We start from the raw sequence: 144,179 nt of genomic DNA, 5'->3' as shown, positions 1-144,179 counted from the left end.
AGTTCTTGCCTTAGCAAATTAATTCCTTTAAGTCTAAGAGCAAAAGTACGTGGCTAAAAATGTCAATTTTTAAAACTATTTTATACAATCAATACAATTTATTTAGACTATTTTTAAACATATAGTGTTTTCTTTTACTTTTCAACATTCATAAGAATATTTTCCCAGAAATGACAAAAAGCCTGAAGAATAAAGACAAACTAGTTTATTTTAAGCACCAGATTTTTTTTCCATAAGGTAAATTCTTTGATTTGTTTTGCTTTGTTTTCCTGCTTCCCAAGATGCTTACATAATCATGCCTAGACACAGGTCTAGTTGTTTATGCTATTTTAGTGTTTTTCAGGCAAAGGTAAAGTTTTTTTATATATATACTGGGTTTTTTTTGTTAATGTAAGTCATTATACCACTAATAATTCTATAAGAAAGACTGAATTAAGGAACAAATCTGAAACCATTATTGTCCAGAAATGAGTAGAAAACACATGTATTTAAATTACAAAACAAAAATGCTCTTATTACTTCTTCAATTGGTACAATTCAGATATGACTGGTGATGGAACAGGCTCTCTGAGAGCTGTAATTGTATTCCTATTATGCCATTTGGATGCTCTTTTCAGCTTGTGTTATCAGTGAGCCACATCATGGCCACAAAACAGATTGTTTCTTGCTGAAAGCAAGAATAATTCTCCATAAAAAGAGAGACAAAGAACTGCTATGTTTGTACTCTTTTGCATTTTTATCATTTTTATGACTTGCTTCTATTTTAAAAGTTGAACATACATCAGAGTGATTATTATAATCAAAGAAGCAGAAATAACTGTATACTCAAAAGTTATTTTTATAATTCTGAAAATGTAACAACTGATTGAGGGGATCTATATAAAACCCCAATTCTATTGTACTCTTAGTAACCATATTTTGGCTTTAGATTGTATAATTAAACGAATATACTGACCGTTTCAATCAATATGCCACTTATTTATATAAGTCAATAAAATCCATAAATTTAGATGAAAGGATTCCCCTGATTGTGTATAGAGACAATCAATCTGTAACTCAGTCCATTTGCATATTTGTGAAGTAAGTTAGAAAATTAAAGAGTGAGTTAAGCCCACATTAACTAGTCATGAGGAACTCCAAAGCAGTGAGGCCGTAGTGAGAGACCACAGATGCCCACTTGAACATTACTGGTCAGAGAGAAAGATAATCCTCCCCTTATTTTAATAATTGATGCTTGTTAATGGTATAATTTGAAGATTGTTGATTTAAGAGTCAGAGGCTTGGATGCTTATTGGTTCTGCCATGTAATGCTGTGTGACCTGTTGCCATTTATTTAACCACATGGAGTCATAATTCCCTCATGGAGAGTATCACAACGTTTCTTGATTTACAACTTTGGATTACTATCAAAAGATACAAGATACTGTGCAAAAAAACTTTGTAAACTATAAAAAGCCTTACTAATAGATATTGCTTATTAATCCAAAATTAAAAATTATCTAGAGTTTGACTTATTTATATGGAATCCCAGCCCCCAGTCGCTGTTCTTTATTAAACCTTCCATGTCTACCCCAACAACAGCAAATGGAATATTTTCTTGTTGTGTTTGTAGTTTATAGAGATGAACAGGAAAAGTATGCACTTGTCACTAGGTCAGATGATAAACCAAAACCATCATTCCAGATTACCTTATGTTCTCAGGTAACCAAATCAACAACAGACTTATAGATATATGCATGTACATATGTATGTGCGTATGCTTGTATGCATTGTGTGTATATTTGTCTGTATTTGTGTTTTTATAGTAAATATTTATTATCCTTTTAACAAAATATGCAAAATTTAAACGCCTACATAATCCATTGCATAAGTCAATACTCATATCTTAGAGGAAATCCTTCATGCAAAAAAAACCAAAATGTTTCCCACAAAACAGCAGAGCAAGAAGACATTATACTGAAGAAATAACTAGCTTATCCAAAAGGACAAGTCTTAAAAATACACATGTAATATTATCTTAAGAAATAATGAATGGCACCCTTGTAAATGTGATCAGAAGAAGCATATCTGATAGGTACAATATTGGGACCAATTAGACAGAATGGACCAATTAGCAGCGCTTATTGGACAGTATACACCTGTTGTTACCATGTACACTACTGCAAGGAATTTGAGGATTACATAAGAAAAAGTAAGCTAATTTTACACATCTTGACTTTGTCCCTAGTTGATGTTTGATCTGCAGAGACACCGTAAACCTGTTTTCATACTAGAGTATGAAAATAAAAATATATAAATTTTATTAACTAAATGCTGTGGCATTTAAGAAAGAAAATGTAATATTAAAGAAATAACTTTGTTTTCTAATATAAAGAAATATATATTATTTCTTTTGTTGTAAAAGTTGAGTCAGTTTTTAAACAAAAAATCGTAAAACTTAGTGATATAGATGACAAGAAACTAATTATAACTACCACCTGGATAGGTATTCTTTTTATTAAGAAACTGAGAAATTACAATGTTTAAGTAGTACTGAATTTCAGTGGGTATAATATCTTACTGTTACTATAATAAACTATCTAATTATGTTGGAATGGTGTAAACTTTTTTGCCTGTTTATAAGCTCACTAGTCAATATAAACAAAATTAGCACGTTAGAGCTTTGAAAAGAAAAACAACTTAATTGAAATTTTTTTAGAAACAAATTTCTTTATAAACTGATTTAATATTAATCTATTGTTTACTATCAAATACACCTACTTACTTTCCTGTAAAAGACTTTTAACTAAAAATAAGTAAGTGATCCTTTCTTCAATTAGCACATTTAACACAAAAGATTATAGTGTCTAGTTTTCAAGTAAGCCACATGAAATGAATAAATATATAACTGGGCATAGAACCTATATTCTAAAATCTCTAATACATGTTATTCTCTGATGCTAGGAAGAATAAAATAAAACTTACATATAAGACATATACCAAAATTATCTAGCAGCATTTTATTTCATAAACTTGGCAAGTAATTATATTTGCTCTGAAACCTATAAAATCATTTGGTATGATTCCCATCATATCATTATTTTTTCGTAACGCCTTCACGTTTCTTTAACTTACACATGCTGTTTGGAAAGAGAAAGATAGCCTCAGTGACCCATGGGCAATACTATTTTAAAGAAAGCTTGCTTTTGCCTTTGGACTGGTTTATATCAGGATGGCACAGATGGGAGTGGGGGTTTGACGGCAGCTACATTTAGGTTAGCAATATAGGAAGAAGTTTTTTGGGGGTCACAAAGATAAATATATAGTTACTTTTCAGTGACCACTTTGCATTTGGCCATAAGTTGTTAATGACTTCATTCTCTTGGAAATTTAAAATTCCAGAGGGCCTTGGGAGAAAAAGAAAGAAAATATTACCCAGTGCTAAAACACTTACAAGTATTAATTGATTTTTTTCCTATAAGGCTCAAGCAATTTTATTTCGGTCCCACTGTTGTATTTTATATAATGTTGAGCTGAAATACACAAGGACTTAATTGGTATAAGCAACAGATGCAGGAAAACTCCGATCTCTTGATGATGATATGTCTAGCATGTACACAGTACTAACCATATGCCAATAATAATTTTATGACACATGGATGAATGATAGATAGATACCAGTAGATAGATAGATAGATAGATAGATAGATAGATAGATAGATAGATATGCCGAAACCGGTTTGGCTCAGTGGACAGAGCGTCAGCCTGCGGACTCAAGGGTCCCAGGTTCGATTCCGGTCAAGGGCATGTACCTTGGTTGCGGGCACATCCCCAGTGGGGGGTGTGCAAGAGGCAGCTGATCGATGTTTCTCTCTCATCGATGTTTCTAACTCTCTAGCCCTCTCTCTTCCTCTCTGTAAAAAATCAATAAAATACATTAAAAAAAGATAGATAGATAGATAGATAGATAGATAGATAGATAGATATGTATATATGACACATATAAATCTATAAAAATATAAGTACATATAAATATCTGTACAGATAGATATAAGACACATATTGTCTTGAGGTGAGCAGAGGTACAGTGAACACCAAACCTTAAAGGGAAAAACAAAGCAGGCAAGTCCATTGAATAGAACAGAATTTATTATTGGATAATTTCTTCATAGGAAGATTGTGTCAGAGCAGAAAGGGGACCCAGCAGTCTGTGCAGATTATTCTCCACTACTGGACAGTGGTTACAGTACACATTTTATAGTATAGCTGAAGTACCAATGATTAACAAGACAAAGGAACAAAGAATGCAGTATGAGCCAGGAACCACACCTCCTGGTGGTCTTATGATGGATAATTGCTTAGACTTCATGCCAACACCTAGTTTGATATTTGTCACTATGTTATTCCGGCTATAATTGACAGGAATCCTTATGATAACATTGTGTAAGCTTACAGGACACAGCTAATCATTAACTGTGAGGTTTTGGTTCTGGCTGAGACTAGTTAGGTTAGAGTCCTCAGCATGGAAACCAGAAAGAAGTTAGGGGCTACATAAAGAGAGACAGGAATGCAGAGAGACAGACAAACGAAGACTAAGAGTGAGAATGTTGTTAGTGTGATGTAAATACGATTCAAGTTCACAAATTAGATACTGGCACCAGGAATCGAATAAGCTTTTCCAAGATTAAACAGCAAACAAGTTGTGGAGGTGGGATTCCAAATCAAAGGCAGGAAGGCCTTAAATCTACATGTGAACCTCTAGACCAAACTGGCTTTCATTGCTCATTAAAGCCTCAAACGTTTATAAAGAAGCAAATGGTCTGGTTGTTTTTCTAAATCTGTCTGCAAGCAAAAGCTTTTGGTACAGTTGTTATTTATTATCCCTTATTCCAAAGTGGTTCAAAAACGTGACAGACTTCAAAACCTGCCGTACTTGAGTTTGAATCTTGACCAACACATTGCTTACTGAATGTGTAATTTGGAATAAATCACTTGCAATTTCTGATTGAGCCTCAGTTTCCTCCTCTCTAAACAATAAAGAGTAATAATTCCCTTTAGTTATTGTATATAAATTAAGCAGAAATCAATGCTACTGTTTGGGAAATAAAAAAGTGATAAGTGGCATTATTATTAATATAATTGTTGCTATCATCATTGTCATCTTTCTTTGGCATGATATAAATATTCATGCTATCCTGCAACATTTTAATAAATATAAACTTTATTGTATCAACACTCTTTTAGAGAATACTAACCCTCTATATTAACTTGAGGAAATATGCTTTGACCTGGCTTCTAAAGAGACTGTTATGGTACTTGCAGAGGTAGCCTAGAAGTCACTTGCAAATAAGTAATTTCTTGAGCTGCTTCATTTAAATTTAATACATCCATTTTCACTACATCCTACCACCCATTATTCCTTCACTGAGCCCAAAGCTGTATTTGTGATGGTATCTATTTGGGTTCAACTTACTATCTCATAGACTTTGATCCTTTGATCCTTTGGATCCATCATTTTTCTACAACGATAAAAAAGACCTGATAACTTCACTAATTAACTGTGCCTTAAATATGATTAAAGAAGACGCACATCTTTACAAGAAACACCTTGTCCTGGAGCCATCTGTGAGGAGTGAAGGCTGGTTTTCAGAGATTCCCAACTATTCATTTAGATAGTCTCCACAATCTTCAACATCTCTAAAAAATATAATGTTTAAATATAAAAAAAATTAATTCACCATGGTGATCCTAATTTAAAGAAATTAATAATACATTGTAAATATAACAAAAAGACTCATGTTTTCTTTCATAAGAGAAAAATTTTCTCCACAGATTCATTATAATTTCTTTTTCTTTTCCCCCCATTTTTTACTAGTAATAACAATGATCCTTAAATCTGCATATTTTTTATGCAGATCTAAGGGTCCTAAAATTTCATTTGGTTGAATAAGCACTTATGTAGTTCCTACTACTAATATTATTAGCTATTATTCATTATCTGCTTTACATTCATTATACATTTTGATTTTGAAAAGAATCCCATAAGGTAAATATTATCTCTATTAAAAAAAATAGAGGAAAACGAAGACCAAAGAGAAGTATACTGCAAAAGGAATAGTGTTTGCACTCAGTAAACTTTGCAATCTGTAATGGGAGATAACTACAACCACAAATAGCTTAACACAAGGCATGCCATAAGCCCCCTATCAAGCAAAATACTTGAATGCTCAGAGTGAGAATCACATAATACTGATTGGAGAAAGTTGGGAGTAATTGGCCTTTGATTAAACTTGAAAGTGAATATGTTAAAATAAGGGAATGAACAATTGAGGCAAAGGAACAAAGTTATAAAAGTGTAAGGCATGATTGGAAATAAGTGGTTCATCATGTATAGTTGTAGTATACTACTAGAATGTTTGAGGAGATCTGTTCTGAAATTTTAGCACACATCATAAACATTCAGTAGTGGCCCCAAGGATTCTCATTTCTAACAAATGGCCAGGTTATGCTAATTCTTCTGACCAAGGGAACACTTTAAGAACCTCTAGTTTAAGGACATAGAAGTTGCTTATTTTATTTCTGGGTTACAATTAATTACAGAATGCAAAAAAAATTACAATTAGTAAAGCAAAATGCCCAATTTTGGTGTATAAAGTTAAAGTCCTATGAGTAAAAGGGTAATTGAATATAGGCCTGAAGGACCTGTTGAGAAAGGATTTATCAAAATGGAGCCTGCAGTTCATATGTCTGTCTAATGGAGTGTCTGCTTAGAACTCTAAGGATGAAAGCACTGTTGATATTGGCATAAGAACGAGCCACTTCTAAGAGAAACAATTAAAGCAACAATCAGTGCCTTAATTGTAGTAACATATCAACAACACACCCTAAATGGAGATTGGAGCCACAAAGCAACACCATGTGACATATGCTAAGAGTTCCATGTAAGCAGAGACCAAAGAAGAGTCTTTGAAGTGTAACACTTTGAAGAGATACTGGGAATGATCATGAATTGGTACAGAGCCCAAGGGTGTCTAACTGAAATGGACAGGGGGTGTTAAAGTCCACCTCCAATTCTTGTACCCTGATACTTGACATTGAGGTGGGGTTGCAATTTTATTGGAACAAAATAATCATTTGCCCAGGCAGTGCATCCTTTTCTAATTCATATTCCTACTTTAGTAGTTTATCTTTTCATTCAAATCCTTTACACCAAAGGATGTGTTAGTTCCTGAAATATGGAAAAAGAGCAGCCACGACCATAGTGCTGTCACTGTAGTTGTTGGTTGTGTGACTTTAAGTAAGTGGTCTAATTCCTCTGGGTTACAATTTCCTAAAACATAAACTGATATAGTTGGAATAGTTCATCTCAAAAACTCTTTCATTTCTGAAGTCTCATAATCTTATGTTTTAAAATAAAGGAAGAAAATATGTGAGTAGAAAAAAACCTTGAGCATTGATGTCGGCAGATCCGGGTTGAAATCTACATCCAGTATACTCCTTTCCAAATGGTTTTGAATGCACCATTTAATCTCTCTGAGTTTCTGCTGACTCCTTTGCAAAATAGAGACAATAATTCTTACATCATAAGAACAAGTGAAACTGAAGAACAATGAGTTCCAGCGTAAATATTTTCTTAAAGTCACTGAAGCAAAAAATGTTTGCCATTATTTTTCTGCCCTTGGTAAAATAAAGAATCATGTACAATGAAAATTCGCCCCCACCCCCAAATCAAATTTTCCCTTTACCAACCCTACAAGGTTGAAACCCAGAGCTATATTTATTTTAAAAGAAAGAAGGAAGGGATGGGAAGAGATAGAAGAACAGAAGGAGAAAGGAATATCAGGAAGGAAAGAGACATCTTAATTCTAATAAAGAACACTTTCTCTTTATTCTAAAACTAGTGGCCCAGTGCATGGATTTGTGCACATTGAAAGGAAAATAATTAGGAGAAATATTTTAATATTGCTATTCACCCTTTCTCTATAATAGAAGTGTCAGAGATGAAAGAAAATTAGTAAAATGTATATGAAAATGATATATAAATTGATTAATAAATAAACAATAACAACATGATAAAACAACAATAAAGACATGATATAAAAACAATAAAAACATGATATAAAAACAAATTGATAAAAACAATGACTGATAAATTGATTAAACTTATTCTAATATCTCCCTGTATACCATATTAAGAGTAAAAACACTTTCAGAGTGCTTGACTTATTTCCCTTGTGATGAAATATTTACAACTTTAACGTCACATGCTCTTCAAACTGGAGAGAAAGCAACATATAACTGACCATGTCCGAAAATGGGTTCAGGTAGGAGTATTCCTACTCTGTCTAGAGTTTAATCATTTTTATGGAATTAAATTATTGAAAAAGAAGTGCAACTGTCCTAGCCAGTAGGGCTCAGTTGGCTTCTTTTGGCTTCACAGGTACGTTATGCCAATAGTTGGTCTTCAGACATATTCTGTTGATGACGCCGCTTTCTTTCAGCTTCAGAATGTCAACAAAAACAACCAAATTCACGATCCACAATGACAAATTGAAACACATGCGTGCGATTGGCACCAGGGAGAGCTTTATTTGTATCACGCATTCGCAAGTTAACGTTTATTTTTAAATTTCCAATGTGCATCATATGTACTGGCTGATCGGTCAGTCGGACAGTCCATCAGACATATAGTCGTTCACTTAGCCTTTTATATATACAGATGATGAAATCAAATCTTAGCAGTATATGACTATATAGAGCATATTGAAAGTTACTATAAAATTAAATTGTCAACAGCTATATATAAAAAGTATGCCCACAAAAAGAACAAACATAAGCAGTACAAGAAATATTTAACAGGTATGTGTATAAAGAAAAGATTCATCATTAAAATGTCCAATTCTCAGGAACATCCTTAAAAGGATGAAAAGTGTTATACATTTTTTTTCTAGGAATACTAGAGAATTGTGGGCATAGAGGCTCAAACTATATTGTATTTGACTCTTGATTCCAATACTTGTACTCCAGTTATGTTACTTTGGAGCAGTTATTTATAATCTCTCAGGGTAAATACCCTCATCTATCAAATGTAGATAATACTACCTACTTCTCTAATGAGTTTGCTTCTTACTAACTGGGCAACTGCATTAAAAAATCAATTTAAATATTCCCAGCTCAGATTTTGAGCTATCTCTCAGTACTAGTATTGTCTTTTCTGAGGATTAAGTGAGACAATGTAATTAAAGTACTTGCAGGTAGGAGTCATTCAATAAATACAAACTTAGTTAGTTTTAAAGGATTAGCATAAAAGTGCTCAGGTTACATACAATTAAGACATTTATGTGTGGATAACATCATTTTAATTATTTTAACAGGATTTTAACACTAGGATTTTTAGCTCTGTCAAATTTATCTAACATATTGATGTTCAAAGACAGATTAAAGGTTAAATGAATATAAAAATTAATTTTTTACAGATTCTGTGACTTTTCACGGGCAAAGGGGATACATAGCCACCTCAAGATTCACTACCACTTCTAAATGTTGGTCCTATCCAAGCAAGTAAACAGAATAACACAAGCAGTACCTGCCTAAAACACAAAAAAAGTTGATCATCTATGTGTGGGCCCTGAACATTGTTTTTTGGAAATCCCAAAAAGATAATAATGTCTTATCACTTTTCACAGGATTGCACTGTCTACAATTGTGAGTCCTAAAACAGAGTGTCTGAGAGGGAAGGTTGTCTTTCCTTTCTTCATCTTCAACTTTTAGCACGAAATCTCAGCAATGCCCTACTACTGTGGTCTGTCATTATCTGTTTTGTAGACCAACAGTGTATTATAACTGGAAGTTTTGATTAAGGTCTTTTTCACCACTTGTTCTTGAGTGCACTCTGTTTTCAAGATCCTAATCAAATCAACTAAAAATATTTAAAGGCCCGGCCTCACTGTGCAAAAATTACAAAGATGCAATCTACTTTTAAAAATAGACTGAGTCAAAATACATTTTATCTGATATTTATCTTATTATTTTCACGTAGAAACAAGAAGCACATGCCACACAATAAAGTGAAAATTTACAACCAGCCATATTTACTGAGATCATAAGATGTAGTAATCAGAACTAAGCACAATGAGGAAACATGAAAGAAAAAAAGAATACATGGACACTACTTTGAAATATGGTTGGGGCTCTCTTGGGTTTCAGGGCACACAACCACAAGATTATTTAAGAATACCTAAAGATCTGTAACAGGATGTAATTCAGAACATGCACAAATTAAAACAATGTAATGTCCAGAGGTATAAAGAAGTAATAAATGGAATCTGTAGAACAGAACATTTGAGGGAGATAAATATTTTAGGGAGATATGAGTTTTAATTTATATTATAAAGACAGAGACAGTTGTACAAAGATTTGAATAGGGAAGGCTAAAATAGCTAAGGAAGATGAATAACACACTCAAAGTCATGAAAGCGAAAATAGGACAAATGGACTGGAAAAAACAAACAAACACTTTGAAGGATATAAAGCAATTGGAAACTAAACACCCAGGTATCTAATATTAACTATACCAATGAATATGCTATTTGTTTTCTAATAAAAAGAGCTTCAAATGCAAATAAATAATTTCCCAAATCTTTTGGTCTCTGTCACTCTTACACAAGAGAAATTTGATAACTTAAGTGTAAATTTATAACACGCATATGGATTATAATTCCTTTAAAAATACACAAAACAGTATGGAGTTTCCTCAAAAAAATTAAAAATGTAACTCCCATTTGACCCAGTGATCCCATCTCTACATATATCCTAAGAAACATGAAACACCAATCAGAAAGAATATATGCCTCTCTGTTCATAGCAGCACAATTTACAATAGCTAAGATTTGGAAACAGCCCAGGTGCCCATCAGAAGATGAGTGGATAAAAAAGCTGTGGTATATTTACACAATGGAATACTACGCAGCAGTAAAAAAAAATGAACTCTTACCATTTGCAACAGCGTGGATGGACCTGGAGAGTATTATGCTAAGCTAAATAAGCCAGTCATAGAAAGATAAGTATCACATGATCTCACTATATGTGGAATCTAATGAACAAAATAAACTGATGAACAAAATAGACCCAGAGACATAGAACCATCGAATAGACTGTTGAATTTCGGAGGGAAAGTGGGAGTGGGAGGATAAGGTTAACTGGAGAAATTATATGCATATATGAATAGCCATGGACACAGACAATAGCATGGTGAAGGCTCAGAAGGAGCAGGCATGGGGAGGAGGGGGGTCAATGGGAAAACAACAACAACAACAGGGAACATTAGTAATATATTCAACAATAAAGATAAAAAATTAAGAAGAAAATATGTTTGCCACAATGCATTTTTTGTGAAGCCAAAGAAAAAAACAATAGTTTCAGATTGTACTATGACCTTCAACGTTGTTGTGTTTATCTCATCTTCTGTGTTTAAAGTAATATAAAACTAAAAACTACTTTAAACTAGGAGAACTGAAGCAATAAAACATATACCAAGGTATGGATTTGAATGAATAATTTCCTCAGGGGTTTAAATGCCCACCACATGTGTCATACTGTGTATGTAATAGAGAGACAACATTTGAGTATGTGTAAGAAAAATGTTAATCCTTCTTTAGTGGTAGAATTGACCTAATCACAGCTTGTACTCTTTAATTGATTCAAAACTGTTCTTAAGTCATTTTTTTAACACCTTCGGCCCATACTTTACTATAACCTTTGTTGATATATTTGTTGGAAAGACACTTTCTAATATGACATTTTGTTTTTGCAAATAGACCTGAATTATGAAATTTGAATAGCTGAGGAAATGCTTCTTTTTGTGTCTAATGCCCACTCCATTCCAAGCTGCATTTGTCATACACAACAGATTATCATAGTCATCACATCCTACATGAAACACCAACTATATTTCTCTGATTTTTAGTTATACTAGTAGCAACTCAGGCAGTGCCAGCAAAGTGGCCTGTACATACAGAGTTAATGCCCATGGACCCATCCATCAATCAGCGGAACTCAGGAGTTGATGATGAAGGTCCCAGGTTCTGGATCTTCACTCAGAGATGCCTTCAACACAGTTCCTTAGAGAGAGTGAGGCCCACAGTGGGATTGAGTTCTGGTTGTTCTCAGTGGTAAGGAGCACTTCCCCTTTCCTATTGTCACTTTATCCTTACCTTCATTTCTGTTTCTAAGGGTAACTTTCCAGAGAAACTACCTTTTCATACGACCTTATCTGAAGCTCCACTTTTGACAATATAACCACTGTTAGTCTCACCTATTTTAGAATGGAATAAAGGTGAAAAGAAAAACAATGGCTTATGGAGTAGCTCTAATACTTGAACGGGGTGGGGACAATGGTGATCTTACAGATTATGGAATTACCTGACTTTTTTGCATTGGAAAGCTTAGAGAAAGACAATGACAGCTCCTATCAATTTAGGGAGTACCGGGAAAGTCAGAGGCTTCCATGGAAATTGGTAAAGACCTTTGGTTTCCACAGCTGGGAGTCAACTTTGCTGTAATTCAAGCTCAGGATTTAAAAAGGAAATGTAGCAAAATGGCAAAGGAGATGAAATGTTTGGCTTAATGAGTTTTCTATGCTAAAATTATGGCAAAAAATACAGAATAAGTAGGAACCTGAGATCTGGGATGGCAATAATTGGTGCACCAAGAAGACATGGGTTGGTGAGGAAATACTGGCATCTTTGAGAAGCTCAGTGTGGCTTTCCTTAGTAAGGCAGAATTAACAGGAGGAGATGATGCCACTAGAAAGAGGCTCCTAGTGTTAAGGAAATGACAGTTCCAGAATAGCAAAAAGCAGGTGGTGACAACTACCCACCATAGGCAAAGTAAGGTCTTAAACCTCAGCAGAAAAATAGTTCTTGTAGGGGACATACAAAGGGTTCCTCCAAACCTAAAGCTTAAGCTTTTGCCTAGTCATTTTAGGCTCCTCATGCTTGTAGACAAGCAAGTAAAGGAATTAGTAAGTTAACAGCATTATTGACTATGATTGTCCTGAGTTTTTATGGTCACTGCCATGTAACGGATGCATGGAGGATTGTGTTCACCATGGAAGGGGACCACTAAGGCATCTTATTTCTATAATCAGTAATAAGAGGGAAAAAAAAGTCATTTGCAGCAACATTTGCCTGATAAGGGCCAAGGTAATCAAAGACTTAGACACCTAAGGGATGAAGATCTATGTTTCTCTTTCAGGCAAGTGGCTTATATACCAACTAGAGAGCCAGCCAAGTGTGAGGGAACTCTAGACTGGCTGTTAGAAAAGGGAGATGAATATCATTTACAGACTTGGGACCCACTACTGTAGCAGGAGCTGTAGCTTGCTATAGCAAACCTGTTTTAAATTCTTGTTTTTTTCAAGAGGTTGTGACCAACCTCAACTTTGAAGAGTTATGAAAAAGTTGAACCCATGGGACAGTAACATTTCTGAGCCTGTAAAGGGATGCAGCGGTAGATAATATAGGGGTTCTGGTAAGGTCTCTAACTCAACCTACAATTTCAGCTGCATTTGTGGAAAGTTCCCATGCACTCTGGAAGCATCCTACCTCCAGTGCCTGCTTCTTGAAGATTGCTCACCCTGCACACAAGCAGGGCAGTTTGGAAGTGTCGGATAATTACTATAATGTCTTTGGGGTACAACCCTCAAGAACAATGGACAGGAATTGTGGTAAAGGCCCTGGCTTCAGATAAGCAATTCTGAGGGTCCCCAGCATGATTGAGCCCCAGTTGCCCACAGTGGTAATCCACTCTTCATTGACATCTCTCCCTTCCATAGAATGCCACCTCACTCAACGTACTCTATCATACAGTCTGTCTACTCTCATTACTTCTACAATACTTGTATTACAAACATGAAGTGTCCCTAGGTCCCCCATTCTCAGGGATACAGGAAGTTGGTTAAAACCCTAAGAGAAATATCTATCCCTTGCTATCCAACACAAACTTTCCAGGAGCATCTACCTGAATGCAGTATGTTTTTAAATGTATAAATCTAGCAAAATCAGACATGAAGTAAGAATTTTCAGTGAAATAAAGGCAGTTAGAGCTTAGACTTTGAAAATTTTATAATTCCAAATTCAAGGTGGTGCCTAGTAGGTTCCCTTTAAAATATAACCACTTATCTCAAGAAAAAGGAGCCTGAATAAAATTATAAGTAGGTGAGCGTATGAGTAGGCATGCTATGTTAATTAATATGAAACAGTCATTTTATCAGACTAGATATGCCCAGTGAATAAATATGAATAATTAGAAACGTTTTATAGGACTTCTGAAGAAATATTTCTTTATATATTATTTCTGCATATATTAGATTTAAAAGCACTAAGAAAAATCCTGGGATCACAGAATGTTAAACAGGAAGGACCTTAGAGAGCATCCAATTCCATCCCCTGTCCTTCCATCTTCCTTCTTGCCCAGGGAAAGTTATGTAGCATTAAGGTTAAACACAGACTCTGTAGCCAAATCACTTTGGTTCTTGGTTATGATCAAGTTACCTAACTTCTCCACCTTTCATTTTCTCAGCTGTGCAATGGGAATGATAACAGGAGTATCTAATGGCAGGGCTATTGGAGACTTGAGTGTCTAAACACATAGGAAATATTAGAACAAGTTGTCACACACTAAGGACATAGTAAGTTTTATTATTTTTGTACTCTTTCCTTCAGCAACTGTTTATTGAGCACTTACTATATATATAATCATTGACAAGATACTGAAAATATAAAGATGACTGCCATGGCCTCTGCCTTCAAGATCCTGAGAAACTAGGAGAAAATGAACATAAGATTGCACACGACACCACAATTGTGTGAATGAACAGATTGCCATGGAGCAGTCTTTGCCAATGAGATGACACTTTAACTATCTCTTGGGGGTTAAGAGCTCTCTGGAAAGTCGTTGCTACTTCTGCTGCTTATGGTAATGATGATAATAAATAGCAATTAATAATACAATCTTGCCCTAGCCGGTTTGGCTCAGTGTATAGAGCATCGGTCTGCGGACTCAAGGGTCCTAGGTTCGATTCCAGTCAAGGGCACATGCCCGGGTTGTGTGCTCGATCCCCAGTAGGGGGCGTGCAGAAGGCAGCCAATCAATGATTTCCTCTCATCATTGATGTTTCTATGTCTCTCTCCCTCTCCCTTCCTCTCTGAAATCAATAAAAATATATTTTAAAAAATAAAATCTTTAATTAGTAGCTAGCATATACTGGACCCTTACAATAGGCCAGACAGTTTGCAATATCAATATATATTAATTTGTTTAATCCTCAGAAGCTTCCATGAGTTCAGTTTTCTTTTTATGTCTATCCTTAAACTTAGGAAACAGAGGCCAAGAGAGATTCTGACATTCCCCCAAGGTTACAGGGAGAGTAAATGCCAAAGTTGCAAGGTGAGGACAGTGCATTTTAAGCTGTGAGACAAACAGTGGAGAGCACACCTAATTGTGAAGATGCTGAGTGAGGACAGTTAAGAGTGGCTTGAGCACTGAATGCTCAAAGTGTTAAAGGTGAGGACAAATGATGAAGAGTATTAAATATTTTCTAAAAGCTTGAAAGTAATACAGAAGGACCCAGTAGGAAAAGAGAAGCCTGTGGAAGTTTATGAAGAGAGAAGCAAGAGCAATTGCTATCATTAACAAGAAATTTACATCCATTAATTGTCTCACTTAATTCTCCCAGCAACCCTACATAACAGTACATTTTTGGTACCGAAAAGGAAGCTTGCATTTAGAGAGATCAAACATTTTCCGAAGGGTTTTGGAAAGATTATTTTGTAGTTGGTGCACCTGAGACATATTTTAATTTAAAAAAAAGAGAGTACAAGAAAGGAAATGATGAAGTCAAGATTGATTGTGGTTCCTGGGACAGGTCACTGAGTAAAAACATATAATAATAAATGAGATTTACAGGCGAATTTTAGGGGTAGAGGAAAATATAAAGAATCCCGGTTTTGCATAAAGACTTTGCACTGATTATTGGGCTACCTAGAAGTTTTAGATGGGCAGCTGATATATGCATCTGACTTCAGAAGAGATAAGAAGTTGGATAAGAATGGCAGTGCACCAGCCATGAAGTCAGAAGAGAAACAGTCCAGAGATGGAAGACGCTGACCATGCCTTGCCATACTAGCAGTCAGCAGATGTGCGTCACTGCAGATTGCCCAGGATCAAACCAGAGAGGGTCGGACCTGCATTACCACCATTTGTCCACCATCCAGAACTGAAATATCATTGCTGTTATGTACACATAAACAACTGTTGGACATAGAAATCGGGACTCAAAAGAACTGTTGGCCCAGAAAGAAACTCACTATAGACTGATTCATTTGCCTCTCAGCATAACCATTATTGCTTGTCTCATTTTCGGTTCCTATAAGTGTATTCCTAGTAGCACATGAGCTCACTCATCTAGGGGAAAAGATGAACAACATAGACTGAAGAACAAGAACAGCATTGATCAGACTGTCAGACCTCAGAGGGAAGGTAGGGGAGGGTGGGGACAAGGGAGATAGATCAACCAAAGGACTTGTGTGCTTGCATATGAGCCTAACCAGTGATCACGGACAACAGGGGGAGGGAGGCATGCGTGAGGGGGGGTTTGGGATGGGAATGGGGGGGGGGTTGATGACAAATATGTGATACCTTAATCAATAAAGTAATTTAAAAAAAAGAATGGCAGTGCAGGTAATGATTTGAGAGCATTAATGTACTTTACTCTTTCTTTTTTGCATATATAACCATCATACTCATTGACCTGAGGTCCAGGACTGTAGCTGTCACTGGGGGATGAGAAAATTAAAGTGTGTTTCAGAATAAATATAAAGAGAAATAATATGAAAATAATTAGCATATTAACAATATTTTACAACAAGACAGAAATCTTAATTTCCAACATAGTAGAAAAAAATAAAGATTGGCTTGATTTCTTTAGTTTTTATTTATTATATGAAGGGCTAAACTAGGTGTTTTCTAATAGTTAGAGAAAGCAGCCGTGGCCCCTGAGATTACCAGTGGGGTTTGTTTTGGCATTTATCCTGCTTGTGTTTTCTGAGCTTCCTAGTTCTGTGGTTTGGTGTTTGACATTAGTTTGGGAAAATTCTCATTGCTTCAAGTATTTCTTCTGTTCCTTTCTTTCCTTTTTCTCCTTCTGGTATTCCCAATACATCTATGTTATACCTTTTTGTAATTTTTCAGTCCTTGGATATTTCTTTCTGTATATCTCAGTCCTTATCCTCTTTCCTTTTCAGTTTTTCAGGGATTCTATTGATATGTCCTTTAGCGATTCTTTCCTCAGGAGTAGCTGATAAGCTCATCAAAGGATATTTCCATTCCTGTTACAGCGTTTTGCTCTCTGCCTTTTTTGTTGTTGTTTGTTTTTCTTAGGATTTTCATCTCCACTTACATTGTCTATTTGTTTTTACATGGTATCTACTTTATCCATTAGAACTCTTAGCTTATTAAGCATAGTTGTTTTAAATTTTTGGTCTGATTATTTCAACATCCCTGCTATCCCTGATTCTTGCTGTCTCTGCAAATTTTGTTGTTTTTTTTGCCTTTGGAATACCTTGTAATTTATCTGGAGAGACGGACATGAAGTACTGAGTAAAAGGAACTGCTGTGAATAAGCCTTTAGCTTAGTGGTGGTGATAGAAGGAGGGGAAAGCTTCTATAGTCCTATGATTAGATCTCAGTGTTTCAGTGAGCTGTGCCTCTGGACTGCGCCCTCCACAAGTGTTTCCCAGTATTTTTCTCTCCCCTTCAGGGGGACAGAATGGCTAGACAGGCTGGAGTTGGGTATTGCATTTCCTCTGGTCATAAAGGCTCTGCTAAAACCGCAGCAGGTTAGATTCCAGTTAACTAGTTTCCCCTGAGGGAAGGCCTGGTTAAGAAGACACAGTGCTCTGGGGTAGTCCAAAATAGTTCCATTTCTCATCCGCCTGTGAAAACACTGAGGGACTTTTTCTCAGATACTTGCTGTGGGAATCTGATCAAGCTTCTGGAGGTAAATCTCACAACATTTACCGCCCCCCCCCCCCCCGCCCCCATTCCTCCGCATGACAGAGTCCCCTGGAGTGTTAACTCTCAGGTTTTCCTACCCCAGCAGGGTTCTATCAGCGGTTTCCACTTGTGACACTTGCAAGTCTCTGCTTCATAAGCCAAGCCCCCCTTATTAGCCTGTTTCTCCAACTTTAGGGGGTGCGGCTTGCCCTGTGTCCATCCCTCTTTTACAGATTTAAGAAGAGTGGTTGATTTTTCAGTCTGTTCAGCCTTGACTTGCTGTTAGGTTGAAGTGGCAATTTCCAGCTCCCTTAAGAGCAGAGCCGGAAATGGATGGAGTGGGAATTTCCAATTTCCAGACATGCAGAACCAGAAACGGGAAATCCACCCGTGCTTTTTCGTGCTTTTTTTTCAGTGTGTAATCAAGACTCAGAGAGGAGGTCACTGTATTTGTGTATGCATGGTTGTGAAAAAAAATGCACAACAGCAAAGCATTATTCAGGCTCTTAAAAATTAGAAGGTGATCTGAAAATATTATAGCTGTTAAAAGGACCCTCTTGCTGGGAGTTGACAGGGGGAGCAGGAGAGGACAGCCCCACGCCTGCTTCAGTGACTACCTGTCCATCTGTGAGTGTGAAGAGGAGAGAACCTGGGGCATTACCACCACCACCATACGCCTCTACCCGCCCCACCCAGAATAGCAGGAGAACTGATGCTGCTCTCACCATCTCTCACCATCTACTCCTAAGCTCTCACAGACTCAGTGCTAGATTGAAGTGTTGACAGTAGAGAAAAAAAAATACTCTGGGTTTGTCTGGAGAGAAATGTCTACTTGAAGTACATGTACTCATGAAATCTGGTATAAATATGAATACAAAACATTTCTTTCATATGGTTATGACTCAAAACATACATTAGATATACCTTCTATGGAGGAACCATCTTGCAAAAATATATTGGGCATTTAAGATGGAGAAGATGCCAAAATAATGTGTTTATTTCTTAGGGGATCAGGTAACGGGAGGTTTCAGAGGGCTAAACAAGAGTAGGCTGTGGTTAGTGGAAATTAAGATTCCTTCCTTTTGTTCTGAAAAAAATTTTTTTAGAAACTGCAAATAATGTTGAAACTTCCAAAAGTCTCAACTGAAAGCCAAGTTTATAATAATGGTTGGACCGTTTCAACTGCTACGGATTTTGCAACTATGCTGTCAGGCGTCCTGGGATGTTCTTTCAAACTCCCTGGGCAATAAGCAGTAGGAGTAGGTGTAAAAAGGAACAAGCTGTGAAAGAATTTGAGATTTTCCTTCCTGTTTCCTGAGCAAGCATTCAGTTAACCGCCAAAAGGGAACAAAATAACTTTTTTTAAAATCCTCACCTGAGGTTATGTTTATTGATTTGAGAGAGAGAGAGAGAGAGAGAGGAAGACACATTAATGTGAGAGAGAAACATCGAGATCTCTTGTCTCTTGAACTTGTCCCAATTAGGGATGGAACCTGCAACCTTTGTGGTGTATTGGATGTTCGAACCAGTTGAGCAATCTGGCTAGGGCAAAAAAAATAAAAAATAATAATTAATAAAAATTCTTACTTGAAAATGTTGAGGAATCTTCTAATTAATGCTGGCTTTTAAGATTTAGACTTCAGCTGTAATTCTGAAGAGACTACAGAGAATCTTAACTCTGAACTGAGGTGAGTATGACCTTATAAACTCTGAGTCCCCAAGATATTGAGGACAGTGAATAGTAAAAAAGCTCACATTTATGCTTCCAAGGGTATGACAGGAAGGCAAAAAGCATATAATAAATGTGCAAATCTGATAGGGCTTTTCCATGATATCGCATTTAAAGTCGTTCTTTAACCTGTGTACATGAACTGGAACTTACTGTCCAGCTTAGAGATCATGAAAACAAAGCTCAGTAAGGACACTATCAAATTCAATATTCACTAAAAATCAGAGCCTGGATTCAAACTCACTTCCGCCTTGCAGAAGAAAATTAAAATAAAACTCCACTTTTCAACTAATCTATGCTTCTTGATGTGATCAAACCCCTATTTTGCAAAGAGAGAAAAGATAAAATAACAAAGAAGTATTAAAAACCAGTATAATTGTGAGGGTATAGTATACTTTTTACAAGATTTTATTTTTTTAATATGCATTTTATCTTGTAGGTAAGACCATTTAGCTTTCTTACTATATCATTTGGGGTGTTCATTTTCTTCTTAAACAATTTTTTCTAAAAAACTTATTGACTCCTTATTTTAATTTGACTTGTTTGCTTTCTGCACTGCTACAGATCTGTTATCCAGAAATTCCCATTCTTTAGTTTCCTGAATCTGGTACATGGATTCCCTATTTTCTTTTTTCTCACGTTCATGCTTCATTTGCCAGAGTACACTTTTACATATTCTTTAAGAACAGATTTACAGGGAGTAAACTCTCTGTGTTTTTTACATTCCCAAAAAGCCTTTAGTGCTCACCTTGATTAATAGTTTTCCTGAGAATAAATATCAATTTTTAAAACTATTTTTCAAGACAGGCATGTTCCATCACTTTCTAATATCAATGATGATTATGAGAAATACTAGAGGCCCACTGCATGAAATGCTAGAGGCCTAGGGTGCGGTCCCTAGGGTCCTGGCCAACGATGGAAGTAGGAGCATCCTGTGTGGAGGGGCAGGTCCAAGCTGACCTCTGGGCCCTGGGCAGCACCTGGGCCCCCGTGCACCCCCTCCACCTGAGAGTCCCCACGGGGATATGTGGTGAACGTGGCCAGACACATTGGGCGGGGGAGCAGCGTGGGCCTCTGGGCCGCCCAGCAGTGCCGCAGGGAAGCCAGATGGGCAGCGTGCTCTCTCCTGGCTGGCCTCACAGACCGGCTCCTGCGCGAACCCACGGGGAGCCCGACAGGGCCCTGCGGTCCCAGCTGCTGCGGCCTGGCTCACCTGGAAGACGCCACACGGTGTGGGTGGGGCTCCTCATGGGCGGTCAGTGCACTTCATATCAAGCACTCCCTGTAGAGGGGGCAATTTGCATATTAGGCTTTTATTATATAGGATGATGCACATCTTAAAATTGATCCTTTGTAGGTAGGTATTTAGTTTAGCTTTAACTTAGGTTTTGAATCCTCCTCCTAGTAACTTTTAAGACCATTTTTCTAAATATTGTGATGTTTCTAATTGTGTTGTTTTTTCATTAAATGTTGTTTTGTACTTAAGGGATTCATTTAATCTTAAAAGCACTATTCTTTTTGCTTTAGGAAATTTCCCTCCATTTTCCCCTTAATTATTTCATTCTCTCTTTATATTATAAATTTCCCATTGCTGCTATAAACAAATTAGCACACTCTTAGTAGCTTAACCCAACACCAAGTTATCTTACATTTCTGTAAATTACAAGTCCTAAAATCTAACTAGAACCACACTACGTTTGTTCTGGATGCTATAAAGAAGACTCCACTTTCTTTTCTTTTCCAGCTTCTGGAGGCTGCCTGCCTTCTGTGGCTCATGACTCCTTCATCGAATCAGTCAGACTTCTGTTTCTATCATCACATTCTCAGATTGATGTTCCTACCATCCTTTTATAAAGACCTTTGTGACTAAATTGGATCCTAGATAATTCAGTGTAATCTTCATGTTTTAAAATCTTTAATCAAATCTGCAAATTCTGTTTAACCATATAAGACAACATATTCACAAGTTCTAGGAATTAAAGCATAGACATTTTTAGGAACCACTATTCTGTCTACCACACCCTCCATTTTTTTATTCTGCCTCTCTGGAATTCCTATTCCACAGATGTTGACCTTCCCAGAATAATCATCCATATCTCTAACACTGTTTTCTTACACTTCTATCTCTTTTCCAACTTTGTGTATGTTCTGGTAATTTTCTAGACTTTTTCTTAAAGTACACTTTTAACATTTTGTTTTGGTCATTGGGGTTTCTCACTACATAGCAGCTCATTTTTATTTTATGAAGTTTTCTTCTATATTGGCTCTACTATTGGGTGTCATTCATCTTATTTATCTTTAAAATACTTTAACCTGATTTTTGTTACTTGGAAATTAAATATTTGTCCTGTTGGTAGCCTCACTTCATTCAGCACATTGTCATTTGTACTTTTGCATTGACATTTCACTGAATTTTCAGGAAGGAAGTGAAATAAATAGATGTGCTCTATGCCATAACTTGAACTGGAAGTTCTATAAGTCGGAATTTTAGTTTAACATTACTTTACAAATAGTAAAAGATCTTCTGTGATGGATGGAGGAAATTATAAGGAAACCTAAAGGAAAGCATCTCTAGGAAGAGAAATAGGGGCAATCAGAAAGGCAGATAAGTAGCAATAACGGACAACAAAAGAAATATTTTAAAAACTTAGTCATTCTAGATGAGAGTGGACAGAAATCTAGAATGTCTGAAAATAAAGATTACACTTGAGATGAAAGTTAAACTGACCTCTTTATACAAGGATGGCAAAAAGAAAAATAAATCCAAGGCAGAACATTAAGGAATAGAGACCCTCTTAAACTACCTGCCAAGTCAGAAAACAAATTTAGAGCATGAAAATATATGGAAACTGTGATGATCAATATTTTCGCTTTTAATATTTTGAAATGTTGAAAAATACTTAAGGATATACATTCTAATCCAATTAAATTGGTTTGAGTTATGTAATGGCCATGTTCTGTGTTAAGCATTCAACAAAGTACCAAGATGTGATGCGTGAATATAAAGGGTAATTTTGTCATCTAATAAGTGTAAGTAGTGTGGTGTTTCTACATTGTAGGTATGGAACTTGTTAGACTGGGGGTATGACTGAACCTTCATTCCACTCTGTAAGAGTCAATCACTGCAGATAAACTCCAGGGTATCTTTATTGGTAAATCGTAGCAACTCCAGTTTGAAGAGGGAATCATCACACAAGAGGACCTCGTGTCAGCATCAGAATCACAACCATGCTGAAAACCAGGAATGAGGAGGAAACTACGACTTCCTGGATTGCTTTTGTGCAAGTATGACTGCCGGCACCCAGCACATTGATGGCCAAGAACATAATATATAACCAAGCAAGGACTCTAGGGGTGTATAAAAATTTATCTACCGACAGGTACTCTCATTCAGGACCAGAGAGTAACCATTGGGTAACAAATGTACTGACTGTCTGTCTTTTTAGACTGCTGCTCTCAAAGCCCAGTCCTTCTATTCAGTTTACTAACTATAAACTTAGAATTTATCTCATCCTTACCCAGTTCTTGCCACACACCTATCTGGAATATCCCATGACGTGAGGTGGCTTAACATGGTGGTTATGGGCTTGCCCCTTGGATCTAAACCGTCTGTACTTGAACTCTATTTCCTCCATTCACTAGCCTTGTGGAGCTTGACTATGTCACTAAACATCTCCATGACTCAGTTTTCCTTCTGAACAACCAGGATAATAATGGCACACGTCTCTTAAGGTTATGATGAGAATTGAGAGGTTCAATATATGCTAAAACCTCATAAGACAAGCCAGTACTAAAAGAATGTAAGCATTGTTACCTGCAGGTTCTTGTCTTCCTTACTTCCAGGAATAAGTGAAGAGTAGATAGTATATCAATTTATTGATATAAATAGCTATCGTATTAATAATTGCTCTGCTTTTTGTTTTAATAATCATGAAGATGATTGACATCTGAAGTACTGTGATGTTCTTGGACAACCAGCAACATTGCCAACTCATTCCCAACTCAAATGACCCAATGAAGAAAGCCAGACTCTCATTACCCGCTTCTGCTGTAGCTTCTTTAATACAGAAATAAATCTGGACCCCATGTCCTGAAAGCATATATGAAGCCAACCACATGTTTGCTACTCACAAGCTCTTTCTTTTTTGTTTGGCTTCCCATAATCTTTCTTTTACATTTCCAGTAATGAACTTTTTTTTTTTTTTAATTTAGAAGTTGTAAGGGTTAAACTACTTTCTCACTCCTGCTCTGTGAACTGCACTGCCTTCCATTCTCTTGCCTGGAAAGGGGCTCTGCCCTTAAATAAGAGATGAACTTGAATACTACTGAGTCATGATAAATGTTGAAACTTAAGCCCACAGGATTTTATCTTTGAACATAACATCTTGAAAATATTATATGATGCAATTATATCCACAAGTATTTATAAAAACTGTTTTTTCCATTCCAAATGTACCGTTTCAAATGGGACCTCTAGTTATTACCATCATCATCATCCTAGAAACTCCTACTCTGTGTAAAGTGCTTCAAAGCTATTATAAGTACCGAGAAGTGTATCACAGGATCTTGTCCACAAAGGTTAAGAGTCTATTTGGGGAAATTGTACTAGTGCAGAAAGATTATGTTCCCAAGCAAGATTAACCATGTGTCTTATAATTGCAGCAAGTAATAAATGCTACATACAGGGTAGAAAATGGCTTTAAAGGGTCTAAAAAGATAAGTAAGATTGAGACAAGAGAAATGAGTATAACAGAGCATTCTCAAGAGATTTGTAGTGAGCTAACATTGTGGAGCCTGGAAGGTATGTGACATGTCTGAGAAATAATAGGACTGAATGGCCACTATGAGCAATTTTAATATGGACATGTTTTTTCTATATAATAAAAGCTTAAAAAGTTCATAACAGTAACACAAAACAAAACCGAGCATCAATGAAACACAATATGCATGATGGCTATTAGGCAAATAATCGTCTTGCTGTAAACAAATTTTTGTTGTCTTTTCTCCTTTCTCCTTTTTAATCGGGAACTAACATTCTAAGAATCCATTTGACTTTGGCAAACTATATGAGACACCAATCAAGAATGTCTTTAATTAGCTTATATGAAACAAAGACATGGAAAATAACAGCAAACAAAAATCTAGAATGATTATTACCTGAGAACCAAAAACTTAAAAGAGCCCGGGTGATGTACCCAGTAGGAAATGGGTGCCAGTGTCTCCAGAAGGCTCATGCTGCTACTGTACACCTAGTTTTGTTGTATATCATGCAATGGCTTTGCCCTGTGGTATACTGGACTCTGTTCATTTTCCCCTTCTCTTCAATACTTAAAACAAGTGGGAACAATTCAGAGATGATCAGAAAAAGAAGAATGCAGGTGGTGCGGGTGCCTGTGGCCCTAGTGGGTTCTCCTTTGAAAGACTGGAAGTCACAATGTGGCTTGATGACCAGAAGGGACACCAGAGACTTTGAACAGGATTTGCAGTCCAGGCCCATGGGAGCAGCATTCTGCAGCACCAATCATCACTTACTCAGGTTTGCCAAAACAGCCAGCCGTGAAAAGGACACTCCTCTTTCCCCAGGTCCTGTTTCTTTGTCCCAGGATGTAGCATTGCCTACGGCTAAAGCTGATGAACCGTTAGGACCTCCTCAAACACATCCTGACAGCTGCAGAAGATTTTGGTAACAGCCCTAATTCCACTTTCTCTCCCATCTGTCTGCAGATGGTTTAAATTTGACTCCTCAACAACAACAAAAAGTGTCCTCCCAAGAAGCAATTACTATGCTTGTAGATTTCCCATAAAAATCATGACAGAATTGTGATTTTCAGGAGTCTTGTAATTGTGGATTATGTTGGGAGTTTGACACTCATTCTGGACATGGAGGTTTTGACATTAGTTTGGGCTGGATTGCTAATATTTTATTTAGGTTTATTCAAACTGTCAATCATAGTGACATAGAAAATAGAAATCTCAGCCATAATGCTGAAGGAAGTTAGTTATTTCAAAACTATTAGCATTTCTTTTATTTTTATTTTTCAAAATATCTTGCAACTACAATAGGATAATACAACAACAGAATGTTTCTGTTTATATGTGCCATCTGGATTTCCTTTATTAATTATGTAATCCTTCTTTTTACAAGATTTTCTTCTGAGAATTGCAAAACAGTATAAAGGTATAATTTCAATATTCATTATACTATTTTTAGTGTTTTAAACAGCACCATATCACAGTTTCTGAACATCATAAACCTTGGTGCAGCTTAACTAATAGAGCATTAAATGGAATTCAATATTCATTATACTTTAAGAAGATTATCTCAGAATGAAGAACATGACCAAGGTAATTTAGGAGAAATAAAATGTTATTAGAGTCTTAGAATATTTCAAAGAATTACAGAATCTTAGAATCTTTACCGTCTTAAAGTCTCTCCCTTGTTAGGTGGTGGCTCAGATGCCAGGAGAGCTGACATGTCCTAAGCCATTCCATTCCTTTGCCCCTGAGCCAGAAGGAGATGCCAGTTCTCCCGATGCTGAACTCAGTGCTCCTTCCACCAAACTTTTCCTAAGATATCATGTCCACACCTACATTGCACATAAGTCATTCTTCTTAAGTCAATTTTTGGTAATGATTCCATTCCTCTCTAACTAGAAATCTCTGAAATAGAAGAAATTTTATTTTTAACATATCAAAGCAATAGTTTAGAGGGCTTGCTTTGTGCATGGTGCTGTAGAACCTTCCAGTAGAAGGTACAGTTCCTTATGTAAAGAAGCATATCATTCTCCATGGAAGTTATTTGGGGAATGGAGGCCTTTGCACGTGAAAATATAACTAAGACAAAAGGCAGTATATATAATGGAAACTGAATGACACAGTAGTGATAGGAGAATATAGAACTTTTTGTTGTCTTTCTGCAGGTCTCTGGGGATACTTGTTGAGTTTCCTTGATCTGTATTCACTAGGAGAGCAGCTACTCCCTGGGAAGAGAAGGGGATAAATTAACAATGTCACCTGCTCATTTTCAGTAAGATTTCTGTTGACTTGGACTTAATTGTGGATATTTAAAATATATATTTAAATGTAAAATGACCCTAGAAAATCATTTGGTATTAATGCATTTATTCTAATAAACTTTACATTAGAAATGCAGATTATATTAATATGTGAGGGGGAAAAAAGCACCTTCTTTAGATAATTTTCTAAGTATTTTTACCAGAAACCAGAACTTTTTGATCTGTGATGGTGAATTTTACATGTCAACTTAGTTAGGCTACAGTACCCAGAATGTGGCCAAACACTTACCTAGATGTGGGTGGGCCTCATGCAATTGGTTGGAATAAATGTTTCTTGCCTTAAGTATCTGAGGTTTGGTGATTGTGATTGCAGCCTAACTCTTCTCTCCTATCTTAAACAGGTCTTAAGAGTAAAAAGGGTGACATTCCTCAAAGAAGAAGAAATTCTGCCTGCAGAAATTTGAGCTGCAATATCAACTCTTCCCTGGAGCTCCTTCCTGCCAGCTTACTCTACCATTTTGGGACTTTTCCAATGAATGAATGACTGCATACATACATACATATATGGACACAAATGTGAAACACATATACACACATTTCCTATTGTCTCGGTTTCCCTGGTGAACACTGACTAATACAACATAAACCTACAAATCTAATAAAGTACCATAAATATGGCTACTCAAAAAGAGGCCCATTTCAATGCTTTGACAGAAAGCATAAGAGTGACCTCTATAGAGATCAATAGAGAATTGTCACCTTGAACATTTGACCTCTGCCTGAGACTGTGGTGGTTGGAATAGTCTCTTGCAAGTAGAGAAATGCTAAATACTACCATAGAAGGCAGGGTAGTCTGTAATCTAGATTCAGAGGTAAATTGTACCTTTTCTTCGCTTTTATTGACTAGACTAGAGGCCCAGTGCAACAAATGCATGCATGGGGAGAGGGGTCTCTCAGCCCGGCCTGCACCCTCTTCAATCCGGGACCCCTCAGGGGATGTCCGACTGCCAGTTTAGGCCCGATTCTGCATTGATGGGGCCTAAACCAACAGTTGGACATCCCTCTTACAATCCGGGACTGCTGGTTCCTAACCACTTGCCTGCCTGCCTGCCTCCTGATTGCCCCTAACTGCCTCTGCTTGCCGGCCTGATGCTCCTAAATGCTCCCCTCCCAACCTGATCGCCCCTAACTGCTCCCCTGCTGGCCTGATCACCCAAACCATTTCTGCCTGCCTGCCTGCCTGATCCCCCCTAACTCCTCCCCTGCCAGCCTGATTGCCTCTAACTGTGCCCCTGCCAGCCTGATCATCCCTAACTGCCTCTGCCTGCCTGATCTCGCCCCTAACTGCTTGCTCCCCCACTGGCCTGATCTCACCCCTAACTGCACTCCCCTGCCGGCCTGATCACCCCTAATTGCCTTTGCCTCGGTCCCCTCCACCCGTGGCTTTGTCTGGAAGGACATTGGACATCTGGAAGACATCTGGTTGATCCGGTCTAATTAACATATTACCCTTTTATTAGCATAGATATTTGGAGTAAGGCACCTAAGCTCTCTGAATCACAGGGTCATCATTTTAAAATTGTAATTATTTTTAAAATTATAAATACGTATATGTATTATGAAAATAATATGTATGTTTCTATCCATAGGAAAGGTAATTTAATTATTTTACTAGATATTTTCTTTTTCAAATGTGAATAGATATTTGGTTTTTGGAATCCTTTGAAGTCATAGTGTCATTTGAATTGGATGATTTGATTATTGAAGTAATACTTTTGTGGTTAGCTCATAGGCTTCCAGGGACAAAGAAGAATTAATATCTTACTATTTGTTTAGATTTTGTTCAGTGATTTACATATGTAAAGGTAACTGGTAAATATTTGTTACTGTTGGTTGCTGAGGCAGAGAAAACGTTCACCAAATATTTTTTACCCACCTTCCTTTATGTTCTTGTAGCTGGGTAGGACCATGTGAATAGTGTGAGGCAATTAAATATGAACAGATGAAACACATTTGACTGCCAAATTGAATGAGTAAGAAAAAGTAGAGAGTAAAAAGACTAATTGTTCTAGATGTTGCAACTTTAAGACGCAAAAGCCTTCCTTATCCAGGGCTGTAGAGTGGCTACGTGAAGTGGAGCCCCCTGTCAACCTCTGTATTATGAGTGTGAAACAAATGTTTCTGGTTTTAAGCCCCTGATGTTCAATGATTGTAATCTCATACTAACTTTTTCCATCTTCTCTAAAACAGTGATATACCACACTTATATTTAATAACAATAATTAGTAACATCCCAAATAATTATAGCTTTCAAACAACCATTAAATTAAGTAAAATATATTGAATTACCTACATAATTTGTGATCAGAAGAAACAATTATGAAGCATTTCAAACCAAAACTAATGTTTTTTCTTTTAACATTTTGTTTGTTTATAACATTTTTTTTTAATTTTGACATTCAGAAAATTTATATACATTTTACATCAGATAAAATTTATTTTGAAACTCTTTACAGTGTATTAATTTTAAGGAGACTACTATGTATTAAGTGGACTTGGTATTTTCAATACAATATAAACCCTTTTATATTAAGAAATCATAAATTTAGGTTGTGGAAAATACCATTTCTACTGTCACTCAGACATCATTGCATAGTTGGGATTCTGTCAGAATCTAAAAACCAGTATCTTTTAATGTTCAGAATGCTTATATATTAAAATTGCTCTAGAATTGAGTTTGAATAAAAATAATTTCAATTATTGCTGATGATACTTAGAAGAGTTTTTGAGTACCAGTAAAATAATTTACATAACTCTAACACTAGTGATATATAAAATGATGACTGGGACATAGTATAATTTTAGATCATTGTTAATAAGCTTTATAATGTTTAATTTATTGAATGATTTAAATCACATATTTTCTCACCAAAAGTATAAACTGTTTTTAAACTCCAAAGAGTGAATTTTTAAAAGTTTAAAAGGGACTATACTATAATTAGACTTCTAGAAATTATAATGCTTAAATGTATTCCTAAACATAGTCATTGTAGATATAAGTAAAATAAAAGTATATACAAAGTAATGTATTAGCTGGTTTATAATAATCTAACTAGTCACAGATAGTTGTTTTCAACAAAAATTACCTGTATTAATAATAACACTGGGACTGAGAATCTAAAACATCATTTATAATCAAGAAATGTTGAATTAAATAGTTAAATGTTCCTTTCATAAAAGGTTTCATACAAATATAATCTCATCTCTCTCTACAAAAGTAACGAAGCTAAATAACAAAGATGAATATGAAAAAATATCCTTCAAGACAAGCAATGTCAAAATTATTTTCAGATAACTTATAAAAATATTTTATGAATAAAATGTCTGTGACCATAGTTCAGTCCAATAAGTTAGGAAAGAACTATCAAAAAGTCAGATTTCAAGAACTTAAATCAAAAGGCAAGATGATTTCTGTAGGCAATATATGTGGTTATTTCTAGGTAAGTTGCACTCATTAATTAGGTGATAATTTAAAGATTTCTCCTGAAGAAGTAAGAAGAGATTACACATGCATAGGATTTTAGAATCTCCAAAATGTGGGACATGAACTACTTATTAACTGGGAGAAATCTATTAAGCATATACAACCAGTAAGTCATGAAGGCGTAATGTTCAATGCATAAATAATTTAAAAAATTTAGTAAATAGGATGTTCTCCTTTAAAAAGCTAATAAAATATTAAGATAAACATAAGAATGTCTACTTTAAATTGTGTACATATATACTAAAGAGCTATGATGTCATAACCTTGATTCAAAATGGATGCTGCATTAAAATAAATGTAAGGGAATAAAATTTGAGAGAATAAAATAAGAATTTAATTTATGTTCAACTCTTTCCCTGGAGACAAGGGTTGATAGGGAAATCTGGTCCAGAGAGAAAAGAATGTTTTCCCTAAAGGAGGAGGACAAAATCTAGTGTAAAAAACAATCAAGTTCTTATTGGAGGAAAATTATATGTACTAAATCAAAATCATGACATGGAGTCAGAATAAAAGTCTACATAATGATTTGGTATCTAGGAAATTAGAAGCAGAAATGTGTTTTCAATGAGGGGTCAGTTCCTTTAGGATGGTCTTAATAAAAGTACTTAAGTCTTGCGACCTCTTACATAATATAGAGTAAAAACAGCTTCTTTAGGGGCCATACTGATATGACCACTTTGACCCTTCCAATAGAAAATTGCATTTACTTTCCTGTTTTATGGAGCCTCTGTGAGATAAACCCATATCTGAATCATCCCTCTTCTGAGAACTAAACCCAAGAGCCAACAAAGAGCAGGAGTAGCTATAACTCCAGAACACCCAACATAAAACTTGCATTAATGGTACCATGTCTTAGGCACTCAAGAGCTATGCTAATTATCCTTTATAAACTGTTACTCTTGCCATCAGCCTATAGCCCAGATGGTTGGTTTCAAACCTATATTTCTGAGGAGTCTAAATTCCAAGGTCCTGACTTTATAGGTTTATTATTTTCCATTGATCTTTACTATGAAATATGAAAGTAATAAGATGTCCACTAAAAATCCCTTAAATTCCATACATATTTCTTTTTTGCCACAAATTATTAGCAATCTATTTCCCCCTTGATTTTGTAACCTTCCTCTACCCCTGGCTCAAATTAGCCAGTTATTAGTCCTTACTCCCTATTTAATAAAACAATTGTATCCCCGGGTTACTAGTAAACCATTCCTCCATTAGGAACTAAGATATTCTGAAAAAAAAAACATGATAAATTTGCAGGAAGGTAAAGCAAAAACTTGCAAAGTGTGTTGTTTGTTCCAAGGAAGTCCCAAACACATACCATGAGCAACACGTGTTTTTGATACACTAGGGTCCCAAAGCATGAATTCGTGCACCTCAAAAGGAACTGTGGGCTGCGAGGCTGTGGTGGGCACAGGGGCGGGTCTCGGCCCATCCTCTGCTCCCCCGCCCAAGCCCCTCCTGCTGCGGCCCCCAGTCCCTCTCTGCTGGCAGCCCTGCTCCCGCCACCATTGCTCCCATGCACTGACAGCACAGTGATTGGGGCCAGTGCCAGCAGTGGGTGCGAGCAGGGCGGTGCTGTCAGTGGGTGTGAGCAGCAGCTGCTGCCCCAATCGCCCCTCAGGAGCAGGGGGAGGTGGAGAAGCCCTGAGGTGCAATTGGGGCTGGCAGCTGTCGTTCGCACCCACTGACGATGCCAAGCGATCGAGGCCAGTGCTGGGCACCGGCAGCAGGTGTGAGTGGCAGCTCTGGTGCCTGCAGCAGATGCAAGTGGGGCCAGCACCCGCGGCAGGTGTGATCACCAGGCGGGACCGCAGAACACAGGAGCAAAGAATTTTCAGTAACCACCAGAGGCTCGCCCCTATGACAACAACCTGCGCCCCGCCTTGGTCTGGCACTGGTGCTCACCTGCTCCACCATCCCACCACGGCCAATGCCTACCATGTTCCGCACACACCCCTGGTGGTCAGGGCATGTCATAGTGACCGGTTGTTTGGTTGCTCAGTTGTTTTACCACTTGGTCTATTTGCATATTAGCCTTTTATTATATAGGATATAGAAGGTGGATTAAAGAAACATACATATGTTGCATTTATTGCAGAATAACTCACAATAGAGAAACAGTACCTGGGGTAGGGGGTGGGGCGGTCTATAAGGGGTCAATGGGAGGAAAACAGGGACATATATAATACTTTCAACAATAAAGATTTTTGAATAAAAAGAATAAAAGAGAGAAGTAGTGCAGCACACACCGTCTCCAAACTCTTCTTATTCTACAGCTTAGGCAGGGTGGAGAGGGTCTGAATGCACCCTGGTCACTGTTCCTCCAAGGGGGCATGCCAGAACTAGAACAGTTGGAGTGACCGAGGGCACTCCAAGACATCGAATAAACCCAAGCCCACGCTGCATTACAGCTTTTTAATTTAACCTATGAAGGGATAGGAAACACCTACTTTCAGTAAAAATTTAGAAATATATCAAGATATATATTGGCCCAGGTACCATTAAAAAATATGCATAAAAACATCACCTAGGCCTGCATAGTGAATGTCCTTTAGAAGTCTTCATGCTGGGAATGAAGATGTCAGTCAGTTAAAGGCTTTCTTATCTCTCTGCAGGACTTCAGTACTACTGAGTCATCTCTCTGCTAAGACACCAAAAGGGGAGAAAAAAAATGAGCCTCCAGGGCCATCTAGACATGTCATTATTAGGTTTGTAGATATAATATTAAGGAGGGTCACTCCTACTTCCTTGACTTTGTTCCCAGACCAGTGCATTCTGACTATGGACAAGAGCATCACGCATTTGTCACTGTTTCAAAGCAAGCTGAACAAAATTTGTAAGAGTACAAAACTAACTTTGTAGGGTATTTTCTCCACAATGACCTCAAAACTGAATTTTCACCCATTTTACTACTCTACCATATCAGTTCATGCATGAGTTAACTAAATCTCATGGGTGTGGATTCATCGCTCTCTTCTCTGGTTGTGAAATGTGGTGTAGATGAGTCCGGCACTCTATAATTGCATGGGTGGTAGTGCCACAGAGAGAAACAAGGTGAACAGGTAAGGCAAATCCACTTCTTAAATATGTATCTATTTCTATAAAGATAATTTTGTGTTCCCCAAGAGTTATTTCTCCTTCTGAGGAAAGTTGCAGCAACCTAGCCTTCATATTAGAGAGAATATTCCAACATACTCTTAGAAACCTCCCTGATAAGACAGAAGCCAGGATTTTTATTTGTTTTATCTCCTCCTCCCTACACACAAATGACTTCCTAAGCATTGAGGATATTCATGCTACTTCCTCTTCATCAGATTCAATCAGTATCAATGTCATGGACCAGGGAATGTTCTTAGGAATATCCTGATCAAGGTCCTATAGAGTCTATTATGACAGAAAACAGGAAATCTGAAATAGCCCTAATATGTGGCAGAGTCCATAACTTAAACAATATACATAAAATACACCAATGTCCCTGAGAAGTAAAAATGAGCTGTTTGTTTTCATTCTTTCAAATTTTTATGGAGAAAAAAAGAAAGAAAGAAAGAAAGAAAGAAAGAAAGAAAGAAAGAAAGAAGGAAGGAAGGAAGGAAGGAAGGAAGGAAGGAAGGAAGGAAGGAAGGAAGGAAGGAAGGAAGGAAGGAAGGAAGAAGCACTTTGACAGCAAAATCATTAGCTATGTGCTAAGTTCTAAAGGCTACTTTGATTTCTTGTATTCAGGCTACATATGGAACATTAGTTAAATTGGAGTCACCACCTGATTAAACTTAGGATGGTCTATAGTCATTCTCCAATATCCCTCTTGCTTTTTGCAAGTGAGTTAAATGTGAAGGACCTAGAAAGTACTATTTCTTCATCCTTAAACCTCCTCATAAAAAGCTGATATAATGCACTCAGAAAAATGGCAGCAGAGTAAATGGAAGCTCACAGACATAATCCCAGGACCAAACTGGAATTAAAACTAAAATACAGAAGAACCACCCTGAAACATCAACTGAGGACTAGCTGGAGAGAACCCTGATAAACAAGGACAGAAAGTTGAGACCGCATAGAGCCTGGTAGGAAGTGTGGAGATATGAAAGGGTTGGCTGGGCTCCCACAGACAGAAGCTGAAGTTCCAGTGAGATATTTTAGCTGTGGATGGTTCCCACTGAGAACTCTGGGGTCTGATATCCAAGCTGGGACCCCCAGCAGAGAGCACAGAACTGAGAAAGGTGCCCACATATATTTGGCTGTGAAAAACAGCAAGGTTGCTGTCAGCCACGGAGAGACAGCTGGAAATGCAGGCACCCTCTTAAAGGGCCAACACACAAAATTCCACGTACAGCCACTCACTTAGTGCTCCAGCAGATGTAGGAAAGAGTGGACTGGAGCTGTGTGCACCAATGCCAGGATTGGAGCTCAGAAGGCAGACATCTCAGATGTCCTGTGCTGAGTCATTCCCTCATGCTGTGGAGGTCATCCTAGGCAAACCTTTGCTATCCTGCCATTTTGCATGGGGGGAAGACAATTGAACCACACACAATGGAAATTCTTTTGCCGCACCTTTTGGAGTTTCTGAGGCCCATGAAGAGACTGAGAATAACAGCCTCCAGGTAAAGCAATTGTCCCACCCTCACCCCACCTGTGGATGATTGCTTGAGGCTACTCCAGACTTAATCAAATCAGTCTGCAGGCAGAGGCAATTCTCTGGAGGTTTTGAGTCTTTACCTGATCTAATTAGTCAGAATTAGCTGTTTGGGCCCCACCGTGGACATCATCCCAGACTGCTCAGTGAGGCAAAAGCCAGCAAGATCCCAAGCACTTGCAACTGACACCTGTGGGACCAGCTCCATGGGAGAAAAAATGCAGCTCAGAACAGGATCAACCAAGGTGTGAGACACAAGGTAGACCCATGCTCTGGGCTAAGGATTCTCCAACTGGACAGCTGGCATGACAACCACATTGGGGTTGAACCTCACTGGGAGCAAGTTGGAGGAGAGATCCCTCCCACAAACAGGACATCAGCAATCAGTCCCAATTACAATAGGAGAACCAAAACAATGCACACAAGAGGCATTCCTACTGCACCCAGCTCAGGTAAACAAAGAGAGTACACCACTAGACCCCTCAAGACACTTTCTACATAAGGCCATTCCACAAAGACTGGAAGGCATAGCAGTTCTATTTAATACATAAAAGCAAACACAAAGAAACAGCTAAAATGTGGAAACACAGAAACAACCACCACATGAGAGAAAAGAAGGAATCTCCAGAAAAAGAACTAAATGAGATGGAGGCAAGCGACCTATCATAAATAGAGTTCAAAGCAATGGTTATAAAGATGCTTATAGAATTTAGTGCAAATTATAACAGCATGAAAAGGGAAATAGAGGCCATTAACAAGAACCAGACAGAAATGAAGACTGATATATCTAACATGAAGAACATGTCAGGGATTAAAAGTACATTGGATGAAGCAGAGGACCAAATCAATTTGGAAGACAAGGTAGAAATAAATACCCAATTAGAGGAACAAATAGAAAAAAGAATTAAAAGGCAGAAAGATAGCTTAAGGAAGCTCTGGGACAACATGAAACATAACAACATCCACATTAGAGGAATATCATAAGAGGAAGAAGATGAGCAAGGAACAGAGAAACTAAAGAACTAATGACAGAAAACTTCTCCAACCTGGTGAAAGAAAATGTCACACAAGTTCAGGAGGCACAGAGAGTCCCAATCAAGATGAACCCAAAGAGACCCACACCTAGACACATAATTAAAATGGCAAATGTCAAAGACAAAGAAAGAATCTTAAAAGCAGCAAGAGTGAGAGAAAATTACATACAAAAGAGTTCCCATTAGAATGTCAACTGACTTCTCAAGAGAAACACTTCAGCCCTAGTTGGTTTGGCTCTGTGGATAGAGTATCATCCTGCAGACTGAAGGGTCCTGGGTTTGATTCGAGTCAAGGGCACATGCCCAGGTTGCAGGCTCGATCCCCAGTGGAGGGCATGCAGAAGGCAGCAGATCAGTGATTCTCTCTTTATCATTGATGTTTCTATCTCTCTCTCCCTCTCCCTTCCTCTCTGAAATCAATAAAAATATATACCTTTTTTTTAAAAAAGAGAAACACTTCAGGCCAGAAGTGTGGCATGAAGTACTCGAAGAAATTAAAAGAAAGGGCCTAAATTCAAAAGTACTGTATCTAGCGAGGTTATCATTTAAAACTAAAGTTGAAATAAAAAGCTTTTCAGACAAAAAGAGGTTAAAGGAGTCCATTACCACCAAACTAACAATGCAAGAAATGTTAAAGGGTCTGCTTTAAGAAGAATAAAAGGAGAGAGAGGGCATCATAGCCATAAAGAAAATAAAAAGGGCAATAAATAAATACCTATCAATAATAACATTAAATGTAAATGGACTAAATGCTCCAGTCAAAAGACATAAGGTGACTGAATGGAGAAGAAATCATGACTCATATATACACTGTCTACAAAAGATCTACCTCACAACAAAAGATATACACACATTAAGAGTGAAGGGATGGAAAAATATATTCCATGCAAATGGAAGGGAAAAGATAGCTGGAGTAGCAATACTCATATCAGACAAAAATAGACTTCAAAACAAAGGCCATAACAAGAGACAAAGAAGGCCATTTCACAATACTAAAGGGAAAGATTCAACAAGAAAATATAACCCTTGTAAACATATATGGATTCAATATAGGAGCACCAAGAATATTAAGAAACTCTTGATGGATTTTAAGGGGGAGATTGACAGCAATACAGTTATTTAACCCTCCTCTGACATCACTGGGTAGATCTTCCAGACAAAAAATCAACAAGGAAACAGTGACCTTAAATGACACACTAGATCACATGGATCTAACTGATATTTACAGAACATTTCACCCCAAAGCAACAAAATACACATTCTTCTGAAGTGCACATCGGATATTCTCAAAGATAGACCACATGTTAAGGCAAAAAACAAGTCTATACAAATTCAAGAAGATTGCTATAATACCAAGTATCTTCTCGGATCACAGTGGCATGAAGTTAGAAATTAACTACAATAAAAAAACTCAAATACATGGAAGTTAAATAGCATGTTATTAAACAATGATTGGGTTACCAATGAGATCAAGCAAAAAATTAAAAACTTCCTGAAAACAAATGAAAATGAACACACAACCACCCAAAACCTAGGGGACACAGTGAAAGCAGTCCTGATAGGGAAGGAAATAATAAAGATCAGAGTGGAAATAAATGACACAGAGACTAAAAATTATAGTACAAAAGATCAATAAACCCAAGAACTGGTTCTTTGAAAGATAAACAAGATTGATGAACCCCTAACCAGACTCATCAAGAAACAAAGAGAGAGGACCCAAATAAATAAAATCAGAAGAGAAAGAGGTGACATAACAATGGACACCACAGAAATACAAAGGATTGTAAGCAAATATTATGAACACCTATATGCCAACAAACTGGACAACATGGGTGAAATGGCCAAATTCCTAGAAGCATACAATCTGCTAATATTCAATCAAGAAGAATCAGAAAACCTGAGTAGGCTAATAACAACCTATGAAATTGAAGCAGTAATTAAAAACTTCCAGCAAACAAAAATTCTAGACCAGATGGATTTACAGGTGAATTCTACCAAACATTCAAAGAAGAACTAACACCTATCCTTCTCAAACTATTCCAAAATATTCAACAGGAAGGAACACTTCCAAGCTCTTTTTACAAAGCCAGCATGATCCTAATTCCAAAACCAGATAAAACACTAAAAAGAAAGAAAATTACAGGCCAATATTCCTGATGAACACAGATGTTAAAATCGGATCTAGCAATGTATTAAAAAGATCATACGCCATGATGAGGTGGGATTTATTTCAGGGATGCAAGGCAGTTACAATATTCACAAATTAGTAAATCTGATACATTACATAAACAAATTGAAAAATAAAAACCGCATGATTATATCAATAGATGCAGAAAAAGCATTCAAAAAAATCCAGCACCCTTTTTTTTATATAAAAACACTCAAATGGGAATAGAGACATCATTCCTGAGCATAATAAAGGCCATATACGACAAACCTACAGTCAACATAATACTCAGTGGGCAAAAACTAAAGTACTTTCTTTAAGAACAGGAATAAGACAAGGATATCCGCTTTCACCACTCTTATTCAGCCTAGTACTGCAAGTCCTAGCCACAGCAATCAGATAAGAAGAGATAAAAGGCATCCAAATTGTAAAGGAGGAAGTAAAACTGTCATTATTCTCAGATGACATAATATTGTACATAGCAAACCCTGAAGACTCCACCAGGAAACCACTAGTCTTAATAAATGAATTTGGCAAGGTAGCAGGATATAAAATCAACATCCAAAAATCAATGACATTTTTATACACCAATAATGAACTCTCAGAGAGAAACTGAAAAAACAATCCCAATTGCTATTGCAAAAATATATATATACCTAGGAATAAACTTAACCAAGGAGGTAAAAGACCTGTACTTGGAAAACTACAGGGCATTGAAAAAAGAAATAGAGGAAGATACAAACAACTGGAAGTATATACCATGTTCAGGGATTGGAAGAATTAACATTATTAAAATGTCTATATTACCCAAAGCAATCTACAGAATCAACACAATCCCTGTTAAAATACCAATGGCATACTTTACAGAGCTAGAACAAGTACTCCAAAAATTTATATTGAACCATAAGAGACCTCGAATAGCTGCAGCAATCTAGAAAAAGAAGAACAAAGTTGGAGGGATCACAATACTGGATATCAAGCTATACTACAAAGCTATTATAACCAAAACAGCCTGGTACTGGCACAAGAATAGATAGGCATATAGACCAATGGATCACAACAGAGTCCCCAAAAATGAACCCAAACCTTTATGCACAATAATATCCGGCAAAGGAGACAAGAGCAAACAATGGAGTAAAGACAGTCTCTTCAACAAATGGTGCTGGGAAAACTGGACAGACACATGCACAAAGATGAAACTAGACCACCAACTTACACCATACATAAGAATAAACTCAAGGTGAAAAAAAGACTTAAATGTAAGGCATGAAACCATCTTAGAAGAGAACATAGTCAGAAAAATCTTAGACATCTCAGATAGCAATATATGTACAGCTCCTAAGGCAAAGGAAATTAAGGAGAAAATAAACAAATGGGACTACATCAAAATAAAGCTTCTTCACAGCAAAACAAAACAAAACAAACAAACAAACACACCATCAAATTGAAAAGGGAACCCACTGAATGGGAGAACATATTTGCCAATGATACATCTGATAAGGGGTTAATATCCAAAATATATAAAGTACTCATGCAACCCAAAAAAAGAAGACAGTCCAATTAAAAATGGGCAGAAGACCTGAATAGACATTTCTCCAAAGAGGACATGAAAAAAAAATGCTCAAAGGCATTAATCATTAGAGAAATGCAAATTAAAACCACAATGAGATATCACCTTACACCTGTCTGAATGGCTGTCATAAAAAATCCATAAACAACAAGTGTCGGTGGAAAAAAGGGAACACTAGTTCACTGTTGGTGGCAATGCAGATTGGTGCAGCCACTATGGAAAACAGTATGAAGTTTCCTCAAAAAATTAAAAATAAAAATTCTTATTGATCCAGCAATCTCACTTCTGGGAATATATCCTAAAAACTCAGAACACCAATCAGAAAGAATGTATGCACCCCTATATTCATCGCAGCATTATTTGCAATAGCTAAGACTTGGAAACAACCTAAGTGCCCATCAGTAGATGAGTGGATAAAAAAGCTGTGGGACATTTACACTATGGAGTACTATGCAGCTGTAAAAAAGAGGGATCTTCTACCCTTGGGGTAGCATGGATGGACCTGGAAAATATTATGCTAATTGGAATAAGCTAAACTGAGAAAGACAAATATCACATGATCTCATTTATTTGTGGAATCTAATGATCAAAAGGAATTGACCAACAAAATAAGACCGAAGGAGGGAGGCATGGAACAGATTGACATACCTCAATGTGGGATGGGCTGGACAAGAACAGATAAATCAAGGGAGTTATATACTTACTAGAGGACGAGTGCATGGAATTCACCTGGCTGGCGATGTGGGGCGACCAGCAGAGTGATGGGGGGGGGTGGGAGGGGGAAGGGGCGCCGTTGGCACCCGCCTTGGCTGACCTGGGGGCAGCTCCTGCGTTGAGCATCTGCTCCCTGGTGGTCAGTGGGCATCATAGTGACCTATCGTTCCAAAGTCATTCCGTAAGTCGGTCGATTTGCATATTAGGCTTTTATTATATAGGATATGCATAGCCCATGGACATGGGCAATAGGGTGGTGAAGACCTGGGTCAGGGGGTGAGTAGGGGCTGGGAGAAGGGGGCAAAAGGGGGTGAAAATGGGAGATACCTGTAATACTATCAACAATAAAAAATATTTGAAAAAAAACATAGAGCCTTTCTTTTCATAGTGGTCAATGCAGGCATCTGTCATTTTCTTAACCCAACTATGTAATCAGGAACTGGTAAAATAATCAAAGCATAGATCCATTGATCCTATAGCTCCACTGTGAGATAGACTTGAGCCCAAACTCCATTCACCAGTGAACTTCCATAAGCTGTAGTGAGCCATAATGGCATTTCAGATCTACAGGGATCAGTGTTAACTCAGTGTCTGGGCTTTTCTCTTTCTCTAGTGCAGAGTCACGGGCAAAATGGCCACATGCGCCTTCAGAGGCTGCTTGGAGGAAGATTTACAGTCTGTACACACAATAGTGTTGTAGGATCTTCCTCAAGGGGACCATGTCTCCCCTTCATTTAAGGAGTTCAGGTTTATGGACTAGTTTGGGAGTAGGTATTGGGTGAGAGACCATGACTTCTTATACATGGCAATAACCCAAATATGATTTCTGCTCCCCAGACTAAGTTCATTTTCTGTAATATAGATAAAATAATATTTTATGATTGTTTATTTTGTTTATAGGACCCTGTAACCAATTTGTCATGCCCCAGATCAATAGAGGCTAAAATACTCTGAATGGAAGTTCATCCTTATAGTCAGTTATGGTAATTGAGCCTTCTTATCACTGATGTTTTAGTGCTGACATCTGGCCTCTGTCTTTCTGGAACCCTACAATTTACATTAAAAGCATGTATACTCTGTCAAGGGTGGCAACTCCCATCATCATCCCCATTCTATAATCACAGCCAAAACAAGTTTTTAGGGATTTTGCTATTTCCTTCATAATGCATTTCTCAATGCCCCAGGGATGGGAATGTTTTCTGTAACTTTCAGGCAACATTGTCCTAGGAAGAGAAAGCAAGTTGCACAAGGTAATTTTAGTTTAACATTACCAATATTGTAAGTTTGTTGATTACTTCCTCTAAACAATTACAGGAAAGTTCTGGCATCTTGACCTTATTAATCATGGTCCTTTGTAGAATCCAGGCTTTAGTCAGTCAAGCAAGTACCGTGTTAGAGCCCTTTCTAGCTGTTCTAGCTGATGAACTTGGTACATTAAATCCTGTATCCAACATACAGACAAACTCACTTTCTATCCCATCCCCTTAGTCTAACATGTACATGCTCTCAAGTTCCAAAGGATAAACATGAGCACGTTCTTGCAGTCCCTGTGCTGTGTAGGCTATCTTTGCCCAAAATAACTAGCGATTCTCCCCTAGGTCTTAGTGGAATCTGACACTAATTTTTTGTCAAAGGCAATGAGGTGTGAAGTAGGTAGATGATGAAAAAAAGGCTAGTTTTCTCAGAAAGAGGAAGGGAGTTGATTCAACTGGCAAATAAATTTTAGGATTCAATTAGGGGATTTGTTTAATTATGTGGATCCAGGGTTTCCAGCTTATCTAAGAACATTCTTATGTTTCTGTCCATGTCTAAGGGAATCATTCCTTCTTCACTAAGAAACTTGGCAAAGTTGTCTGACCAATCTGTTTCACTATTCTCCAAACTGTACCATACAGTTTCAGCCCTGATCTTCAACCATGTCTACCCTGTCTCTACAATGAATTAATTTTTATTTTCATTTAAAGGTTTCATGAAGTTCTCTGTTTTCCTACCTATATCCTAAGCTACTAATTGAAAATCTTGAGTTGATTCTTTTATTTTTTAAACCATTCAGTGCTGTCTCAAATACTTTCTAGCCTCCACAATACTTGTAACCATTGCCACCGCCACAGTGGCCAAGTTCAGCAGATTACTTGGTGTCTTAGAGCCCTGACACTTCAGGTGATTATGATGTCATTGCATACCACGGATTACTAAAATGATCCTTTCTGCCTTCAAGAGGGTCATTCCTATACTCAGGCTTTAACATGTGGATAACTATGCCACAATCCATTCTGGAGGGTTTGTTTCCTGGGACAGTTCCTTATAGGCAAAAGATGATGTGCCACATTCCAACCAGGTGACTGGAAACCACCTATAATTGCAAGTTCCGTGCAGGAAATTGGTGACACGGTGATGATAAAGCTAAGGAGATGGTGAAGCAAACCAGATTAGCAACATCAGGGAGCCACTCCCAAATGAAAATGAAGAGCCAAGCGGGAGACAGAGGCCAAGAGTACCTGACAGGATCGGGGAGGACGGCAGGAGCTGAGACCACAGAGAAACCTAGTCACTGCTGCGGACATAGCAGCTACCAGAAATACCCAAAGTAAAGTGAGAGTAAGAAAAATATTTTGCTTTCTGCCTACCTCCTGGCCTCACACGCCAATCTCCTGCCCGTGCTGGGGCTAATCTTCCAGTGCTACTGAGCATAACATTGGAAGTTATAGGAAGAGATCTGATAGCAAACAGTCCCCAGAGTTGCAAAGAAACAAATGTGGTTACCCTTTCCAGAAAAGATAGGTTTACTCAGGATGAGAAATAATTCCTCCCTTCACATTGGGATAGATTGCTCTGGCGCCTACCAGTGCCTGGTGGAGAGGGCACCAGGCTCCATGTGCCAGTTGACCTATAATAAAACTATTAGGAAAGTGAGAACTGACCAAGAATTCATTAGGACATTTGCCAGGAGGAAGAAATTGAGGAAAAACAGACATTTATGAGACATGAAGAAAATCAAATTAATTTGGCAAAACTATTAACAAAGACAGCATGATAGAAATCCTAACACATGGCACAGCCAGACCAAAGAGGTTGAGGATGCTTATAGAGCTCAGGGATTGTATGTCTTTAACTTGTTTTATTCAACATGTGAGATGGCATCACACGGAGGTGGCAAGTGATAAATTGTTCTTGCTGATGGAAATGCGAATGACTGTAGGTAATTACATGAAATTTAGACTCTCAGAAATTAAGTACCAACCAATGTTCACCGATATTGAAATGTACTCAATTATTAGTTTCCCATGTAGAAGTCATAGAAACCAACATGGATTGTTAAAATTAAGGACAAATCATGAGGATTTTGTTTTGAAAACCATGTAAAGTGAGTAGGGGTAAGGCTGTTATGTCTTTAATAGTACATGTCTGTTACTTTGTCTCCAGGGTTGAACATAATTAGTAATAGGAATGCTCTGTGTGTTTTTTTAATTCTACATTTCTATTTTCCACCACTGAGTAATTCAAACCAGCATGTGGAACACATGGGATGAGCAAAAACGTCTAAATTATACACAGGTTTGAATATTGGCTCCTTGAGGAATAAACTGTGTTAAAAATACAAATTCCAGGGTTTCAAATTCCTAAGGGAATCGTGTGTCTTTTCCCCGCCTCCCTTCAGATTACATACATGGCATGGCATTTGCTGCAAAGAGATTCATTGGAATTTTTCTTTGTTCCACTCTACAACATTGTCATTATTGAATTTTTATAGCTCAGACTTCCATAGACATCTGAAGTTGTCCAATAATCTTTTCAATTATGTTCACCTTTCAAAGGTGTTGTAGCTCCAGGAAAATAGTAATTCTGATGTCTAAATTGTTTATAGTATTATTTTATTTAAAGAAAATACATGTATAAGCACAGAAAATTTAGAACTAGAAGAAGGCTTAGATGTTGTCTACTTTTATTGTCCCAAGTTTATAGATGAGGAAACACACCAAGGAAATTTAATAATTATTTTTTCCAGAAGCACATAGGTTATTAATGACAGAACTAGGTCAGGAATCCTTTTTTTTTTTTTTCAGATAATCTAAGAAAACATTCTTTCAGAAATGCTTTAGTTATACAGTAAGACTTCATTCATGTGATATAGTTCTGGTTTGTGGTCATAAATAGTTGTAAACATCATATCTCCTTTTTTTATTCTTAAAAGGAATAAGACTGCTTTGTTTCTTAGCTTTGTAACTCATTCCTCACTGTTCCCAGCTTCAGGTTATTAGCACATAAATTTTTCAGTTCAGAGTCATCTTGCAAATTGTTTTTTCCTTGTTTGTCCCTATTGAATTCCTTCCAAATTTTTTTCAGCTTTCCCTTCTGCCTCCCTCTCTCAACCTGAAATCTTTTTAAATCTTGGCTATTCATTATGGAACTCTCTTATTATCTTTGGATTTGTACTTTAATGTACTGCAACAGATAGGAACCAGAAAACTAAAAATGCAAGGCCACACACCAATGCCCTTGTAAGTAGGCCTTCCTTTTTTACTGTGGGCTCATGTTCGAGTGGCATGTGCATAGGTAGATCTGCACTGAACTAAGAAGACTAAAGCTTCAGGGTCCCTTAATTGCACAGACCCCTCCCAAAGCCTTGGAATGAATCCTAATATTCATATGTTTCAGCAATTTAAAAAAATAACCTATTTTAACTATAATAATGTAAGAACATTCTCTCTTTCACTCAGATGTTCCCTCCATCACTCCTTCCCTTGTGCAATGGTGGGGATTCAGTTAAGAAAAACTGAGTTGGTAGATGCATCTAGCTAGATTTATAACATTCTCAAACATGTCCAGGTATCCTATCTAATAAAAGAGTAATCTGCAAATTGACAGTACCTTCACTACACCCACAAGCCACGCCCAACAGCCAATCAGGAGTGAGTATGCAAATTAACCCAACCAAGATGGCTGTGGCCACAGAGTGAGCAGGAGGCTTGGGTTTCCCTGGTGATGGAGGAAGCCAAACTTCCCACACACCCTGGCTGGCCCAGGCCTCCACTCAAGGCTACAAAGTTTCAATTATAAAAGATAAATAAATCCCAACAAAAATGGCGACAGCCAAGGAGCTGAAGAGAGCAGGAGGCTTGAGTTGCCCCCGGTGATGGAGGAAGCCAAGCTTCTGCAGCCTGGTCTGCTTTGGCCTCCGCTCAAGGCTACAAAGTTTCAATTATAGAAGATAAATAAATTCCAGATACCAGGGCCTCTGCTTGGGTCGCCGGGGGGCGTGGCTGGCCTGCAAAAACCACAGACCCCTTGCCTAGGCCACCCCACGCCCCAAGGGAACCCCCACCCTGATCCGGGACACCCTTCAGGGCAAACCAGCTGTCCCCCACCCGTGCACCAGGCCTCTATCCTATCTAATAAAAGAGTAATATGCAAATTGACCATCATTCCACCACACAAGATGGCTGCCCCCATGTGGTCATAGATGGCTGTCCCCATGTAGACACAAGATGGCCACCATAAGATGGCCAGTAGGAGATGGCAGTTGGGAGGGACAAGGCCTGCAGGGAAGGGCAGTTGCGGGGGACCCAGGCCTGCAGGGGAGGGCAGCTAGGAGTGATCAGGCCTTCAGGGAAGGGCAGTTAGGGGCAAACAGGCTGGCAGGGGAGCAGTTAGGCATCAATCAGGCTGGCAAGGGAGTGGTTAGGTGGTGGTCAGACTGGCAGGCAGAAGCAGTTAGGGGCAATCAGGAAGGCAGGCAGGCGAGCAGTTGGGAGCTATCAGTCCTGGATTGTGAGGAGGATGTCCGACTGCCCGTTTAGGCCTGATCCTACTGGGATCAGGCCTAAACGGGCAGTCAGACATCCCTCGAGGGGTCCCAGATTGGAGAGGCTGGGCTGAGGGACACACACCCCCTGCATGAATTTCATGCACCGGGTCTCTAGTAATTAAATAATCACGTCCTAGTATATGACTAGCATCTGGAAATGTTTCGACTCCTCACTGAACTGATTTATATTACTCTCTGAATAGGTCCTATGAGTGTTCTACCAGCAAATGTAAGAGGATAGTGAAAAAGAAGCACATTGAACAGTTAAGACAGAAGTAAGCTGTTATATTATACATGTGTCTTAAGCAGATAATCAGTACTAATTCACATGGCTTTTGTGTTTACAGTATCCATCAACTTTTCCAAATTGTTAGTTCTGATCTCTCATTCTTTTTAAAATTTTTTTTAAAATATATTTTTATTGATTTCAGAGAGGAAGGAAGAGGGAGAGGGAAAGAGATAGAAACATCAATGATGAGAGAGAATCACTGATTGGCTGTTTCCTGCACATCGAGCCACAACCCAGGCATGTGCCCTTGACCAGAATCAAACCTGGAATCCTTCAGTTGCAGGCCAACACTCTATCCACTGAACCAAACTGGCTAGGGCTGATCTCTCATCCTATATAATAAAAGCCTACTGTGCAAATTGACCAAACCGCGGAACGGCCAGTCAGCGGGGGGCAGGGCCGGAGAGCGGGCAGTGCCAGGCCAGCCAAGGCAGGTGCCAGCGGGCAGAGGGAGGGGACAGCAATTGGGTGGTGGCAGAGGGACAACTGTGGGGCAGGGTGATGGGGTATGGGGCTGGCCACTCGCCAGCCGGCGCCATCCCCTGATTGGCCCTCGGGTCACCTCCCTCAGAGGGAGGCCATACTGTGGCTAAACCAGTGGTCAGCAAACTGCGGCTCGCGAGCCACATGCAGCTCGCGAGCCGCAGATTGCCGCTCTGTTGACTAATGAGTTTGCCGACCACTGGGATAGGGGCTTAATCATAAGGAACAACAACAGCCTGTAATTATTGGAATCGAGAGTCTAGGTCAGTGGTTGGCAAACTCATTAGTCAACCGAGTGGCAAACCGCGGCTTGCGAACTGCATGTGGCTTGCGAGCCGCAGTTTGCTGACCACTAGGCTAAACCATCAGTTGGACATCCCCCGAGGGACTCCTGGTCTGCGAGAGGGTGTAGGCCGGGCTGAGGGATCCCCCGCTCCGCCCCGAGTGCACGAATATTCGTGCACCGGGCCTCTAGTTCTAAATAAAGATTTAGTTTTATACATAACTTAGAATTCATTTGTGTATTCTTTTATTTATTTTTTGTTAATCCTCATCCAAGGATTGTTTTTTTAAGTTGTTTTTCTTTGTCTTTTATTGTTTGTTTTTGAGAGGGACAGAGGGAAGAGGAGAGAAAGAGAGGAGAGAGAAACATCAATGGATGTGAGAGAGAGACACATTCACATCGATTGGTTGCTCCTGCACCTGCCCCAACCAGGTCAGGGATCGAACCTGCAAGCCAGGTATATGCCCTTAACCAGGAATCAAATCCAAGACCCTTCAGTGCACAAACCAATGTTCTAACCACTTAGAACACCAGCCATGGCTGCATTCTTTTTCTCTTAAAAACCCCTCCCCCTCCCCCCAACTTTTATGAATTTTAGGCCCAAACTCCCCTGGGTGATTAACTTTTCCAAAGTTATTCCTTCCTGGCTTCAGGCAGCCTGATCCTGGTTCATTCCTGGAGCCAGAGCTCAGCAGGACTGGGACAGAAAAGACCTATTATGAGCAAAATGGGTAAACACCTCTTCTGGGCAGTGCAATAAAACAATCAGCATCAGAGAGCTTAAAGGGATAATCATGGGGCCAGAAAAAAGACAAGTTCAGAAGCCTCACAGGCCCAAACACATAGCAGAGAGCAAGGAGCAGTGCTTGCACCTAAGAATATTTCTATGAAAAAGCTGACATTTCCAAGACTTGCTTTATGAATGCCCACTGCCTAATAGTTTGGCTTATTTCAACTAGTCAGTACAGACACCATAACCACTGTCAAATTGTCAAAGGAAAGGATTTAACATCCATATGACTTCACGACCACAGCCCTTAGGGATTGAAATCTCTACTTTATTTTAGTTATATTAGTACTGTTAGAATATACAGTTGACTCTGTAGGAAAACTAAATGGAGAAGAAAAAAATATGTTATACAAACACATACTTTAAGTTCTGGGGTTCTAAGAGCTGGGAGATTTCTCCTGCTTTATTTCCATGGAATTTGAAAGAAGAGAATGGGATTTCTCTATTCCACTAATTTGTGATAACCTGATTTCTGATGCAGAAATTGGACTAGATTTTCCAATTACTCATCATGATATCTCAGTCATGAAATTAGCTGACTTGTAATTTAGTTCAGGGAGCACAGCTCATTTGTGGTATAAGAAGCTTAGATGCCAGGTATCCAATCACCCAGAGTAGGGTCTTTGTACTCGCACTGACATTTCATATGGGATTGAGAGCAAACTGTATGTACTCAATATTAATTGTTTAGTAGGTTGAAAGGCAACTTGTCACAGTGGAAAAGGCCATGAGCTTTGAAGTTACACAGACTGAGCATTCATTTCTTATTCTGATTTGGGCAAATTATTTAAAATCTCTACAACTCAGTTTCCTCATCTGTAATGTAGGAATATGAAAGCCCATATGGATAAGTAAATCAGAGAAAGATAAGCACCATGTGATTTCACATATATGTGGACTCTAATGAACAGAATAAGCTAATAAACAAAATAGAAACAGACTCATAGATATAGTGAACAGACTGACAGCTGTCAAAGAAGAGGGAGTAGAAGGGGTCTAGGTGAAAAAGATGAAGAGATTAAGCACAAAAAAAGAACCTATTTTCTGTTTTTTCAAAATGTTGATTAATATAAAATGACATGTGAATTAAAATTAAATTGTTAATAGAAAAAGAAAAAACTCCCTTGGAAAATTGTGCTGAAGATTCAATGAGGCAACTTTTGTATAGTTTCTTCTCATGGTTGCCTAATGAACTGGGACCATTAGTAATTGACATGTAAAATCCAAAGCTGCCTAGGAAGTCCAGCCTTTAACAGACCTTTGTACATAATATCATTTAATCCACATATCTACTCTATAATATAGGTATTACTATATATGTTTTATTAATGGAGTCATTTTATTTACATTAAACAACTAACAAGTGGGGGGGTAAGAAGACTAAAACCAAATATTTTTTAAATATTTTTTATTGATTTTAGGGAGAAAGAAAGAGGGAGGGAGGGAGAGAAAAACATCAATGTGACCAAGAAACATCGAACCAGCGACCTTTGGATGCACATGATGACATTCAACCAACAGCCATACAGACCAAATCTTCTTTCAACATCTTAGCTTTCTGATAGGGAAGCTGTCCAGGATAATACATTTTTAAATGGTTTATCACTTTTAGTCTTACCTCAACAAACGTTCAGGGTGTGCGAAATGAGGATACTTCACAAACATTACTTTTATTATAAAAATAAATCAGAATTATAATGTAATTTTGATTTTTTTAAGCAGACAAAACAAGAAATCATCAGTAAAGATATTGGGTAGTTGATGTTCTCAGATGAAAAAAAATAAGATGTCCAAACAAAATGTTATAATTCCTCCAACCCACTATTCATAGTTTGAATGATATTTGAAGTTGACTAGAAAAATAATCATGATATCTCAGACCAGAATGTGTTGAATTCATTGATTCTGTAGCCACAAGTTATAAAGAATGTCTGAAATTGCAAAATCTGTCATAGCTCTATTTGGTTCATCTCAGCCACATTACTCTTGCTCACTCTTCTAACGTTCCTTTCCCTTTCTGGCTACTGTCAGTTCCTCCTATGATCTCTTTTGTTCCAAGTGAGTATTAAAATATGTTCATAGAAAATACTTTCAGATGGACTATAGCAACAACTTTGGGGGGGGCATTATGATGTTCTAAGATTTTTGTGGTTTTTTTGTTAAAATGTTTGAATCTTGACTCTGTCACTTGTAGACTAATGCCCTTGGGCAAGTGTTTGATGATTTCCTCAATACTCTAAATTACTAATAAAATAAGATTAATAAAAATAGTATTTACTTAATGGTAAATAATTTATATACTTTAATACCCATAACAACTCTATTAAGTAGTTACTTTTAATATCTTCATTTTACAGGTGAACACACAGATTTTGAGAAGTTAAGGAAATCATCCAAGGACATACAGCTTCAAGTAGCATCGCTAAATCTCAAATCTTCTTTTTATGTTGCTAACTGCCTCTCAAATAATGCTATCTACATATTGCTATTGGTAAGAATTCTTTTAAGTTCATATAATGTTCATGGTATATAGGAGACTTTGAATAAATGTCAGCTCCTATCTTTGTATCTATATAGTACTTTTAGTTTTCTCAAAACAGCTGTTATTTATCATCTTATTTGATTTTTACCTGACAAATATGGAAACTGAGGAGATATGGGACTGAATAATATCAACAAATTACCAGAGGAACTGGTCTGAGGAACCAGGGTTTCTCTCTTCACATCTGCTTCCTTTTCCTCTACAAACCTGTCAAAGTCCTGCAAGAAGATACTTTCATTTTTCTCTTGGGTCCTCCCTTCTTTTCGGCTCTAGGCAGGAAGGCATATGCTTATTTTCATAAATGGATGAGCCTCTTTAGGTTACAGAACCTGATACCACACACTTAAAATGATTATTCTGTGACCTTTGGGATCATCATGGCAGAAGGCCACTCTCAACTAGACTTTTGCTCCCCTGCAATGACAAGCCCTAATGGAATCTGGCCTGCAGAGTGTCTGGGCTGTGTATGGGCTGGTGTCAGAGCAAGTGCAAGCAAGTTCCTCAAAGCTCAGCCTTTACTACATTGTGTAACTCAAACATTCCTTCAGGACACAACCCACCTTTTCCAGTGGGACCTGCTGCACTGATTCCCTTGGAGGCAGTGTGGAAGTAGGGGGGAGGGAGAAGGAGGGGAAGTATGTGCTTTTGGAGGATACTGTGCATGGGGGAGTGGGTGGAGACAAAAGGGGTAGGGAATGACAAGCCAGGATGGAAAAAATAAGCACCACTGCCACCAAAATATTCTGCTCGAGGATGAGAGAGTACACCCTACAGCTGTTAGCAGTGTTCAGCATATTTTGCATATTTACATATACCAAGTATTTCCAAACAGCTTTGTGTTTGTTTTAAAATCCCACACAGAGATGTCTGGTAAAGCTGTTACTGTGGAAAGCTTATTTTCTTGGTGATGTTTGCAAAACTGTTTTAAAATTTTGTATATACATCATAAGTGGAGCAGAAGAATCAGACATTACCCACATTATAGAGAAATCTGGATCAGTCCATCTACCACTCAGACAACATTCAGAGCAAAACACCCTTGCTCTAAGAAAAGAAGGCATCTTGTTGGTAAAATTCATTTTTTTATTTAATTTTTCCATCAGCATTTATCCCCTCTATGACCTCTTCCTCCTCCATCCACCCAACCCTGCAATCACCACACTATTGTCCATGTCCATGAATTCTCACTTTCTTCTCTTTTTTGTTCAATCCCTCCATCCCCCTCACAACTTCCACCCCCACCCCTCAGAGCTGTCTGCCTGCTCTCTATCTTTAGTCTACTGGCCATACCACCCTGAACATGCCTGATCTTGTCTATCTTTAAATTGTTATTTTTGGTTCAATACAAAATGAAACATAGAAAATAATTCCTGAAGCCACCAAAGTATTGCTATTGACTCTCATCTTTGATTTATAACATTTTGTATGTGGGGTTTTTTTTGTTTTGTTTTGTTTTTGGTAAAAAAAAAAAAAAAAAAAGTAACACTGGATAGCTTTCTCATATAGCCACTCTCCTTTGGAAACATAAAACACCATAAAACCACACATAGTCCATTTGTAAAAGATTAGGAAACTTCCAGCAGAAGGAATGCGGTTGTTTAAAGCTATATTTTCCTTTTAGCAAGATCCACAAGAAAAGGATAGAGTGTCGTGCTTAAAGGGGAACAGATTTTGTATTTTTTGGCAAGATATTAAATCTTCTGTTGCTATATTTGGCTCCCTGCAAATAGTCTCTTGTGCAAGTGCAACGAAAAGATCAATGCTGGTGTTCATTCAGCCACAGCCAAAGTTGGTATGGAAAGTAAAGCAGTTGTGCTTGAGTGTTGTTTTTAAGAGAGTCTAGCTCATTTATTGATCAACAGCATTTTAGAGTAGAGGCACCTACTTTACACATTACATTGATCAAAACATGTTTGCTTTCCATAGCAGTTTTTCCACTGCTTAACTGATAACAGATGCAATGATTCAATCTAGACAGAAGTATAAAAGCTTTACCATGTCAATGTGGCCATATATATAGATATTTAGTCAAATGTGTATAAGCAAGTCAAATGAGATGCTTGGAGACTTAGAACATCACAGAATGGGCATATGTTCCCCAAAAAGGAAGCAAAAACAATTAAATGGTAGTGATTGTCCCCAAAGAAAACACACTTCAGCTAGGAAGAATCTGCACCAGATGTCTGCTCTCCACCCCCCTGAGTGCCTGTCTGAAATAAATACCACATAACCCTTTGGATCCCAAGGCGCTGTAATAACCACGTGAGATGTTTAATAAAGCATCAGGAATTTCCTTCATATGCAATTATTTAATTGAAGATGAATCTTGCACAAATGACCATTGAAAACGTGGAACAAGCCTTGCTAGTTCCAGTGATACAGTAAATTCCCTCAGACTACAAAGCTGATGAAAAAAAGTATTGAAATCTGTAAACATGTTGCCTAACATTTAAGGACTTTGCAGGTGGAATTAAATCAAGGACTCTAAAATGGGGAGATTATCCTGGGTTATCCAGGTAAAGCTAATATAATTACAAAAGTCCTTAAATGTGTAAGAGGGAGGCAAAAGAGGGTCAGAGCGATACCATATTAGAAGGACTTGACCAGAGATTGCTGGCTTTGGAAATAGAGGAAGGGGGCCATTAGCCAAGGTCTCAGATCCTGAAAACAGCACCGGAACAGATTCTGCCTTGGAATATCCAGAAGGAATTCAGCTGACACTTTGATTTTAGCCCACTGAGGCCAATGTCAAATGTCTGACCTATAGAGCCATAAGATAATACATTTGTGTTGTTTTAAGCCATTGAATTTGTGGTAATTTTTATAGTATCCATAGAAAACTTATGACACTAGTCTAGTCTAAAGATATGCTGTTAAAAGCCTGTGCCAAGTTATTTCACCTGTAATGCTGGAGGCATTACTGATTTCAATACTGATTTTCAGACTTTGCACTTTCACGTTTAAGATTCATTTAATAAGGAAATAGAAGTTCCAGGTAGGGAAATTCTAGCTTCCTTTAAAAATATCAGGTCTTGGACTTCCTTCTAGGTACATTTCAAAGAATTGTTGGCGTTGGGAAAGCTAGGTTTCTTTTTCCACACTGCTCATCTGTATCAACAAATGTAAAAAAATAAAATAAAATAAATGCCTCTCTCCAAAAGAGTCTATCTATAACTTTAGCAATATTGTATTAAGATATTCATAAGCTTCCCACGGTTATGTAATACAGCCCATTTCACTTGCTGGTCCATTATTAACAATGGTTTTATAACCTATTTCTCTCTGTAACACACATTTCTTGGCTCTAAAAATTAACTAAACCTCATTAAAAAACCTATGATGTTTTAATTTCCAAAGATATTTATAAGTTGCTTAATTAAATAAAAAGAAAGCAGCTTTAGTTAAGAGTCAAGAAATACAAATGAAACCAAAATGCTACATTAAATATAAACATTAAGTTCACATTAAATTATTTATTGAACAAATTGAAGATGACATTTATTTTTATTACAAAGTCCTGCATTATCTTATATCATCAACACATAGTTATGAGACTTGCATTTGAAAAGTGAATAGAAATATGAAAATGCCTCTCTCCCCAACCCCAAGAAAAACAGGGGGAAATATGATTTTATAATTAGTTTTAAAGCCCAAAATTTTATGAATTATATCTATTTTTTTTGTAAATTAAGAATGACAACATAGCTAAGATTCATTTGTCTTTCTGGAAATGTAAAATTAAGATGGCATAAAATTACTCATAAAACTAACAAATCTGGAATTTCACTGTATTTCAAGATTGTGAGATATTTCTAGCATTTATTTTCAGGTTACCTAACCAAGTAACAAATATAAGTTTAACATACTATGTATTTTTTATAAAAGCACATCTTACTTAGATTTATATGATGAAAACAAATCAAATCTGTGTTTTCCTTTCAATATATGCACTTTAAAATGATACAAATAATTCACATGAAAACCCTTCCCTATGTTGTTAATCTGTTAAAATATATGGAATAGTATTTTTAAATCAAATATAATATCCAAGATTGTAAATATCCTAAGAAATTAAATCAAGTATGTAAATAATCATTAATTTTTGCCCTTGCCACAGCATAGGAAAAAATGTACATCTCTATTAGTATAAAGAGATATCATTTAAAAAGTTCACATCTTATGCATATACCAAAAAAGCTAACTAAAGAATCTTGTATAGTAAAAGAATTATTCTTACGTCAAAATTTAGTAGTCCAGAAACAGTTTGAAAGAAAGCTAATTGATGGTGACCTGCACTTTTCTAGAAAGTGTCGTTTACTTATACAATGGAATTGGCAAATTACACTTACTATTTCTTGGAATTTTAAAAGGGTGATAAATTTATTGGACTAAATTCATGTGCAATTTCAAGATAAATAGTTTGATCAATTATTTGGAACTACAAAAATATTTTTCACACAAACAAAAAAAGCACAATGGACAATATATAAGAAATAAGAAAAGTATGATAGTTTAATAATAATGACTATTTCTATACTTTGGAAAAGTGTATAGGGTAATATTCCCAGAAAGCACTAAAAGAAAAAAAAAACTACAGAAAAATTCTGAAAGTCTGTTCTGTGACCAAGTTACTAAGATAATTAACATGTTGAGGCTATTGAGACTGAGGTCTCCTTGCAGGCCCACACGTACCCCAATCTCAGAGTCATCCACCTTTGTGTCGTTTTCAGATTCACCTACAATATACATCATTGAACAAAAACTTTAACCTAACTTTTCTAAAACAACTTTAATAATAGTTTTAATGCTTTAATACTAGATTTATAGGGTTCTTGGGCCATGATTTTAGGAAATACATTTTAATTTCTCTCTCAAACAAGGCTTACATTTTCTCAAGGATGTGTCTTTTATCCTGGATGAAAGAATAAAACAAAACAAAACTGCATCCTTGGGTGCTGCATATTAAAATTGGCTGGCTGATTGCAGTCTTGGTCTCAAAGTTTCTGCTTTCTGCTGTCCTTCTGTCTGTTGTGAAGGTGATCAATCACAGGAATTCTAACTGCCATCAATACCCCTTTGTAACTGCAATGGTTCAACTGAACTCTTTCCATCTTCAATAACCGACACAGTGTCAACATCTGCTTCCAATAAAGTTGTTTCTTTTTTCTCTCAAGCAGAGTAAATCTGCTGACTGAGAACTTAAAGGGTTCTGCGTGTTTTTTTCTTTTTTCTCCCTTTTACATGCAGACAATTTTTTCCACCATATTTTGCAGTTTTTCCTCCATGGCAAGAAGAAAAAAAAAATTGAATAACTTCAAAAAATATGTTTTTATTCCAGGTGCTAAGGAAGCCCCAAATATAACTGAAAAAAATATTAACTTTGGCGATTTAACAAACCTGTTGCCTTAATTTTGGAGAAAATACACAGGGTCCTAATGAATCCAATTTTGGAATATGTAAGAAAACTCAGAGTTGAACCTAGATGCCACTAAGAGGTTATTTTCCTTCATAAATGGCACACTCAAATATTAGAGATAATTAAGAATTTTACATTTTATCTTCAACACCTAGTAGAAGGCAAAGATTCTCTTGCATTAATTTGTTATGGAAAAGCACAGTGATATATCTACTGCTGCAGAAATGGGTATGGGAAGTAAAGAGAGAGGACATTTGGGAGCTCAGTTTGATGACCTACTCACTCAACTGATAGACATGTGTGGTAGCTGTTATTTATTGAACATTTACTATGAGCTGATGATGGATTTTATATACATATATATGATTTTCAACCTTCACAGCCTGCCAGTAGGTATTATTATCCCACTTTATTCATGAGATAAATAAATAAACCCCCAAATCACATATATCTAATTGTGGCTAAGCCAGAATTCAGAGAATAACCTAATGCCCAACACAATGCTCTTTTCCATTAATTCATTCTACTTCTCAATTCATATCCCCATTAGAACTCTAACATAAATTCTTTCCTTTTCTACCAGTTAATGCCACTGTCCCATTGACTTAATTCAGCAAATATTATCTAACAAAGGGACACTCAGTAAGAAATAGAATGCAGTTTCTTGAAATATAGTTTCTGATTGCCATTTTAAATTACAAATATAACATTAAACCAGACAGTAAATGTAAAAGTGAGATAGATTTTGTCATGTATTCTATAGGTCTCACTTAGAGTAGGAATGGGCAAATACTATGTGCATAATGAATAATGAGTTCCTCAGTGGCACATTTTAAGCCAGTGCCTGGAATGTGTTGTTTTTAAAGTTTTTTATAAAGTTAAAGAAATTAATTCCTCAATCATTTGTCATCCACTAGTTCTCATTTGCAAAATCCAAGACAATCGTGGCCACTTTTGCTTAAAATAATATTGTAAGTAATTTTAAGAGGAATGAGAAAGAAGAAAAAATAGAGGAGTGGATGGTTAACCTTCTTAAGAAGAAACACTGATTTTTAAAAAGTTTAGTACTCTTTTCAAATAAACAATGAGGGACCAATAACCAGTTAGGATCGACTTGTCACTATTATGTTGTTCCTTAGCTCATGATAGTTTAGGTGGAAGCACAGATTAGATGCCAACTAAATCAGGTCATTTTCTAGGGGCTAGCTCACAGATCTTTAGAAGGCTTGAATAAATTGTAAAGTAGTCAAAGATAGAGTGGATCCACGTGAAATTGAGGAAGGAGGTGGTAGCCCTCAATAAAGCAGTTTGGAAGACTCTAAGTTCAACCGCATCATTTTGATGTTAGCAAACCAGACCCAGAGTGTGCTAGCATTTTAAACCTAAAATAAATTCAGAACACCATGCTAAATTACAACTGATCCTTTTTTATAACTTCTGCTGGTAATGATAATGTCATCATAGTAAGGGGTGCCAGACAATTATACACATGCACTCATTCTCTTTTCACTTAGATTGGATCCACTCCTTGCATACGCAGAAATCTAATCCTTGCTGTGCCAACAACACCTAGGCCCCTTCTCACTTACAAAAATTTCCTGTGTACAGCAGAATTTAGGTCCCCAACTTTTCTTAGGCCCCCAGAGCCAAGGAACATTTTATCCTATGGTTGCCAGGAGTGACACAGAACACAGTCTCAATTTAGAGTGAAGCTATCTAATTGCTCTCTCTCCTTCAATTCAATTCAGCGGAGAATAAGGAAAAGGGCAGAGAGTTAATACTTTTCTTCTCTTAACTGGGAAAATCCAATTGAATGATTTAAATGAGTTGGTGTACCATTCCATTCTCAGAGACACTGAAAAAAAAAAGTTAATAGGTCCAAGGGAAGAAGAGAAAAATAAATAATCCCCAGTGAATCTTCCCATGGGAATACCAAATACTTGTCTTTGAAAACTCAGGAGGACACAAATGAAACCAATTTTATAGATACATTCAACTCTGTGCTCCACAGACTTTGGCAAAATTACTAACAACTGTAATATATCAAATTATAAATCAAAATGTAGATCATTTAATTAAGCCAGGCCCTAAAAATCTATGTTCATGTGATTAGTAAGTGGCAGATACCTTAAGTTTGGGCCTCAAATTAGGTAACAATGTGCATATTGTGCTAAGGAGAGTCTGGCTAAGAAGAAGCAAGGTATGGAGTGATAGGAATACCACAAGACAGCGTATACCTCATGAGATGCTCCAGGAAAGAAAACTAATGCGTGAGATACAGCTAAGGGACATATTTGAAAATTATCTGTGAGAACTCTGCCTAGCTAAGCAGAGGTTTTGTTGTTCTTATATCTAAAATGTTCACATACATAATATACACAATTTAAGATGAAGAGTGGTCTTTCACTAAACATTGCATTTCACATGGGTGAAGAGAGGGATGGAAAAAAAAATTGAGAGAAATTTTTTTACCAAAAAACTTCTCTATAACATTAACTTTTTAACATGACCCATTTCTGAAAAGACCTGGAAAAAAGAATGGACTTTGCATTAAAAGTCCTTAAACTATCATTAACTGCTCCTTTCATAATATTTTTCTAAAAGGCTCTTAATAATAATTCTAACTTTACCTTATTTACATTCTGATGGCCAGTCCACTTGAATTGGGGTTTTCAACAATAAATTTTAAATAACAAATTGTCAAATTGTTAATCAAATTTCAGTAATTGTGGTATAAATTCAAATTGAAATTTCATTTTGCTCTAAGTGTCTTTCTTATAAAGAATTAAATCACCTAAACCCAGATTTAAAAAAAAACACAAAACTTGCAAAAACCTATGTTTAAAATATTGCACATACACTACATTAGTTTTCAATTCACAATGATAGGTAACATGATCAGAAAGAGTCATTGAATTAAAGGCTTTGTAATATGTCTTGTAATTTCCCAAATAGTATCCCTTCAAACTATGTCCAGGAAAAGAACTCCACTTAAAATATGACCTTAAAAATTGCCATGAATGAGAAAAATAAGTCACTGGCACTCAAAGGTAGCATGGTTAAATGCAGTTTGTTTCCAGTAGTTGGCTAAAATCTCAGATTCCATTTATCAAACTCAGATGGACTACAAAGAGAATTACATATTCTATGCAAATTCTTCATCTGATTGCAGGTTTATGCAAAACTTTTTAAATCAACCTACAAGTACTCATTGGGAGAATCAAAGTAATCAAATATTCTTTCTTTAGTGTGTTCACTAAAAAACTTCCTTTTCAAGCTATACATATTACTCAAAGCAAAGTAAGGTAGCATGGAATTCAATCTTCACTGAGATTTAATGTAATACAACACTATATTGGCTTGCCTATGGTGCTACTTCTGTAAAAAGGGATAAACTATCAAACACTTGAGGTAACCTAGAAAGCACAGAGCATATCACAGACATCTTAAAAGACAAGCATTTTAAACATTTTTTTTTTGCCAGTGCTTCTCTGAGAGCAAGTTCTTTAAACAGAACTTAACGATTTTTTACAATATTAAAAAAAATACATCCCTCAAAAATAGCCCATCAATGCTAAATCAAACTTTCTGTATTTCTACAAAAATAGATGCACATAGAGCTATACAATTTTATTCCTGAAAGAATGAGCATATTCATTTGTGATTCATCTTTTCCTGACAAGGTGGTTGGTTAAAAAAAAAATAATCAAAATGAAACAAAAATTAAACCGTGTATTGAGATAAAAGCAAGACCAAAAAAAAAAAAAAAAAAAAAAAGAGTTGCACAGTTGGCAAAGGCTCAGATGAGGGGAAAAATAAACAAAAATGCTTTTCTTCAATGTCTAGGACCCACTGTGCTTTCTCAAGAAAAGGCTCCAATGCAAAGTCAGCTGGCTGACACTCCTCTTCTCCTTCCATGTCTATGGTGTCCAATCGCAGAATGGAAAATCCTGGCAGCATCTATTCCCAGTGGGCCCGAGGACTCATGCTTCAATCTGACTTATTAATACCGTGCATTTCAGTACCAGGGTGATTCCTTGCTCTTGTCTTGGTGCTGTAGACCTAGAAAAAGTGACAATGAGAACAACGAAAAGCATTAATATATGTCACACTAAAAGAATAGGCATCATCTACAATGCACGAGATACAGGAACCAAAAAGACAATCTTGGCTGTGAGGTCAGAACACCTGATCTCCAAGGAAAGTCAGTGCTTGAGTTCATAGTTTAACAAATATCAGCCAACAGATGACAAGAACTCTTGACCAGAGAGTAGTGCTATTTGGACAGTACAAATTCTTTAGTGCGTTTTCTATTTCCTGGGAGTATGAGTGAATAAAACAATAAAATAAACCATTTTATTTCTAATTTCAAAGGAAGCTGAAATTGGGGGGAAATGATGTAACAAATCTTCAGGATATTTAGGCAGCACTTGAGTTAATACTGTAATACTTTTTAGTAACAAAAATGATACTTTTGGGACTAAAATAGTAAATAAATCCTAGTGTTATTTTGAAATGTATTCCACTGTGGGATTGCTATAAATTATAGTGAGCAATTAAAAACTAGATTCAGTTTTTAATTCAGTTCAATTAAAAACTGAATCTAGTTTTGTCAGCAAAATAGATATAGTCAGTTCACAGCTAATAGCACAAACCTATAGTCTACTTATAAATGTACTTATTTTTATCACATTTTCCTCCAGAAAATAGTTAAGATGGCTTACAAAAATCTAAACTTCATAGAAAGGAAATAAAATTTGCAGGTAAATTTAAAAGAATAGTGACAAAAGAAAAACATGTGAACATGTATGAATTCCAACGCATAGCTAAAGTACTTAGGAAGAAGTTTATCAAACAGGAAATGAAACAAAAAAGTAACTCTGATTTGGTACTCATATAGTCAATGGACTAATTTCTGATATGGGCAATTAGTATAACTCCTTCAACTTATACCCACTTGGAGCCATTTTCTTCAGTTTCCATTATTTTTGTCCTGGGGCATAAATATTTGGAAGAGTAAATATCCAGAATAATGGTTGCTCTTAATTTTTTTAAACCACATACCAAAACATGAAGTTAAGGCTATTACACAAGGGATAGAACGCAGCCTGATTGCTGTTTTGTGGGTGCTGGGATCACAGGCTAGCTTCTTGATCCTTGATCTAAAACTGCTGAAGTCTGGGCTGGATGTCGGCAATAGAACGGTTAAAGGAACCAGCATGGTTTGCAACTGCAATTGTTACTAAACCAGATGCAAGGATTTCATATCTTGTCTCTCCAACTTGTCAAAGAATTTTATGAAACAATGGTTATCATTACAAAATGGACACAGTTAGCTAGTCACTGATGGGAGACATTAAGACAGTCTCAAACCAACTACATAAAGGAAAAGAAACAAATAGGAAACAAGCAACTCAGAGAACCACAAGTCACTGAATTCTGTAGCATTTGTGGAGAAAAACAACACTTCCTGAAGAAAGTTTAGTCTCATCTTATTTTTCTCATGTGTACATATATTATGTTTAGATACGGAGTCTACAGCCCCCTACCCCTACCCCCATTTCAAAGGAGGAATAGGAGGATAAAGAGGAGAATGAGGGGGAGAAAGGAGATAAAAGGATTTGGGGTATACCAATTCACTCTGTTTGCTTTACTCATTTTCAAATGATTGTGTGGTTAGAATAATTTACAACATACCCTAGTCTCTGTTGGGTGACTCTTATAATCGAAACCACCTTAACTGACAATCTGCTGACTGCATAAATATTTTTTTTTCATTATTAAAACGTCTCATCTTCTGTATGACTCAGTATTTCCACACTTGAAGACTCCATCAATCTATAGAATGTCAGCACCGCAAGTCATGAATAGTGTTGGAATCATCAAGTGGTTTGAGTGTCTTTTTTCCCCTTTAAATAAAGGCAATCCCTAGTTTGCTTTGCCAAGACATACGACTCCTTCAAAATCATGTTAGCCTTTTTCTGTGGACAAGAATTGAATTACTTAACATAGCCCTAAATTTTCCAACCAGAATAACAGAAGGCATTCTCTCGTTATAACTTCATCTCTTCCATTTTTTGTTGTTGTCAAGTCTTTGCATTACCTTAAAAAAATCAATTCAATTCATCTATGACCTGAAATGCATTAAATATCTAATGTGGTGAAGGCACATAAATCAAACCTTTCCTTTAATGGTCAGATAGTCATACCTGTAAATTTCAAAATAGGCATAAGCAAAGCACAAGAAAATGAACCACAAGCAACAAAGCCTACTACTAATAAGTTGCAACAGAGAAGTGTGGCTATAATTGTCCTTGTTATACAGTTGATGAGGGTAGATCAGGACATTAAAAAGCTATGCAGTACATTTAGTTTTCCCAATAAAGGTTAAAGAGGACGGAATCATTAATCCACATGAACTTTATGTGGTCTGCATATATCATTAACTCATCATCCTTATGTGATCTACATATATTTAGGATTTCCTTAAATTGTTTACCAGAACACAAAACCCACTGCTATGATTTTGTTCCTATTCAGGCTTTTTTTTTTCTTCTCACTTCCCTAACTTAAACCATATAAAATATAAAATAAATTTATAACATATCCTGAAATCTCCCCACTGGCTGTCTGAAATCACCCATATTTATCTTCTATACTTGTAATCCACATTTGTTTGATCATTTAGTCAATGAGATTGTCAGTAGAAAGGAAAAAAAACAGCATAAAATTATGTTAATGAGCATTATCTTGGGGCTGAATATGCCAGGCACTGTGCTAAGTGCTTTACATGAACTATCTCATTTAATGACACCCACCATGCTATAATAGTATCCATTTTACAAATGAGAAAATTGAAACTAAGAAAAGTTATGCAACTATCAAGCAGTAGAGCTAGGATTGAAGACGAGATGGTCTGATGTCAGAGCCTGGCGTCTCCTGTATGGACTATGTAGGCTGTAGGCTGTGACACTGGCTTATACATCCTAACTTCCCAAATCAAAATTCTCTCATAAATCAATTCAAGGAATTGCTAATGCACTTTTATATTATTTTTTCACTATTTAGAAACACTTTAATGGAACGGATGTCAGGATTAACAAAATAGCTGTCTTAGTGATTTTTCTTAACTATACATCTGCAATGTTTTTCCTAAGCTGTGGTGAATGATTACTATTTGTTATACTTCGAATGAAGACTATGCACTTTAATAATGCAATAGGCTATGTCATATTAACTGAAATGTTTTTTGATATAGATAACCACCTCCCCCCAAACTTCCCCAGTGTGAACATTGAAGACATGAGGTAGCCATTTGGCCTACGAGGTTGTCGTAAGAAATGGACCTGGAAACAGACATCAGACCGTTGGCTTCCGAGTTGGGAGTCTGGGACTCAGAAGAAAAACTGAAAAGGAAATCTCAGCCCACAGACCCAGTTCCCCCCTCCATTTCTGTCACCACCACCACCTGACCACCGAAAGAAAAAGGGAAAACCAGACCCAGGAAGAGCGTGAAAAAAGTATGAACACAGAAAATAAATTTAGGATAATTAGGAATAGGAGAGAAGTCTTGATCAAGGAAGATCGTAATATGATCTCCCTTTAAAATTTGAAAAATCTGTTGAATAAGGCACCATAACTCATTTTCTCGCTGAGATTTTGGGGAGGCAATAGCTTCACAGATTCAATTTTTGCAATAGACTCTGGGGATAAGGAAGTAGAAATAGCAAGCATGAAAAGCCTGGAGAATTCCCCCTCCTTAGATCCTCAATTTTCCCTGGGTTCTCCAAGAAGGATACATTGGCTCAGAAAGTATTATGGTGAGTCTGCCAGTCAGGTTCCATAGCTATCATATGGGCACCCCGTGGCAGGAGAAATGACATGGGCCACACCACCTGAGCATGTGGGAGGATCACAAGCACTGAGGCTGAAATCAAGTGAAATAGTTCATTATCAAGGGAGCCCGGTACAGAGAATGCAGAGAGAGGAAGAGCGCGGGGAGGAAATATGCTTGGAAACAAAGGCCAGGAGAGGATTGAAATGACAAGACCAAACATCTGACAGCAACCTCTTAATTGACAATTTTTGAAATGTGACTAACTTTAGGAGTAGATAGACAATCCTAGGGAGAAAGTGAGGGAAGGAAGAATCTGAGAAGAGGTTTTATCTCTAAATGGGAAAATCTTTTATTTATTGATTGATGAGAGAGAGAGAGAAACATCATTTGCTGTTCCACTTATTTACACATTCATTATTGATTCTTTATGTGCCCTGACCAGAATCAAACCCACAACTTTGGCATATTGGAACGGTACTGTAACCAACTGAGCACCAGGCCAGCTCTGATAAATTGTTTCAAACTAAACGCAATGGAGACATCATTGGGTTGAGCTAAGAATACTCACACTTGGTGAGGTTACATTTTATTATTTATTTATTTAGAAAAAAATAAATAAATAATAAAAATAGTTACTGAAAAGGTGACACTCTGGTGCACCTGACATTTAGGCAATGTTTGTTAGTCACATCCATTAGAAAAGCACGTCTTACTTCCAAGGAAGCTTAACAATGCTTAACAATGCTTAAATAAGTAGAATATGTTTTTAATTAATTTTACTGCTGGAGATAATAAAAGTAATGTGGTAAACATACACTAGCGGTACATGCTATTGATATAAAGAGAAGAAAAAGTAAAACATAAAACCTGCAAGTGTGGCTAGAATATTTTATGGCCTAAAAGTAAAGAAAATACTTAAATGAATAAATATAATTTTTTCATTTCATCCTATCTAATAAAGAGGGAATAAGCTAATTGACCATCACACCCTCACAAAGATGGCAGCACTCACAGCCAATAAGGAGGGAATATGCTAATTGACTGTCACACCCTCAAAGATGGCGGCTCCCACAGCCACAAGATGGCGGCACCCAGTCCCCTCAGCCCTGCTGGGGAGCCTGCCTCTGGAGTCCCCCAGCTGCCCAGGGCCAGCCCAAGGCAGAAGCAAGTCTCAGATGGTGGCTGCCCAAACACCCAGGGCTGCCTGAGGCTCAGGTAACCAGGGCTGGCTGAGTCTTGCACTGCCAGCAGTGGCAGCAGCAGGGGTATAATGGGGGCATCACCTTCCCCTGATCGCCGGGTCACCTCCCGCCCCTGAGGGCTCCTGGACTGTGCGAGGGGGGAGGCTGAGCTGAGGGACACCCCCTCCAGTGCATGAATTTTCATGCACCACGCCTCTAGTAGATAATAAGAGTCTAGAAACCCTTTTAAATCAGAATGCTTACTATTAGATAATAAGTTGGTAGCTTATTCTTAATTAAAAAAACAAACAAGATGAATCCCTGCTTTAATAAGATATGCCATATTCATTATAAATATAAATGTATACAACACTGTATTAGATGCTTTATCAAAATATCCAACCTTCACCTCTAACACTGACACAATGAAAAATGATCACAAAGAAAGTGATGCTAGAGACAATCATATTGTCTTCTCCTACTTTATAAAATTATCACTGGTAATGATCATACAACCGCATTTGTTTGTCTGAGCCCTGGGACAATTGGTTTAAATGCTAGTTAAGAATTTCCAAATAAGATCTATGTGGAGGTAGCACCTTAACGCTAACGTAGCGGCAGGGAGTAAGAGTGAGAGCGACCCAGTTTGGGAGCTCCCATTTCATTTCAGGTGCATATCAAAATAGATCGTGTTTAGCCACCATGGAGTCCCCCTTTATTCTTTTCTTTTAATTTCAAAACAGCATAGATTTCTCGTTTGAAAATCAAGTTATGGAGTGTTTAGAAAGTAAACGTTCTACATAATATCCCATAATCAAACAACTCGCTCAGTATACTTTGGATGTAGACACATACTCACACCTCTATTTATACTGTGCTTACAACATGCTTATTTCACCAGCAATATTATGTTGGAAAGCCATTCAATGCCAGAATATACATGTAGATAAACCCTTTGGAAGGGCTGCACAATATCCATTGCACTCTATACCATAAATTACACAGTTCTCTATAAATCTACATCATTTGGATATACACACCTACAAATAGGTGAATATACATTACGTGAATGCTTTAGTGGATAAGATATTTCTGAAAACGTGCTTGCTGAACCCAAACACTGTGTATACTTACATTTGCATATTTCATTGTCACTGCTGGTGTTAAATGTTTCAGGAAGTCTGTACAATCATAATTTATTTCCTATTTATTATTATTATTACAGATTGAAAGTATCTAATTGTTTCATTTTGCAGTTTTTCCAGCATTAGTGAAGCTGAACATTATTTGATTATGGCATTTCTTTCTCTGTGTTTTATCTTTGGCCAATTTTCTATGCTTCTAAGAAAGTAATTTCTCCATAGATTTCTAAGTATTTTTGTATATTAAGCATATTCACATTTTTTCTCATATATTAAAAATATTTTGCCAGTTTGATGAGTACTAAGTACCTCCACACTTAGTACTTAAATGTTGAACAATAGTTCTTTTTAAAGTCATTCCAAATAAGATGTACTTGTAAAAAATTTACCTTTATTGTTGAAAGTATTATAGATGTCCCCTTTTATTCCTCATTGACCCCTCCATCTCACCCCTGTTACTCCCTGCCCCAGGCCTTCACCATGCTTAGGCATATAAGTTCTTTGGTTAATCTCTCCCCGCCCACCCCCTGAAAAAAGATTAAATATGTTATGACATTTGAATTACAATTACCTTCTTATCATTACATCTCTTACACACTAAAGCAATGGTAAAAGACTCCTAAATATGACAGTGTAATCATTTATTAGCAGAGGGAGGTTTTTCTGCGTATGAAGATGTTTCCTCAAGGCACATTTAGAATTGATTTTAAATCTCCATGCAGTAGTGCTGTCTGAATCAATGAGGTGAAAACTGTCTGAACTTGTCAAAATGTCTTTAAACTCAGATTTAGAAGAGTAGAAATGTAAAACCCAGCAGACCATCATTTGCTACGTTACTGTAAGGAGCACAGCACCTGCACACCTGAGGCAAACACTGCCGCTGGCGAGCAGTTCGTGCCAAGGTGTTTTCCCAGACCCAGACAGCGAGCACCTCGGTCTGTCTGCCCCCTCAGCACCTCACTCCCTCCAGAATCACAAACCCTCCCAAGCACAGCATCTTCAGCCTTTGCCTTTAGCGACTTCATTTCCTCACACACGTGTAAGTTCAAATGCCCTGCTGGAAGGGAAACTGGCAAATACTTTAAGCATCGGGATATGGAGGTACAAATCTGAATCAGTCATTTCAAAACTGACCTTGCATACGATATAAAGTAAAATGAAAACCACAGAGTTACATCGTTTTTGATCACAGTGGAAATTTACCATGATCAAAATTTGAATGTCAGTGTGAAAACCTCTTGGGTAAAAGCAGTTTGGGATCAGGGGGTGCAATATGGAATGCAGACATGGCTCACCAATCCAGTGACCTCAATTTCAAAAGCAGATACAAAGGAACTTTGAAGACAGAGACAAAGAATAAAGGGAAAAGGGAGTGGGGAGGAGTGAAATGGAACACCCTCTGTAATTTCTTCTACAGATTTTCTCCCAGAACTGGAGAGGAGCAAATCCAAAAAATGCTTGGATCACTTATTGTAACTGAAACCACAAGTTATAGTACTCTCAAGAGATTCTAACTATCCAGACATCTGTTGGATAACAAATGCAGCCAAACATGCATCTTTAAAAAGGTTTCTAGGTTATGCAGTGACAGCTTTATGATCCAGAAAATAGATAATCCAACCAGAGGACGGGCTAATCTGGATTCCTTGCTTCTCCATAAAACCATGATCAGGGACACAACACTGACAGGGGAGACACTTTACCTGTGAGTATTAATGAGTTAAAGATACGAGATTTTAAAATATTACTTTAGAACCGCAGAAATACAAACCTATTTTTATGACTATTTGGTTTAACCCTTTGCACTCGGATGTCGAGTGTGACTCGCCACGGTTAGCAGTAGAATAAAGGAATTGGAAAAAGCAAGCGAGTGCAAAGGGTTAATCAATCTCTCCATTAAATCAAAACATATTGGGAAAGAGTAAGAATGAGATATGTTACACACACACACACACACACACACACACACACACATATATATATATATGTAAATTCTACATTGACATAAGTAATTTTTCACAAGTTTGTTCTCTGACATTTTCCAGAAAAGTCTATCTAATAAAAAAAAAACATAAATAGAGCTTCAATGATTATGAGGATGCTAAGCATAATCTGATACTGCTCAAAGCAGCTATGAAAATATGTATTATATATAACACACGCTGTGGTTGACAAAAATCATGAAGTTAAATCTCCAGTATGTCAGGCTGTATTGAAAAAAAAAAACACAAAAAACACAGCTTATTTTGCTTCACATCAGTCTCTTGCAAGACTGTTTTTGGTCATCTTTTTGCCTAGGAATTCAGAACATGTTGGCCACAGACAACTGTTTGTGAAACCTTATATTGTTGATAAATAGAACAATAAGAGAAGCGTTGGGCAGCCCGAAAGAGAATAAAGAGAATGTGTAGATTCCACAGGCCGTATAGAATTTTGTATATAATCATTGCAGCCTGTCTGAAAGCTAATGTAAAATTGTCTGGGAACAAGTTCTGAAACAGATTTCTTCTTTTGAGCTGTTTCTTTCAGATGTACCCTTGTATGTGATATGAGAAATATCAAAGTATTATTGAAAAGATACTTTGCTGATACAAAAGAGGCTGACCCCTAAAACAAGCCTTTTATCTTTGAGTGATTCTCCATTTGGAGTCATGCTAGAATTACCCAGGAGTTTCTTTCAACCTCTATAGGTCCCCTCGCAGGTGAGCAACATATGTTTCTCTTGGGAAGACATGACAGTTTGAAAAAGTCCCCAATCCCAACCAGAGCTAGTTGGTGACAACTCATTTAAGAACAATCTAAGGATGATGGCATTGTCTAACATTGCTTGCAATTTAAAAAGCAAAAAGAAAACATTTCAGAGAGCTATCCATAAAAAATTGTTTACAAAATTAATACTCGAATAGAAAATGAATCCATTTTGTGGGGTTTTTTTTAGTTCACAGTCTTTACAAATTAGCAAGTATTAATAGAGTGTGGGTAGTTTAATTATATACACAGTGGGTAGTTTAATCAATAAGTGATCCAAGTCCTTATTCTGCACATAAAATTTCACTGGCACTTTCATGAGTGACAAGAATAAACATCTCAGCAACACATAAGCACAGTGAGATAGAATGTCTTTTCTCTTAGTACCCTCTCATTCCATGTGGCCCCGTGTTTGTTCTAGAGAGAGAAAATTATGTTTAAAAATGTCTTGAAGTTATACATACCGATAACTCCTCAAACCCTTATCTTTACTCTTTATCCCACCTCTCCAATTGTGTGCCCAATTAAGAAAAAGCACCCTTTTTTTACTGTATAATACCAGCAAACACCACTACTACGACATTTAACTCCAAAAGATACAGTCAGGAAGTGGCAGAGGTGTTTAAAGCTTGCATCTCCATTATTCACATGTCATTATGATCTCCAGTGTGAACTTCTTTATCTGTTTGAAATGCACCATATTTATTAAGAATAATGAGAGCTTTAGTTCTGCATCATGTGTCAACATCTAGAAAACACAAGCCTGGGCACTCGTTCATTGATATCTCCCTCCCAGTTGTGTCAAAGGACTTATCGTTTTCATTTTGCATCTAAGGAAGAGGTTATGAGAGTTATTCAACCTAATACAGCAAAGTGGTGATATTGGTCCTAGAATCTATTTTTTGGTTCTCTGCTTTGCCCATACATATCTCTGGCAATCATTTTTATGGGCCCCTAAGTGATTTGATGGTGAGGATAAATTATCAATAAAATTAATATCTATTTCCTCTACCTGTTTCTGGTTCACACACATACATATTCATATACACACATACATAAATACATACATATATACAGTATATGTATATACGTTTTTTGTTCTATACTCTTCTCCTTCTCTCCTCCTTGAATTCAAATTAGTGACCGCAATACCTGCAGCCCTAAAAGGAAACACATGTTGACCAACTAGTTTTCTCTACTTTCATTGAATTATATGTACATGCACACACCACACAGACTCACATACATCCAGGATTTCTTGTCATCCATTTTTGACAATAAGTGCATATGTATGTTCTTCTGTAGCTTTTATTTTTTTAGTCATCAAAACCACATAGAACATATTTCACTCATAGATCCCCTTCTTCATGGCAGACATGTGATTCTAGTATTTTACTACTGTGAACATTGTCACAATAAACAATTTGCACATATATCTTCAAATGCCATTGCTTATATTTATGTGGCATAGACTCACAGGGCCAAAGTCTATGAGTACTTTAAATTGTAATACATTTTCTAGTATTTAAAAAGCTTATAACTTTTCAATTTTCTACCAGCAATGTATGAGAAATAGCATTATCCCTAAAGCAAATTGTATTTAACAGGGATTCAAATTGATCACACACACACACACACACACACACACACACACATTTATGTGCACGTGTGGTTATTTGTATTATTAAGCAAATGCATCCTAAAACATGCAAATTCCTCTCAGAAAGCCTCTGCACTCACCCTGTAAGGTAGAAGGATCGTGAGAGAAAACCCCATGCTTTGGGCAGTGTGACATATGGCACCATTCAATGGATGAAGGCCCAGAAGAGAGCCTGGACAAGATCGGCACAGCTCCGGGACCGCAGAGGAATTTCATTAAGGTCCTGCAGAATCCAGCCATGGAGACAGCACTGACAGCAGTGCTCTGGAATGCATTTCCCCCTCTGATTCACCATCCAGGTCCTGTTCATGCAGATCTAACTCTCTGGCTGGGATCGCCTGTTGTTTTGCATGCATCTCAAAGATGGTTCCCATTACCCTTCTGGTCACGAAATTGCCATTCTGGACACGTGCCCTGTACAACTAATGCCATTCAAGAGTGCAGAAAAATTTTAACACACTTTTGGTGATTTTTTTTTCCTCTCAGTGAAAAATAGACTTATGACATAAGTCCATGAAGGAGAAGAAAAGTTTTGTGAAAGTGTGAGGCAATTGGTTGTTAATTACTAGAGTCTTTATTGCAACCAAATCATAATACACTTTGTTAAAAGGCCAGAGAAAGTAGTAGTTTGTAAACATTCTGACTAGTATTTTTTTTTAAATCAGCAGCTATTCCCTTGTGACATTTTAACTATCTGAATTCAGATAATACCCCCAAGGTAAGTATCCAGAAATCTATAAACCTTTATTGAACAGCACAACTGCCACTGAGAGATCAGAGTCCTGGGTCTGGCTTCTCTAAAATGCCATTTAATGTGTCTCCCTGCTGAAGTAAAATGATTAGAATTAAACTCCTATGCCTATTCTATCTTACAAAACCACTAGAGACAATTTCCCTATCATTTATAAAAATCACTGTTAATGTCAGGATAGACTTCAATGCATCACTAACTCCATAATCTTCAGAATTGCAACAACGAATATATATGCTCCATGAGAAGAGGAGATATGGGAGGGAAACTGTTTTTAGTTGGCTACCTTCAAAATATGTCACTTTGATATCCTCTCTTCTCTAGGGTGAAAAATGCCTTAGTACTTATATCTTTTATATAAATCATACTATCCTGTCAATTACTACTATGGCTCTCTGATTATTTCTCTCTCTCATTATAAAGTTTGCAATGGGAGCATTATGATATGGAGCAAATATTAAAATCTCTTAGGTTGGTAACTCTTGGTTTCTTTTAGTCTTTTTTTGCAGATGTATATGTTCAGAGAGGGAAATACTTTTCTAAGAGGTTACTGGATATAAAGCTCTACGTTTTTAATTCCATTACTGTCCTCAGTAACATTTAAAAATTAGTAACATTTTAAAAGGGGATGTTAAAATAGTTTATCGTCATTATTCTGAGAACTTTCACATAATCACAATCTTTTTTGCCTACACTTGCCAGCACCAGACCACCTCCAAGAAAGCATGGGTCTTGAGATGAGATCTAGTGAGATGGCACACTTACAGGTTGGATGGAAAAGCAAGATGTAACTTGATGTCCACCCCTCCTTCCTGGAGAAAAACTTCCTCTCCATTTGCTGCTCTAGCGCATAGCTATTTTTCACCTTGCTATTTTATTTGCTGTACTTGATAAAACAAAAATATACGTGTTTCTACTCATGAAGAGCGTGTAAGGCATCTGCATATTATTGAGTAGGACTGAACACCAGTACCTTAACCACTGCAATAGTTTAATTCACCTGTTTTAAAGTGAACACTTATAACAATTTTGGGCAATAATAATTACAACTTAAATCTCATTAAAATATAATCTTATAATTTGTAAATGAGGGCCCTTTCACAAAATATTCAGATGAAAAGATTCAGATTAAGTGGTTTACAGGCCTCATACTATAAAGAATTCAGAAAGTCGCTTAAGGTGACTTGACTTTCATGATTTCATCAGACACGAAGTGCTTATGGAAGATAGGTAAGAAGGATGTTGGTGTACTCCAATCTTCCCCTGGGTGCCCATTGCTCCCTATCTATTATTGAACTTTAAGTTCTCAACATTTTTTCAAGGTTTCTAATCAGAATAATTCTATTCACAGGTATATCAAGCCCATTGGTAGGAAAGTCTCTTCAGAAACAATTCAGTTTATGCCTCAACATCTGAGAGAAACTAGAAACATAGCTTCTTATGGAAATTTTCACAACGTGCACTGAGTAAGTCATTTGTAGGGCTAGTAGCTATTGTGGTATTGTTTTTCTCTGTCTAGAAAAAGTAAATGTCACATGCTATGATACATAATCCTGAGTTCACTCCATAGCTGAAAACATATTCATTAGTGAGAGAGGAACCAGATAGTGTTTAATATCTGGCTCGAGCCATCAGTTGGGGTAGAGTCATTCAGTCATAGAATCTACTCTTTCTGCTGCAAATGTCTAGCTAATGTTTACAAGAAAAATTTTTTTGAGAAGCCAGAGGTACAGCAACATATTAAATCCCTTTTACCTCCAGATTTCCTGAACTTGTGCGATAACACACAATGTTATTTGGGAGAGGGTGTGATTTTAGCCTACCTAAATAAATCTTAGCAAAAAGAATATGTGTACCTCAACTCTATGATGTTTATGTACATTTTATATTGAGTAATTATGACATTCCTCAACATAAAAAAATAACTTTATAACAAAATTATAGCTAAAATAACATGAGGGATCCTAGGAAAAATATCTGTGGATCTAGAGATGAAAACAATCTCAAGCCATAAGCAGCTTGGGTTTATAAAGAAAAAGTCATACCACAAAGCATGACTGCTTTTCCTTTTGCTAAATTTAAAATCAGTGGTTCAAGTGGAAGTTATAAATAAAGTCAACTCTGTATTTCAGTAAAAAGATTTCATTAACAAATCTTTACTTGAAAAATTAATTCAAACTGGTGGGGATATGAAACATTGTATATCTTATTTTAGGTGAATTATTGGTAATAACAGAAAATAAGAATGTCAGCATTTCAGTAAAATGCATTGTATGGTTATGGCCACTGAAAGATGAATAGTGGTCAGAATTTACTTAATGTTATCACACAAAAAATATGTGCATGATAAGAAGAGACGTAGTCTTGCACTCGCACATGCATATCTAATACTATGTTGTCTCACAATCACAATTATGTCCACACGTAACTCTCTTTTTCCTAACCCAAAAGGGCCTAGGACAATATTTTGAGCTTACTGAAGTTAGTCCTCGATATCCTGGACTCTCCCTTCCTCATCTTACCCTTCTAGGTATTTATCTTTGGCTCAAGCTACCATTCTTAATCTTCCTCTCTACAGTAGCTTAAAGAAAGGTGAAAGTCACTTATTAAAGTTGAAATCTGTGGCTTTTATTATGGGATAAAAACTAAGCTAAATAGCATTCCCAAAGAGCCTTACATGAAAAGTTAAAAAGTATGCTAAAAACAAAATGTGCCCATAAGAAAATCAGAGTGGAAAATCTCCTATTAAATTTTAACATGTTTCTTTACTAAAGGATGTATGATTGTGATCTCAAAGAGAGGTATGTGGTAGGCAATGTTAACTAAATCATCTCACTATGGACCTTTTATTTTTTTCAGTTAAGTTCTTATTATCACATGCCAAAACTACTGTTCCCATGAAACCCCATTTTGAGACTGTTAAAGAGAATGGGCAAAGCCTAATATGGGATTTGCGATAACAGTGTTTTGGAAAAGATAGGTATTTTCATGAGGAAGGCAGCTGTGTTATGATGTATGATGTATATCAATCCTATCTAATAAAGAGGGAATATGCTAATTGACCCTCATGCCATCGCAAAGATGGCAGTGCCCACAACCAATAAGGAGGGAATATGCTAACTGACTGCCACGCCCTCAAAGATGGTGGCACCCACAGCCAATAAGGAGGGAATATGCTAATTGACTGCCATGCCCTCAAAGATGGCAGCGAACACAGCCACAAGATCGTGGTGCCCAGTCTCCTCAGCCCCACCGGGGAAGCAGATGCGCGGCCTAGACAGGCCCGGCCGTTCTGCGCGCCTGCCTCTGGAGTCCCCCAGGGCCACCTGAGGCTCAGGCAACCAGGGCTGGCTGAGGCTTGCACTGCTAGCAGTGGCAGCAGCAGAGGTGTGATGGGAGCATCACCTTCCCCTGATCTCCAGGTCGCCTCCCGCCCCTGATGGGTCCCAGACTGTGAGAGGGGGCAGGCTGGGCTGAGGGACCCCCCTCAAGTGCATGAATTTTCATGCACTGGGCCTCTAGTGTGTGTGTGTGTGTGTGTGTGTGTGTGTGTGTATTAGCTAATATATATATATATATATATATATATATATATATATATATATACATATATATATATATATATATAGCGAATATATATATATATATATGTCTATATATATATATATATATATATAGACATATATATATATATATATATATATTCGCATATTAGCTATATAGCTAATATGCGAAGTGTTCCATCAGGAGTTGGACCAAGAGACCCGGAGTTCTATCACTCACTATAACGTGTGCTGACTAACAGGGGGCAGCACAGAACAAAGAAAGGCCGGGGCTGGCAGCCAGAAAGCCCTGATCATCCCTGATCACCGGCCAGGCCTAGGGACCCTCCCCATCCACAAATTTTGTGCACTGGGCCTCTAGGAAGTATATAGTATCTATCCAAAAAAGGGAATAAGTGAAAGTAAATCAGGCATGACAAGAAATAGAGCCAGGGCACAGGTGAGGCAAGTGAAACACCCTGGGAGCAAAATTTAAGGAAGCATGTATAGTCAGGACTCTGAGAATAAGTATTTCTTCATCTTTTATGCCTAAGGTACCTCACTGTTCTCAATCCAGATCAGAACCTTCAGAAAAAATGGACCATTTCACTTTTCTTTTGAAAGAATTTCACCTATGAAACCTCAGAACTCTATTGCTATATTGTGTAATAATTTTTAAAGTAATTGCAGATATAATAAATGGCCTTTGAAAAAAATGTCAAGAAATATAGAACTATATAAATTAAAAAGTGAGGTTCTCTCAACCCCACAATTCTATTCTTAGGTATATACCCAAGAGAATTGAAAACAAAACTTGTACATGAGGGTTACTTGTAGTATTATTCTTAATAGCCAAAAAATAGAAACAAACCAAGTCATAAATAGATAAACAATGTAGTATATATGTCCACATAATGGCATAGTATTCACTCCCCAAAAAAGGAATAAAGTTCTGATATATCTACATGGATGAATCTTGAAAACACAGGCTAAGTGACAGAAGGAAGATACAAAAGGCCACATATTGCATGACTCTATTTACACAAACTGTCCAAAGAAAGAAAGTAGGTTAGTGGCTGCCAGGGCATATGGTGTGGGAGGAGAGAAATTGGGAGTGACTCCTAAGAGACATGGGATTTCTTGTTGAGGTGATAAAAATGTTCTGGAACTAGATAGTGGGGATAGTTGCACAACACTGTGAGCATACTAAAAACCACTAAACTGTACATTTTAAAATGGTATAGTATAAGACATAGGAAATATATCTCCATAATAATAATAATTTACAAGCAAAAAAACAAACAAACACAAAACACCAAGGCTCTATCCATCTTCCCTTTGACAGCTAGCATTTATAGAATACCTATTATGTACATGGCACATTTGTAAATGTTTTACTTCATTAGCCTATTTAATTCTCAAAACAATCCAGAGGCATTTTTTTGAAGATAAATTGAGGCATCTAGGGGATTATGTAATTTGCCCAAAACCCTGTAACCCTGTAGCTAGTGGGTGCCAGAGGTGGGCTTATAAAACCAGTCTTGTCTTCCCAGCTCAGGATGCCTACTAATTACTAATAAGCAATCATTACAAGTGGGGGCATATACTTCCAGATAATTTTAATTATGGACGTGCAGGTGCAAATGTATGTGTGTGTGCGCGCGCTTGTGCAGATAGATAAAAATTACACACATGATTATATAGGGGTCAGAAAGCTACAGCTCATAAGCCAAATCAGGCCCATTTCTGTTTATATACATAGCCCATGAGCTAAGTATGGAAAAATGGTTCATATATTTTTAAATGATTGAGAAAAAAAGGGAATCAAAAGGAGTAGTATTTGAAGACACATGAAAAGTATGTAAAATTCAAATTTCAGTGTCAATAAAGTTTTATTGGAATACAGCCATCCTCATTTAGTTAAGTCTCTGTGGCTGCTTCAACACTATAAAAGCAAAGCTGAGTGGTGGTGACAGACAGTATGATCCTGTGAAGTATTAAATATTTCTATCAGGCCCTTTACAGAAAATTTTTGCTGACCCTTGGGTTTTATCATACATGATACTCTGAAATTTTCTTTAGTCATTAAGCTTTATATTATGCTCAACCTTCCAGGTTTCCTACAGATGGCTGCAAAATAAAAATGCACCTAGCATTATTAAACCTTTCCCCTACTGTTGAAAATGTCATATCCATAACCAAATTGCTTTCAAAATGGTTGCATTAATTTATTTCCTAATGGAATGTACCTGGGTTAGGAGAAGTTTCACAGCTGTCTCACCTGAATGCAGGCTGTTCCCTCAGCTGCTGGGTAGCCACCCGACATTGATGCTGAGTCCTGAGCTGAGCCACTGTTTCGGGTCAATGTTTCATAGATTGGATAGAGGAACCTATGTCTCATTCTTCTCAACTAACCTACTTCCCTAGCGTGGGCCTATTACGCAGAAACTTCTGTTATTTAATAAGTAGTGAGAAAAGTGGGAGAAGAGCTACTATGCTTTTTTGTCCCCCTATAGTGGATATTGTGATGGGCCACTGATCCTTCCCCATTCCATATTAAAACATTCATTTCCCCACTGTTGGCAGCTCATGGCTTTCAACTGTTTCTCTCTTTGGGAATGACCTTCAGCTGAATAAAGCCCTCTTGCATAATGGCATTTCCCCTTTCAATAGGCAAATCCATCCAATAACCAGTCAATAGTCAATACAGGAATAAAAAAGCCCATCCACCTCGACTTAAGGCAGGACAATCATAAAAAGCCATCTGGGCTCCAGATATCCCTGTAGAATCAACGACGACACAGTTAAACATAATCATAGTGAGACTTCTACCCAATTCTTCTCACAGCCCAAAGTTGATAACTAGAAAAGTAGGTAACAGGTAGCAGAGAATTAGAAATAGAGAGCAACAAGCAATCACACATTTTCGGTCTTTATGTTATAGAATACACAGAGGGAATATTTTTGACTGAACGTCTTTGTCCCCCTAAAATTCATAGGTTAAATCCTAATGACCAGTGTGATAGTATTAGGAGATGGGGGCTTTGGTAGGTGATTAGGTCATGAGGGCAGAACCCTCATGAATGGAATCAGTGCCCTTATAAGAGATTTCAGAGAGCCCCCTTGTCTCATATGCCATCTGGGGACACATTGAGAAGACAGAGTCTATGAACCAGAAAGGGGGCCCTCACAGACATTGAAAGTGCCAGAACCTTGACCTTGAACTTCCCAGCTTCCAGAACTATGGAAACTAAATGTTTGCTGTTTAAGCCATGCAGTGTATGGTACTCGGTCACAGCCGCCCAAAGTGACTGAGAAAGGAGAGAGCATCCTTTTTGCCTACTAAAGGCAGGAAGTGTGGCCATGCAGGTACCACGGAAGGACCACAGGAAAGAGCCTCCAGAAATTGGCAACTCAGGATAGCAGCTACCAAACTGGAACTCTACTCAGATCTGGCCCCAGGCATCCAACAACTCAAGAGTTGCCTGCATGCTGCTAGCATGCGGCTAAGAAAGAAGGAGAGCCTATTGTTAGCCCCCCCCCCCCCACATTCTTTTCTCCTAGAGGGAGAGAACCAAGTCCCATGACAGTTTCTTAGAAAAGCAGTTTGAACCAGAGACTCCATAGGAAGCTGAACTAGATGAGGCCAGGCACGGACCAACTTGGAAAGCTCAGTGCAGAGGCAATAACCAAGATAAGGCTGTTCCACTCCTGTCAGAGTGAATGCCACTTGATGCTGGGCATGCATTCCTCTGGGGAGTTCTTTTCTGTGAGCCAGCGCTCAGGTTAAAGACCTTGCACACTACAGGAAAACCAAGGAAAGAGTGACTCTCTAAACTTCTGGAAAGCAAGTTCTAATGTGTCGCCAAATGTTCCAGGGAAAGAACCTGAGACTGGAGGTGAAGTGGGTGCCTTTGGAATGTAGACTCTGGGGATGTAATCACTGACTTGATGGGTCTTTTTTAGCTTCTGAAGCGTGTGATTTTGTGAACTCAGAACTATTAATACTATTAATATGACAGTCTGGTCCAAAAACCAAGCTCAAACATTTAACACTATGACCTTCAGAACCAGTGAATTCCAGAGGAGCTGAATACTCTATGAATAAATATTTCTCTTACCATTTTTTTATAAATCTGTTGAACATAAACTTTATAGTAGTTTTATTAAGTCTGGTGTTATTTAAAAGAGAGAGAGAGGGGGAGAAAGAAAGAGAGGAAAGTGAGGAGGAGAAATAAGGGGGTGACAAAAGGGCAAAGGAAGGGAAGAAAAATCCAATTTTAAAAAAAAATAATACATTCTCTAGTCTTTTTCAAAGAGTAGACCATGGACTACATTCCAGGAGGCAATTTGCTTTGTTTTATAAACCATAAATAAGACCTAACAAAAAAGAAGAGAAAGAAAAATGACTGAAACATACTAGTTATGATTCTATTAGGCATTGCACATAGCATAGAGCACAGAGACAAGGGAGATTTAGAGAATGTGCTCAATATACTTTATAAGCATAAAGTACCAAAGATTCTAGTCCAAAGGAACAGATCACTAGCTTCCTCAGACTGTACTCCATGAATTACATCAGTTTCTGCAGGAATTATTGCAAATGGTTAGGTTCTATAAAAATATTGGCAAAGCTTAACTTTACACATAAGAAAAAAAAAATTTCAAGGTACTTAGAACATCCCCTCTTTTAAATATTTATTTCTTAACTTTTTCTTATGGAAAGGGGGAGTTCCCCCAGCTCACCTGTATCAAACCCCACACTTGGCACTATGTCCACAGTTCCATGGAAGGCTCCGGCCCACGCTGAGGTAGCAGTGCTGACTGTGGCTGGATCTGTCTTTGTGATGTCACACTGGGGAGCAGGAATCCTGGCTGCTCGCACTGATGGCATCAGCAGGGGCCGGTAGGACGAATCCAGGGCGGAGCCAGCAGAAGGGTGGTGGTGGTGGTGGTGGTGGTGGTGGTGCCGGTGGTGCATGTGAGCGTGGGGGTGGTGGTGCCGCAAGTACACATCATGCATGTGGCTGTAGGATGGGCTCACCTGAGATGCCAAAGGGTAGTGCCAGGACTCAGACACAGGAGGGGGAGGGGCTGGGCCAGTCTGGTGCAGGCTGTGTCCTGGCCAGGGACTGGGGTCGGCTGCAGTAAAGGTGCCAGGGGGTGCAGTGACCTGGAAGTCAGGGTGAACTCCCCCCAAGCAGGGTGCAGGGGGCTGGTAAGAGCTGGTCCAAAAGGAAGTCGGGAAGCTACTCCTCTGACTTGCGAGAGCTGAGCTGTCTGAGGAAACAGAAACATAAGTTATTCACGTAAGATTCCATCCTGGGAGAGACTTGCCTCCACATGTCCACTATTTTGTAGCAGGCTAATCAGGACGCACTTCCTGTCTGCACACAGAGGTGCGCTGAAGCTAGGTGAGCCTCTGAGTCCCCAGGCCACGTCAACGCGCAGGGTTCACGGTGCTGAGTCCCCCCACCCTAGTCTGTGCAGTTTATTCAGTCACAATCTGTACTGAGGTCTCCGAGTTGGGGTTGAATAGCTTCATTTCCTCCTGAGTGACTTGCTGTCGCCAAGTCTGAGCAAAGGTCCTAAGTCCCTAGTCCTAGGGAAAGAAAACGTATGCCATAGATGGGGTTCAAGTAGGTTGGAAATGATGATGCTTACTAACTTCCTTTAAATGCAAATATAATTTTCATTCAAACTAAACATTTTAATGCTGAAAGAAACAATGGAAACAAGAATGCATTTAATTATGCTCACCAACACTCATTTTCCATCAGAAAGAGTATTCTAAGCTTTTTTTTTTTTTTTCTGTGGAGTTCTGGGAGTCTATAAGAATAACAGTTAACACTTAATGATAGTGACCAAATGCCCAACAGTTTCCATGGATGATCTTAAGGAATCCTCCCTTCAGGTAGTTATTGTTATTTTGTTGTTACTGTTATTCCCATTGTATCCATGTGGAAATAGAGGCAGGGGAGAAGCCCAAGACGTCACAGCTGGCCAGCAGGAAAATGAGCTTTGAAACAGGTAGCCTGCCTCCTGGATGGCCAGCAGCCTTCATAACTGTGCCACAAGAGGGCACACTTGTCACTATAACCTGAACATTAGATTCTGGTGAAGATCCTGTGGAAATCAAGAGATTTAAGTACCAGTGATGGATTTGAGAAGGCGTTTGGGAAAGGGAAATAATAGAGATAACCTTCCCCGACTCTGCTTCAATTCACTTTCTCCACTCAATCCTAGTAACATATTTATAGGAGACCTACTGTGTACCAAACACAGATGGTCAAGAGATGTCATTTTTAATCACAACCTGATAGAGGACAGACAATAAATCACACGTGACGTGGTAGGTGCTCTGTAAAGGAAAGCACAGAAGCCTAAGAAAGAGAGAGCTACATTGAAAGGACGAGTAAGGCTAGCCTTGGGAAGAAGTAGTGAAGCGTGTTTTAGGCAAATAAAAAGGTATGTGAAAAAGACCAAAAATTACACACACACACACACACACACACACACACACACACACACACGCACACACACACACCTTGTACATGCAAAGTACCATTTGAAGGATTAAAAAGAGTTCTGTGGGCAAAAGGTGGCAAAAATTTACACGAGGGTCCAAGAAGGGCACAGGTGGCTATGACCTAGCCAACCATGTACTGAATAGGGGTGCTGTCCTGAGAAGCTCTCTGAGCTTTGGAAGGTTTGAATCTGGAGACTGAAATAATCAGATCTCCATTTAGGAAGACTTACACCACCAGTGAGAGCCTGTGGCCATGGTGTGGTGGGAATGAGTGAGCACTGGACTGGGAGTCTAGAGAGCTCAGTCAGAAAACTAGCACTCAGTTCTTATCCTATCTCATTTTATTTGTTTTTGTTGTTGTTAATTCTCAACTGATGATAGTTTTTTCCATTGATTTTTAGAGAGAGTGGAAAGGAGCGGGGGAGACAGAGAGAAAAACATGGATGTGAAAGAGACACATGGACTGGTTGCCTCCTGCATGTGCCCCTACTGGGGCCAAGGATCAAGCCTACAATCGAGGTATGTGCCCTTGACCAGAATCAAACCCAAGACCCTTTTGTCCATGGGCTGACACTCTAACCACTGAGCCAAACTGACTAGGGCAATCCTATCTCATTTTATGACCCCAAATGGATCTGTTGACCTCTCTGTGGATCAGTCTTCCACTAAAGTATGAGGCACTTGAATGAAAATTCTAAATATCTTCTGGCTCCATACTTCTATCACTCTGTAAAGTGTAAATTATTTCTGTCTATAGATTAGGATAAGGTTGCTTAGCATATCAGTCATACTTGTAAAGTAAGATAGTATTTTTATGCTAGGGTATACACACACACACACACACACACACACACACACAAACACACACAAAAAAGCAAAACTTGCTAGATCTTTCCATTGAATAAAGAACATCCTAAGAAGTACTATGAAATAAAAGCATTCAGAAGTCTGACATATCCATGTCCATGTTCTCACTTCATAAATGTCCAGGCCAGTCTGTTTGTTTGTTTGTTTGTTTGTTTGTTTAACTTCAGGGAAAGCTTGTGTAATGTGAATCAACCACCACATCTGTAATTTGACTAACATAATTAGGATATCACTGTGGTATTCAAATATTTCCTTTCTCTAGCCTCCCTAAAGGCTGTGGCACTAGCACTGCAAACTTTCCCACTCTCTCCCGTCTGCCCAGAGTGCTCATCATTCACTCTATTCATTCTATGGACAGACAGCGAGTCCTGTCTCATAATCAAGTCTCTCCCCCAAAGAATCTCTGTGGACCTCAACACGCTTGGGAAATCTAGGAAGTATTAGTCTTCCAAAGGCAAAGGATCGAAGTGGACATCGTTCTTCAAATCTTCAAACAATCCTGGCATACTCTTCATTGAATGAATTTGTTTTGTCACAATCACAATCCATCAGAAAATAGCACTTAAAATCAAACTTACTAGCACTGGAGCACATACGTTTTATTTAAGAATGGTCTTCCTTTGACATATGAAAAATAGCTGCTAATGACAAGAAAGAAAATTGCATAAGCTGTGAGAAGAAAATTCAATTTGCCTTAAGTGATGCTCATTATGGAATATTTCTGTCACACCCACAATGGAAGCTGTCAATGTGTAAAGTTCAAAACCCATACAAGGAGTTTATAGAGGCTCCTTACATCATACAGTGTGGCTTTGCCACCACCAATCTGCCACTTTGCTCTCATAGATCCAATCTTTGGTACCAAATCCTTCATTCTACTCATAACTGTCATCTCCTAGTGAGGCCAAAATCCTATTATAAACATTGCTGAACCCAACCGGCGGGTGTGTGCCAGAGATACGGAGTTCCTCAGTAAAAGCCACCATTAAAATATCAAAAGTGCAGAGAGTATATATCATTTCTCTGGCTGATTTCCTTCTATTTATTTTCATTTATATGTACATGGACCCAATTTTATTTTATAGATGCTTAAGCATTTTGGATATGCATGTACAAATGTGAATAATGAACAAATTCCTTACCAAAAATCTTGTCCTATTTAGGAAGTATTGTATTGTGATTAGTGAACACATTGTCATTGAAACTGAAACTCTATTTTTAAAAATGCACTTCATAAAGTCTGAACAAAGCTTTAAAATGCCTTAGGGAAAAATAAAATTAGAAGCAACTTAGTCTTTTCCCAGTTGGTATGTCTCTTGAGATTAGTATAATATGCAGCCGTTTCAAAAACAATGTTACATTTTACAAGTAAATGAAATGATACTGAATAGAAAATATATTTAAGGACAAGTCTAAACTTCAAAACCACTATTTGGTATCTTGATTGTTAAGAAAAAAATCTTGATACAAAGAAACAGATGATATGCTTTTTTTTTTCATGCTTGGGAATCAGTGTACTTATTTCATATGTATGTAAATTTTTTCATTACATGACTCTTTGCTCACAAGAACTAAATCACAGCCACATTTGTTGGATGAAAAAGCATATGAGAAACTGTGTATGAGCTATTTCCATGCAATATTACTTTTCAGGTTAGTGGAGGCAATTCAGACTGAACAATGTTAACTCTCCAGGGTGACTGTGGGATCAGTGTTACTTGACAGTTGGATGATGTTAACGATGACAATCTGACACATACAAAAAATCTATACATTGATTCAGCTTGCATTTGGGATTGAAAAATATTATACACTCACACACCCTTATTCCTAAACAACAAAATGACAAAATTGATACATTATCCACTACAACCCACCCAAAATATACCCAATAATTTCACTGTGTGATTTATACCTGAAATATATCTTAGAGATATAGTAAAATTTAGCATGAGCCATCAAATGATTCTTTCAATTCATAGTAGCTGGGGGACTTTTTACATTAACTGTAAATATCTCTAAGAAAACATCTAAGGGCAAACAATATAAGCAATAGAAAATTCAACATTTATTTTTTAATTAAGTACTATATCACTTAATTTTGGAAAAAGAACTATATTAAAAGGGGAAATGGGACAATAAAATGCTATAGAACCACTATCAAATTATCTTAAAAACATCCAGAAAACATTCTTAGAACAAATATTGACTTAAAACAGCAATGTTAAAAGATAACATTTATCTCTTTAGTAAACTCAGTGAAAAAAAATGCTACCACATTTTTAACCTAAAGGGTCCACACTATAATTTACTTCCCATCCTCTTGTTCTGCTTCCCACGAAAATGAATAGTTAGGTCAGAGGGGAAAGGACATGTGTCCCAACGCTTTCTGTCAGGCGGGAATTGGACATTACCATCATCTCCAAAGATTGCCCTCTATCTACTTTGTTCTAGAGTTGCTCAAAATGGGTCTTGTGACTCTGAAATGAGAGATTCAAAGGGCGACCGCGGATGCCCACACGCTTTGGAGGCAGGACACCGAGGTGCCTCAGGCCTCGCTTTTCTTCCAGGTACCCGATCTCAACGCCCAGCAGCAACGGGCCCAGCAGAGCCTCCTGGAGATCCGGCTCCACCGTCTCCTTCCCACCCTCAGCGGCTCAGAAAACCGGTCCTCCTCCCCCTCTCCCTTTTGCTGTTTTAGGTTACTACTCATTTAGAGAGGTCTTTCCGGCCAGAATGAATTGCTCAAAGCACACACTACTAGATCAAGCAAGCAACAATTGCTTTGCCGCTACAGTAAGAAAAAAATGTCAGTAAATATGTTACTATTCAGCATGATTTTTCCTTTTCTTTTTTCTTTTTTAAAATATATTTTTATTCCTTTCAGAGAGGAAGGCAGAGGGAGAGAGAGATAGAAACATCAATGATGAGAGAGAATCATCAATTTTCTGCCTCCTGCACACCCCCTATTGGGGTTTGAGCCCACAACCCAGGCATGTGCCCTGACTGGGGATTGAACTATGATGTCCTGGTTCATAGGTCAACGCTCAACTACTGAGCCACACTGGCTGGGCTCAGCATGGTTTTTAAATCAGTGATTTATTTTGCTGTGGCTCAACTTAAGGACTCCCCTTTCCTACACACACACACACACACACACACACACACACACACATACATACACACTACACTTTCTGTAATATTGGGGAGCTGAGATCAATACATAGACATATTTGAAACTGATGTTTCTATTTGGATGGGGATAAGGGGACAATAGGATTCATTCGATTTTCTTAACTGAGAAGCCTTATTCAATCTCTGCTAGAATGTGTAGTGAAATATGAGAGAATTGCATTATATCGTGCGAAACAAAGTACAAATATTTCTTGTCAATTGTTTGACTAACAGCTGCAAAACACCTAAACAGGACTTTCCTCACACCATCAAGATACACAAAGTATGACCATTACTCCATTATTAGCTGGCATTCTATTCTTGTCTAAAGATTTACTGTGTAAATATATTCTGCAATCAAACATAATTCAGTTTTAAATTCCTTTGTAGCACTATAGCACTTGTGTGGCACTGTAAAAATCCCATGCCCTAAATTAGACCCTTTAATTCAATACAGCTGGTCAGCAGCTCCTGCATGAAGTATTACCACGATGGCCAACAACGCTGTCAATAGCTTTGATAACTACTATGTCCAAGACACTGTGTTTCTGCCAGAAATACAAACTTCTAGACACAATGTTTCTGTATAAAGACCCAAGGTTGGTGTTTTATGTGTAAAATGAGTGGACACAAGAAAAAGAGAAAATGCACCTGACCTTCATTTAGTACCTTGCATCAAGCCCTATGCCAAATTCTCCATACACATTATTAAAAGCTATTTATTATGACCCTAGGAAATGGATATCAATAAACACATATGATACAGGCAAAGTTGAGCACAGAGAGATTTTAAGTAATTAATTCCAAATCACATTGCAACCAGACAGTAAGAAGGCCCAAACTTGAACTCAAAACAAACAGAACCCAAAGACTGCATTAACCAAACCTGTATGTATGACTTTGGCAATTAATACAAAACTCCCCATCACTCTCTTTGCTAGACATGGGGTCTCAATTTATTATACCTCTTTTTAAGATATTATTTTCTAAACCTTTATTTTGTGAATCTATTAATTATATCCAAGTTATGTTTGGTATATCTAAAAATGCTGATTCACAACTAGAAACAACTATGGCAGAGTTCTATTCACAAATGGGAAGTAAATAATACATTTGAAATCACAGAACTTTACAGAGAAAAGATTTTAATAATCACTTAATTCAACCCCCTTATTTTACAAATAACAAAACTGCAATCAATGATTTTATACAAGGTATTGCTAATAAATTCTCCATTGAGGACACTTTTGTTTTTCTAATCTGGGGTACATGGTATGAACTTGGTTTATCTAAGTCAGTCCCTTAATCATTCAATTCATATTTATTCCAGATCTTCCTTATAGAAATGCATTATCCCAAGTATTAGGGAAAATAATTAGTGCGAGATGGAGAAACGGAAATCGAAGAGCACACTGCGTTTGCCTGTGCTGCTCTGGTAAACTAAACTGACATAAACAACTCTCAAGATGCTTGTTCCTACCTCTCACTTTTCATTGCATCCCACACCCACCAGCATTTTTACTTTGCATTAAACATTCCAAATGCAGTCTTTACTCAGGGTCTTTGCACTGGCTGTTCCCTCTGCCTCAAACAATCTTCCCCTGGATACTCATGTGCTGGAGAGCTCTCTTTCTTCCTTCAGATCTATGCACAAATATAATGGTTTCAGAGAGAACATCTATTATTACCCTAAGTGAATGGGTCCCTTGGGTTCCACTGCGCATTTGTTACCTGTCTCTTTCACTAAAAAGCTCCATGAGTGTAGATCCTTAGACTCTCCTGTGCACTGATCCAGTCCTTCTACCTAGAACATAGTCAGACCCTAAGAAAGATGTGCGGTGTAAGTCAATGAATAAGAGAAGATAGATTTGAAGGCCAAATTTAAGATAATGCCAAGAAAATTCTAACAATAGTTACTAAAACATTACCTTATTTACCCTCTCTGTACTGAAATTTGATATCTGTCCAAATGTCTTCTCTATTCAGTCATGCATATTATAGAAAAAACACTGAACTGCAGAGTTTTTGCATATATACAATACCTCACTTAAAACTATTCTAGTTGTGATACTATAGACAATCACGCTCACATATAGCTATAATTTTGGGCTCTTGTTCCTGCATTCCAGGTCAAATGATTACTAGGGTTGCCTATGCCAGTATTGTAAAAGAAATAGGCATTGTATTTATTACTTTCCTAGCAAAAAAATATCCTGATAAGATCTATTATTGATGTAACAAACTATTAAAGTCAGCTGATTCATTGAAGTTTTCTTATTTTTACCTTTTCCAAGTTATTAAATGTATTCACCATGTACTATCAAATAGGATATTGGTTGGTTACATAACATCTTACGTTTCCAAGGACTGAGTTCTCAGTTCTTTGGGAAGTCTGTAATATGTATTAATCAAATAAGCAGTTATGATTCTCAATCCATCTCTGTCAAGACTCAGTCACTTGAGTTTGTATTCCTCCTTCTCATTATAGTCACTGCTTATCTTAATATTCTTCCTATTTACAGGAAGGAAGAAAGGAAGGAAGAAAGGGAGAGAGGGAGGAAGGGAGGGAGGGAGGGAGGGAGGGAGGGAGGGAGGGGCCATCCTATCTACAGATCAGGCCCAGCAATTTCATAGGGGCAGGATCTCCCCTACAAAGGAGCAGAACCATTCCTCTGAAGCTGAGAGACCGACCACTCATCACCTCTCACCTGCCCCCAACCACAGGTAGCCTTTCCTCATCAAAGGTCACCTGCAGCACTTGTTAAAGTGTGATTCCCAACGCCTTCCTTTAGAAACACTGATTCAGTAGGACTGAGTTAGGTGGCCTGCAATCTGTGTTGATAGCAGCCCCAGATCAATGGTTATCAAACGGGAGCCTGCAGCTGAATCACTGGGAGGGCTGGTTAAAACACAAATTACCCCTGAGTTTCTGGTTCAGTAGGTCTGGAGTGTGGTCCAGGAACCTGCATTTCTAACAAGCTCCCATGTGAGGCCAAGGTTCCTCATCCTGGAAAGCACACTCTGAGAACCATTTGACTAGATGCTTCAAATAACCTAGTGAGTTCAGGAAAAAAAAGTTCATAACACATTTCTCTAAAACTATCATTGGAATGATGTTTTGTTTTGTTTTTCTCAGCCTTGTAATTATCCCAATTAAGATGTCATCCAACAATTTTCAGTGAGCTAACCATCAGATTCAAACACTCCTCTGTGACCTCTATATAGACAGAAATAAGGAAGAGAATGCCCAATCTACTGTTTTTACTTCACCGAGGTCCAAACCACGTACATATAGTCAGTAATGTCTGGATTGTACAGGACAAAGAGTTAACACACAACAAAGGAGGACAGGGAAAGCTATCAAGAGAACAGAGACAGCTTTCAAAGCTGGTATTCCTGGGCCAGACTCAGATCTCTGCTATGTCACCACGTAGCACCTAGTGGAATGAGCAAGAGCTAATTTTTAAAAGCTGATCCAGGCACGCCTGTTATTTAGACATCCAAATTGGGCCATGGGGGCTTGAGGAATGGTGCCTCGCAGCTAGATCTGGCCACTATAAACTCTGGCTGGTTGCATCACTACTTTCCATGAGGAATTTAAGGGGTGTGACTGCATCTTTTCCAACCCTGCATTCCACATGTGACAAAACTGATCCAGCTGTTTGTCTGAAAGAAATTCCTTGCTGTCCTTAAAAATTAAAAAGCAAGTGGATATCCGTCCTTCAGGGGCAAATCTCCAGCTGGAAACTGGTACAGGCGGTTGCGAAACAGAGACAGGGCCCTGGAGAGCATCTGCTTTTAAATTCTTACCTCGCCATAGGGGGGTTAGCCCCATCTTGCTTTTTGTAATGGCAGATTCTGGATGGAGGGTGCTGGCTTGGCCCAAAGCTCTTGAGAAGTGTTCATCCACTACTGACCCAATGTCTCCCTGGAAATAAGTGAAAAGGACACAGCGAGAGTTAAGGTACTCCATCTCGGCAGGCTGGTCTTTCTCCTCCTCCTCCTCCTCCTCATCCTCCTCCTCCTCCTCCTCTTGTTTGCTGGGAAGGGTGACTTCCAGAGAGTCCTGCATCTTGCTGTATACCGCTAACTTTTTCTGGGATGGAATAAACAAAACACAGTATCAAAGACAGTTTGTAAAAAAGCATTAACTATTTAACTTTTCAATTTAAATATATATATTTATATATATATAAAATAACATATGTTCTTAAACTGATTCTTCATCTGCTTTACCCCATCTTTCCCTTCCCCAAACCAACCTTCTCCTTCCCACCCTCAAAAAAAATCTATTTCAAATTTAGAAGAAAAATTAAAGACCTTATCAGATTGTATATTTCCAGAGTGTGAAAGTTTTTTTGTTAATCTAGATATACCAAAAGAAGGATGACTTTGCAAAAAACAAACAAACAAAAAAAGACAGATTCCTTCCCCACTTTTCTTCCACTTTTTATTTTAAACATTTAACGTATGGCAACTCTATAGTTTGGGACATGGAGAAATGGGGGATGGAGGCCTAATTATCTGAGGGTGGGGTGGAGGAGAAAAGAGCTTTCCATAAATGAAATAAACTAAAATAAAAACAGGAATGTAGCATCTTATAAAAGGATTTGGCAGATGTGCCCAACTCATTTCTCAAAAATCAAACTAAAATGACAAAATAAGTCTGTGTGAAGATTCATTTTGCATGGAACATATTTTTCAGATGTTCCACTTACCACCATTATCATAGAGAGAAAAAGGGTATTGTTGTGGCTTACAGAAAATAATACAAGATGCTAGCAATGGCTAGCGTGGCTTTCAAATAAAAATGAGAACATTTGGATGATTTTTAAAACATTTTTAAACGTATGGGAATAGTGATACTAATAGTTAATATATTATGCCAGACACTTACAAAACTTTATACTTATTAATGGCCCCACTTAATCCTTATGATTCTATAATGCAGTTGTTGTTATCCTCCACATTTTAAACACGAAGAAACAAAGGCACAGAGAAGTGAAGTAAACTGCCAAAGCTCACAGAGCATGTGAGTGGTGGAGTCAGGATGTGTAATAAAAATATGCAGACTTACATATGTGTGTACATGTATGTGATGGAGAAGAGCAGGGGAGAGGTATCTACTGTGGGAATCAAAATTGCCAAAGTGTGTTTTGTATGGTTTTTCTGTCTGGTAAGTTTTTCATTGTTATTTTCTTATTCTTGCTTTTCAGTATTTCCAAAACATTTATCATCGAACACACATTACTTTTATTATCAACAACTTTAATGTGAACTAGATATAAGGAGATAATGCTGAAGGTTATAAAATTCAATATCCTAATGACAGAATGAGCATTCTATCATCTATATACCTGTAAAAGTTGATCCTTTGTCATACTATGTTTTTAATTTCAGAAAATAAAATGCATGCTGGAAAATGAATGTGAGTAGAAAAAAATAAATGATTCTAGAATACTCAGTAATCACATAATTTTGCAAATGTTATCAAAACACATAACTCCAACTCTTATGTTTCTAAGCTTCAAAATCTGTAGCCACAAATTATAAATGCTTCATTCAATAAACTCAACTCTTTCCCCTAGCAGTGAATATGTTGTTCTTGTGTGAGGTGAATCCTGAAATGTTCAGGTATATTATGAGCAACTGCTTGTTATTTTGGGGCTGCTATTTATAAATATGTGTATTGATTTTTTGTTTAAAATATGTATCAATGTAATTAGCACTTTGATTATCTATTGACAGATAATTCATTCCTTGTGAGTATATATGTTTTGCTGGTGAATAGGTGGTTGTAACGATTGAGTGGTTATATTTCTTATAGTCTCTTTGCACAAATTTGAACATGTTTATAGTTAACTTCATTAGTAAAAACACCACAGTAGCATAAGTTACATATAAAATGAGAGGACTGATGGTCCCACTATGCCAAGGTTACAGGTTCAATCCTCTGTCAGGGTGCATATAAGAAGCAACCAATAAATGCAGAAGTGGGTAGAACAACAAATCGATCTTTCTCTCTCTTCCTCTCTCTCTAAAATCAATCAATAAATAAAAATTTTCAAATGAGAGGATTGATCTAAATGACCTCTAAAGTTACTCCTAACTTTAAATTCTGTTATAAAATTAAATGAATATTATGATTTATTAGTCAAATCACAGTCCTGTTTCTCTGGGCACATGGGCATTTACTCGGAGTCATATCATGTTAAGCATATACACACACTCTTTGCCTAATACCCTGGCATATTAGAAAGAAGCAGTTTATATATGGGAAGGAAATTAAAACTAATCTACAGAGTAGCTTCACTGTCCACAAGAGTTCATCACTATCTATGAAACTGATTTTAATTTTCTGTTAATGTCCAGTTCAGCATTAGTTTGTGAGAACTGAGTTTCACAGCTATTGTTTCATTTGTTTTCAATGTAATCCTGGCTGTGTTAACACAGAAGGCGATGTGTTATTTTATCCAAATTAGCAATCAATTATGAGATGAAATAAAACTAAATTTTTATATATGTAAAAAGCTTTAAACTGCAAATCCTGATATAAATGTAGTGGAGTATTATGACCTATACCAATAATATATATTTTTTTAATTTTTTAATTGATAGTAGTTGAATTTAGTGTATACATTTACTATTTATTTAAGATGATAGAATGTGATCATTGCAAACTAATTTTATGTTTTTCTTTTTAAACCATTGCTGAATGGCTGGATACAAATAAATAAATCTAAAAATTATATACTTTTCAATATAAAATGGGGAAAATTGAGCAAAATCTGCTACTGTATCATAATGCCTTTTATTCATCTATTTTCTAAAAATCATTCTTTTGTTGATGGACACATTGATTCCTTTATTCTTTATATATCACATAAATGTAATATGTCTGCCTATGCACATATGCATTTATATGAATATATATTAATATATTATTCCTTTTGATATGAAAACACCTGTGATTCTGCTAAAATGTCTATATTGACTCCTCTATGTAAGTAAAAATGTTTGGAACTATTATAAAATATACTTCTTTTTTTGTTATTGTTCTCCCAACTCTTTAAGGCAGGTCTACTAATTAAATAAATTTGACTGGAGACTATCAAAGAAATAAAATGAAAAGGGAGCCTATGACATATTTACTAATAAGGAGTAAAAATGCATATCTATCATTCATTCCCTCTTATACATTTTTCAGATTAAGTTGGGGCAATTTTCACAAATTAGAGTGAATCAATTTAAACATTTACATTTATAACACACACACACACACACACACACACACACACACACACACACATTTATAGCCTTACCACCAACATCAATGTTTAAAGGAAAAATTCTAAAGTAGCCAAATGGCCTGATAGCTACCTAAAATGCTAACATTTAATTTGCATACATTTTTCAAACACTGAGTCTGAGCATGAAGAAAATAGAACACAGAATGTAAACAGCAATTGATCGATATGCTGACATTCACAACATCCTAATATTCTTCTCCATGGACTCCAGCCTCAGCTACTTTCTGTGACCTGTGCTTTAGAGTCTAAGTTAGACGGTAAATCAATTCGTTGCCCTTTTTTAAAACTATGTTACTCGTGTGCACTTTTCTATATCACCTTGGTGTTTGTTCCCTGGAATGCAGCTTCCTTAGTGTTATCTTCTTTCTTGAGAATATAGAAAGTTCAAAATGTTGAGAATAAATCTCAAATCATCAAAACCTAAATTTCTCGAAACAACATTGAAAAGCAATCTAGTTCATATTTTTCTCAAAACGCACAATCATTCCCTAAAAAGAGTCAAATCTCTCAGAAATGTTCTTGCTTTTCTTATGAAACCCTGAAGAGTCATTAGCAAAAATAAAGAACCCATCCAAAGGGACTTCAAAAACTACAAGTCCGTTTATTTAATGCACATTAACTGGCTCATCTCCATCTCATAGTAATGGCTACTGTCCAGGTAAAATGACATTCAGGTAAAGAGAAACAATGAGCAAGTTAATAGGCACAGCGCTAAGACTGACTCAGGAAGAGGTTAGAGGAGCGGTGTGAAGGGGGCCGCTGGCCAGTGCAAACCGTACCCAGCCACCTCGCAGCCTGCCATCAGGCGCAACAGAAACAAACTTGCACAGGAATGTGCAGGGGAAAGGGTTTGTCTGACAAGAGAAAGACTTCCATGTCAGGAGCCAAATACCACTAACTCCCCAAGGCTTAAGGCTAAGAAAAGCCAAATGATTACTGTGCATATGTGGAAACTTTTTTCCTAAGGAAACAAAAGTATTTTAATGAATCATTGGATATTTTGAAACAGCTTTTTGCTTTTCTTTCTTTCTTTCTTTCTTTTTTTCCTCTTTCGACTGGCTATCTTCTCTAAATGCAACAATTTTATGTCCAAAATATGCTTTACTATAATATGAGCCAGAAGTAACTGTTTCAAAATTGTAAAGTCTATAGAAATAGCACATTGCTCTTTGATCATATTTTTCTGAATTCACTTGAATAACAGATTTTAAAAAATATCTCAGACAGACATGAAATTTTGATCCTTAGCCTATTTGGAAGAGGAGGAATCAGGTTATAGGAGGGCGGGTCAGGAGAAGGAAGATATGCCACACATTTCCTATTTTTTATTAACTCTCTCAAACACATTTTGAATAATTATTTGCAATTTATATATGCAAAAACTGAATTACTTGACTAGGGTCATCTAACTATTAAATAGCAGAGATAGAACTAGAACCTACTTCTAACTAGCTACCTACAAAGCATGTACCGAGAAAACAGACGGCAGGAAATGCGTCCCTATAGGATATTTATTTTAATTGAATAGGCAGACGCCCGGAGTCAGCATGGCATCACTTGCTAAGTAAGGGGAGTCTAAAGTTATCTATAACATTAATACAATTAGTAAACATATATCGAAAGTATGGCTATTAAGAAATGCAGTATTCTTCATTATATATATCGATAAAACTGAACTTCTATATCTAAACATGTATTGTCCCCTTGACCAGTCAGATACATAATGCAATTGTTTACCATTTTTCTGGAAATCATTTTGGGAACAGTGAGCAGAATCAGTTTGTGAAGCACAGTCACACCTTGAGATTCTGTTTTGTTTGCTATTTTTAATTTGTTTTGTTCTTAACAGTTGTAAGGAGCAAACCAAAAATAATATTAACATGATCAGCAATTTTTTTTTTTTTTTAGCACACTTGCCTCTCAATGATTCTGGTCATGATAAAAAAAATCAAACCCTTTTTCTTTTCAAACCCATCTCCTCCAAGGATGAACATTTTCCAGTTTTGAGGATGTTCAAAAAAATACGCCACAGGCTTAGAGAGAATTTCAAAATTTTCATTCCCAAAATTGTTTAAGCAATGATCACAAAATAAAGGTATGTGTTCTCTCTCAAACTGACTGCTATGAATGGAACACTAGTCCCAATGTATAAATTTCTGGTATATTTGCATAAACCTATTACAAGACTTAGGGCATGATTTCAGTTTTTAAAGATGTATCTGTTATTCATTGAATTGTCCGTTAATTCCTATTTTGTGTCAGTAATTGTGCATAGACTTGGAGCCACAAAGATCAAAGTCATAGCCTACCTCTAAACTTGTAGTTGGGAAAGCATTGTAAAGGCAATAGAAAGTAAAGGGAATCTTGTGGTTTATCCATATGGCTAATTGTTTTATTTCTTCAAAGAGCTAATGCTCAACAATTTAAAAATAAGAAAAGTAAGCAGACAATGTTAGGTAAGTTACTGATTGTTTTCTTGTTTCTAAGGAAAGCTAGATGGGAAGGGAGCAATAGGAAGGACTGCAATAGGAGAAAGGATTTAACCAAAACTTGTCCATGAGTCTGGGTAGCCCTCTGGACCTCAGCTTCCTCTTCTGAAAATGAGGAATTTTGACTTGATTATATTATAGGTCTGGTCCAATTCTATATCCTAATAAGCAACATGCTGGAGCTCTAGAAAAATTCACACTTAATTTTGTTTCTTCCATTGGCTGCCTCATCTGATTTTGCAGGACACTAGCCAAAAACACCCTACAGACCATTGAAGGCTAATTCATTTCCAGACATGGGTCATCTAGCCTGATTCCCAGGAATTAGTTTCAGTACTTCTTTTATCTGTCTTCACAGTAACAAAAAATACTGCATCTTTTGAGGCCCCCCACTAAATCCCACACGGACAAGTGTTTTGGCATACTAAAATAATATACTTTTAAGAGCAAAAGACACCTGTTTACTTTAGGTCATTCTCTTCTTCCTATATTAAAATAAGAGAAAAGTGAAAAATAGTTCAGTTATCCAGTTCAGACCACACTTTTAAATTACTGGCATAAATCTGGTATCCACTGAACTATCTATAAATATGGCATTAATGACTTGTTTCTAGCAGCAGATGTTTGTGTCCAATGGCTCAAGGCATTCTTAGGGTCTCCCTAAATGAATAGTTAAAGCAGAAAACCAGCTGCTTAAGGATATGTGTTTTGAAAGATTCAAGGCACAGTTTTGCCCCCCAACTATTTCTTTTACTTGTATCTGCCAGAGACTGATATGCAAGTATCAGAGATCTTTTGTTTCTTTCTCTTTTCTCTTTAAAGTAATTTTTATTATTGTCCAACCACAGTTTACATTCAATACCATTCCACACCAGTTTCAGATGTACAGCAAAATGGCCAGAAAACCATGCACTCTACAGACTGGTCCCCCTGCTGCCCCAAGCACCCACCTGGCCCTATACCCAGTTATTTCAACATTATTGACTATATTCTCCATGCTGCAATCCACATTTCTGTGGCTATTCTGCAACTACTAATTTGTACTGCTTAATCCCTTCACCTTTTTGACCCAGCCCTCCAACTCCTTCTCCTCTGAAAACTGTCAATCTGGTCTCTGTATCTTTGAGTCTGTTTCTATTTTGTTGTTGTTGTTTATTTTGTTCCTTAGATTCCACATATAAATGAAATCATATGGTACTTGTCTTTCTCTGACTGGCTTATATCACTTAGCATAAAACCCTCTAGGTCCATTCATGCTGTCATAAAAGGTAAGATATCCTTCTTTTTTATGGCCAAGTAGTATTCTATTGTGTAAATGTACCGTGGCTTTTTTATCCACTCATCTACTGATGGGAAACTAAGCTGCTTCCAAATCTTGGCTATTGTAAATAACACTCTAATGAGCATAAGGATGCATATATTCTTTCAAATTAGTGTTTTGGGTTTCTTTGGATATATTCCCATAAGTGGAATCGCTGGGTTATAAGACAATATTTTTCTGAAAATAATACCTTAAGTTATTTCCCATTACTAGATGTATTAGTTTGGATTTTTTTTTTTTTTTTGAGAGAGAAAAAGGAAGGGAGAGGGATGGATAGAAACATCAATGAGAAAGAAACATCATCACTTGGCTACCTCCTGCACACCCCCTCCTGGGGATTATGCCTGCAAACCAAGCATGTGTCCTGATCGGGAATCAAATCAGTACCCTCTTGGTTCATTGGTGTGCTCAACCACTGAGCCAGACCAGCCAGGCTGGGTTTTTTTGTTTTTTGTTTTTTTACACTAACTGGAAACAGGATCTGTGGGAATTTGATCCAGGTTAAGCACCGAAGTTTTAGAATGATAATCTTCTAACTCACAAATTTGTTTTAGGATCTGTCTTCAGTATTCTGAGCATAATATTTTTAGTCTCACTGAAAATTCCCTTTGCAGAGAAACATAAGACAGAAATATGCATACTGCCTATTGGGGTAAGCTCAGTATCTTTTCTGTAATAGCCCAAAGAGTCAGTGGACGGGGTGGTTCTACCTTCTGAATACTCTCATTTCCTTTGGTATGGGACATGTCCCTGCCATCCCCGACATCATGAGACTTAATAAGTGGTCGGTGAAGTGGGGCTTCCTTGCATTTATCCAAAATACTCAAATTTTCAAAGTGTTACCTTGTCCTGGCATTTGGTTCCCATCACTCCGAATGATTTTATAGATTTCAAGCCTGCCTTTACTATCATTATTGTAATCTTCATTCGGGTTGACTGCCGGAGACAACAGTTCAGTTAGTTATTTTAAAGTTTAATTTTCTTCTTTAGCTTTGAATTTTCTGGCTGCAAAGTTATTGGGAGCACAAAACTGTGGGGCACATTAAGCGCCTAAGTCTCTGCAGTCAAGTAAATTTGTGTAGTGTGGAATTATAGGGGCTGTTTTTTCTCAAAGAAAGTCCTGGATGAATTCTTATAAACTCACTTAAGTCCTTGTTTACAGTTGTAAAAAAAATTAGATCCTGCACCGTAAATAAGTGGACTGTGTACTGAAACTACCTAAGATATAATTGTATTCTTTCTTCTTCATGAATCTAAACTTACATTAGAATAGCAATGAAATATGAGGCACTTAAAGCTGACTGTTAATACCACTTCTTGCATACTATTTTAAATAAATAAATGTTCATTTGCTAAGTGGATAGCCTACTTCATCAACAAAGGATGCAACATGGATAGCAAAAGTCATTAGCATAATACAAATGCTTGCAAAAGGACTTTGGAATGCCTAAACTAAAAAAGTACACTACCAAGGACTTGGAAAGAATTTCAAGCTCCAAGGCCAAAGAATCTACTGCATATTAATCTTCTTTATCAAGAAGTTGATTTGGAGCTCGAAAGACAAGAATAAGCTTATTGTGCAATAGCAAAAAAAAAAAAAAATCTTGGGATACTGCATGGCATGGTGGAAAGATGCTACATTGGGGAGTAGGGGATTCTGAAGGTTCTAATTTTGTCACCAACTAGCTTTGAGATATTTAGCCAGGCATCGGAATCCTATGACTATCCATGTTCCTGTTTGTAAAAGGAGGGCTTGAGGCATGTTTTTCCAGTTTTTCCCCCTGACAAACAGAATCTCAGAGAGGTTTTATGACCTAACCGAGGTGACAGAGTCCAGAGAAAGAGTTTAAACTCTTACAAATTTATAACTGGAGTTATGTCTCCCAAGGGCATTGAATTCTTGTGAAAGATGCACGCAGCGACTGTCATCTTTGAAGAGGACAGAGTAAACGTGCACATACTTGAAGCCCAAAGTATGATTGTTAAAACTTCCTACATCCAATTAGAAAACTAGCTATTGTTCTCAGCTTTCACTACCCCATCGGCAAACTATACAATTCTGAAAGTTTTGCTTTAAGCATCTTCCTGAGGTTAACATTATGATTACAGAGGGTGGGGCGGGGTCAGAGAACAACAGACTGTCTGCACTTAAGATGAGAAATCCACTGGGTATGAAGAGAATCTATGATTTCAGATAATTTCCCTCAATGTTTCCTGACACATATTTTGAATTTTTTTCTTGGTTCCTACTGTCACTGTTAGAATACAAGTGCATTCCTCTCTACACACGTTCTGCAGTGTCATCATGCCTTCAGAGCATGTGCTGAAAGACTGAGTCAAGAGTTCTCATGAGATGTTAGGGGCTGATGTAGTAAGGCTATAAAGAGATGGTGGGCCAGGGAGTTTAGCATCCCTTGGCAAATCCTGACTCTGCAGAGAACACTGCAAGATTTATGCATAGCCATGCAATTTCTAGGAATTAACGCCAGGGCCTATAAAATTAACCCAGACATATTTGCATATTACTTGGATTCTTTTAATCTACTGCACACCTAGGTAACACATTGCAGTTAGCTATGGCTTTATAGTACTAACCTGTTACTCACCTACAATGTATATGTTCAATAAAAACCTTAGCTTAAAATTTTAAGTGCACATTTGTGCTGTTAGGAAAAACTTGAAAAGTACACATATCTGGAGTATGAAGTTCTAGTGTTCCAAATTCTTTTTTCAGCTATATGATCATACATTAAGAGGACAAATATACCTATGTTTAAAAATCCATCATAATGAACCATTTTAAAGTATACACAAATTTACAAGAACTTCAGAGCTATATAGGTTTGAGAAAAAAAATCAGTTCAAAGATATACTACTATAATTGAATACAGAAGTCATATAAAACTTTAGTACTCTGTTTTCTAACATTTTATTAATGACCGTTACACTTTATTAATAACTTTATCATTTTTTCTGCTTTCTCCCCCCCCCCCTTTTTCTCCTCAACAAATCAAATGTTTAAATGCAGTAGAAGTTGTAGCCCTTATTTTTGTCTCCCAGGCAAGATGTTATTAGGGGTCACTTCCCACGTACGGAGAAAATGATCTTCATGGATAATAATGATAAAACCTTATGGAATGCAAAAACAACCAAAATATGTATTCTCAGATGACTGCATTGGGGCCAAGTCAGTATCAGTCCCACTTCACCCACGCACCACACAGTCTAAAAACGCTGTCAGCCTGATAAGAATTTCCTGATTTACTCTTTTTTTCCAATAGAAAATATAGGTCATCAAAATAAACTCCTGACAGTGAAAGAACAATCGTTATACTAGCGAGTCTCTTTTTCATTTGTTAGCCAGTTATAGGCAAATAGTTTCTTTACTTGACTAAAAAAAATAATAATAATCTTGAACAAGCCATTTTGGTAAAAGCAACATACAAATTTGCAAGCACATCTCTCAACTAAGTTATTTAGGTCAACTCAGCCACACATCTATTCAAACAAAATCTACAGAATTCCAAGGTACAGTGGAAGTTGATCATTATTTACTAATATGTGCCCCTTGCCAATGTTGACAAGTCAGGCAACAGAGAGAGCTCATTCTTCAGTTTATTGATGGTCTTAGCAGAAGAATGAAATTTCAGGATTGAGTCTCAGGGCTATTGCAAATGTTAGGTGAAGGGCTGGAGTTGTTTCTTATTGAAAGCTAAATGCTGTGGCTTGTAATTTATAATGTTTCTGATATTATATTTTATAGTCTAGCCCAAAATAAGTATTATAGTTCTAACCCCAGTCACAGATCCTTCATATTTTAATGGAATTATTTTCACATTAGAAAATAAAACCTCATTCACATCTACTAGCTCAAGTTATTTTTTAAGAGGAAAAATACCTTCCTGAATGTTCAGTAAAGTCTGAGTCTGTTGCACATCCACATTCCAACTGATAATTGAGGGCCTCTACCGTCTCTGCGATGGAAGCGAGGAGAGGAGGAAAGGGTGTGTCAACTGGGACAGTGTTTATTAAACACAGAAACTGATTTCCAGCACCTCTCTGCCTCACTCCCTAACTTGTACTAAATGGTTTTCTTCATTATTTATATATTTTATATTTAAAGCCAAAAAAAGACAAACAGCATAACCAAAATGTTTTACTCTGTCACCCTTGACCACAAATTACAAAATGTTTTCCCATTCTCCTCCCCAGAAGTAATCTTCTCTGAGATGCTGAACCTGCTGAATATTAAATAATAAAAATGATAGCAAGAAAATGGGGTTCCTCGCTCGTTGTTCTTAGTTGGTCCTTGCGAACCTCATTGTGTGGCAGAAAAATCTGAAGCATGCACCCTTTCCGAGTCAGATGGATTTCACAGTCCCTAAATTCTAAACAGAAGTTATGATTTCTTTCCACCACACATCTAGCAAAGAGACAGAGGAAAAGAAAAATACAGAAATTAAGAGGCCAGATTAACTAAAGAGCCAACCCCTTAAGACTGCCATGAAACATACAGTTCTTGAAAAACTTAAAACAGATCAATAAATTCAGTAGACTATAATTTTCTAACCTTATCTAGTTCCCTCATAAGTGTATTTTTTTTAAGTCTCACCAAATCAACCCACTCTAATCCCGAGGGTCTGAGGACCCTGCTTTGGTATAACCCAGAGCCAGGCACTCACATGTGTCCTGCGCAGCACTAACTAAGCCTTGACACACTCTGCTGGTGTCCAGAGAGGAATACCCAGGGGTACTGAGTGCCAAGTTCCCCAGAACCGTACTCTCTCTTCTGAAAGACTATAGCATCTCCCTGGGTCCCGAACCCCTTTCATCAACAGCATTCTCAGTCACTCTTGACATGGTAGAGAACCCTGATCCAAGGTCACCTCTTGGCCAGAAGAGGACACACACACACACACACACACACACACACACACACACACACTCCACTTCCAACAGGCTGAACTCTAACACCTCTGTGCTTTGGTGGAATGCAGGGTGAATGCGGGTGGGGTGAGGCCACAGGGGTAAACTATATGGTGACAGGAGACTAGACTTTGGGTGGTGAGCACACAATGCAATACACAGATGATGATTTATTAAGGAATTGTACAGCTGAAACATTTAACGTTATTAAATCATTGTTGCCCAAACAAATTTAATTTGTAAAAAAGTGAATGAGGAACTTGGGGATTAATCCCTGTCCTCTAAGTGGTAGTCATAAGAAGACACACTCTGCAAAGAAGTTCTAGCAACGTTTGGGAGGCATTACTCGACACCGTGTTCTACCATAAAAATCCCCGTTCCCTGAGCTCACCTTCCAGGTAGGGCTACCTCCCCTGTCTGCGTCAGGGACACATTCCATCCCATCAATCAAGAACACCCTGAAACCCTCAACCTTCCCAAAAGAAACAAAATATTCGGTTTAAGGGAAGTTTACTCACATACTCCTAGGACAGACGCCCTCGGTGAGCTTCAGGGAACTGAGCCCTAAGCGCTAGGGTGGCTATGAGGGTCGCCTCTGGGTTCCGGCGACCACGCTCCCTGCAGCCCCCAGCCAGGTAATGCCTCCCTCCAGTCCCCGCCGCCCGCCCCGCCGCGCGTCCCTTCCCGAAGCCTCGCCTCCGCTCTTCTGAGCGCTTTCTGCTCGGGGCGCTCCCGCAGGTCCCAGAGCATCCTCCGCGCCACGGGCCCCCACGGGACGTCGCCGAAGCCCCAGCCCGACGCTCTGGGCGCCCCTGGCCCCCGCCCCCGCCCCCGGCCGGCTGCCTGGCCCGTGACTCACCTGCTGGCCAGGTTGGGGCGACGGGTGGCAGTAGGCTGTGGGGCAGGTTGCAGCTGCCACGGGGTTGGGCAGATACTGGGGCGCTCCATACGGCTGGGGGTGATACATCACCTCCGCACAACTCATGGCAGCCGGGGCAGCGGCGGTCCCCGAGCTGCCGCCGCCGAGCTGTGCGCTCGCGCCGCCGCCGCCGCCGCCGCCGCCGCCTCTGTCGCTGCTCCAGCTGCTACTGCGGCGCGGGCGGGTCCTCCGCGGCCGCGGGCTCCGTGCGGGGCGCGGGCTCGGCAGGGCTGGGCAATGAGCGGGAGCCCGTGCGCGGGCACCTTCATCTTCAGCCCCAGCGGAGGTCCCCTGGCCCGCGCTTATATAGCGGCTCGGGCACGCGGCGGCCCGCCGCGCGGCGGGGGCATGACAGCGCCGGGTCCGGCGAGGGCAGCGGCTCCCACGGCAGCGCCCGCCGCAGCCCCAGCCCGGGCCGCGCGGCCCCGGTTTGCAGACACACAAGGCGCGCCCCGGCCGCCCTATCACCGGCGCTCCCGGCTGGGCGCGGGCTGGGGGGCAGGGGCGGAGGGAGGGGGCGGCTGGGGAGGGGGGAGCGCTCGGCCTCCCCGGGGCTGGGACGCGGAGCGCCGCGAAGTTCCTCCAAGTCTGTCCGCGGGCGGGTCGCCCGGCGGGGGGACCTCGGGCAGGGCCGGCTGCGGATTGGAGCGGAGTTTGCAGCCCTCTCCGCCTCCCGGCCGTGGGACGGGGGTGGGAGGGGAATGGTATGCAGAGGCTCCGCGCCCTCGGAGCTCCGCGGTTCCCACCCCGTCTCCGTCACCTGGCTGCTGGCGAGGTCTTCCCTCCCCAAGGAGCTTTCTCTGGGAACCGGAGGGAGAGGCCAGGGCCTGCGGGAAGCTGAGTGCGCGGAGGAGAAACAGAGCAGGCTCAAAGTGAACTGGGATATCCCCTCCATTCACTATAACCATAAGTGAAAGTTAACTTTATTACAAGTGCGCGCATGCCAGGAATGAAACGCAGTGTTCAACAAGCAATCTCCGCTTTAAGTTTGCACCTTGGTGGTATGCCATTCTTTCTGGCTGGTCCAGCCTAGTTTCCATAGAGCAACAGAGAGTAACAATCCATGTTGCTCATTCAGCTACTCTTTAAAGGTTTATCTATGTGCAAGTGACTTATAACCTTCCCTAAAATGAAAAAGAAAACCTGTTGTAGAAATTGCTATACAATCAGGTAAAGCAGAAAAGAATTGCTTATTTTATAAATGAGTAAACTCTACCTCTGACCTTTAACAAAAAGATTTCGCCCCTCATCCATAGGTATCGTGTTGTGACATAGCAAGCTTTTTTGTTTCCACAGAGACTATCCTTTGTCAGAGGAAAGTCCTTCTGGAGGTCAAGTGTACTGATGCTGTTGTGGACTGAACTGTGGCCCACCCCCAAGTCCATGCATTGAAGCCCTAACCCCCATGTGACTAGTTAGAAACAGGGCCAGTAAGGAGGAAACTAAGGTTCATCGAGACCATAGGGTGGGGTCCTAACCTAGGACTGGTGTCCTTAGGAGAAAAAAACACCAGTTATCTTTCTCTGTGCTGACAGGGGAAGGGTCTCGTGAGGACCCAGTGAGAAGGCACAGGTTACCAGCCAGGAAGAGTGGTCTCACCAAAAAGCAATCCTGAGAGCACCTTGATCTTGGACTTTTAGTCTCCAAAACTGTGAGAGTATAAGTTTCTGCTGTTTAAGCCTCCCGGTCTTGGTATTCATGATGGCAGTCATGTCAGAAGTCAGTACTAGTGCAGATATATAGCACCAATATATATTATTAATGTTTATATAGGTGTGTATGTATAACAGCACTGACACATACATACATATACAGTTACACATACACAAACTCATACACTTAAACAAACTATAAAAATTGTATAGGAACTTTTAGCTACTCATACAGCTCTCATTCACTCACCCATTCTTTCATTCATTGAATGTTAAAAATATATATTTATTAAGGGTTTAAACAGTTTGGACTCTAAATGTGCTCTTTGTAGTGGAGCAGTTTTCCTATCTATAAGTTGTATAGGAATTTTCCTTGCCCAGTGTGCTCAATTGGTTGAGTGTCATCCCATACACCAAAAGGTCACCAGTTTGATTCCCTGTCAGGGCACTTGCCCAAGTTGCACGTTTAATGGGAGGCAACTGATTTGTGTATTTCTCTCACATCGATGTTTCTTTCTCTCTCCCTTTTCCTTCCTCTCTCTCTAAAATCAATAAAAGCATATGAAAAGATATGTAAGAATTTCTTTAAAGTTTATTACTGCCTTTTCCCAAATTGACATTCCCTGTTTACACCCTTTTCCTATATTCCAGATTCATCTCTTCAGCTTTATGTCTGGATGGCTCCACATAGATATTCCATAGGAAGCTCAGTCATAACAGCACTAGTAGTGTCTCCATATCCACAAAGTGATCCTCTTCTTTATTCTGCACCTCAGGTATTGAACTCCCCCTCACCAATTGCTGAGCTAGAATTATGGGAGTTAATCAATACTCCTCCCTTTTTTAGAGTCCACTTGATCCCAACTTTCACATTTCTACTGATTTTCTCTCCCCAACTCTTTTTTTAAATTTTATTTTATTGTTTAAAGTATTACAAATAGTAGTACATATGTCTCCTTTTTTTCCCCCCATTGGCCTTCCCCCAGGCTCCCCTACCACCTGGCGCATGCCCTGATCCAAACGCTCCCCCCCCCCCCCCCCCCCCGCAGTGTCTCTTGTATCCATTGCTTATATGCATGCATACAAGTCCCCATCCAATCCCCGCCCCCCAGCGTCTTGTATCCATTGCTTATATGCCTGCATACAAGTCCTTTGGTTGATCTCTTCCCCCCTCCCCAACACTCCCCAGCCTTCCCGCTGTAATTTGACAGTCTATTCGATGCTTCACTGCCTCTGCATCTATCTTTTTATTCATCAGGTTATAATGTTCTTTATTATCCATAAATGAGTGAGATCATGTGGTATTTTTCTTTCATTGCCTGGATAATTTCACTTAGCATAATGCTCTCTAGTTCCATCCATGCTGCTGCAAATGGTAAGAATTCCTTCTCTTTTATAGCAGCGTAGTATTCCATTGTGTAGATGTACCACAGTTTTCTAATCCACTCATCTGCTGATGGTCATTTAGGCTGTTTCCAAATTTTAGCTATGGTGAATTGTGCTGCTATAAACATAAGGGTGCATATATCCTTTCTGATTGGTGTTTCTAGTTTCTTGGGGTATATTCCTAGAAGTGGGATCACTGGGTCAAATGGGAGTTCCATTTTTAGTTTTTTGAGGAAACTCCATACTTGCCGGAAACCAATTACTGTTTCACTAATAGAGAGATATGGACAGGAAGCCAGAAGGCTGGTCAACAACCTTAATTGCTCTAACCACTCACTGTTTAGTTGAGGCATTGTTAGCTGAAGCAGCCTCCACCTCTGTTGATCTTGTGTATATTTCTGTTTATCTTGCCTAAGATGTTTTCCCCAAAACCTCAATAAAAGGGATGGCAGGGCCAGAGCAGTCAGTAGTTCTCCCACTAGAGGTGGGCTCCAGCCTGGCCCCCCATTTCGCCAAATTGAATTTCTTCTAGTCTCTTTTCATTTGTGTGTGGCCCTTTTCCAGAACCCTAACCCTGAACCGGAACCCTGAACCACGCGGGACGTGAAAGGGGATCCCACACAGACTATTCTCCACAGTGGCTGCAGCAGTCTGCATTCCCACCAGCAGTGCACGAGGGTTCCTTTTAGTCCCTCTGCATCCTCTCCAGCTCTTGTCTTTTGTTGATTTGTTGATGATAGCCATCTGACAGGTGTAAGATGGTACCGCATTGTCCTTTTGATTTGCATGTCTCAGATAATTAGTGACTTTGAGCATGTTTTCATATGTCTCTTGGCCTTCCTCTGTCTTCTTTCAAAAAGTATCTATTTAGGTCCGTTGCCCATTTTTTTAAAAATATATTTTATTGATTTTTTTACAGAGAGGAAGGGAGAGAGATAGTCAGAAACATCGATGAGAGAGAAACATCAATCAGCTGCCTCCTGCACACCCCCCACTGGGGATGTAACCCGCAACAAAGGTACATGCCTTTGACCGGAATCAAACCTGGCACCCTTCAGTCCTCAGGCTGATGCTCTATCCACTGAGCCAAACCGGTTTCGGCAATTGCCCTTTTTTTTTTTATTGGATTCTTTATCTTCCTTTTGTTAAGTTGTATGAGTTCCCTGTAAGTGTTGGAGATTAAACCCTTATCGGAGATGACATTGGCAAATATGTTCTCCCATGCAGTGGGCTTTCTTGATGTTTTTTGAAGGTTTCTTTTGCTGTGCAAAAGCTTTTTATTTTGATGTAGTTCCATTTGTTTATTTTCTCTTTAGTTTCCATTGCCCTAGGAGCGGTATCGGTGAAGAAATTGCTTCGGCATATGTCTGATATTTCACTGCCTGTGGATTCCTCTAGTATTTTTATGGTTTCCTGTCTTATGTTTAAGTCCTTTATTCATTTTGAGTTTATTTTTGTGTATGGTGTAAGTTAGTGGTCTAGTTTCATTTTTTTTGCATGTATCTGTCCAATTTTCCCAACACCATTTATTGAAGAGACTGTCTTGACTCCATTGTCTGTTCATGCCTCCTTTGTCAAATATTAATTGAGCATGTGGTTTGGGTCAATTTCTGGGTTCTCTGTTCTATTCCATTGGTCTATATATCTGTTCTTGTGCCAGTACCAGGCTGTTTTGAGAACAGTGGCTTTGTAATACAGCTTGAAATCTGGTATTGAGATCCCACCTACTTTGTTCTTCTTTCTCAACATTGCTGCAGCTATTCGGGGTCTTTTTTTATTCCAGATGAATTTTTGGAGAGTTCTTTCTAGGTCTGTGAAATATGCTGTTGGTATTTTAATGGGGAGTGCATTAAATCTATAGATTGCTTTGGGTAGTATGGACATTTTAATGATGTTGATTCTACCAATTCATGAACATGGTACGTTCTTCTATCTGTTTATGTCCTCCTCTATCTCTTTTTTCAGTGTCCTGTAGTTTTCTGCATATAGGTCTTTTACCTCCTTAGTTAAGTTTATTCCTAGGTATCTTAATTTTTTTGGTGCGATGGTAAATGGGATTGCTTTTGTAGTCTCTCTTTCTGTAAGTTCACTATTGGTGTGTAGAAATGCCATAGATTTTTTGGCGTTAATTTTGTATCCTGCTACATTTATTAAGTCTAATAATTTTTGATGGAGTCTTTCGGGTTTTTTATGTACAATATCATGTCATCTGCGAATAAGGACAGTTTTACTTCTTCTTTTCGAATTTAGGATGCCTTTTATTTCTTCTTCTTGTCTAATCGCAATGGCTAATACTTCCAGTACTATGTCGAACAGGAGTGGTGAGAGTGGGCATCCCTGTCTTGTTCCTGTTCTTAGGGGAAATGGTTTTAGTTTCTGCCCATTGAGTATGATGTTGGCTGTGGGTTTGTCATACATGGCTTTATTATGCTGAAAATATGATCCTTCTATTCCCACCTTACTGAGAGTTTTTATCAAGAAAAGGTGTTGGATTTTGTCAAATGGTTTTTCTGCATCAATTGATATGACTATGTGATTTTTATCTCTCAATTTGTGTATGTGATGTATCACATTTATTGATTTGCGGATATTGTACCATCCTTGCATTCCTGGGATAAATCCTATTTGGTCGTGGTGTATGATCTTTCTGATGTATTGCTACAATTTTGTTGAGGATTTTGGCATCTATGTTCATGAGGGATATTGGCCTGTAATTCTCTTTCATTGTGTTGTCTTTATCTAGTTTTAGTATTAGGGTGATGCTGGCTTCAAAGAATGAGCTTGGAAGTGTTCTTTCCTGTTGAATTTTTTGGAATTGTCTGAGGAGGATAGGTTTTAGATCTTCCTTGAATGTTTGGTAAAACTCCCTTGTGAAACCGTCTGGCTCTGGGCTTTTGTTTGCTGGAAGCTTTTTGATGACTGCTTCAATTTCTTCCATAGTTATTAGCCTATTGAGATTTTTAGATTCTTCCTGATTGAGTTTTGTAAGGTTGTATTTTTCTATGAATATGTCCATTTCCTCCAGGTTTTCCAGTTTGTTATAATAGAGTTTTTCATAGTATTTTTTAACAATCCTTTGTATTTCTGTGGGGTCTGTTATTATTTCACCTCTTTCATTTCTGATTTGTTTATTTGGGTGCTCTCTCTTTGCTTCTTGGTGAGCCTGGCTAGAGGTTCATCAATCTTGTTTATCCTTTCAAAGAACCAGCTCTTGGTTTTGTTGATCTTTTTTATTGATTTTTGGTCTCTATGTCATTTATCTCTGCTCTGATCTTTATTATTTCCTTCCTTCTACTTACACTGGGCTTTTCTTGTTGCTTTCTTTCTAATACTTTGAGTTGTAGGGTTAGGTAATTTATTACCATTGTTTCTTGTTTTTTGCAATAGGCTTGTAGAGCTATGAACTCTCAAGACAGCTTTCGCTGTGTCCCATAGATTTTGTATTGTTGTGTTTTCATTGTCATTTGTTGCCATGATGTTTTCTTTCTTCCTTGATATCTCTGGTAACTCAGTCATTGCTTTATAGCATGCTATTTAGTCTCCAGGTGTTTGATTGTTTTTATTGTAGTTGATTTCCAGTTTTATGCCATTGTGATCTGAGAAGATGCTTGATATGATTTCTAAATTCTTGAATTTGAAGAAACTTTGCCTGTGACCCAATATATGGTCTATCTTTGAAAATGACCCATGTGCACTTGAGAAGAATATACATTCTGTGGCGTTGGGGTGAAATGTTCTGAAGATGTCAATTAATTCCATCTGGTCTAATTGAGTCATTTCAGACTGATGTTTCTTTGATGATTTTTTGTTTAGAGGATTTATCCAGTGTTGTTAGTGGGGTATTAAAGTCCCCTACTATGACTGTATTGCTGTCAATCTCTCCCTTGATATCCTCCAAAAGTTTATGTATTTGGGTGCTCCTGTATTGGGTGCATCTATGTTTACCAGAGTTATTTCTTCTTGTTGGATTGTTCCCTTTAGTATTATGAAGTGGCCTTCCATATCTCTTTTTATGTCCTTCACTTTGAGATCTAATTTGTCCGATATAAGTATTGCTACCCCAGCTTTTTTTTCATTTGCATTCGCCTGAAAAATCTTTTTCCATCCCTTCACCATCAGTCTGAGTGTGTCTTTTTTTCTGAGGTGGGTTTCCTGTAGACAGCAGATATATGGGTCATGTTTTCTTACCCACTCAGTTACCCTATGTCTTTTGATTGGGGCATTTAATCCATTTACATTTAAAGTTATTATTGATTGGTACTTGTTTGTCACCATTTTTATTCTTTACCCCTGTGTTCCTTCTTCGCTTCCTATTTCTTCTTTTACAGCAGACCCTTTAGCATTTCTTGCATTGCTGGTTTGGTGGTAATAAACTCCCTTAGTCCTTTTTTTGTCTGTGAAGCTCCTGATTTCATCCTCAATTTTGATTGATAGCCTTGCTGGGTACAGTATTCTCAGATTCAGACCCTTCCTTTTCATGACTTTGTATATTTCAATCCATTCTCTTCGGGCCTGATGTGTTTCTGTTGAGAAATTAGTTGCTAGTCTGATGGAGGATCCTTTGTAGGTAAATTTCTGTCTCTCTTTGGCCCCTTTTAAGATTCTTACTTTGTCATTGGTGTTTTTGCCAATTTAATTATAATGTGCCTTGGCGTCGGTCTTTTGGGATTCATTTTGTCTGGGACTTTGTGAGCTTCTTGGATTTGTGTGAGTTTTTCTTCCCTACATCAGGGAAGTTTTCTGTCATTATTTCTTCAAACAGGTTTTTTATTCCTTCCTCAGTTTTCTCTCCCTCTGGCACCTCTATTATGCAGATGTTGTTTTGTTTTGTGTTGTCCCAAAGTTCCCTTAGGCTCTCCTCCTGTTTTTTATTTTATTTTTTCTAGTTGCTGCTCTGCTTGGGTATTTTTTCCTACCTTGTCTTCTAGCTCACTGATGCTGTCCTCTGCTTCTTCTAGTCTACTGTTGATGCTTTCTATTGATTTCTTTATAGCAGTGATGTCATTTTTCATTACTTCTTGGTTCTTCATTTCCTCTTGGTTCTTACACATAATGTTGAATTTGTCTTCCATTCTCCTCAGCCACCTTATGACCATTTCTCTGAATTCTTTCTCTGACAGGTTGTTTGCCTCCATTTCGTTTACTTCCTTTTCTTGTGATGCCTCCTTTTCTTTCATATGCAGGCTGTTTCTTTGTCGCCCCATGATCTCTCTTCTCCGGGTGTTTGGTTATGTAGTTCTCTCTCTCCTGTGTTGATTTAAAGGCACAAAATACAACACAACAAGGCACAATGCACAAGGTATTGAACACAAATGTATTCGTGATACTAATAACCCCAAATAAAGGTGACCACCAGAAAAAAGAGAATTAGGGGATAAGAAAAAAAAATGAGTGCAAAAATGAAATTGAGTAAAGGAAAAAATAGTAAGGGAGAAAAGAAAGAGAATAAAAAAGAAGAGGGGAAAAAACTATTTATATGGGGAGAAAACTCCAATAGAACAGCCACTAATCCCAACAAATGCAAGCAACAAATACCTAGAGATGAATGCAAACTACAAACAACAAGTAATATCAAGCGAGGCGAGGAAAAACAGAAGCAAAAAAACAAACAAAATCAAAACAAAACAAAAGAAAAAGCAAAACAATCTCACAAAAAAAGCATTTAAAAAAAAAAACAATATAATCAACAATAAGCAAACAACAACAAAAGGACAGAGAGGAAAAAAATTTGGATAATGAAGAAAGAGAAGAGAGAGGTGTATATGGACTTAGAGCAGGGGATTGGAAATTAGATATATAAGTAGGATAAATTTTTAACAGGGGGTAAAATGAAGGAATAGGAAAAAATCTAAATCTATAAGGTAAGAGAAACAGGACAACAAAGGGGGAAAAGTGAGGAAGATAGTGTTGGCATAAAGGTAAAGTTGAGATAGAGTAAAACGATGCTAAAGGAAAGATGAAAATAGAATGTAGAACACTATTCCCAAAATGAAATAAAGAGAAAATAAAATGACACTTTAAAAAAAAAAGGTAAAATAGTAGTTGTAATAATACTGATTGAAAATAAAATGTAATAATTAAAAAGGTAAAATCAAGTGAGGAAAAAAGAAAAACATTGTTTCTTAAGTAAAAGATGAAAAAAATAAAAATAAAAATGTGCAGTAATGAAGATCATTCACTTCCTCTACTGTTCTGTTTGGCACTCCTGTTTCCTAGTCAGGACAGTATTGAAGTTCCCTGCGTTCCCCTGCTCCTCAGTGTTGTAAGCCACAGCTTTGATTTTTCAGCAGGCAGTACTTCTTTGTTTCTTATACTCCTTTATTTGTGTTTACACAAGAGTCAGTGTTTCTGGATTGACCTCCGGGTCTATAGGTCCTCTCTAGCTAGTGTTTAGATTTTGTTTTCCCTGTGGCACTTAATACCAGTTTGGGGGAATGGGCTGCCCCAGAGCTGGTTCTCTGATCGTTATTCCCCACTCTGGTCCCCAGGTTCCACAAAAACAACTTTCCTCTGCAGTCTCTTAGAGTGTCCCCAATTGGGTGATCCTGTGCTCTGGGCTTAATAATCAAAAGCAATGATTTAACCTTTTGCACTTGGATGTCGAGTGTGACTCAACACTGTTAGCATTAGAATAAAGGAATCGAGAAAAAAGCAAGTGAGTGCAAAAGGTTAAGGAGAAAAAAGGGAAAAAGAAAAGAAAAAAGAGTCAGAGTAAGTGTGCCAACTCCTGGCTTTTACCCTCCGGCACTGTGTGCAAGTCTGTGCGGTCTTTTTCCCCCCTGGCTCTAAGCTGCCTGCACACTGTTAAAATTTTAGGCTGCTCTTTTGCACCCAGTTCAGCTATGGGTTGCTTTTTAGAGTTCCCTACTGCTAGCAGCCCTGCGGATCCCTTTCCACATTCTTGGGTCATGCTAGCCCCAATGGCCGCGGATTTTGTGGGGCGCAGACTTCCCCAGATCCTCTAGCTCCCATTGCGCACGTTTCTCCCTCCAGCCTGGATGGCAGACCTCACCTTTTCCTAGGCGAAATCTGACCTTTCCGTGAGAAGGTGCAGAGCTCCTCCGAGTCCACGTATTCACCTTGCTTGGGGTCCGGTGTTCCTGGGTTCGCAGCTGTTCCCTGGTTGGTGTTGTAGAGTCCCAGGATTGTTAGGCTTCGGATAACAGCCTCTCTCCCCTTCAAGATGGTGCGGTCTCCATGTCAGAGCCGGTTGCTGCAGGAGGGATTTCAGCAGCAGTGGAGGCTGCCCGGTCAGGGGAACCTTGTCTGGCCATCCCCAATAGTCCCTTGGAGTATAGCTGTCCCTCAACTCACTAATAAACACTCCCCGTGCAACCACACACTCTCCTTTCGTTCTCTCACTCATGCACTATCTTGCAGTCTGCCTTCCTGTCGACAGCCATCTTCCCCTTAACATCTCTGTCCTCAACTCTTTATCTCTGCAGCTATAATCCTTAGTTCACTCAGCACCTCTCACCCAGACTCCGGCAGGAGGCTTCTCTCTGATTCCCAGTCCCCAGTTTGAACCCTCCTCTGGTCCATTCTTCACAACTCACCTTCCCACTCTTTTCTGTCCTAGCTACTGAAAAGTCCAACACAGTAATAATGTTTCATAACTCTTTTTAAAATGTTCACAGTGGCTCCCCACAGTCTGCAGTCCCAACCTTCAAGTTCTGGCCCCTGCTTTAAGTCACCATCTCCCTCAACTGTCCATTCAGCCATTTGAATTGCGACCTCCCTTTCTAGGGAGACGCATAGTGTCTGCTTTTACCCTGCTTTTATACACATGACCAGAACATCTGCACCAATACCTGCTCCCCACCATTTTCACTTGCTAACTCCTTGTTCTTCAAGGAGTTCCCTTCCAAAACATCTGCTGAAGACCAGCTTCAATGCCCTCAACTCTCGACAACTCCAGCACCCCATGAATACTACTCCCACCATACTAATAACCAGCTACCTGATTTGAAATTGCTTGCTTGCTTTTTCCTCAATATGACCATGACTGCTTGAGAAGCAGGGACTGTGACTTTTATCTCTAAATCTCAGTCATGGCTTAGTAAACATTCATTGAATAAATAAAGCATAAAAAGGGGAGAAAAAAAACATTAGGGGAGCTTACAAACGTGTATGAAATCAGTGAAGGTTAAAGCATGGAACATGGTTTCAGACTCTCTTTCAGGCTTTTCCTGTATGCTAGAATGAGAAGGACCTTGTGATATGAGCAAATTTAGGAACTAAAATGTAAAGTGACTGATTGGGCCAGAAATCTAACTTGTGAAGGCAGCCCTTCCTCAAAATCCAGGCCTCCTATTTTATATCCTTAACACTTTTTACTTTACCTTTAAATACCTCAATATATCTGTAATTGATTATTTTTGGTATAATTATGTGTTCAATATCTCTCTCTCCTCCACTAGGCTCTTGCAGAGACCATTTATATCATGTATAGTTAATACTTAGAAGATATTCTATATGTATTTGTCTACTTAGAAAATAAATCATAACTAGATCCAACATGTCCATACCCCCAATTTCTGTATCTTCCTTGCACCCCATATGGCCTCCAGTATGCTGCAAATTTTTTATCGTATAACAAAGATGTAGTTCTTGGATACTAATAACTCATGGACTCAAAAGTCTGGAGGTATTTGACAAAATCTTCCTACAATGCAATATCACTGTTTTGATACCTCCCTCATTTCTATATTGTACTGATGGAAGACAATGAGAAAATAATGATAAATTCAGCCCAGAATAAAAATCTAGAAGGAGGGTAGACAGAGTAGAGGGAGAAAATGACCTGTCAAAGGCTAGAGTCTTTGCTTATTAATAAAATGCAGGATAATTCCTGGTAATGAGAGCTAAGTTGAACTTCTGGTAGGAGAGCAGATGTACCTGATTTTCCCCAGAGGAATGTTTAAGGATTTTAGAATAGAAAAGAATCAAAATGATCATCTAGTCCAGTGATGGCGAACCTATGACACGCGTGTCAGCACTGACACGCGTAGCCATTTCTGATGACACGCGGCCGCTGAGGCAGCCGCATGCCGAGGATGAAACATTGCTGCTCCTGAGGATGAAACATTTGCGAAATAATGTTTTTTCCTCAAAGTGACACACTACCTGAGTTATGCTCAGTTTTTTGGCGAAGTTTGACACACCAAGCTCAAAAGGTTGGCCATCACTGATTCTAGTCTAAAAATCTTCTTTCAAAGATAAGCAAAAATGTAGACTGATTAAATTCTAGGGAACAGAAGGCCCAGGTCCCATGACAAGGACATATAAATAAATACACATGCATATTTATATGCATGCATAAATTATATGTGTGTATGTATGCATATATGTGCCTAGTTATACATATTCATTTAAAGACATTCATATAGACATACATAAAAGAAGAGGTTTTAGATTAGATCATCTTTTGGTCAACTTGGAGTTACAGAAAAGGAGTGGGGGTGGGGGTGGGGAATGTAGGCCAATTGCATTTAACAGTAGTGAGTCACCCAGATCAGAGAATGCAGTCTGACCACTGGTCATGTCTATTATGTAGAGGTGTCACAATCACTCAGACTAAAATAGCAATGGAATTTGCATTTCTGAGTTTAAGTTTCCCAAAATTTACTCTTGTATCTTTTCTCCTCTTCCTCTCACACTTTCCCACCTCTTCTGCTCAGTCCTGATGTAGAACCCGGTCCTAACCATCTGTGGTTATCCTTCTACTCTTTCTTATCCCAATCATTGCAATTTTGACAGAATATCAAAATGTCCTTAAATGTTTCCAACCCTTCTGAGTCAGGGGTTTATAGTCACTACAATTTTCCCAGAATGCACCTAAGTTTTTCAGCTGGAATTTAATGAAATGAGTCCCCCAAACCAGGTTTATTTACAGGGGTAAGTTGAAGTGGATTTTCCCAAAATCTCTTAAAAGAAGATGGGGGGAGGAGTCGAAGAGGGCAGATTTTTTTGGTCTGTTTTTGTTGAGTTTTTGTTTGTTTGTTTGTTTGTTTGTTTTTACACCAAGCTTGTCTTAACTTGAGTTTCAGCACAGATCATATGGAACCTCCAATAAGTATGTATGGGTGTATTAACCTATGTATCCAAACCCTCCTCCTAAGCCACCAAACTGTTGATTCTTTGCCAGCCTCTGGCCTAAGCTGAATCCACTAATAATGTAGCCTGCTCTAGAAATCATGACTCTGAGGAAGTGGGCTGGGTCATCTGCACAGGAATTCACAGGTCTTAAGTATAGATGCCGTGTTGTTCTAGGCAGAAAAATGCCACCCCAAAAAAGATGTCCCACTCTAATCTCTGGAACCTGTGAATATGTTTATTTTACAAAAGGAAGTTAAGATTGTAGATGGAATTAAGGCTACTAATAAGTGGATTTTAAGGTAAAATTATCTTATACTAGTGTCCCAGTGCATGGATTCGTGCACATTGAAAGGAAATTAATTAGAATAAATATTTTAATATTGCTGTTTGTGTCTTGCTAATGAAAAGAAAATAGGATTCTACTGAGTCTCCTATCTACTTACTCCAGGACTTTTGTGAGGATCAAATGAGATGAGGCACAGGAAAATGCTTCACAAACATTTGGTTAAACTGTAAAATGTTTGCACCTGGCTATAAAACAAGTCAGGTTCCTGGCCAAAGAAACTCCAAGGAGGCTAGTCTCTAGGGAGAGGAAGCTGGGTGTTGCTATGTGACATCATTATTCAGCACCCACAGCCACCGTTTCCGGGCTGGGCTGTGGGCCACATTTTGCGCCATGGGGTCTTGGCAGCGTTGGCTGCGATTTGGTAGGGTGTCACTCCAGGGTGGTGGCAGGGCCTGTATCCTACTTGGGGGAAGCTGAGTGTTGGTTTGTTGGCACCAGGTCCTTGGTGCCATTTCTTTTTATTTTTTTTCTTTATTGATTAAGGTATGACATATGTGGTGCCATTTCTTTTTAAATGTCCAGTGCACGATATGACAGCTCCTGAGTTGAGCATCTGCCTCCTGGTGGTCAGTGAGTGTCATAGCTACAGGTCAGATGGACATACACTTAGCCTTATATATATATACTAGGAGCCCGTTGCACGAAGTTTCGTGCAATAGACCTTCCTTCACCTGGCTGCAGGCACCAGTTTTCCGCCAGCAGCAGTTTTCCTCTGGCCACCCGCCGATCAGAGCGCCTCCCGCCAGCACCATAGGCCACCCCGAGAGGAACTCCGATCGGGAGGCGCTCCGATCGGGCGGGTGGCCAGAGGAAAACTGCTGCTGGCGGAAAACTGGTGCTGGCAGCCACGCAATCGGCCATCCCGAGTTCCGCCACCAGCGCTTTCTGCCGGCTCCATCGGTCCTCCCACAGTGCCGGCCGTTGGGGCCGGCGGGAGGAACGGGGGGTGGGGACTCGTGAGGAACGGGGGGGGGGGGAACGGGGGGCGGGGACTCCTCCTGTCAGCCCAATTGGCCACCCCAAGTCCCGCCCCCAGCCTGCCACCGGCCCAATCGTGGGCGTAGCAGAGTGATGGTTATTTGCATACTTCACTTTTATTAGGTAGGATAGATTATCTGGGTGGGCCCAGTGTAATCACAAAGGTCCTTTTAAGAGGGAGGCAGGAAACAGAAGAGTGTGTTACACTGATGAAAAATGAGAAAGATTCTATCGTACATGGAGGACTGAAGATGGAAGGCAGCCACAAGCCGAGGAATATGGTAGCCTCAAGTAGCTGGAAAAGGCAAGAAAGTGGGGGCTCTCTTAGTGTCTCCAGAAATAACACAGCTCTGCCAACACCATTTTGGACTTCTGACCTCCAGAATTGTAAGGTAATAAATTTGCATTGTTTTAAGTCACTGAGTTGTGGTAATTTGTTGCAGCAACAATAGGAAACTAATACAATAGTTTAATGGGGACAGTGGTGCTTGAAGGGATGGATTGGGGTAAGCTTATCCCCTTTGCCCTATAATTTCCTATAAGGAGAGGCACAATAGGACCAGGGCCAGTAAGCAGTACTCTAAAGCTCAGAGGCCAGGATTGGACTGTGGTTGCCTGGATCTAAGGGTGGTGCCAATAATACCAAGGGAATAGATATGAAAACAGAAGGTCATCTGAAAGGTAAAACAATAGAACCTCTTTCTTCATTTGTCCTTCAGAATTACCTGCCTTAAACTATGTTTCTCTAGTGAATTTACTCATTTCCTGTTGCAACTACTGCCACCACTCTCAAATCCCTCAAATTTACTTTCTCCATTTTCTTCCTTTCCATGTACTATTTGATTACAATCAGATTTCGGCTCTATCACCCCACCAACATTTATTAAGGTCACCAGTAATGAATATATTAACAAGTTTGAAGTTCATTGTTTCTCTGCACTTTGGCTATTCTTTTTGTCTCCTTTGCTAAATCCTTTTCTATTTAAACTCTAAATATTGAGTTGCTTAGTGCTGGACCTTTTTCTCATCTTACTCAATCCTCTCAACCTAAGAAATTTCATCTCACCATTCCTCCTCCCATCCAACAACTGTCAAAATGTTCTCTGTATCTATGGGTCTGTTTCTGTTCTACTTGTTTGTTTATTTTTTTAGTTTCAATTATTGCTAGGTATATATTTACTAGCATTCCCGTTGCAGGAAAAATCCTGCAATAGGGTTTCCTGCTGCACTCTACCCCACCCTGCCTGCTCTCCTCCCTTGTCCCCCGCCCCGCGATCTCCGCCAGCCCCCCTGCTTTTCTAACTTCTCCGCCAGCCCGCTCTCCTTCCTTCTTCCCTGGCCCCGCCTCCGCTCCTCCCTTCTCCCCCGGCCCGCCTTCTCTGCCAGCCCGCCTGCTTTTCCCTTCTCCCCCGGCCCCGCCTCCGCTCCTCCCTTCTCCCCCGCCCCGCCTTCTCCACCAGCCCCCCTGCTTTTCTAACTTCTCCGCCAGCTCGCTCTCCTTCCTTCTCCCCTGGCCCCGCCTCCGCTCCTCCCTTCTCCTCCCCCCGGCTTGCTTGCTTCTCTGCAGCTTTGCTCCCTTCTGCAACTCTTGGCTTCTTTCTACGCTGTCACGATATGCAAATTAGCCGCCATCTTTGTTGGGATAATTTGCATATTTGTCCTGATTGGTTGGTGGGTGTGGCTTGGGCGTAGCAAAGGTGCGGTCAATTTGCATATTTGTCTATTATTAGATTAGATTGCCATTTTATTGTTCATATTTTTTATCTTGTTTTTCTTCTTCAGGGGGTTGGGAGATACATGAAAAAGCTGAAGGAATTAAGAAGTACAAACTAGTTGTTATAGAATAAACATGGGATTCTAAAGTACAGCATAGGGAATATAGTCAATAATATTCTCATTACTATGTATGGTGTCTGATGATTGCTTGATTTATCAGGATGCTTACTTAGTAAGTCTAATCACTGGGATGTACTCCTGAAACTAATTTAATGATATATGTCAACTGTGATTGAAAATTTAAAAAATATAAAAAAAGAAACATCATCCATGTTCAAATCACCTCTATATGCAGATAACTTACAAAAATTAGCCTAAGATTTCTAGAGTGGAAATACATCTTATATGGAATTCTGAAGTCAGTAAATAAAGCAAATAAAACCATATGTGGCCTAAATTACTATAATTTCTTCAGTGTTCCACAATTTGGTCTCTAGCATTGTAAAGGCTACATTTTGTTAGGTTGTCCACCAGATGAAATATTAAGGTGCTAATCTTTAAATGCTAAAACCATACTAAAATTGGCATATAATGTGAGAGAGGCATGTGGTAATTTAGACCAACTGAAAGGAGCTCAAGGAATAACAGATTCATGTCTTCCATCTTATACTTACTCTGGGCTAGCTCAATGTCCACTGACTTGAAGGAGTCAAATGGTGAATATAGTGCTTCTTTATCATAAATTCTCTCTCTTTCTCCCTCTCTCTCTCTCTCTCTCTCTCTCTCTCTCTCTCTCTTTCAGCCTCTGAAAGTTTACCTCCAAATTCTATCCATTTCTTTCTGTTCACTCTGCCCCTATGTCATACATTCTTTTGCTTCAGTGCATGGGGGATATGGAAAGTAACCTCACAGGGTGATCTGGTCATACGTTCCTAACTGGGCAGGTCATGGTGGATAGTCATGCCCCAGGCCCATAAACTTTTTATTTTTATTTATTGATTGATTTTAGAGAGAGATGAACAGGGAGAGAAAGAGAGACATTGATTTGTTGTTCCACTTATTCATGCATCCATTGGTTGATTCCTGCATGTAACCTGCAACCTTGATGCATTGGAGACAATGCTCCAACCAACTGAGCTACCCAGCCAGGACGGCCCATAACTTCTTAAGTGAAAGGTTTTAAGACAGTCCTGTCCATTGTTCTTGTGCAACTAAGTTAAAACACCTTTGAAATATCAGAAATATACCCCTCAAAAGTGGTATAAATCCTCAAGAGGGCACATAATCTTAACTATCCTGTAATCTAATCCCTGCATTGCTTTCTCCACTCTTCTTTACATCCCTTCCTTAATTTCAAATGAATAAAAGAAGCTACAAAACTGTTATTCTCTGGAGCATTTGAGACCTTGCTCTCTGGCATATGTCATCAGTTTGGCTCAAATTAACTCGTAAAAATTTACTACAGGTTTGGATGTTTTTTATGTCAACAAGTACAATGACCTCTCTCCCTCAGCCTTTGCATGCATTCTTTACTTGGATAATTCTTCCCCCGACCCCCAGTCCCTAAAACCATCTAGGTCTTAGCTTAAACATGCTTCCTCAAAGACATTTCCCAATTTAAAGTACACCCTGTCCCACACTCACTATTCTCTCTAATCACAGCCTGCTCACCGCTCCCCTTCCTGGTGTTTACCATATTTTGAAATACAGGCTTTTTTCTCAATGTTTTTTGTCTCCCCATTATGTCCATAAAGACATAAATCATGTATGTTTTATTTACTACAACATCATAGCACCTAATGGGTATTCATTAAATACTTATTGGATGAGGTAATGATTTTATGCTTTATTAAGGAATAATTTCCTTTGGGATTCAACATAGTCACAGTTGTAAGGGATAGACTTTGTTTAAAAGTTGACTTTTACTACCCAAAATGTAGGTTATAGAATTGTTAGATAATTTAAAGCATGTGCTTTTATGAGAGAATGAAGAATAATAAAGGGGGTTTATAAAGATCAGGTGTTTATGATTTCTTGTGCTTTCCTGGGGAAAATGATGATAAAGGGAACTCACATTTTATGAGGCTCAGCAATGGACCAGGCATTTATGTTAAGATTGCTTTCTCTCATTCAGTTAATTTTTGAAATAATCCTATGAAGTAATTATTATTGCCATTTTGTATATGAAAAACTGAAGGTCAAAGAAATTAAATTTTGGGATAGGTGAGTGGCTGAGCCAGGATTTGATACCAGATTGGATTCCAAAACACTTGTGTTGTTTAAAAATTATAATTACGCTCTACTATCTAATAGTAAATGAGCACTAATTCTAATGAAATTGTCTATGTATATATTTAATCTCACACATTTGTGTAAAGGAGGTAAGAACATAGAATTGACAAACCTCAGAGAAAACTTCCTAGGTCAATGATTTGCCTAATGGGTCAATTTAATTAAAATTCCTGTTGAGCCTGAGTTTCTAGCTTTAAGAACTGGTTTGGACAAATAGAGAACTCTTGAAAATTCCCAAGTTAGGTGGAAAAATTAATCACAAGGGATTATACAAGCAGCTTAAAATTTTATCTTTGGATAGGATTGAAAATTTTTATCTCAAAAGTACTTTTCTATTTAATTTTTTCTCTTATTTTTGGTTTCCTTTGTGATCTATTCACAAAGCATTTTATCTCACCAGGAACAGGCCTTAGCTTCAGGAGACAGAGTTTGAATGTAATAGGAAAAAGCGGCCAGAGCAGGCTGCTGGACAGGACAGCAAGCTGTGTTGGTGAGCGTGATTGGGGAAGTCACCGAGTTGAAGTCACCTGCTTACTAGGAGTGCAGAGTCTGGCCCTACTGTGGGCTGACTATTAAAACCAGGGTCACATTTGGGCCCTCAGATATGCACTTGAAGAATGAGAAGCGCACTAACACTAGCTTTGGACAAAACTTTGATGTTCATATCCAAGTGGACATAGTCTTATTCGCGAGGCTTCTGTGAGGACAAATAAATCACGCATAGTAAGTTCACAGGGGAGAACCTGACTCAGCTGAGCTTTAACATGTTAGTGTGTTTGCCTGTTAGATCTTTTTAAATGTACACCCCAACCATCCAGTCCTGTGAATTCAAAGACAATCAGGGTGTAGGACATGTGCGAGTTATGCCTGGCACATGCCTGTTATGTTTTGCATTATTCTATTCTCTTCACCCTGGTAAGATTTAATGAGTAAGCTTGTTCTCTCCGTGGAATGTTTTAAAAACATCTATGCAATAATGTATTTATTTTTAATATATTTTTATTGATTTCAGAGAGGAAGGGAGAAGAAGAAAGATAGAAACATCAATGATGAGAGAAAATCATTGATATGCTGCCTCCTGCATGCCCCACACTGGGAATCAAGCCCGCAACCTGGGCATGTGCCCTGACCAGAAATTGAACCGTGACCTCCTGGTTTAGAGGTCGACACTCAACCACTGAGCCATGCTAGCTAGGCACAAGAATTTCTTGAGTAGTGCTTCTGATAGAGATAGTATTTGTATTCTGAAGTTATTTTTTTCTTGAAAAATTTTAACATCTGACATATTTACCCCTCTTGCAGCTATTTTAGATTAGATGATGCAGTGCTAGTTAAAAGCTGAAGACCTTATTTAAATACTTTGAATATGAGGTTTTATTTATTTACTAGAGACCTGGTGCACAAATTTGTACACAGGTAGGGTCCCTCTGGGTGGCCTGCGGGAATAGGGCCCAGGTTTTGCCGCCAGGCTCGCAGCCCCAGCGCCGCCCCCTCACCTACTCCACCATCCTGCCTGCAGGGCCATAGATCTGGGCTGGGCCCCCTGCCAGGCTCCCTCAGCACCTGGGAGCCAAGCAGTGGCCCCGCCCCCCACTGTTACTGCTGGTCACAATCTGCGGGGTGGTTGGCGGGGCAATCGGACCCCCATCTCATCGGGGCCCAGCGGGGCCAGCAGCACCTCCACTGCCACCCGCTGCCAGCACCGTGTCGCCCCCTGGTGGTCAGCACACATTATAGCGAGTGGTTGAACTCCTGGTCGAACTCCAGGTTGAGGGAACAATTAGGCTTTTATTATATAGGATAATTAATAATGAGGCTGCTTTTAATCCTCACAGTTTGGTTTGTTCAATGAAAACTGAGATTATAAATATCCACAGTGGACCCCGGGGAGACATACAGCAAATAGCAGCCGCTGCTTCACAAGTTTCTCACGTGCAGCAGGTTTGCCAGGACCCTCTCTCAGTACCTCTGTGCACCACTAAGCGTGTATTCCTGAGACCGTCAGCGTTCTCTCGGAAGAGCTTACTTTGTCTTTCTTTTTTCTTTAGTAATTTTGGTTGAAATCAAAGGACTTCATAGTACTCCTCACCTAATATATTTTATAGAGATTTAATAATAGGAGAATCCAAGTTGGAAAAATAAGATGAAAAGATGTCAAGGCACTTCTTAGCCTGTATTAGAAAAATCAGCAGAGTATGTACTTACCCACGAAAGACGATTATATGTCCTCATGGAAGATAATGACAGACCATTAGTTCAATGTGTACCTTGAATGTGTTGTTTGTTTCTTTGCTAGTTTCCCTCTTAGCAATGGGAGATCTGGGCTAATTTAACTACATTCCCTCTGAGGTTCTGACAAGTGGAATACATTCACATAAATTCTGGCCTCTCTATGGTACAGCTCTGTCCATGGAATGGAACAAGGCGAAGTAGGCCAGGGGGGATTAAGCCCTTGAACTTGGCATCATTAGCACTGTGTTCTAACCCACCGGCTAACTAGCCACAGACAAAGACCAACTGGACTAATAAATCACAACAGCCAGAACAATCTGGTTTGAATCTATTTCTCATTTTTAATATATTAGTTTTATAATTTGATTTAAATATTTTAGGATAAATGAAGCCAAAGACTTGTGTTGCTGTCATTCAGAAGAAAGAAAGCAGAAAAGAAAAGGCATCCCACACAACTTCCCCAACCACTAGGCACAAAGTGACATGAAGGACATTCTCTCACTTCCTACAGAAGGTGTCAACCTGGAAGATTGAGAGTAAATCACAAATTTTACAAGTAATTTATGTATTTTTAATAAGCACAAACAAAGCTTTGTTTTTAAGAAAAATGTTTTGGACCACTTTAAAAACTAATAACTTTTATAAAACAGAAAAAAATCACTGCTATTTTGTTCTTTGTTTTTGCCAGATTTTCATGCATTGTTTTTTTATCCAAAAATGAGGTACATATGTATCTTTAAAGCCTCAAAGTAATTTAGTTGCATCCCAACTGCCACTTCATTCCTATTGTGTAAATAGGTCACTGGAGATAATGTCTTAACATTATTGTCCCTGTGGCTTTAGATGCCTAGAATATATTCAAAATGCCACCTACTTCCAAGGCCCATTACAAGTAGCACCTCTTCTAGTGAGCATACCTTAACATTTGAAAATTGACTTCCTTCATACCACCACCATTTTTATTGCCCGCACCTTGTATTTGGCCACTTGTTTGTATGCAATTACAGATGCTCCTTGACTTACAGTGGCGTTATGTCCAGATAAACCCATTTTAAATAGAAACTATTGTAAGTAAAAAATGCATTCAATAAACTTAACCTACCAAACAACATAGCTTAGCCCAGTCTACCTTAAACATGCTTAGAACACTTTATAACCTAGAGTTGTGCAAAATCATTTGGCTGCTGCTGCCCAGCATCACGAGAGTATTGTACAGGAGTTACTAGCCCAGGAGAAGATCAAAATTCCAAATTTGAAGTACAGTTTCTACTGAATCGTATTGCTTTCACACCATCATAAAGTCAAAATATCGTAAATTGAAACTTCATGAATCAGGAACCGTCTGGATTATTATTATTGCTCTGTATGTGGCTCCGATTATTTCATCATCATCATTGCCTCCCTTATAAAAAAGTAAAAACATAAATTCCATGAGGAAAAAGGTGGAGTTGGATATTTCTTCAGTGACTAAGCAGCAAAGAGATGTACAGTGTAAACCTGTGGAAGTTAATTTGAATTGAAGAACTCTCTCTGTGATCTGTGGATGTTGTGGGATTGTTAATCTATAAATGTTCTTGCCTTGGTCTCTTTAACATCAAATTGGAAGAACACAGATGTGAACTTTACATAGAATATATCCCTTCATATTTTTAGCCTAATATTCAGTCCCTTCGTGGATGAATAAAGTATGTCTTCAAATACATGTTTCTTTTCATATGATCTTTAGAATAATGTCAAAATGTCAGATGTGATGATCAATATTTTTGAAAATACTTTTATTTCATTTACTAAAGATTTTAACAAGATCAGTCTCTTTAGTACAGCTGTAGTACAACTGAAAAATAGAAAATCCATTGAGATTTCAAAAGATAGATCTCATCTCCAGTAAGTATAAATTATAGCAGCTAATCCTTTCTCTGTTAGTGTCTAAAGAGATTGCAAAACCAAAATCATGATGATATAGTCAGAGATAGACTTCTTGAAATTATCTAACCATAACAGATACTTGGTCAGAATAAGGAAATAAAGTAGCAGTAGTAATAGTAGTAAGAATAATAACAATCATAGTTAGCCTTTGTATAGTGCTTGCTATGTGCCTGGCAGGTCTTGAACACTTCATTTACATATGCATACTCATTTATTCCTCACAAGAGCCACATGAGGTAAGTGTTATAGTTACTTCCATTATATAGATTCGGAAATCAAGTCATAAGGTGATGAATTGATCTGCTCAATATTATTCACCCAAGCAATCTGTTTCCACAGTCCACCTTTTAACCAGTATGCATGTCTTAAAGGGAGAGTTTAAAAAAGTGGATGAGTCATTTTGACAGTTGTAGATAATTTTACCAGCTCTATTATAGGAAGCCAAAGTCTCCTGTCTATGAAATTTTCTTAGCAGTGAACAGGCAACACCATCTCCAATTTCTGCAATGATGTTCTGTGCTCTGGATGGCAGTGGGTTTCACCTGAGGGACAGAAGCATGACAGATAACATCCTGCCCTCTACCCACACCACCTCCTGGAATCTCAGCGAGCAGAGAAAGTCGAGTGCAAACAAACCAACTAAAATAAAACAGTACCTCTGCTGCCTTAATACTTGCCCAGTTTTCTTACTTGTAACAGCCAAATATAAATGCTGTTCTTTTTAAAAAGCAAATAACTGAAATAATGGCATACCTGCTGCCAACTTTGTGGGCTTAAATCTCATAAATTCTCAAGGACTGAAGTGTGTATACTGTCTCTGAAAGCACTTTATGTTCCTTATGGAAAATAACAAACATAAAAAAAAAACTAAAATTAATTTGAGAGCATTTGATAATCAGGCCATGACATCATCAACTTCAGATATGCTGAGAATATGAGGAGCTTTATATCAACAGATGGAAAGATAAAGAAATGTGGGGACTATTCTCAGGCAATGTGAAATGCAGTATCGGGTATTAATTGTTACTTGAAGCTCAGAAAATGTGCAAAAATTAGTCCTTAACTAGAGCATTGCTCCTCAAAGAGGGGTCTACTCTTCAGCAGGATCACTGTCACCTGGGAGCTTATTAGAAGTGGAAAATATCAGGCCCCAGCGCAAACCCGCTGACTGCGGATCTGAATTTCTATAAGATTTTCCAGGTGATTTCTGTGCATATTAAAATTTGAGAAGCACTATATTAGGGTGTCTCTCTACACCCAGTATCAAAATGTACTATCAAGTGACTTACCTTAAATCGAGGCTAATTCTAAGACCACAGACACTTGGTAGAAAGAGACTAATGGTAGTTTAATATATTTATGGCAATTTAAATATTACAAAGCTGTTTCCCAGGCATTTGCCTCATTTGATATCTTCATTCTGCCTATGAGAAAGTCAGAATATGTGCGTGTTTTTCATGATAAAACTGTTGCTAAGAGAGAAACCATCATGGGGCCAAAGCCATAAAGGAGGTAATCTTCTCAATCCAAATCTAGTCCTATTTCCATTCACAAGCAAATCATTTGCAGTTGTAAGAATACTTTTAAGTTGTGTTCTTGGAAATGCAAAAGAGTTGATGTATTTTTCTAAGACACAATTTATTCCCTATGATAGAGTTCAGTCCTCCGGAAAGGAGAGAAGCTAAACTTAGTCAAGTGCAAGTAAACTTAGCTACTTCAAGATTTTCTCAACTTTTTCTGGGTACACTCAATGATTTCATATTAAACTGGACATTTCCACCTTTTCTTCTTTTCTTCTGCCTGAGATAATAGTAGGTTATTGGACAGTGCGTGTGTGCCACTATGCCACGGTTGCCTCAGGTTCTTAGCCCTGACACCTCACATAGCCATTTCTACTCATTTCCCAGGCACTGTTGACATTCTTGTGAGGCTGCTGCACTTTATCCTACTCATGCCTGACTTCTGCTGTTCATCCTTTTTTCAGGAACTGATTCCAAAGATGAGGGTGGGGGGAGTGAATAGGACACAGGTACATGCTCTCATATGCTCTGCACCAGTGACTAACTCTCTGGATTCTATAACTCTTCCCTATTTCCTCTAGCCCACAGAGTTCTTATCTCTTCATAGGCAGGAAAAACTTGATCTTCAAGTATTCTTGTGTGGCTTTTTTTTTTTTTTTCCAAGCTTAAAAGTCAAGAATTTGATATTTTTGTTCTCCAGTTTCCCTAGTTGCCACTCCCGCCTGAGGCACTGCCTTGCCTGAGTCTGGTGGCCTCAATGGAGGAGCCGTGACAGGGTAAAATGGAATGAGGTATGGCAAGCACCAATTAATACTGAAAAGATAGTCCTTTCCGGTGTCTTATAATTCTCATGAGATAATATGACAGGCATGAGGCACTGGACTGTCCAGAGTTTAAATCATGGGAATTTAGGTTCACTCTAATCTGTTGTCCGACAATATCTGTAGTGCTATAATCAGTTCTCAGTGATACTCTTTAAATGTTATTGACAGCCTAAGGGATGGCAATAGAAAAACAATCAAAATGGTAAGGTATCTGAGAATAATTTTAAGTGAGGCCTGATTTAGCCTAGTAGAAACTGTAGACTGAAAAGGGGTTCCACGGAAAGCAATCTCACATAGCGATCTGGCCATAAATTCTTAACGTGGGAGGTCATGGTGGGAAGTCACACCCCAGGCATATAACTTTTTTCTAAAAAGGTTATCTTTACCTTAAGCAAGCCCTGTCCATTGCTTTGGTGCATCCAGGTGAATACACCTTTGAAATGCCTCTTTTTCAAAGTAACCACCTTCAAGAGAACACATAATCTTAACTGTCCTGTAATCTGATCCCAGCCTTGCTAGCTCCCACCCTCAGGTAATCTTCCTTACATTCCAAATGCATAAAATTTGCATTTGCAACCTGTCATTTCCTGGAAGCATTTGTCTCAGTCTGCTGAGATCTTACTCCCAGGTGTATCTTCGGTTTGGCTCAAATAGAATTTTGTGAAAACCTTCTAAGGTTTGGACGTTCTTATATCAACATGACTAAGGGGGAAATAAATGTTGGAATGTCTGTCATATCATGTGAAAAAGAATAAACTTTAGTTGTTTTTTGTCATTTGTGGTGTTTGGCTTAAAAAAGAATTTGAATCAATGAGTTTAGTTTAAGGAATCAAATTTTAATTCAAATTAAGTATGGTAGAGACAACAACGCCATTGTTATTTTATTCCTGGAAAGAGCTACATTACAGAACAGCCTCAGTTCCTTAGCCATCACTTAAAAGAGAAAGCCACCAGAGGAAGGTGAGTTTCATAACCCCTACTTAATGATAACGTGAGAGAAAAATAAACTTCGTGATGTAATGCCATTCACTAATATTTTGTGATTTGTATGTTACCACAGCATATGCCCTGCTAGCGTGACATTCAGTAAGGGAGAACTTCCAATGAAAGCAGTTAAGCAATGGACTCGATTTTCCATGCAGAAGTAGCTACTGTCAACATAAGAAACATCCAAACCTATAGAGAATTTTTAATAAGCATTTATTTGAGTCAAACTGATGACCTATGCCAGGGAGCATAACCTCAAATGCTCTGAAAAAAATAATAGTTTGCAGCTCCTTTTATGCATTTGAAATTAAGGAGGAGAGGTAGGAAGATTGGAGAAAGAGAAAGCAAGGCAGGGATTAAATTACAGGATAGTTAACAGGATTATGTGCTCTCTTGAGTGTTAATACCCCCTTGGAGGAGTATTATTTCTGGTATTTCAAAGGTGTGTTAACCTAGAGGTACAAGAATAATAGACAGGGCTGGATTAACACCTTTCACTAACAAAGTTATATGCCTGAGGCATGGCTACCCACTATGACTAGCCCAGTTAGGAATTTATGATCAGATCAATCTGTGAGGTTACTTGACATAGAACTCTTGTGTTTTTTTTTCATCCACACTACCCTATTATGGAAATTGTCAAGCAGTAAAGATAATACATTTATTAATAAATGTATTCATAAATTGTTTATATATTCATTAAACTATGTGTTCAATGAGTATATACTGTGTGCCAGTTTTTCTATTATGTATTGGAGAAAAAGTTGTAAGATCAGCATGACCTCTCAGCACTAACCAGTAGTTTTGATTAGGTGATTCTCATGATTGCTTCCAATTCTAAGGTTTCTAGTGTCGAATCAATAGATTAATGGAAGATTGCTACCACCACATCCTACTGGATAATACTCATAACATTTAGACATCCTCATTTTTATATACATGAGAATATGTGTGTATGTATATACATGTTTGCGTTTATACAGACATGTTTTATATTTCTGATCATTCACATAATGATTGCCAGAAATTGTGAAGTATCTGAGAGTTTATTCAACTTGGAAGTTAACAAGTTATCTTGAATGCTAGCAGAAGGCAAAAGACACCTGGATCAGAAACAGAGCACGGTTTATTATTCACGGCAAAAGTTGTAGCCAAAATATCAGCATTTGCACTGAGACCCAGTTTCTACAGGAAAGAAGGATGAGGTCCAGCTGACCCAAGCACATGCAGTGGATTGCACTACAGAAAAGAAATCTCGAGTTTAGGAAATATCAGCCTTTCAGCCTGCCCACACTTTGTCACAGAGAGAGGCATTAATTTTTTATAACAGCCAATAAATCTGCTCTCTGCTCTGGAGAGAGATACTATCCCTATCTCTGTTTTCCAACATTGTTCTGTATTAAACGTCCCTGAGAAGATAATCAGAACAAAGGCTGCCAGTGCTTCTCTCACAAGATATGCTGAAACACTAGAGATCCATGGAGAACTGGCTTGCAATAATGATAACCACTAGATCACAAGCTACCATTAAACCAGAACTGAAACTATCTTTTTCATCACCATATCTTCAATTCCTAGTGATGTCTGGGCCACAGGAACTGGATCTCACATTTATTGAAGTCTGATAATATGTCAAGACTTTTCAAGCCCTGCATGCATTAACTCACTGAATCCCAGCAAGCACTATAAGATAGTTACAAATAGCCCTGCTGATATGGCTCAGTGGTTGAGCATTGACCCATGAACCGGGAGGTCACAGTTTGATCCCCAGTAGAGGGCATGCAGGAGGCAGCCAAGGGGTGATTCTCATCACTGATGTTTCTATCTCTCTCTCCTTCTCCCTTCCTCTCCCTGAAATCAATAAAAACATATATTTTTTTAAAAAAGATAGTTACAAATATTATCTGTACTTTACACATGAGGAAACTAAAGCCAAAATATTTTAGCAACTCATCCAAGATCATACAACAAATAAGTCATGGAACTTAAGCATGCATTTCTTGAAGAAGTGAATTGAGTGAATGGATGGATGAATAACTTTGAAACAGAAAATAAGCATCTGCAGTTACATGCATCAAGCTATGTACCAGGTTGCAATTTTGAGTTTGATCACAAGGCAGTTCTGTCCCAGACCTCACATACTATTAAAACCAGACAAAAATCAGAGGCTAATGCAGATTGTTATTTTATCTGTTTATTTCTGTAAGTGCAATATGCTCGGGGACTCTGCATTAAGTCTGTGCTATAACATGTCTAATTGAAGCTTTACTGCCTACATTTAATTTGCTTGACTTGGCCAAACTTCATGGTAAAAAACTAATTCTCTCTGAAAAAATATGAGAATGTATTTCATACTTATTGTTCTTAGTAGTATGTTCATTGGCAGGACATTAAAAACAAGTAGAATTGCTCTGTTTTATTAGCTGTGGAATAAATGTACAATGGAAAAATTAGCTCATGACTGAAACAGAGAGAAGTCATTTCTGTGCTATGTGCTGTCCCTAGATGGAGACAGGACTGGAGCTGCACAAATACATACCACACTGTCTTAGTTTTTTAAAAAATGCAATCTGTGTATTTGTTTTTAATCCCCTTCCTCATAGAATTAACTCATTTGCCCAGGTTGCAAACATAAATAAGTATGTACTGACATAGAAAGAGACTGAGAAGTATGCATTTCCACATTATCAATAGAATATATATGAAGGTGGGGGAAGGGAAAGAAATTCCAGAAAAACCAAAGAAAAATAACATAGAGCCATTATCACATTAATTTGTATACTTTCTTCCAATATTTACTTTAATTGATTCATCAATAAACTCACACAACACATTTATTGAGCACTTAACTATATGCCAGGTACCTTAAGATGCTGGGCACATAGGGTATACAAATGAAACAAATAGGTATTCCCATTGTGCATTCTAGAGATGGCTTTTTAGATAGTATATGTCAAATTTTGAAAACTGCATTTTTAGCATGTTATAAACACTTTCACATCTTACCCTTTGATTTTTATATCCATCATTTTAAAGGTCTGAATTAAATTCTCTTACCTGAATAGCTAATGGTTTAAATTACTTTTCTGTAGTTATATTTCATTTTTAAGCAAATAACCCCACAATGAACATATTGACAGATCAATTTTTTCTTCATATTTTCTATTAATATGTCTTACAGCTCATGCTTTGCCTGGATTTGTGCACACAGTCCTTAGGCACTCTGCTTCTCTTGTTCTGTACAAGAGGCACATTTCAGACATTGAATGTTCTGCCAGCTGAACTGTGATTGGATTACTTCAGAGGCACGTAAGAATGATGCTCCTGAAATCTCAGCTTTCATAGATGGCAGTTGAAATTTCAAGGTTAGCATTCCATCTCTGTTCTCTTTTAAAATGCCTGTACCATGCCCTACCTGGTTTGGCTCAGTGGGTAGAGCATCGACCTATGGACTGAAGGGTCCCAGGTTCGATTCTGGTTAAGGGCGCATGCCTGGGTTGTGGGCTTGATCCCCAGTAGGGGGCGTGCAGGAGGCAGCCGATCAATGATTCTCTCTCATCATTGATGTTTCTCTCTCTCTCTCTCTCTCTCTCTCTCTCTCTCTCTCTCTCTCTCTCCCTTCCTCTCTGAAATCAATAAAAATATATTTTAAAAAAATAAAATGTCTGTACCACTGCAATACTAGTATCTTGCATATCTGCAATTGTCCACATTACTATAGAGAATGGGCTTTATAAGGTATAAAAAAGCAGAAGGCTAGTGGTGCTCATTGTACAATATATATACAGAGCAGGAAGTACATTTTTGTATATAGTAATGAGGGTTTTTTTTTTTCTTCTCATCATTACCGTGAAATACCTAGTATTGGATTATCTGACATGAAAGAATTCTGTCCAAGTTTAAGCATGTGAATAGTTGGCTGGGTAAAGGGAGCAGGTGTGAATCTCATTAGTGCAACAGTTTAGTTGCATGGAGTCAATAATTAGGAGTGATTTTTATGTATTGCCAGGCTGTTATAATACTTAAGTAGAAGAAAAAGCTGTGGATGGAATAGGTTCATAGATTGTTATAACTGTAAGATCTAGTATAGTTATTTCACTTTCGGGTAAAGGAGCTGAGGACATTTAAATATACCTCAATATTCACTTTTTGTTAAAGTTGATCTTTTCTTGCTATAGATTTTTCTAGAGTATAGATGAATACTTGTATAAAGGATTTGTGATGAATACCTTATCAACTCTTCTGGTTTTCATAGGGTTTGTGATTTAGGAAGCAAAAGAGAGAAAATGCTACAGTGTCCTTGTAATGCACACACTATTAGGCATAAAGCAGTTGGCAATGCTCCTTATTGAAGTTGCCTAGGGAATGTTTAATGGCTAGACAGGGGGTCATAATACAGCACCAAAAGAAAATCTATTTTAGATTCAAACAGAGAAATATTCTTCCCACCAAAATCCTACATAAAAATATAAAATCAAGACAGGGAAGCCAGAGTATAAAATGCAACCTCTCTGACTTTCTACAATCCTTAGAAATCAAGAGACCCACAGCTGTGGTATTATTCTGCTATCTCAGAGTCCACAAAGAGAGACTATGAATTTGGTTATCAATAATATTTTTATGTAAAAATATTCAGAGTAAATCAGACCACATGAGAATGTCTAATACAAGTGTCTAATGCATACTAGTAATAGTTCTTGATAAATGTAATCCTCCATTTTCCTCCCCAAAAATACCAAAATAAGCAATTGATGTGATTTGTTTTTGTTCTGTGTTAAAATACTTAGTTAAAAACCTGGGTTTTTATTTTAATTCACCAGTTCTTTAATGGAATTACGTAAATAATTAAGATACTTGAGACAGAAACAAAGATTTGAACCATATTTTCCCTATACTATCATAGCTTATGTTTTATTGTTTAGTGGGATATAAGTAGAAATAACAAAGTGATGCTTTCCCTTTTTTCCTGTATTTACTATGTTATCTTGAAGTGAGAAAGAGAAAGAGAAAGAGAGCAAGAGAGAGAAAAAAGACTAAACTTCATTATTTTTTCTCCACTCATCTTTCTGAGCAATTATTTGTTCCTGAATAATGCATGTCAATTGAATTTGCACATGTTCACATAATTTATAAACTGTCATAACAGTTTTATGCAACTACCAAATTAAAATATTATGCTCATTAAAATGTAGCATTCCTTATTTATATTATGCAATATTTGTTAGGGAATGTGAATGACTCAAAAGCATTTTTTAATTATTTAGTAAGGCCCACTTCTCCTATAAAACACACAGGCCATAAAATCCATGATAGGCATTATATGCTGAGGGTTATTTCCTTAAAAGAAAAATAAATATTAAATTTCTTAATTGTACCCATGGACCCTCTCGCCAAAAATAAATAAATAAATAAATAAATAAATAAATAAATTATTAATTGTAAAGCTTAATATTTAAATTAGAGTTATAAAAAGCTAGAACTATCCATGGCCAGTGTGGCTTAGTTGGTTGGGTGTCATTCTGGGCAACTAAAGGTTGCTGGTTCAATTCCCATTCAGGGCATATGCCCAGGTTGCGGGCCAGATCTCCCAGTGGAAGATATGCAGGAGGCAGCCAATCAATGCTTCATTCATATATTCATGTTGATGTTCCCCTCTCTCCCTCTCACCTTCTCTAAAAAAAAACAAAAAAAAAAAAACATCAATACAATTAAAAAACAAAAACAAACTAGAGCTAAATTACTCACCTTCCCCAATAAAAACCTACAACTATACATAAATGAATACTTTGATTTGTCTCTATTTGTTCAGTTACATATTTTTAGTTATCTGTTAGTTTTTAAAGTGTAATTCAGTTATGAAGTGATAATTTGTGGAAATAAAAATGATATCCTATTAACTCATATATTGAGGCATAATTTCCCTTAAATTTATCCATTTAGTGTTATAGTTGTACTAGAGGCCTGGTGCATGAAAATTCATGCACTGGAGGGAGGGTCCCTCAGCCCGGCCTGCTCCCTCTCACTGTCCGGGAGCCCTTAGGGGTGGGAGGCGACATGGCGATTAGGGGAAGGCAACGCCCCATCATACCTTTGCTGATGCCACTGCCAGCAGCTCAAGCCTTGGCTGGCCCTGGTTACCTGAGCCTCGGGCAACCCTGGGCGGCTGGGCACCTTGGGCTGGCCCTGGGTGGCTTGGGGGCTGAGGGGACTGGGGGACTCCAGAGGCAGCCGTGCAGAGCAGCCAGGCCGGCCTGGGGGCAGGCCCGGCCTTGCTGTGTGCCTGACACCCCAGCAGGGCTGAGGGGACTGGGCACCGCCATCTTGTGGCTGTGGGCGCTGCCATCTTTGAGGGCGTGCCAGTCAATTAGCATATTCCCTTCTTACTGGCTATGGGTGCTGCCATCTTGGAGGGTGTGGCAGTCATTTAGCATATTCCCTCTTTATTAGATAGGATGCCTTTTGACAGACACAAAATTCCCTTGTTCCCACTTGTGGCCGATGCCCTCCCTCATCACCAACTTCTGGCAACCACTGTCTGTTTTCTTTTTCTACAGTCTTGTCCTCTCCACAATGTCATATCCTATATAATAAAAGAGTAATATGCAAATTGACCGTACCTCTGCTATACCCACCAGCCAATCAGGAGCAAGTATGCAAATTAACCCAACCAAGATGGCTGCGGCCACGGAGCAAGCAGGAGGCTTGGGTTTCCCCAGCAATGGAGGAAGCCAAGCTTCCTGCACACCCTGGCCGGCCATGGACTCCACTCAAAGCTACAAAGTTTCAATTATAGAAGATAAATAAATCCCAGATACCAGGGCCTCCGCTTGGGTCGCTGGGGGGCGTGGCCAGCCTGCAAACCACCACAGGCCCCTGGCCCAGGCCACCCCATGCCCCAAGGGAACCCCCACCTTGATCTGGGACACCCTTCAGGGCAAACCAGCCGGTCCCCACCCATGCACAAGGCCTCTATCCTATCTAATAAAAGAGTAATATGCAGATTGACCATCACTCCAACACACAAGATGGCTGCCCCTATGTGGTCAAAGATCCTGCCCCCATGTGGACACAAGATGGCCACCACAAGATGGCCAGCAGGGGAGGGACTAGGCCTGCAAGGGAGGGCAGTTGTGGGCGATCAGGCCAGCAGGGGAGGGCAGTTGGGAGAGACCATACCTGCAAGGGAGGGCAGTTGGGGGGGACCAGGCCTGCAGGGGAGAGCAGTTAGGGGTGACCATGCCTGCAGGGGAGGGCAGTTAGGGGCACATAGGCTGGCAGGGGAGAAGTTAGGCATCAATCAGGCTGGCAGGGGAGTGGTTAGGGGGTGATCAGGCTGGCCGGCAGAAGCGGTTAGGGGCAATCAGGAAGGCAGGCAGGCGAGCAGTTGGGAGCCAACAGTCCTGGATTGGAGAGGGTGCAGGCTGGGCTGAGAGACACACACCCCCGACCCTCCCCCCGTGCACGAATTTCGTGCACCGGGCCTCTAGTAAATAAAATAATATGGCATGTAACCATTTAAATCTGGCTTCTTTCACTTAGCATAATGTATTTGATATGCATCTGTGTCTGTTACATGTCTCAGTAGTAGGCTGCTGCTTTTTTATTACTGAGTATTATTTTGTTGTATGGATGTGCCACAATTTGTTTTTTCAAAGCAAGTTGATACACATCCTAATTTCTTTCAATTTTGATGATTGTGAATAAAGATGCACATTAGCATACATATTTTGTGTAGCTCTATACCTTCATTTCTTTTGGATAAATCGCTAGAAATGGGATTGCTGAGTCAAAATGCTAAGCAATGTTTGATTTCAAGTCAACATTTATTTACTGCCCCTTCCTATAAGAAGATTATTCTCTTCTCCCTTTGATATCAGGGTTCTTCTCATAATTTGCTTTATCCAATGAAACGTGAGAAAAAGCACCTGTGCAGCTTCTGAGTAAAAGCTTTCAGGAACAACACATGATTTTTCCTCACGCTTTTCCCTCAGCCTCAAAAACGGCATGTCCCCAATGTGGCTACTGCTTCAGCCTGGATGTAAGAAAGAAGACAGGGAGCAGGATACAGGCAGCCTGCAGCCCACACGTAACCTTAGTGAGAAATGAACATTTGCTGCTGCGTGAGACAGAGGTTTTGAGTTTGTTACCTCAGCATAACCTAGCAAAAGCTGGTGGATAAACCTTAGAAACTGCTTCTTTCTACCCTACTTAATTTCGTGTAACATTTAAAATCTACTTCTTTGGGCCGAAACCGGTTTGGCTCAGTGAATAGAACGTCGGCCTGCGGACTCAAGGGTCCCAGGTTTGATTCTGGTCAAGGGCATGTACCTTGGTTTTGGGCATATCCCCAGTAGGGGGTGTGCAAGAGGCAGCTGATTGATGTTTCTAACTCTCTATCCCTCTCTCTTCCTCTCTGTAAAAAATCAATAAAATATATTTAAAAAAATAAATAAATAAAATCTACTTCTTTGAACTTCTTTCTTTATTCCTTTGAACTTGCTATAAAACTGCTTTTCTTTTCCAAACTTTTCTTTGCTGTTTCATTACTATTTTCATTGGGTCCTTCTCCTGCTGCCGTTCTTTCTACACCTAAGTCTTTAAATCACACCTTTACCTCCTCACACTAATTATACTATAGTAGATGTTTAAGTGGTCTTACAGTTTTAAATTTATAACCCCCTAGCCTAAATTATGTATTCCCGATACAATATAAAAGTATTAAAAAAAAACAAAATAAAACAACACACTTTCTGGTGCAGCCACTATGGAGAACAGTATGGGGTTTCCTCAAAAATTTTTAAAATGGAACTGCCATTTGACCCAGAATCCCACTTTAGGAATATATCCTAAGAATCCTGAAATACCATTTAGAAAGAATGCATGCATCCCTATGTTCACAGCAGCACTATTTACAATAGCTAAGATCTGGAAACAGCCCAAGTCCCCATCAGAAGATGAGTGGATAAAAAAGCTGTGGTACATTTACACAGTGGAATACTACGCTACTGTAAAAAAGAAGGCTCTCTTACCCTTTGAGACAGCATGGAGGGACCTAGGGAGTATTATGCTAAGTGAAATAAGCCAGTCAGGGAAAGACAAGTATCCTATGATCTCACTTACATGTGGAATCTAATGAACAAAATTAACTGATAGACAAAATAGATCCAGAGACATGGGAGCATGGGGTGGGGGGCAGAAAGAGATTAACCAAAGAATGTATATGCATATAGGCATAACCATGAACAGAGACAATAGTGTGGTGAAGGCCTGGGGAGGGGGAGGGAGTGGAGTGGGAGTGGTCAAGGGGGAAAAGGGAGGACATTTGTAATACTTTCAACCATAAAGATAAAAATAAATAAATAAAATAAAACCAATGGAACAAGAAAAACCCTGCTCTCCTTATGTTGTTTCTACTAAAACCTTCAGCAACTACTCATTGCTTATGGGGTTAGTCTCACTCTTGTTTACGAAGTACTTTCAATCGGTTCCTGAATTCCCTCCTGTTCCACTTCCCCCATTACTAATGTCTTCTGTTACTCATTTCAGTGAAACTCTTCCCAATCACACAGGCATACTCTGTTTCAGGATTTGCCACAGATATTTCAGTTTCCCTTAACCCTATTTTTCCTCATTGTTTTTAAATCCTCCAGGGCATATCTGACATTTCATTCCTTTAGGAGAACCTTCTTAGTGATTCCATTCAGTTACCATGGGTACCTCTAAGTCATTCTCCATAAAGCAGCCAAAATTACCTTTAAAAACGCATGTCCATCATCCCTTCTCTCTCCCTTGCTTAAGTTATTTCATTGGGCACTTAGGATAAGGGCTAAAATCTTGAGGCCTAGATGAGTCGGCCCTCTGTGCCTTTGCAGCCTCTTCCCTCCTCTCATCATTCTGGCCTTGGGGGTCTTCTTTTTGTTCCATTTAACACAATGCTCCCACCCACCATGGGGCCTTAGTGCTTGCTGTTCTCTCTGCCTAGAATGGGATTCCTTTAGCTCTCTTTTCCTAGTTAATTCCTGCTTATCCTTCAGATCTTAACTTGCATTACTTCCTCAGAGAACCCTCCCCTGACTTCTCTGAGCAGATTCAAACTTCTTAATACACATCTTTATAGCACCATTTACCTACCCTTCTTTCACTGTACTTACCACAGGTGTAATTTTACATTTATTTGTGTGATTTTCACATCATCTATCTGTTTGGGCTTCAGCATTATAGACCTATGTCATCCATGGAACAAAATAATATCTGGCACATTAATTGCTGGATGCTTCTCTCTGTATCTGTATTGTACTGATTTGTAGTGTTGTACTTATTCACAATCTAGATCTCTATTACTCTGTACTGACATTTATTCTTGTTTGCCTGTCTCATCACTACTAGTATACCAGCAAACATAGGCATCTAGTAGGTTCTATTAGTTGAATAAATGAGTGATTTCTAGTTATTCTCAAACGTGAATACTTTCAGATTCACAGAGCAAAATTAATATTTAAATGCATCAATATGCAGCCACTCAAAACATTTCAATCTATAGTTTCCTTTGCATATTCAAATCAAACTGATTAAACGAAACCAGTGAATGCCTACTATCATCAGCACTATGATTAAAGTTGCCAGATAAAATTTCAGTCATGAATAATTTTTAGTGTATATTCTTAATATTGCATTTGGCAGATAAATATTGATTTATCTGAAATTTAAGTTTAGCCGGGGATACCCTCATTTTTATTTCCTGAGTCTGGCAAATCTAACCATGCTGCCTTTTGAAGGAATCATGACTGCTCTCCATCGAGCGCTGTCTACTGATGATTTTATTTCATCCTCCAACCAAATGAGTAGGTCTTATAAACATTCACTTTGAACACATGGGGAACTAAGGGACAGAATAAAGAATTTTATCAGGATCACATGACTGTTGAGTGACAAGTCTGATACATGTCTTGAGGTATATAAGCCTGCATTCCTGACCACTGTAATATCCCACCTCATCTGATAGTGTCTACACTGTTGAGCATAATCAGGTGACAGAGAGACTTTTGTCCTCAAAGGCTCTGAATATCTTGTAACTGTGGTAATCCAGAAATCCCAATGTAAAAGCAGCATTGGATTTGTGAAACAGCAAACGAATTTCTGATACTCCCTAAAGAATTTTAGAGCTTTAGCCACTTAATGGATTCTGAATTTACATGAATGTGCTACAGTATCACCAGCAGTGTAAGTTACAACATTGGGTCTATTATTACCTATGAGTTAACTGTTTAAGAACATTCTATGGCATAGGAAAAAATCTAGATACAGGTTAATGTCCTCAGATCAATGTAATTGATACCTCCCCTGGTGACAAAAACATCTCCAAGATCAAGTTCTCTTTGAGGATTTATAAGGATTTGCACTATATTCATCATTTTATTTCAGTGCTAACCTTCAATATTAACAGACCACCCAGTGCTTTCCACTGTAACCATGAAAATGTCATATGAACGGATGCATTTTTTGAAATGTTATTACTTTTGAATCTCTTTTGTAAGTATTAATTCTAATTTCTCACTCTTTAAATTGAATTGTTAGGTGACTTAAAATAGTTCCTGAATTCTAGGCAAAAGGCAGCTTGGGCACAGTGATGGATTAAGTGATTCTTGTGCAGATATTACATATCAACTTCAAAGATGGTAAGAAAGAAATTTTAAGGTGTATCATATGTCAAGAATGTTGGGCCTCCAAGGTGTTGTGAATTCAATCATTCTTTAACAACTTATTTCCAGGAAAATGAGACTCCTCAGGTTTCATGCAAAGTAAACCTCTGCTCCTTCATCATGAGATAAATTTCACCAAGCAGTGGGTCTTGGACACAGCTTTAAAATGGTTATATCCCAGACTGAACTCATACATTTCTCTCCCTGGTTCATTGACCTTAGCTCCCTCACTCTTAATCACCCTCCTCACACCACTCTCCTGAGATCTTGTCACTGAGCCCACCAGAGATAAACTGGCCCCATTCTTGGATATGGCTGCAAAATACAAAGTCAACAGTGCAGTTTCTTGAGTCAGACCGACTTGAATTCAAATCCCAGACCTATTTATTAGTTGTGTGACCCAGGGCCAAGTATTTAACCATTCTCTCCTTCAATTATTAACTTGAAAATTCACAATAATAGCACCAACTTCTTAGAATTGTTATGAATATTAAATTGAAAATGCATGAGGATTATAGATAGATATTAAAGCAGCCAAAATGTTAACTAATAATTATTATCATTTCAGGTCAGAAAAAATGGCAGTAAGGCTATTAAATGTGATAGTTTCACATTCCTCAAATGATACTATTCTTTTTTGGGGGGGGATTTTTCTTTTCTTTATTGATTAAGGTATTGCATATATGTCCTTATTCCCCCATTACCCTCCCACCCACCCCCACTCATGCCATCACCACCATGGTGTCTGTGTCCATTGCTAGGCTTATATGAACACATACAAGTCCTTTGGTTGATCTCTCTCCCTTACCCCCACCGTCCCCTATCTTCCTTCTGAGGTTTGATGGTCTGATTGATGCTTCTCTGTCTCTGGATCTGGTTTTGTTCATCAGTTTATGTTGTTCATTATATTCCACAGATGAGTGAAATCATGTGATATTTATCTTTCTCTGACTGGCTTATTTCACTTAGCATAATGCTCTCCAGTTCCATCCATGCTGTTGCAAATGGTAAGAAAGCCTTCTTTTTCTTTTTTACAACAGCATAGTATTCCATGGTGTAGATGTAACACTGTTTTTTAATCCACTCATCTGCTGATGGGCATTTAGGCTGTTTCCAAATCTTAGCTATGGTGAATTGTGCTGCTATGAACATAGGGGTGCATATATCCTTTCTGATTGGTGTTTCTAGTTTCTTAGGATATATTCCTAAAAGTGGGATCACTGGGTCAAATGGGAATTCGATTTTTAGCTTTTTGAGGAAACCCCATACTGTTCTCCACGGTGGCTGCACCAGTCTGCATCCCCACCAGCAGTATAAGAGGGTTCCTTTTCTCCACATCCTCACCAGCACTGATACTACTCTTTAATTTCTAGATTGGATTTGCACTTGAGCAAGGCCTCCAAATGTATTCATTTGTATAAATCATCACACATATACTATTCTTCCAGAATAAAATCTCTCCCTGATATAGAAGAGAGAATTACAGCAAATATTTTTTATTCTGTTAAAAGCATTGTCATTGGGTTTTGCCAAGCATGTAGAATCTCAGATCTCTCCAATAAGAAATTATTTTATTTCTTCTCTCTAGTAAGAAAAGTTCTTTAATGATCTTTCTTTAGTGTTGAATGCCACTCTACCAGCCCTGCTATATATATTTTTTAAATCTGATGGAAATAAATTCATCTATGCCTCAGTAGAAACTCCATCAGGTCTGGGATATAATTACTTAGATCAAAACAGTTTCTCTCTCTCTCTCTCTCTCTCTCTCTCTCTCTCTCTCTCTCTCTTTCCTCCCATCTTCCCACCCCACCACTCCCCACCCCTTCTCTTGCTCTCTGTCTCTGGCTTCACACAAAAATATATCTTCTCTTCCTAGTATTATTGTGCGTATAAGCGTTGTTATTTTTCATACTTAGGACATCTGTATATATCCCAAACAAGGAGATTTGTAAAGGTCCATATTTTCATATGTATTAGGTAGAATTTCATGTGTCTGTATCTTAAAAACTGTGTCAGTGATTTAAATAGCAGATATTTTGCCATAAAATAATCTTTGGAAATAGTTTTGGTCTGCAAAACCAATTGTAGATCCAAAAGTAGCTGCTTATGGTGATTACAACAATATCTCTATGTTGACCCAGTCTTTACTACCAACGAATGTTGTTCTTAACAAATAATAAGTACTTGAAATCTGTGTGTGTGGGTGTGTGTAAATAGTATTTGAGAGAGTGGCACTGCTACTGTTAAATTATATCATTTTTTAACAAAATATGTATCCTTGAGCCCTTTTATGCTAAAAATAAAATTGTGCTGAATATTTGAAAAAATAGAAAAAACTAGTATGTGTATTAAGCATGCAATTCTTATATTAACTAGTGGCCCAGTGCATAAAATTTGTGCACGAGGGAGGGTTCCCTCAGCCCAGCCTGCACCCTCTCCAATTGGGGACCCCTTGGAAGTTATCTGACCACCAGTTTAAACAGTTGTCCTCTGCTGGCCTGATCTCACCCCCAACTGCTCTCCCCTTCTGGCCTGATCTCACCCCCAACTGCCTCTGCCTGCCTGATCACCCTTAACTGCCCTCCCTTGCTGGCCTGATCTCGCCCCCAACTGCCCTCCCCTGCCAGCCTGGTCTCACCCCCAACTGCCCTGCCCTGCTGGCCTGATCTCACCCCCAATGGCCATCCCCTGTTGGCCTGATCTCCCCCCCTAACTGCTCTCCCCTGCCAGCCTGATCATCCCTAACTGCCTCTGCCTGCCTGATTGCCCTTAACTGCCCTCCCCTGCCAGCCTGATCGCCCCTAACAGCCTCTGCCTTGGTCCCTACCACCATGGCTTTGTCCGGAAGGAAGTCGGATGTCTGGTCGAGCCAGTTTAATTAGCATATTACCTTTTTAGTAGTATAGATAGATTATATAGGATAGGATTGCTTAAATGTGTGTGGGGGGGGACCTTTTTCATCAGGAAGAGATGCTCTTGGCAGACAAAAATACATAATTCCTATATCTGGACTGATAACCAGCCATATGCACTATACTGCCAAACTGGTCATTAAAAAAATTGAACCGCTTTCTTACACCTTACACCAAACAGCTGTTGTCCTTAAAACCCTTCCTCAGCCCCCACCTTAGGTTCTGCCTTCTCAGTTCACCCAGATTAGGTTCTGATTGGTTGGTTTCTATGCCAGTCAGCATCAAAAGCTCTGCCTTCTAGGCAGCCATTGGCTCCTCACACTTCACCCATATTTGGTTCTTATTGGTTGGTTTCTATGCCAGTCAGCATCTCCGGGCCTATCAACAGGCCTGATTAGAGAGGTGAGGCTGATCAGCAGCCCCGGCAGAGGCCAGAGAGAAAGATAGGCCCAGCCTCTGGCCAGGCCGGGAGCAAAAGAGAGAAGCAACTGCTGATCAACAGCTGCCGTGAAGGCTATGGATCAGACCCTGCTTCTCTCTCCCTAGGTCTCTCTCCAGGCCTGATCCACAGCCCCACAGCCAAGGCAGTCAGTGCTGGGTTACTATGGCACTGACTTCCGGTTGGTCGAGCCTCCAGTCATTGTAGATGTTAAGGAAATTGGGTTTTTATATATTAGGATTCCTTCAATAAATATTCTTTAAGAGACTACTATGTTTCAAACTTTGAACAAAGCACTAAGGATAGAATGTTGAACAAGAAACCATACCCAAGTCCCTATTCTTATGTAGTTTGCATTCTAAATAGGACACATAACAAGTCAATACCTAATATTTTCATTTATACAGCTCTATGAAGTAGTCTTGACTGGTTCTATAAGAGTGCCTAATGGACCTGGTGGGGAATGGGGGTGAATCTGGGAAATCTGAAGACCCAGAATTCTCACTTCAAATAAAATAAGAACTACCAGATAATCATATAGTCTGTTATTCCTTTAAATAAAAAGTAAGTTCATTATGTGTGCTTATTAAGCATAAATTATACATATATAGTATATATGTAATAATATGTAATTGGAGTTATTTATATTCTACCTGCAGTAAGCCAGAATGATCCTTGAAGAAGAAAGCTGTATTCTAAAGTCTGTTGTTTTCATCAGTTTTGGGATAAG

General features: G+C 38.4%; 1 protein-coding gene across 2 annotated transcripts; it reads right to left on the bottom strand.

Annotated features, from left to right (window-relative positions):
• Positions 1-54,066: 54,066 nt before the first annotated feature.
• On the bottom strand, positions 54,067-103,118 carry VGLL3 (vestigial like family member 3). 2 transcript variants are annotated; one of them, XM_079766754.1, is made up of 4 exons: positions 102,383-103,118; positions 89,288-89,573; positions 79,654-80,187; positions 54,067-60,108 (listed from the first exon to the last, which is right to left on the bottom strand). In XM_079766754.1, exons 1-4 carry the CDS (start codon positions 102,506-102,508, stop codon positions 60,065-60,067), a joined length of 990 nt encoding a protein of 329 aa, XP_079622880.1. In that variant the 5' UTR covers positions 102,509-103,118; the 3' UTR covers positions 54,067-60,064. The 2 variants fall into 2 exon arrangements, with proteins under 2 accessions (XP_079622880.1, XP_079622881.1); XM_079766755.1 differs by having other exon boundaries at positions 89,288-89,405.
• Positions 103,119-144,179: the final 41,061 nt, after the last annotated feature.

The sequence above is a fragment of the Cnephaeus nilssonii genome, assembly GCF_951640355.1.
Source record: "Cnephaeus nilssonii genome assembly, chromosome: 3".
In the NCBI taxonomy this organism is placed as follows: Eukaryota; Metazoa; Chordata; class Mammalia; order Chiroptera; family Vespertilionidae; genus Cnephaeus; species Cnephaeus nilssonii.
This window is presented reverse-complemented; position numbering and strand designations above follow the sequence as displayed.

Excerpts from the sequence above, each read along its gene's own strand:
- VGLL3 (XM_079766754.1), bottom strand. The coding sequence starts at position 102,508 with ATGAGTTGTGCGGAGGTGATGTATCACCCCCAGCCGTATGGAGCGCCC. Across the intron at positions 89,574-102,382 it reads CGCCCCAACCTGGCCAGCAG|AAAAAGTTAGCGGTATACAG; the intron begins GTGAGTCACGGG and ends ATTCCATCCCAG. Across the intron at positions 60,109-79,653 it reads AAGTGTGGGGTTTGATACAG|GTCTACAGCACCAAGACAAG; the intron begins GTGAGCTGGGGG and ends CACTTTTTCTAG.